Source organism: Saccopteryx bilineata, chromosome 4 (assembly GCF_036850765.1).
Source record: "Saccopteryx bilineata isolate mSacBil1 chromosome 4, mSacBil1_pri_phased_curated, whole genome shotgun sequence".
Classification (NCBI taxonomy): domain Eukaryota; kingdom Metazoa; phylum Chordata; class Mammalia; order Chiroptera; family Emballonuridae; genus Saccopteryx; species Saccopteryx bilineata.
The window spans coordinates 112,846,351-112,990,529 of NC_089493.1; positions in this window are offsets into that span (position 1 = coordinate 112,846,351).

A 144,179-nucleotide genomic window follows, 5' to 3' on the forward strand; every position below is an offset into this window, starting at 1 on the left:
ATATCAGAAGGAGAAGAGAAAGAAAATGGAATGGAGAATATACTCAAACAAATAATAGATGAGAACTTCCCAAGCCTGTGGAAAGAACTAAAGCCTCAAATTCAAGAAGCAAACAGAACACCGAGTTTTCTTAACCCCAACAAACCCACTCCAAGGCACATCATAATGAAGATGACACAAACCAATGACAAAGAAAAAATTCTCAAGGCAGCCAGGGAAAAGAAGAGTACAACATATAAAGGAAGGCCCATTAGATTATCATCAGATTTCTCAGCAGAAACTCTACAAGCTAGAAGAGAGTGGACCCCAATATTTAAAGCCCTGAAAGAGAGGAACTTTCAGCCAAGAATACTATACCCATCAAAGCTATCCTTCAAGTACGAAGCAGATATAAAAACATTCACAAATACAGAAAAGATGAGAGAATTTATCATCAGAAAGCCCCCACTCCAGGAAATACTAAAGGGGGGTTTCGAACCAGATTCAAAGAACAAAAGAAAACAAAACCACAAGTAACAGCTCCACCAAGAACACAATAAAACCAAACTTAAACTGTGACAACAAAAGAAAAAAAGGGGGGGAGAAGATGGAGATTAACAGTAGCAAAGGACGATGAAGTGCAGAAATACTCATAAGATAGGATACTACAATGAATATGGTAGGTACCCTTTTCATTACTTAAAGGTAACCACCCTTGAAAAAACCACCACAAAAACACTTGACTTAGAAAAGGTAGCAACAGAGGAAAGAAGTGTGGAATACAAACAAACAAAAACAAATGATAGAAAAACAAAAGAGAAGAATCAAACAAGTTACAAAACTAACAGAAAGCAATTTATAAAATGGCAATAGGGATCCCACAAGTGTCAATAATTACACTAAATGTAAATGGATTAAACTTACCAATAAAAAGACACAGAGTAGCATAATGGATTAAATAAGAAAATCCAACTGTATGCTGCCTACAAGAAACACATCTAAGCAACTAGGATAAAAACAAATTCAAAGTGAAAGGCTGGAAAACAATACTCCAAGCAAACAACACCCAATACTCATATCTAATAATGCTGACTACAAGACAGAAAAAGTACTCAGAGACAAAAATGGTCATTTCATAATGATTAAGGGGATACTGAAACAAGAAGACGTAACAATCCTTAATATATATGCACCAAACCAAGGAGCACCAAAATATATAAGACAGCTACTTATTGACCTTAAAACAAAAACTGACAAAAATACAATCATACTTGGCGACCTTAATACACTGCTGACGGCTCTAGATCAGTCATCCAAACAGAGAATCAATAAAGATATAGTGGCCTTAAACGAAATACTAGAACACCTGGATATGATAGACGTCTACAGGACACTTCGTCCCAAAGCGACAGCATATACATTTTTCTCTAGTGTACATGGAACATTCTCAAGAATTGACCATATGTTGGGCCACAAAGACAATATCAGCAAATTTAGAAAAATTGAAATTGTACCAAGCATATTCTCTGATCATAAAGCCTTGAAACTAGAATTCAACTGCAAAAAAGAGGGGGAAAAACCCACAAAAATGTGGAAACTAAACAACATACTTTTAAAAACTGAATGGGTCAAAGAAGAAATAAGCACAGAGATCAAAAGATATATACAGACAAATGAAAATGAAAATACGACATATCAGAATCTCTGGGATGCAGCAAAAGCAGTGATAAGAGGAAAGTTCATATCACTTTAGGCCTATATGAACAAACAAGAGAGAGCTCAAGTGAACCACTTAACTTCACACCTTAAGGAACTAGAAAAAGAAGAACAAAGACAACCCAAAACCAGCCGAAGAAAGGAGATAATAAAAATCAGAGCAGAAATAAACGAAATAGAGAACAGAAAAACTATTGAAAAAATCAATAAAACAAGGAGCTGGTTCTTTGAAAAGATCAACAAAATTGACAAACCCTTGGCAAGACTCACCAAGGAAAAAAGGCACAGGACTCAAATAAATAAAATCCAAAATGAAAGAGGAGAGATCACCACAGACATCATAGATATACAAAGAATTATGTAGAATACTATGAAAAACTATATGCCACCAAATACAACAATCTAAAAAAATGGATAAATTCCTAGAACAATACAACCTTCCTAGACTGAATCATGAAGAAGCAGAAAGCCTAAACAGACCAATCAGCAGGGAGGAAATAGAAAAAACTATTAAAAACCTCCCCCAAAATAAAAGTCCAGGCCCAGACGGTTATACTAGTGAATTCTATCAAAATTCAAAGAAGACTTGGTTCCTGTTCTACTCAAAGTCTTCCAAAAAATTGAAGAAGAAGTAACAGTTCCAAACACATTTTATGAGACCAACATAACCCTCATACCGAAACCTGGCAAGGATGGCACAAAGAAAGAAAACTACAGACCAATATCTCTAATGAATACAGATGCTAAAATACTAAACAAAATACTGGCAAATCGAATACAACAACATATTAAAAAAATAATACATCATGATCAAGTGGGATTCATCCCAGAATCTCAAAGATGGTTCAACATATGTAAAACGGTTAACGTAATACACCATATCAACAAAACAAAGAACAAAAACCACATGATCTTATCAATAGACGCAGAAAAGGCTTTCGATAAAATACAACACAATTTTATGTTTAAGACTCTCAACAAAATGGGTACAGAAGGAAAATATCTCAACATGATAAAGGCCATATATGATAAACCATCAGCTAACATCATATTAAATGGCACTAAACTGAAGGCTTTCCCCCTTAAATCAGGAACAAGACAGGGTTGTCCACTTTCTCCACTCTTATTTAATGTGGTACTAGAGGTTCTAGCCAGAGCAATCAGACAAGACGAAGAAATAAAAGGCATCCATATCGGAAAAGAAGAAGTGAAGGTATCACTTTGTGCAGATGATATGATCCTATACATCGAAAACCCCAAAGAATCCACAAAAAGACTACTAGAAATAATAAGCCAATACAGTAAGATTGCAGGATACAAAATTAACATACAGAAGTCAATAGCCTTTCTATATGCCAACAATGAAACAATTGAGAATGAACTCAAAAGAATAATCCCCTTCACGATTGCAACAAAAAAAATAAAATACTTAGGAATAAACATAACAAAGAATGTAAAAGACCTATATTATGAAAACTATAAACCATTGTTAAGGGAAATCGAAAAAGATATAATGAGATGGAAGAATATACCTTGTTCTTGGTTAGGAAGAATAAATATAATCAAGATGGCCATATTATCCAAAACAATATACAAATTTAATGAAATTCCCATCAAAATTCCTATGACATTTTTTAAAGAAATGGAACAAAAAATCATCAGATTTATATGGAACTATAAAAAACCCCGAATAGCCAAAGCAATTCTAAGGAAAAAGAATGAAGCTGGGGGCATTACAATACCTGACTTTAAACTATATTATAGGGCCATGATAATCAAAACAGCATGGTATTGGCAGAAAAATAGACACTCAGACCAATGGAATAGAATAGAAAGCCCAGAAGCAAAACCACATATATATGGTCAAATAATCTTTGATAAAGGGGCCAACAACACACAATGGAGAAAAGAAAGCCTCTTCAACAAATGGTGTTGGGAAAACTGGAAAGCCACATGCAAAAGAATGAAACTCGACTACAGCCTGTCCCCATGTACTAAAATTAATTCAAAATGGATCAAAGACCTAATTATAAGACCTGAAACAATAAAGTACATAGAAGAAGACATAGGTACTAAACTCATGGACCTGAGTTTTAAAGAGCATTTTATGAACTTTACTCCAATGGCAAGAGAAGTGAAGGCAAAGATAAATGAATGGGACTACATCAGAATAAAAAGTTTTTGCTCAGCAAGAGAAACTGATATCAAAATAAACAGACAGCCAACTAAATGGGAACTGTTATTTTCAAACAACAGCTCAGATAAGGGCCTAATATCCAAAATTTACAAAGAACTCATAAAACTCAACAACAAACAAAAACAATCCAATAAAAAAATGGGAAGAGGATATGAACAGACACTTTTTCCAGGAAGAAATACAAATGGCCAACAGTTATATGAAAAGATGCTCAGCTTCATTAGTTTTTAGAGAAATGCAAATCAAAACTACAATGAGATACCACCTCACCCCTGTTAGATTAGCTATTATCAACAAGACGGGTAATAGCAAATGTTGGGAGAGGCTGCAGAGAAAAGGGAACTCTCATCCACTGTTGGTGGGACTGTTAAGTAGTATAACCATTATGGAGGAAAGTATGGTGGTTCCTCAAAAAACTGCAAATAGAACTACCTTATGACCCAGCAATCCCTCTACTGGGTATATACCCCAAAACCTCAGAAACATTGGTACGTAAAGACACATGTAGCCCCATGTTCACAGTGGCCAAGACATGGAAACAAACAAAAAGCCCTTCAATAGAACACTGGATAAAGAAGATGTGGCACATATACACTATGGAATACTACTCAGCCATAAGAAATGATGACATCGGATCATTTACAGCAAAATAGTGGGATCTTGATAACATTATCCGGTGTGAAATAAGTAAATCAGAAAAAAACAAGAACTACATGATTCCATACATTGGTGGAACATAAACACGAGACTAAGAGACATGGACGAGAGTGTGGTGGTTACCAGGGCTGGGGGGAGGGAGGATGCAGGAAGGAGGGAGGGAGAGAGTTAGGGGGAGGGGGAGGGGCACAGAGAACTAGATAGAGGGTGACGGAGGACAATCTGACTCTGGGCGAGGGGTATGCAACATAATTTAATGACAAAATAACCTAGACATGTTTTCTTTGAATATATGTACCCTGATTTATTAATGTCATCCCATTAACATTAATAAAAATTTATTTTAAAAAAGATACATTTTTCAAACCACTGTCAAAACATTTTCTCTTGTTAAATACTTGTGTACTGGTTTTTTATTTACACTTGCTATTTATTTACTGAAAATTATTTTTCTAAGTGTAGCACATAGACAAAATTCAACCTGCTTAAGACAGGGTTTGTTAAGGGTTCTCCTTCATAGGGTTTGCCCACTGGAGAGAGCTTGCAGAAAGCCCTCTACTATAAGACTCTGTGGATCATCATGTCTGTCTTTAAATCAGGTAATAAAACATTTTTCAAGAGTGACTGTCTCAATGTGATCCATAAATAGTCTACTATGACATTTATATATGATATAGTGTAAGGTCAGATAGTGTTTTTGAAAGAGATTCCCAGCTTCTTCCTCATGAAAACCACAGAGTTAAAAATACAGGGTTTTTTTTTGTTTTTTGTTTTTGTATTTTTCTGAAGTTGGAAATGGGGAGGCAGTCAGACAGACTCCCGCATGCACCCAACTGGGATCCACCTGGCATGCCCACCAGGGGGCGATGCTCTGCCCATCTGGGGCATCGCTCTGTTGCAACCAGAGCCATTCTAGTGCCTGAGGCAGAGGCCATAGAGCCGCCCCCAGCGCCTGGGCCAACTTTGCTCCAATGGATCCCTGGCTGTGCGAGGGGAAGAGAGAGACTGAGAGGAAGGAGAGGGAGAGGGGTGGAGAAGCAGATGGGTGCTTCTCCTGTGTGCCCTGGCCAGGAATCGAACTGGGGACTCCTGCACGCCAGGCCAATGCTCTACCACTGAGCCAACCGGCCAGGGCAAAAATATAGTTTCTTTTATGTTGTTCAGATGCTTCCGTCTGTGCCCGGAATGTCCTGGCTTGTCTACCCTGGACATCCACCTCTTGCTTCAGGGCCCTTATCACTATTTCCTGGTCTTTCTTTAAACATGGATGAATCATTTATTAATCAGTTTATTCCTGCTGAAGACTTTGCTTCCCTTCTATGAAAAAACCAAACCGCTTTACTTGTAAATGAAAACAACTCAGGGAGATTTGGCTCCTCCTTACTGTATTCTCTCCGATGTCTTTGTTTTCTTTATGTAAGATAAGAGTTTTCTGTGCTGAGGGGCTAAGAGAGACAATTAAAACCTTTGTGGATGAGAACAGTCATTTTCTTCCTCAAGTCAGGCCAGGAAAGGCTTCACCCCACTTTGTGCACCACTTCAACAGCAACTTCTCCAAATCATGGCATAATAGCTTCATGCTCCATATTGTGTAGGCTTTAAAGAACAGTATTTTTTTTCCTGTGAAAAAAAGCAGTACCCAGCATTTTTTATGTTTAGTTTATCATGACATTTGATTTATCTCAGTTATTTTCAGGCATCTATCTACCTACCTACATACCTACTTATCTATCTATGTAAGTGAGAAGAGGGGAGATGGCAAGACAGACTCCTACATGCACCCTGACTGGTATCCACCCAGTAACCTCATTTGGGGCCAATGCTCTAGTACCGAGCTAATTTTAGCATCTGAGGCTGATCCCCTTGGACCCCCCAAGCTATCCTCAGTCCCCAAGGCCACACTTGAACCAATTGAGCCACTGACCATGAGAAGGGAAGAGGGAGAGAGGGAGAGAGGGCAAGAGAAACAGATGTCACTTCTCCTGTGTGCCTGGACTAGGAATTGAACCCAGGTCATTTATATACTGTGCCCACACTGTATCCACTGGGTGACAGGCCAGGGCCATATTTTCAGGTATTTAAAGTTAAAATTGTCCTTATTCATTAGGAGCCAAATATTCCTTTTTTTTTAAGAGAGAGAGAGAGAGAGACAAAGAGAAACAGGTGTGGGTAGAGTGCAGAACACATTCCTAGCAGCAGTGGCTGATGCAATGCTGTGAGAACACTCCAGTACCTGAAACCCTCCTAGGCACACCCAGGAGGGAGCTCACCCGCTATAAGGAAGTGACTCAGTGCCAACCGAGCAGCTCCCTGATCTTTTCAGCCATTGGCTGTGAAGGACACGCTGTAACACCCTATATGCCGAACCTGTGTATATAAGCTAGTTTACTTCCTGAATAAATCGGATCTGCGTCCCTGAACCTGGTCCCTGGAGTCAGGTCTCTGTGTCTCTGTCTTCCTCACCCCTAGTGAGCCTTGTCCACAGATAGGGAGAGACAGATAGAAAGGGAAAGAGATGAGAAGCATCAATTCTTTGTTGTGGCACTTTAGTTGTTCATTGATTACTTTCTCATATATGCCTTGGCCAGGGGGACTACAGCCAAGCCAATGACTTTGCTCAAGCTAGCGACCCTGGGCTCAAGCCAGTGCCCATGGGGTCATGTATATGATCCCATGCTCAAGCCTGTGCTAGTAAGTCTTCATTCAAGCCAGATGAGCCTGCACTCAAGCTGGCAACCTCAGTGTTTTGAACCTGGGTCCTCTGCATTCCAGGTTGATGCTTTATCCACTGCACTACTGCTTGGTCAGGCCACATATGCCTTTTGATAAAGTTTTTCTTTTTTTTAAATTGATTTTATTGGGGTGCCACTGGTTAACATAATTATATAGGTTTCAGCTGCTTAATTCTACAAATATCTCTGTACATTGTATTGTGTTTTTATCCCCCCATCCCAGTCAAGTCTTCATTTATCACCATTTATCCCCCTATACCCATCACCATTTCCCCTCCCCCATGCTGGCAAACACCACACTGTTGTCTGTGTTAATTAGTTCTTTTTTCGTTTTGTTTTTTTATTCATCATATTTTTGGGAAGGAGAACCTCAGGAAACTTCCACAGGGTTAGCTAAAGTGTAGCAGTGATAGAGAAAGTCAAGAACATTTTATACCATGTATGATATGCAAATTGTTACAGCTATTATGAAAAACAATATGGAGTTTTATCAAAAAATTTAAAATATCACAACCATATGATCCAGCAATCCCACTTCTGGGCATATATGCTAACAAAATGAAATCAATACCTTGAAGAGACATCTGCGCTTTTACGGTTATTGCAGCATTATTCACAGCAGCAAAGAATGAAACAATGTAAATATCCATTGATGGGTGAATGAATGAAGAAAATGCGATATATTATATAAATATATAATATATATATACACACATATTATCCAGTCATAAAAATTAGAAAATCCTTTCATTTGCAACAATATGAATTAATTTAGAGGATATTATGTTAAGTGAGAAGACCCAGACAGATAAAGACAAATACTGTATGCTCTCACTTATAGATGGAATCTAAAAAAGTTGAACTGATAGAAACAGAGTGTAGAATGTTGGTTACCAGGAGCTGGAGAGTGGAGGGAAATGAGAGATGCTGGTCAAAGGATACAAATGTTTATTTACAAGATGAATAAATTCTGATGATCTAATGTACAGAAGGGTATCTATAGTTAACAATACTGTATTTATTGTATACTTGAAACTGGCTAAAAGAGAGTAGATCTTAAGTGTTCTCACCACACATTCACAAAGGTAACTATGTGAGATGATGAATGTGTTTATCGACTTGATTGTGGTGATTATTTCACAATGTATACATATATTAGATCATCCCATTGTTTGTACACCTGAAATATGTACAAATTTTGTCAATCATACCTCAATAATGCTGGAAAAAGATAAGAAACAGCAGCGACTGTGGTACAGCTTCAGCTGTTTGAAAGTTAGCCAAAGCAGGCATTGGAGTCTGTATAATTATAGTCCGTACTGTGCACAGACAGTGATGCAAGAGAAAAGATCCTTTCTGAGGCCGATAGCATGTGGTGATGCCCAGGATTGGATGTGAAGGTAAGGCTGAGTGGCTGTGTCTCTTTTAGTTTGTTTAAGCACTAAGATGACCTGTCTGAAGAGTATAAAGAACTGAGGAAAATGGGAAAAGTCAGAGGAATTTGATGGATCTAAATTTAGACAGTAATAAGTGATCTTCTTTAGACAGATCCTTGTATGATTCGAGATGACCTAGGGCTGAGGTTGGATGGGGAGTATATAAGAGTGATCTTGGAGAGTGTCCTAAAGTGTACTACATTAGGATTTTATTAGCTGACCAATGGATTTTTCAAATATTCATTGTTTAGGGAGAACATGATACCAATGGAAAAAATTAAAAGTAATAAAGGTAAATAAAAATATTGAGATGTAACTGAGGACAATACTGTAGAAGGTCCTTACTATGTTTTCTGTAGAATAGTTCTAGAAAGTATAAAGAGTAGACACCAAGATGATGGGTCTTTTGGACTTCATATAGAGACTAGTTCTCAGGTACTTGAGTCTTTTTGTTTTGTTCTTTGATCTCAGGTAATGTGGTGACCTGCCCTTTCTTCATAATACTTACATGGAATGCAACATAAATTAGTTAATATTAATTTTAGTATATTGGTTATTTCAATTCTTATGTTGAAAGTTATGTTGTGGGAGGGGGAGTAGTTAAACAAGACCATTTGTTAGGGTGCATGTAGAATGAATATTGAAAAGCTTTACTAATAGTTAATATGCAGATTGGCATTGGCTTCTTTCCTCAGCAGATATGTCACATGTCATGTGTCACAAACCATGATATGTGAGACATGGGGGCTCCATAGTCTGGTGAGTGCTTATGCCCAGCATGTGATGCTTTGCAGTCCACATACACTTGGTTACAAGATCTATGTAGTATAGTCCTTGAGGTTTAAAAAGACTCTAACCAAAGAATTTTGGTTTGAAGATAAACTAGTAATGCTGAGAATTACAGGGAAATCACAAAGCTGACACTTCTAAGTCATAATTTTAACTCTTTTTCAATCATGTCACAAAGCAATCACAGTTTGCAACCATCAAGAAGAGTTTAAAAAATAAACTACTAATTTACAATTGGTAATGACCAGTCTCATTCTAAGTACATATTATGCCAAATCATAATAGGGAAGGGCAGTAGTACATGTATATATTGTAAGTAAATAAATATACATTGAGAGTGAGTACTCCAAATTTTTTTCTCCAGGGGATGCATATGTATGTGGCTAAAACATTTGGAGACCACTGCTCTTGATTATTTCTGTAACAATAATACTCAAGCGTGCTTTTCAATCTTCCAACATCTACTTCAAGTTATTAAGATACTTTGATTACAACTCTCAGATTTATTAGATAATGTTACAAGCATGTTAGGAAGCCTTGACTACAATGAGGCTGGGGTGATTATTTTTCCTCTGAGCTTTCAGGTACCGAATCACTTACATTTACTTCTCTAACTGCTTTTACTGTTCGGCTATGTGATTCTGGTCTTCCTAAGAGGCTCCTTTGCCAGCATCAGCCCCACCCCCTGCGCATTTTATTTTTATTTTTTGCTATCATTAGGAAGACAATAATTTTCAGTCTAAAAAGCAGGACAAGTTACTGTATTTCCCTATGTATAAGATGCTCCCATGTATAAGATGCCCCTTAATTCTGGGGCCCCAACTTTGAAAAAAAAATGTATTACATAGTTATTGAGCTCAAGTTTTACTCATCACAAAATTCATTACTGTCAAGACTCCCATCCATTAGCTTGTCCTCATCTCTGTCTTGTGAGGAATCGCACTGTCTTCAACAATGAGTGCAAAAACAAGCACAAAAAAGTGGGAAATGCAAGTAAAAAATCTACAATCACTGTATAAGATGTACCCAGTTTTTAGACCCAAAATTTTTTCGAAAAAGGGTGCATCTTATACATGGGGACATACAGTTTGTAATAGTGTAACTCAAAATAAGACATGTTTTGAAAATCTTGGATATATCATTGTCATGCCTAAAATGTTAGGTATGATGAATGCTAGGCAAATAAAAGCTGGAAAGTACTCTTAATTGAGACAAAGACTCTTTTCAGGTGTTACTCTATGTGAAGGGGCACGGTATTCATGTTGCCTTTGTCAAACACCATATGCACTCAAATTTCAATGGAGTAATCACTCAGTTTTTCAGGGCTCCTGTTCAGTCCGTAATATGACTCACAATATGCAAATGAGGAAGTAATCATGTCTGCATTTTAAAAGGAGCTGGATCTGAGATCCAGACAAATTCAGCATGTTTTATATATGTCCTATATTCCTAATTATTTGATTAGAGTTGATTACTCTTCAGCTCCACTAGTAAATGTAATTGGGTAGGCATCTGTAATTGGGTTTTGTGTTTGTTTTTATGCAGATGTTTGTGTGTTTTTTGTTTCCCTCCCTATACTTACTTGAATAAGCAGACACTGAAAGAGAAGATGACTTTCTTCCTACACTGATGGCACAGGGTATGGATGTAGGTAGTTGCTACACCTAGGATTTCTCCCCGTTCTCAACTGAGTTATGGTAATCCTTTCAGTGGCTTTTTGGTTGCTAATTTTATAACCAGTCTTCTACATCCACTTTTAAGTGATACTTTTCTTTCAGAATGGCTTAGAAAAAATATTTTCTCTAAAGATTATTGTATATAGTACAAGTTCTTTTGTTAGACAAATTTTGTACAACAATACATTCTCCATTAAAAAATATAATGAATTATACCAGATAGATAATAAACTGAGGTATAGCTTTGAAGGAATTCAGAATCCATAGTTCAAAGAGAAGTGTCATTTTTAACTTAATACTATATGGACTTTTATTATGTATTTCTTATTTTCTTTTTATTTATGATTTTAATTTGTGCTTACATAGATTCAAGTGTAATTGGTTCCTATTATGTATTTTTCACCTTTTTTTTTTTTTTTTTGGTATTTTTCCAAAGTGAGAAGTGGCTGGCAGGGGGGGGGGCAGCAGACAGACTCCCATACTCCCACATGTGCCTGACCAGGATCCACTCAGCATGCCCACTAGGAGGCAATGCTCTTCCTATCTGGGGCATTGCTCCACTGCAGCTGGAACCATTCTAGCACTTAAGGTGGAAGCCATGGAGCTATCCTCAGTGCCCGAGCCAACTTTGCTCCCATGGAGCCTTGGCTGTGGGAAGGGAAGAGAGAGATAGAGAAGAAGGAGAGGGAGAAGGGTGGAGAAGCAAATGGGCACTTCTTCTGTGTGCCCTGGCTGGGAATTGAATCTGGGACTTCAACATGCCAGGCCGATACTCTACCACTGAGCCAACCTGCCAGGGCCATATTTTTCATCTTATTTTTTATGAATGATATTACAGAGTCACTAAATAGGGTTTCTTTTATTTTTTTTTACACATAGAAATTAGCTGAGTTAACAAAGGTAGTTACAGTAGATTCAGATTGACGAGACACAAGTCACATTTGGGTAAATCAAGCAAGGTTGATTTTTCTAGAGTTTAAAGAAAGAGGTCATAAAAACATTGTCCAATGAGAGATGGAGGTATAAGTTTCCAGGTCACTTAGAAAAGACCTCCCCCCACAGATACGCTGTTGTTGATGAGAAGTTCGAGTGACTGTCGGTTACACTGAAACTTTTGGATTCTTAGTGCTTCTTTCTGTGCCCAGCCTTTTATACCTGAAGCTGGAGCAGTACTACATAAATAGTTTGGTCATGAGCAGGGAAGGCTCATCTGAGCCAGGTGCATCTCGTTCATGATGGTGTTAAAAAGTATACACTTAGGCTTGAACTCAATGCTTATTCATCACCTTAGGCTACCTGGGCCCTTACAGCTGGGTCTTCTGGCTTTCCAGAATTAAGAGCTATGAAACAGGATGGGATCAGTTATGCAGACAACTCCAGACTCAGGCTGATAGGTCTTGAGACAAGTAGTAGAGTTACCCATATATGTCTATCATAAACCAAGAGGGAAATCTAACCTACCTATAGTCACCCTACCAAGAGATATCCAAAACTTACATTTTGGTGGGTATTTTCCCAGGCATTTCCAAAACAAAGTATCATACTAGGATAGTATTTAATAACTTGTTTTACCTTAAAAATTTTATTGATATCTTTTCACATTTATAAATATTGATCTACAAGTATATAATTATTTGAATAGCTGCATTATAGTCTATGGTATGGTTTTATACTACCATTTAGCCAATCAGCTATTCATTGGCATTTATATTTTTGTCCTTCTGTTATTATAAAACTTCTGTGTTGAATCTCCTTGTAGTTATACCTTTTAACTAGATAGGTTGTAAAAATTAAGTTTTTCTCTCTCATCAAATTCTCTTACACATTTTGTATGAATATAACTCATGATGTAATGACATTGTTAGATGCTTCATGAAGAATACATTTTAACTCTGGGTAGTCTGCCAAACAAATAATCGTTAGAAATTACCTAAGGGTAGAGGGAAGTTGGAGACTAACCTATATCGAGGTACATGTAGCTGACACAGTTGCTATCCATCCACATCACTGCACATTGTGCCAGTAGTTTGCTCTTTTTTATTTCATTCACCAGTTGATGGACACTGAGTTGTTTCTAGTTTTTAGTGATCATGAATAAAGCTGTTAAAAACATTGCATACAAGTTTTAATATGGACATATATTTTTATTATTTTGGGGCAAAAATTTAGGAGTACGATCGCTGTATTTTTAACTTGATAAGGAACTGCGAAACTTTTCCACACAAGCTGTACCATTCATTATAACTGCCAGCAATGTCTGAGGGATCTAGTAGCTCTGTGTCCTCACCTGCACTTAGCATTGTCATTTTAAAATTTTTCCTTTCTTTTTTTACATTTTAGACATTGTAGTAGGTGTGTAATAGTATTTCCTTGGGGTTTAAATTTGCATTTCCACAGTGACTAAAGATGTTGAGTACCTTTTCATGTGCATTTTTGCCTTCTCTATATATTTTGTGATGAAGTTTCTGTTCAAGTTCTTTCCCATTTTTAAAAATTGGATTTTTTAAAATTATTGAGGTTTGAGAGTTATTTTTATGTATAGGTGTATGAGTCCTTTAAGACTCTGCTTTTCTAAAAAGGCCATTAGAGCGATGCACTTTGGTAAAGGTGTAATAAGACCTCCAAAAATCTTCTTGTCCATAAAAGCAATGAGAACAACAGTGACAATTGTGAAAATCAACCTTTTTAGAACTCTGACAACCAGAAACTTGCAACAATCTGAGAGTCATTTATTTAAGCAAAATGACAATTTCTGGAAGAACAGCAAGCATTGTGGTATTTTATTTATTTATTTAATTGAATTTATTGGGTTTCTGGTTAACATAATAATACAGGTCTCAGGTATGGAGTTTTATCTTGCTCTCTTCCCATCCCCCTTCCAAGCTTTGCGGTAGCCCTAGAACTAACAGCCTCGCATACGTGACAGTCAGTGAAACAAGCCTCCTGCCAGTCACTGAATAGAAAGAATCTATTTGGAGCTCTCATATAAACCCCATCCTCAGGGAATTGTCAGGAGTTGACATGTCTGGCAGCTCATGTCAAACACTGGAAAAGACCACTTCACAGAGGTTGTCTCTGATTGACTTAGAGCTCACTTAAAAGCAAAAGCCCTTTCCCTTGGATGCTTGTCAAAAAAATAATAATCAGCAGCACTTGTTTAATACTCAGCTGCCTGAGATAATAATACCAAACAGGGCCAACAAACTGGCCAAAAAACTTAATAGTAACATAGTTTGTGACTTGGGAAAACCTGGACCTAATTCCGGAGTTGTAACAGGCTATGTGCATGTGCCAGGCTTTGCAATAACCCAGAAAGACCAGGGGACTTCCTAATTTCTCACCTCTATTTGACCTTGAGACTTGCCCAAGCAGGAAGTAAAGGCTGAAGTAGATTTTCAAATTGCAAGAGCATTGAACTCATGTTCCAACACACACACACAGAGTCCTTCAGCAAAGGTGTGAAGACTCAAGGCATTCAAGGAATTTTTTTTTAATCACTAGCTGACCACTAAGTTAAACAAAAGGAAACATCAGTGGTTGCACACAGCAAAAGATGCAGACTTTATAGAATCCACCATTCAGGGGAGTCACTAAACAAACCGTAGTAGCAAAAATAAACAGCAAAAGTAAAATACTCTGGCAAGGGTTGGGGAATCTTACTCGCAGAGTTGCCATATTACGTTTGTAAAGCAAGAGATAAAGTGAATACATGAGAAAAATAAAGTGATTTTTAAAATAACTTTCACTAGTTATAAGAAAAAATAAAATGTCTCATTTTCAACAAGAATAGATGACACAAACAAAAAACAGAGAACTGCTACCCAGTCATAGAAAAAGGAGTCAGTAGAAATTCAACACTATATATAAATGAATAGACCTAAGAGAGATATACAAAATACTCTACCCCAAAAAGTAGAATACAACTTCTTCTCAAGTGTACAAGGAACATTTACAGAGAGTCCATTTGTTAGGCCATAAAACTGGTGTCATTAATACTCAGAGGCTTCGCTGGTGAGTTCTATGAATGTTAAAGGATATATGCACATCATAGTCTCTTCCAAAAATATAGAAGAAAATCACTTTCCAGCTCATTCTATGAGGCCAATTTGTGTATCTGAGTAACAGACAAAGATATAATAAGAAAAGAGAACTACAGATCAATAGCCCTTATAAATATAGATGTAAAATTTTCAACAAAATACTAGCAAATCAAATCCAATAACATATAAAGAGGATAATATACCATGACCAAGTGGGATTTATTCCAGAATTGCAAAGCTGCTTAACATATGAAAATTATTCAAAGGAAAGAGTCAGCAGAATGAAAAGGCAAACTTTAGAATGGGAGAATGTATTTGCAAACCATATACCTGATAGAGAGTATATCTCAAAAATTTGTAAGGAACAGTTATAAATCAATAGCAAAAGATCCCCAAATAACCTGATCAAAACTGTGCAAAGGATTTGAATAGACATTTCTCCAAAGAAGACATACAAATGGCTGACTGGTATATGAAAAGCTACTCAACATCACTAATCATCAAGGAAATGCAAATCAAAACTACTGTGAAATATCACATCACATTATTTGGGATGGTTATTTTTTTTTAAGATAGCAAAGTTATGGAGAAGTTGGAACATGTGTACATTGTTTATGGGAATGTAAAATGGTACAGGCTATAAGAAAAAGCATGAAGTTTCCACAAAAAATTAAAAATATAAATAACATATAGTCCATGAATTCTATTTCTGGGAATTTATATCCAAAATAATTGGAATTAGGATTTCAAAAAGTTATCTGCATTCTCATGTTCATCACATTATTTATAATAGCTAAGATATGGAAACAACCCATGTCATCAACAAATAGATGGATAAATAAAATATGGTACATACATACAACAAAATATTCATCCTTAAAATAGAAAAAATTACTACTATTTGCAACAACCTGAATGGACTTGGAATGTGCTATGTTAAATAAATCAGTCACAGAAGGATAAATACTGCAATACATACATTTATATGAAGTATCTAAAACAGTCATGCTTATATAAACAATAGTGTTTTGCAAAAAGTTGAGAGAAAGAAATGGGAGTTGTTCAATGAGTATAAAGATAGTTATACAAGATAAGCTCTAGAAATCTACTGTACAACACAGTGCCGACAGTTAACAACACGGTGCTGTATACTTAAAAATTTGTTAAGAGGGTATATTTCATAGTAAATGTTCTTACAACAGACAACAACTTTCCTCCAAAACACAACTCTCTCAAAACAAACAACAAAGAAGCATAAAAAGGCTTTTGGAGGTGGTAAATAAATTTATTATCTTGATTATGGTGACTGTATCATTGGTGTATGCATATGTCTAACTCATCAAATTGTACACATTGAATATGTACAGTATTTTGTATATCAATTATACCTCAGTAAAGCTGTAAATAAGGAAAATCAATCAATGTCCTATAATAGCAGAATAAAGGACAAAAACCACCTATTATCTCAGTAGACACAGGAACACATTAACAAAATTCAACATTTTCATGATAACAACACAACAAATTAAGAATAGAAGGGATCTTCTTTAGCCTTATAAAGGTAGTTTATGAATAAACCAACAGATAACATTATTGTCAATATTGAAAAACTGAAAAAATTTCCTCTACTTAAGGAACAAGTCACGAATGTCCACTCTTATCATTTCTATTCCACATTGTACTGGAGGTTTTAGTCAAGACAATTAAGTAAGTAAAAAAAAATAAAAAGCATGCAGATTGAAAAAGAGTAAAACTGTCTCTATTTGCAGATGACAAGGGTGTCATAATCTTATCTACAGAAAATTCTGAAGAACACACACACACACACACACACACACACACACACACACACTGTAGCACTAAGGAGAAAAAAATAAAGGAGACCTAAATAAATAGAATGGCATTCTAGGTTCATTGATTGGTAGACAATACTGTTAAGGTGCAAATGCTTTTCAAATTGAACTACAGATTCAATATAATCCCTATAAAACCCCAGCTGCCTTTATTACAGAAATTGATAGGCTGATCTGAAATGCAAACAACTCAGAATAGTCAAAATAATTTGAAAAAGATGGATAGATTTGAAGGACTCGTAATTTTTTACTTAAAAATTGTGGCAAACCTACAGTAGTCAAAGCAGTGTTTGATATTGGCATAAAAATATATAAGATGCTGGAATATGATTGAGTCCAGAATTGAATCCTTACATTTATTACAAAGTGATTTTCCACAAGTTGTGCCAAGACAATTCAATGAGTAAAGAATAGTTTCAATACATATATGATCCTGGAACAATTAGATATTCACAAGCAAAAAATAAGGTTAAACTCCTAATTAACAACAATAGCCAAAAATTAATTAAAAATGAATCATAGGCCTAAGTGTCAGAGCTAAAAGTATAAAACTCTTAGAAGAAAGCATGGTCATCTCAATGACTTCATAAGTTAGGCAATGACAAATGGCAAAAGAAAAAAATAAGTAGATTAAACTTCATTAAAATTAAAAACTTTCTTGACATCATAAAGAAAGGCAAAAGACAGGGCACAGAATTTCATAAGATATTTGCAAATCACTTATCTGATTAAAGACTTGTATCCAAAAAATATAAAACACACAACTCAAAACTTAAACAGACAAAGAATGCTATTAAACTATGGGCAAAAATTTGAATAATACCATAATAAACATTTCTCCAAAGATGATATACAAATGGTCAATAATCACATAAAATGAAGCTTAACTTTATAAGTCACTAGAGATATGCAAATCAAAGTCCCAATGAGAAACCACTTCACATCCAGTAGGGTAGCTATCACAACAACAACCAAAAGGTAAAAAATGAAAATTACGAGTGTTGGTTAAAGGGTGGAGGGATCCTTGCTGGAAGGATTGTAAAGTGGTGCATTCATTTTGGAAAACAGTTTTGTGGGTTTTCAAAATGTTAAACATAATGTTACCATATGACTCAGCAATTCCACCCCCAGCCATATTCCCAAGAGAAATGAAAACATAACTGGACAAAAACTTATAGACACATTGTCATAGCAGCATTATTCATAATAATGACAAAGTGAACATCACCCAAATGTCCATCCACTGATGGATAAACAAAATGTATATATCCATACAGTGTAATATTATTCAGCAACAAAAAATAATGAGTATGGAAACATCCTACAATATGACTAAAATTTCAAAATATGCTGAGTGGAAGAAATCTGTCATAAAAAACCACATATTATATATTTTTATTTGTATGACATGACCAGAACAGGCAAATTCACATAGACAGAAATTAGATTAATGTTTCCTAGAGGCTGCAGTTGGGGAGGGGACATGGAAAGAGGCTGTTAATGAGAACAGATTTTTTTTGGGGGGGGTGATAAATATGCTCTAAAATTAGTGATCTTTACATGACTCTGTGAATATATTAAAAAACTACTGAATTGTACCCTTTAGAAGGTTGAATTTTATTATATGTGAATTAGACCTCAATAAAGCTGTTATCAAAAGACTATTAGACACCCTGATTTATCAATGTCACCCCATTAAAATTAATTAAAAAAACAAAAACAAACAAACAAACAAAAAGACTATTAGAATTGGAAGATAATAGCTTTCAGAAAACAAAACTTGCCCTTTAAATGTGCAGAAAAGCAAACATATAGCCATTGAAAATAAATTACAAGACAACATACCTCCTTGGCTTGGGCTGGCTTTTAATACAGAAAATTGTGAGAGCATTTTTCACTGTTAGACACAGCAAGTGCTGGTCCCCAGAGAATCTTTGTTAGTGCATATGTCTTGATCTAAAATATTGACTAGACAAAGAAATTGAATCCAGAAATCATGTTTTGGACAAAACCACTTGACCAATGATGATTGGTCAAGTGGAGCCTTAAGACCCATGTAAGAGTATAATATAATTTACCTCCTTCATCTTTCCACAAGAAAGCAAAAAAGTATACTGGGAAGAGGTAATCCCCACCAAGCCTTTCATGAAAGGTCACAAAGGGACCTTTCTGATCATATATTTCCTCGAGTGTTCTCTGCATTTGAGTAATAGGCGAGGGGACAAGAGGGAGACAAAGCAATGAACTGGGTGCAGGGTGAGGCTGGGTAGACCTCTGAAGAGAGAACAGAATATCCCAGTATGGAAATCATAAGCCGAGAAGTGACTGCTCTCCCATTGGGATGTGAGATTTGCTAGTATAATCTCTAAACAGAAAACGAATCTCAGTTCTTTTTTTTTTTTTACCATTTTTTAAACATTTTTTATTAGTTTTAATGGGGTGACATTGATAAATCAGGGTACATATGTTCAGAGAAAGCATCTTCAGGTTATTTTGACATTTGATTATGCTGCATACCCCTAACCCAAAGTCAAATTGTCTTCTGTCACCTTCTATCTGATTTTCTTTGTGCCCCTCCCCTCCCCCCACCCCCCCTCTCCTTCCTCCCACCTCCCCCCAACCCCTTGGTAACCATCACACTCTTGTCCATGTCTCTGAGTCTCGTTTTTATGTCCCATCTATGTATGGAATCATATAGTTCTTAGTTTTTTCTGATTTACTTCTTTCACTCAGTATAATGTTATCAAGGTCCATCCATATCGGATCATTTACAATAACATGAATCTCAGTTCTTGACAACTGTCATATGTTAGATAGAAATTGCTTCTATACTGTTTAGATCTAGAAGCACAGGGTAGACTGTACTTCTTGGAATAAGGTCCTAAACATTAGAGTTGTGTATAATGTTTTGGTATTAGACCCTTCTAAATCTGGAGCCCTTTCCTGGGTGTCTAATAGCTTTTTATTACTATTTTATGTATAAGGTCATTCTGTACTGTGAGGTAAACAGATGGAAAAGACAAAGAGCTCTGAAAGAATTTATTACTAGTATTCTTTAGTTTTGTGTCTTATTTGCTCAAGTAGAATGGAAAGGTTTTTGGAAAGTGATAATGAAAGTGATGTAGTAATAGTGACTGACATTTCTTGGGGCACTCTGCTTGTATTTTCTATGAATTATTCTATATAATCTTTTTTTAATATTTCAGATATTTTTATTTCTTCAAATTTGTTGTTTATCAGGAGTGACTGAAATAAAAAATATAATTTAGTCCCATCAGCATCATGGAAATGGCTTTAAGAGGAAATTAGTCAGTTGAATATTACTTCCTACTTTCAACCAGTATATAATTATCATTGATAAATAGCCAACAATTTGTCAAGAATGCTCAAGATATGTTACATAATACAACATGCCTGTTCACAGCACGTGGGGGGGGGAAGGGTAAAGGAAGACCAGGAAATAATGTATGTGAACTTCTTGATTTCATCATACAGGACAAGCGCAAAAGCACCGCCCATGCCTCTGAGAACATTGGGTCATGCACCCTTGAAAAAAGCTTTGCCTCCTTCATCACAATCTTTCCCCAGCCGTTGAGTGTGCTTGTGTACATGCCATCAGTTCCTCTGAGCCTTGACTGCATCATCAGAAGGTGATGAATACTGTCAGATGGATAGGAAGTCAACCCAGTCATCGCTGACAGGGACTGTACCATCATCCAGCTGGTGAATGGTGAGTAATCTGGGATGGGATGCGTTCCCTTTGCAGTGTCATAGATACTGAAGAAGGCAGCTCAGTAGATGGAAATACCCTGCACAGACACAGGAAAGCCTTGGTACGGGCTCTTAATCCCATGAGATTTGTAGATCTGAACCGGGCTTTCACCAAAGCCTTTGAATTCCCTTTCAGTTTCAGCTTTGCCCACATCAGAGCAGTGCAGGCAAAATTAAGAGCATACACAAAACACAATGAGGTGGCCCCAGCAATAACAACTGATGCCAGATTCCTTGCAAAGTAGCTCCAAACCTGTGTTGTCTTTTCCACACCACCCAGGAGGATCTGCTTGTATTTGTCTTTGGAGGCAACTTTGAGAGCTTGGGTGGGGAAGTGTCTGATGACATTGCTGGGTTACCAGCCAGAAGGACAGGACTCCTGCTCCTTGGGGATAGGAACTACACAGTGTGTAAGGCCCTTGTACTGCTTATCTGCAGTGATTTGCTTGCTGGTGTGTACACCTGCAGCAGCAGCTTGACCTCTGAATGGACTCTACTTGGCCACTCCACCTGCCAGGAAGTCCTTGGCAAAGGACGCAGTGGCAGCTGTCAGGTTGAAAGGAAAGAAGAGGAGGGCAACTGTGAGACTGGCTGGAACCCTGAGGCTCTGTCAATATAATCTTTACAAGTGTCCTATACTACATTGTAATTCCATTTTATAGATGGGAAAGTAGAGGCATGGGGGTTAACTAACCATCCCAAGATCATGTAGCTAGTAAGTGGTAGCACTGGGAGGCAGGCTGATTCTAGGGGCACATTTTTAACCCTTAATCTATATGTGTTTTACATTTTCTCTATAGCAATGTTTAGTATCTGTGACTCACAAAGCTCATAATTATTTGATAGCTTATCAAATGAAATAAAAATGTAAGCCAACAGTATACAAAGTTATAGTGCAGTGGCATGGCATCAAGCCCAGAGTAAGGACTCAAATGGCTGGATTTGCGAGAAGGAATGGGCCTTGAACCAGGTTTAAAAACATTTTCTTAACAACCTTGTGTGAAAGAACCACTTGAGAGTGCTGGTAGAAATGTAGATCATGGTGCTCCTTCTCCGAGAGGTTGTAATTCAAATCTGGGAGCAGTAACCTGGGAGTATGCATTTTAACAAGCAACCCAAGACATTCTGATGTAAGTAGTTAGTGACCCATACTTTGAAAGACAGTGTCTTAAAGACTGTAGGACTTGACTAGTACAGGGGAAGAAAAGAGCAGAACATTCAGGCAATGGCAATGATATGGACTATGTAGGTAAACCAGGGAAATAATGGACGACTGACTTGCCCCAAGCAGTAGGTTCTAATTGTCATTGCTGTATTTCACTTATTTATTTAAACATTTGAGCACCAGCTCTGTGTTGCTTATCACAAGCACTCTAAGGACACAAAGGTGAATAATGGCATAGTCATCTTCCTTGGAGAGCTCCATCTAATAGAGGCAGGCATGCACACCAAAACAGCAATATAAGAGCCAGCAACAGGTATATCTGTGGTGAGTCTACAAAAAAAGGGGCATGATTGTTCACAGTGGCCAAGACATGGAAACAATGAAAAAGCCCTTCAATAGAGGACTGGATAAAGAAGATGTGGCACATATACATTATGGAATACTACTCAGCCATAAGAAATGATGACATCAAATCATTTACAACAAAATGGTGACATCTTGATAACATTATATAGAGTGAAATAAGTAAATCAGAAAAAAAACAAGAACTGCATTATTCCATACGTAGGTGGGACATAAAAATGAGACTAAGAGACATTGACAAGAGTGTGGTGGTTACGGGGGGGGGGGAGGGAAGGGAGAGGGGGAGGGGCACAAAGAAAATTAGATAGAAGGTGATGGAGGACAATCTGACTTTGGGTGATGGGTATGCAACATAATTGATTGACAAGATAACCTGGACCTGTTTTCTTTGAACGTATGTACTCTAATTTATTGATGTCACCCTAGTAAAATTAATTTTAAAAAAGAGGCATGAATGAAGCTAAGACGAAATTCAAAGAATGGATAGGGTTTGAACACAAACACGAGTCTAGGGAAGTCTGGCTTAAGGGAACTATGTGAACAGAAACATATGGTGGAAAAATGCCGTAAAGGTCTGCCATGACCCATAGTGTGATTTTCGAATAGTGTATGTGAAAAGCAGTAATGACTGGAAGAATGTGTGTAGACTAGATTATGGAGGGCTTTAAATGTCTTCCTTGGAATTCGGATTTGATTTTACCAGCAGTGGGAGCCATGGAACATTTTGGTCAAGGGCTGTGAATTAATTCAGTCTAGTAGTACTGAGTAAACTATATTTGTCTGATCAGAGGAATCATCTGGAAGTATTCAGGAAAACATAAGATCGCAAGGCCCTCTGCTGTGCATTCGGATTCAGTAGGTCTTGGGCAAGACCAGATGTAGGATTAAAATAACAACCGGTTCTCTGCCCTAATGACCGTTTTAAGTATAAAACAACAATATACTGAGGGGTAGTTTATTATTTCATGCATGTAAATAAGAACAATAAAAGAGGCACATAAAACTAGAATATGTTATAAGAGTTTTTAAATATTAATGAAAAATATTAAATAATACTCGACAAAAAACAATAAAACTGTTATTTAAGATATTTCCATATTGCTTTTTGATTGGCATCCTTATTGGCAATTTTTTTCACTTATGGATATGGATGGAATAAACATTACTCCGGGAGCTTAGAATAGCTGTTACACAGATGAACATTAAAAAAGAGTAAGGAGCCTGACCTGTGATGGCGCAGTGGATGAAGCAGCAACCTGAAACACTGAGGTCACCTGTTTGAAAACCCGGGCTTGCCTGGTCAAGGCACATATGGGAGTTGATGCCTCCTGCTCCCCTCCCCTTTTCTCTCTCTATAAAATGAATAAATAAAAAAACTAAAAAAACAGAGAATAAGGAATGTGAATTTGTGATTTCCATATTGGGCAGCTGCCCAGGTGCCCACCTTAAAGAGAACCCTGATTATAAATGCCATTTTAACACCTGGTTCGCTGAACTCAACAAAAAATTAGTAATTGGATCTGCTGAACCGCTGTGAACTGGCTGAATCCTACCACTGGGCAAGACCTGGACACCTGTATTAAAAGACAACAACTCATGTGATCCTTATGATCAGGACTGTGTGGGCAACACTAAAATCAGGAAAGCCTGAAAGCAGGGAGGGAAGTCAGGAGCCCATTGCTATAGTTTGAATGAGAGATAATGGACAATTGCAGACTTGGGGGCACCCTTATTTATGGTACTGGAGCAGACAGCTTCAAGAGCTATGACAGAAGGAGAATGACTAGACTGAGGGCTTGGAAATTAAAGACAAAGGAAAGACAATGGCTAAAAAATGTTTTTGCCTGAATTGCTGAAAGATGTTGGTGCCATTAATCTCATTGGAGAATCCAGAAGTAGGAGAAATGATCTTTAAGCTTGAATATAGGAGTGTCGATTTTGAGATGCTGCTGGGACATGCAAATAAAGATTTCTTCATGCAGCTAGAATGTAGGGTTGGGAGCAGAGGTGTGGATTTGAGTCATCAGACAAGAGGTAACAATTACTAAAAGGATAAACACTATCTACAAAACCTTGGGGAAACCAGAAAGAGGAGTAGAGGAACAATCTGAGAACAAGGAAAGCTGTAAATGAGTGCAGTGTTAGAAAATCAGTGGAGAGAAAATGTTAAATGTTAAATGATGAAAGCACATACTTCTTTTTCATGCTGTTGAGCTTTTAATTCAGTTGTTACTTAATTCTTAGAATTGTGATAGGCATTGAAATTTTTAACATAAATGCAACTGGATCAGTCTGATTGACAAGTAACTTTAGACAGTTGCTAGAATTCTGAGTAATCCTTCCTTCCTCTTTCTTATAGTCTCTCTCTTTAAAAAAAATTTATTACAATTATATATTTAGAAATAAATTATTATTATTATTATTTTAGCAAAAGAGAGAGAGAGATGGAGGAACACACAGGTTGGAAGGGAGAGAGACGAGAAGCATAAATTCTTCATTGTGGCATCTTAGTTGTTCAATGATTGCTTTCTCATATGTGCTTTTACTGAGGGGTTCCAGCAGAGTGAGTGACCCTTTGCTCAAGTCAGTGACTTTGGGCTCAAACCAGCGACCCTAGGCATTAAGCCAGTGACCTTTGGGGTCAAGCCAGTGACCATGGGGTCATGTCTATGAGCCTGCACTCAAGCCGGCGATTTGGGGGTTTCAAACCTGGGTCCTCAGCATTCCAGGTTGATGTTATCCAGTATGCCAACACCTGGTCAGGATAGAAATGAAATTTAACTGGATGATACTCGTCAGTAGGAGCACATAGGTTTCAGGCATACATTTCCATTGTGTGGAAACTATTCATTGTGTTGTATACTCATCACCCAAAGTCAAAACACTTTCCATCACCATATATTTGGCCACTTTTACTCCCCTTGTCTGGTAACCACTTCACTTTATCTCATAGTCTTTGGAGAATTAAAATTGTATATATAACTTTAATTGCCTGACTTATTCAAGGTGGTTTATTTCTGTGGCATACATTATTTTTTCAATTGGCCAGTAATTTTTATATAAGGGAGGCAGGAGTAGGTTTACAGTTGTTTGTGTGGAAAATAATACAATAATTAATAAATGACATCAAAATAAACTCTGTGTTTCACGTACTCATGACTGTAAACCTACTTTTGCCCCCACCTTGGATGAATAGTTTTGAATAATTTCTTATAAATAATTCAAATTTATGTAATTTGAAGGCTTGTCCCATGAATTTCTAGGCCATTTTATATCTTGCTGTTGTCATAGCAACTGGTTATGTGCACCTCCTTTTCCCCTGAGTCTCTCAGTCTTGTCACTGGCAATGACATGCAAATGTGAGCTTCCACATGGCAGAGGAAGAGTAGGATGAGTGAGGAACTTTTGGTTTCCTTTTCTGTGATAAGAAGGTTAAAAATTCAAAAGACTCAAGAACCAGCTTGAATTTTGCAGATTAGTAAAGGGAACAAATAATAGTGGGAAGAAAGATGATGGGCCAATCTCTGGGGCCTGTGGAGGAAAAGTAAGAGGTGACAGGAGACAGCCCAGGCTGAGGAGTGACCTGAGGCTTTAATGTGATGGAAGACTGCAGACTGTCAGGCTCACCTGCTCTAGACCCTGAAAGTGTCCATCACTCACTGCCTCAGCTTGTGAGAATGGCAAGAAGCAAGCACTTGGAGCTGGAGACATTCCTTTCCATCCCAGAGGCAGGGAGCTGTGGTGTGTGGGGAGAGGCGCCACCCTCACCCTCACCCATGCAGGGCTGCAGAGCAGGGAGGAGGGCTTTTGCATGGAAACACGGTTTCCTGTTGTACCATTTCTGAAAGCTGTAGGTACAACTACAAGGTTGTATGCAGCTACCTTCTGTAGCTGAATAATAGGCTTCTGTAGACAAGTCTGATAGGACAGTACAAGGACTCCACATATGGCCTTTAGACCTTATGTGGATCTGACTTTAAGTTCCTGCGGGAGCACTTCTTCCTTGTGTGACCTTGAGCAAATCACTGACCTTTCAATGCCTCAGTTCTCACCTCTGTAGAAAGGGTATAATTACATTATTACTCATAGCATGTTGATGATTTGCTGAAATTTTATGTGTACAAAGCACTAAGCATAGTGCCTAACAGATAATAAATGGTTGAATTAGTGGTTAATGTGGTAAAGTGTATTCTAATTTCTAACAAATGACTGACAGAGATTTCTCTTCCAGCTGCATGCACATGCTGCCATGAAAGCCTGGCTTGAGCCATGTAGGTGTGTGGCACTGGATTGTTCCTTTATAGCAATTTCAATGGGCATTCTTTCTCAGGGAAAAGGAAAACCGGACTTCCTGTTAGCAAAAACTGGCTGTGTCTTAGCAAAAATCATATACCTTGCTTTTTCTGTTCAAAATTTGAGGATTTTTATATGCACTGAATATCATACAACATTTAAATTTATTTAAAATGGTGTCTCAGGCCTGACCTGTGGTGGCAACAGGGGATAAAGCATTGACCTGGAATGCTGAGGTCACTGGTTTGAAACCCTGGGCTTGCTTGGTCAAGGCACATTTGGTCCTCCCCTTCTCTCTCTCTTTCTCTCTCCTCTCTAAAATGAATAAATATGGTCTTACAAATATATTTTTTTAAAATGGTCTCTGTGTTTTATCATTTATTAGTGGGTAGCGTTAGTCATATTCACCAAGCACAGAGATACCTTACTGGCATTTGGTTACAGAATCTTCATAGGAATATACAGGGGGTAGGAGGTGTTAAAAGTAGGTTTAGAGTTGTGAGTTCGTGACACACAAACTTTATTCTTGTCCATTAATTATTATATTGTTTTCCATATGAGTAACTGTAAACCTACTTTTGCCCCACCCTGTGTGGAGGAAATCAAAATGATTTTTTATTACATATGCCTCTGAGATGGAGGATGAAAGTATTGCCCTTTGTTTTGTCTCTAGTTAATCTGGTCCTGAACAGTTAAAAAACAAAACTGTAGCTAGATATGATTCTACTCTGCCCTCAAGATTTAGTTTGTTTAGGTACAGCTTCATTTTTAGAAGTAAAAAATGTTTTTTAAAAATTTTATTTATTTAGAAAATTAAATTTAACAGGGTGACGTTGATCAAGAGTACATATTTTTTGGGCAAACATCTCCACATCATTTAGATAGTTGATTATGTTGTGTATCCATCACCCAAAGACAAATCATCCTCTGTTACCTTATATTTGTCCCTCTTTATATCCTCCCTCCCCAACCCTTTTCCCATCCCCGCTCTGCCACATCCCTCTTCCTCTGGTAACCACTGCACTTTTACTATGTCCATGACTCTCAATTTTATATCCCCCCTATGTGTGGAATTGTACAGTTTTTAGCTTTTTCTGATTTACTTATTTCATTTAGTATAATGTTATCAAGGTCCATCCATGTTGTCATAAATGATACTATGTCATTATTTCTTATGTCTGAGTAGTATTCCATTGTATAGATGCACCACATCTTCTTTATCCAATCCTCTATTGAGGGACACTTTAGTTGTTTCCTATCTTGACCACTGTGAATAGTGCTATAATAAACATGGGAGTGCAAAAAGTGGCTTATCTTTCAGATTTGCATCCCTTTCTCCTTCCTGTGACCTTTAGAGACTGTTTCTGGATGTTTGAGGAGAGGAAAGTGAGGTGTGACCATGTGTGGGATGGTGGTCACACACTGTGGTCTCTGGAATGATATCGCCATTATCACCCTGGATGCTGTCTGCCCCACATGACTTGTTTTTTCTCCCCTGAAGGGTAGAGGGACCTCCATGCTAGTTCTCCTAGGGTGGACTAATGACCCTAGGGGGACCGCCGATAATTCCAGTGTTCGTGTGTTTGTGTAATCCCCTCCCCTTGATTTGGGCTGAGACCTGTGAGTTACTTCTAATCAACAGAGTATAGCAAAGGTGATGGGATGTCACGCCTGTAGGTACATTACATTAGATCACAAGGGTTAAGGGATTTTATTGTCAAGATCTGAAGTCAGTTGGTTTTTAGTAAATCAAAAGGAAAGTTATCCAGGGTGAGCCTGATTTAACCAGGTGGAAGCCCTTAAAAGGAGGACTGGCCCTCCCTGGGGTCAGAGATTCCAAGCAGTGGAGACTTGCCTTGTGGATTTGATGAAATAAGCAGCTATGCTGCTGATGCCCATGCAGCAAGGAACTGTGGGTGGTCCCTAGGTCTGAAGGCGGCCTCAAGCTAATAGCCAACAAAAATTCAGGGCCCTACAGCCATGATGAAATAAATTTTGCCAACAACTTGAATGAAGTGGGGAGATGATTCCTTGAGCCTTAGAATAAAAAAAAGCAACCTGTCAACACCTTGATGGCAGCCTTGGGAGACCCTGAACCGAGGATCCAGTTAAGTGATGCCTCAACTCCTGACTCCAGAAACTGGGCATGAAACGTGTATTGTATTAAACTGCTAAATCCATGGTAATTTGTTACATGACAATGGAAAACTAATTCACATGAAAAGATCTACTCTCCACCAGCGGTCTCCTGTCTCTGACATTAGTGCTGCCTCTCAGTGAGCTGGGACCTGCCCTCCTGCTCTGCAGCCCTTGCCTCAGGACCATGTTGTCCCCACCATGTTGCCCCTTCTGCCAGTCTCCTTGGCTACTCTTCACCTGCTTCTGTGTCTTACCTGTGCCACAATAGAACCAGTTATCTTGTCAACTCCGAAGTGAGGTTTGTTTGTCTGGTACTTAGATAACCAAATAAACTGACAACAGGTAGCAGTGAAAGAGAGGAGAACACATATTTCAAAGGTACTGCTAAATTGAGAATGGCAGAGAATGATCAAAGACCTGAACTCCCCAATGGTTTATGATCTGGGTCTTTTAGGGGAAAAAGAAGGGAAAGGGGAAAATATCATGAGTCTGGGGTTCAGGATCATGGGTTGTGTATACTTAGCAGACTACATCTTTTTCTTATCTCAAGCAATATACTGCCTGAACTTGTTTTATACGCATGATTCCAGGCTCCTGGACATGGTCATGTTCTTTCCTAATCTTCAACTAGAAATCATGGCAGCCAGTTGTGGGGGCAAAAGTATTTTTTTAAGTTCCCCTAGCTGGGCTAATAATCAAATGAACAGAAACAGATTAACAGTTGAAAATGTGCAAGGTCTGTTTTACAAATGTGTATGTACTCAGGGGCTGTAAGAATAGAGACCCAAAGAAATATTGAGTAGTTGAGGTTTATATTCCATTCTGAAACTAGGGACAAAGGGGAGTTGTGATTTGAGACTTTATAAGGGTAAGAAAGCCATTCACATAGCAATGGAAGAATAGATGTTTGGTAGATAGTGGTTTGCTGGGCCATCTTTATATAAATGGCCCAAAGCAGGTCCATGGAAAAGATGAAGGGATTAAGCAATAAATAAAAATAAATAAATAAATAAAACAAAATAAAAACAACCCCCCCCCCAAAAAAAAAACCCAGAACAACACCTCCTTTTATATAGTTAAGGGAAGAAGGTTAAAATTTTTTCTAGGTATTTTATTTCTTTTTTTTTTTTTTTTTTTCGAAGCTGGAAACGGGGAGGCAGACAGACTCCCGCATGTGCCCAACCAGGATCCACCCGGCACGCCCACCAGGGGGCGATGCTCTGCTCATCCGGGGCATCGCTCTGTCATGACCAGAGCCACTCTAGCGCCTGGGGCAGAGGCCAAGGAGCCATCCCCAGCGCCCAGGCCCTCTTTTGCTCCAATGGAGCTTCGGCTGCGGGAGGGGAAGAGAGAGACAGAGAGGAAGGAGAGGGGGAGGGGTGGAGAAGCAGATGGGCACCTCTCCTGTGTGCCCTGGCCGGGAATCGAACCCGGGACTTCCGCACGCCAGGCCGACGCTCTGCCACTGAGCCAACCGGCCAGGGCTAGGTCTTTTATTTCTTAATAGTCAATTTAAAATGAATATTCAGAAATGCATATCTTGAGATGGCACACCCCGCTTCCCTTCACAGAGTAGTCGCGACTCTTTAGAGGGCTAATATAACAAGTCTAACTAAAAGCTAAATTTGAGAATACCTAGTCTTTTAATCAAATTAATCAAGTACCTAAATGGTTACCAAACAAGGTCAAACACATCTAAGTGTATCTGTTTTTGACATTCTATCACAGACAAACTAAAAAATACATCTGAATCTGCTAACGGAAATGTTGCATGCAGTTGTTGTCAAAGGCTCCCATCTGGTTCCTGAAAGCAACTCAAGACTGTGTGTTGTGATATTATTATTCATAGCTGTTAAGGAAGCAGTACGTGTCCTGTGACCCTGTGCCATGTCTTGGATTGGTGTCTGGGTTATCATTACTTACTGCTTAATTGAGTCCTTGTGTGCATCCTTGATTTTTTGTTTTAGTACCTGCCAAGCCTGTTGTCTGATTTAGGACTCAAGTCATACTTCTGTTGTTGAGGAGCTGGGGGCTGGGGTGTCTTGTGAGGGGTGCTTGCTAGGTTTCAGGTAGAGCTGCTCAGAAATGCTGGATTTTAGCCACTCTCCTTAGCGGACCAGGCTGCACTGACAGCGGCAGCTCTTCAGGTTGGTGTGAGACCCACACAAATACCATCTTTCTCAGGAGCCCTAAACAGAAAATGAATTTTTCTTCTGCTGTCAGTGTTATCTGTACTCACCTAATGCACAGAAATCAGGGCATACACTTCAGGTTGTCCTGCTGCCTCTTTTCTCTTTTTTGACAGTTTCCTTGGGGAGGGAACAGTGAAACCTCCTTCCTGCCTTCCAGCGTTGCAATCCCTTCCTTTGATAGAACAGCCAGCTACATGCCCTCCTTATCACAAAGACATTTTCTACTCCAGGGGAGAATTCTGAATTTGGCAATTCCAGGCTGAATTAAAAACTCCAGGGTTTGGTTGCTGTTAAAGCAGAAGATAAAGGAATTTATAAACGCATCCATCTATCCACTAAATATTTATGGAAGGTCTGCTGTATACTGGACTCTGTTTATGAGGGATGCAACGGTAAACAAACCAGAAAATACCTGTTCTCTGGAGAGATTATAGTTTTTCCAAATAAATGCCTGACATTCAAGGTTATCTGTGGCTGTGTAATTTTATTTTGCATATTAGAAGCTGAATATTATTTTATTTTTTTTCTCTTTGCAGTCTTTCAGCAAAAATATCCTCTGTCCTCAGTCAGATGCTAATTAAAGTGATGGTCTCTTACTGAAAAAACAGAAGAAAAGCACATCAATAATTTCCAAAATGTTGCCATCATTGAAAATGTTTAAACATGATTTTTTTGGGGATTTAGTGTTAAAAGTGTTTTTTAAATATTTTTTCTGTAATTCTTTTTTACTTTCTAGGTTTATGTTATAATTTTTTAAAGAAGACAATGTATTGGGTGAACATTTAAAATTTGGGTAATAATAGCTCAGATGGTCCAAGTGTGTCATCCTCATGTGCTAAAAATAGCTTGGTACTTGAGTATCAGCCCCAGATGGGGTTGCTGGGTAAATCCAAGTTGGGGTGCATGTGGAAGGCTGCCTCACTATCTCCCCTCCTCTCACCTAAAATTAGTTGGACAATAAGACAAGTCAAGTCTTTCCAGGAACCTGCACAGTGCCATGTAGTGTTTCCTCAGGGTTTTAGATGACTGAGAACATTGACCTCAAGTAACCGTCAGTCAGCAGTCTCAGGGTTGCTGATGCGGTTGGTGGTTGTACTGGGAATCGCAGTAGAGGTCAGTTGATACTAATGAGAAATGTTTCTTTTCATATTAATGTCACTTAAAAAATTTCACTTAAAGTTATTATTTTGGCAAGAGGCCAATTTCTATTTCATTAATTATATATGGAATTATATGTGGAAACTTGATAGAATTGGTGCCATGTTTTCAGTTTGTTCCAGTGATATTTCAGTACCTGCTATGGGCAGAATATTTGTGTCTGCCTCCACATTCACGTGTTGAAACCCTAACCAACAACGCGGCGGTATTTGGAGATGGGGCCTTTGAGAGCAAGTAGGTTACGGGTGTAGAGCCTCCACCATGGGATTAGTGTTATAAGAAAAAACTTTAGGGAGCTTGCTTCCTGTGTCTCCCAGCCTTGTGAGGACACAGCCAGAAGGCAGCTTTCTGCAGAACATGACCATGCTGCCCCTGATCTCAGACTTCCCAGAATCTAGGATTATGAGAAATAAATTTTTTTGTCGTTTAAGCTCTCAGTCTATGACAATTCATTACAGGAACCCAAGAAAAGATATTCAGACTCCTAAAAGATTGGTGCTTGATTGAGCCATGCTTGGATTTTCCTGAGCGTGCATGTGTGCATGTGTGTGTGTGTGTGTGTGTGTGTGTGTGTGTGTATTTAGGTGCCATTATAAAAGTCATGTGGCAGAGCTCTGGGTAGAGGTGTTTTGAGACTTATGTGGCCATTTCATTACTACATTTCCTCCTGTCGGTGGTTAAAGTAGGACATGGTTATCAGCATATATTTATGGTTTTATTTGTGTCATCTACCAGATACTGTGTTATTTTAAGCAATGCAATATCCTTTATAACTAGTCTAAATGGTGACAGCTTATAAGATTGGGATATACTTAACAAGAGAAGGAAATGCCAAAAGGAAAAACTGATGGGGACACTAGGTAGTGCAGCATCTTCTCTTTATTCCACAAGACGTGTGCTGAATAGTTTTCTCATGTACAGCAATGTGGTTGATTCCGGCAGGACAGACTGAGAAACAGTGAAATGGCCAAGCGTAACCTGGTGCCATTCAGAAAACTTGGAATGCTCTAATTCTGCTATTGGTGGAAAGTTTCAATGTTCATATTCTTCACTGGCACTGTGACTTTGAACAGAAGGTAACCAAGAAGGCTTGTGTGATATGCCAACATGCAGTCCCATCTGGGGTGATAGGGTGGGTAAAAGAGAAACCTGGTTGGTTTTCTAAATATGCTACATCAATATTTCACCACTTGGGTTCTATGAAATATTTAATAGAAACAAACATTTAGGGACTGATGGAATGAGGAAAAACATAGCTGAATAAATAACGCATAGGCAAGAGGTTTGGTCTTTTTAGGAAATCAATGTCTTTTTTTTTTTAAATAAAAATTTCAACTGTAGCCCAATATTTAAAATCTGTCATTACAAGTAATTAGTCTCCTCCCAATCAGAATCTTTCTTAAGCTCATAGTTTACCAAATAAAAGAGTTCTGATAAGTGCAAATGGTGATAAGTATTATAAATATGTTAAACACCTCAAAGTTACATGATAAGAAGACCCCTTGTGTTACTTGACGCTGAAGGAGTTTTGTCTGTTCTCATTATACATCGTTTAGAAAGGTATTGGGATCCTGACTGGGAGGTGGAAGCTTTGAGGATCTTTGAAGAAGGGGTGGATCCTGGGCAAGACAAACTGATAATGAGATAAGATGGCAAGATGGCAGCCACCAGCAGAAAGAACAGTTTCCCCACTCCTGGCTGTGGAGAGGATTGGTTATAAATGAGCCCCAGATGGGGAGCAGACACTGGTTCCAGTACAGTCTGTGCTTTTCCAGAAGGGGCGGCATTGCATGCCAGGTATCCATAGAGGGGAGCCAGCAGGAAAAGAAAGAAGGAATGGCTGTTTGAGGACGTGCTGAGAGAGAAATTCTGGGTGTTTTTGAAGACCTGACACCCACCATGGAGCCCTGGCAGCACTGGGAGAGGGATCACAGGAGCAAATCTTATGTCTGGTCTTATGTAAATGTGGGAGAAAAGGACAAAGCGTGTCAAGGACAAAGATAATGACTTTTAATGACTGAGGTCATTTGAATTCTCAAGGTTGAGGAACAGTATATTCATATAATGTATGATATGTGGATGTAAAGTGTTTTGGGCTATTTGAGTATTTGTAACTTTCTAGCTCCTCAGCTTGTTTTACTATTGTTTTTTTTTATATGATAAAAATCACTATTGACAGATATATTCATCTGTTAACTGTCAATTTCTTTCTCCTGGCTTTCTAAGGGAAGGACTTTTTGGTTTCACTTATTTCTTGGTGTAGAATGGTATCTGACATGTAATAGATTCTGAACTAAATGCATTTATATATATATATATATATATATATATATATATATATATATATATATATGCATATGGTTCATTCTGGTCCTGGGAATTTGATATTCACAGGAGTCTGGGAAAGGGTTAGGGGAGAAGCAGAAAAATGTAAGTGTTAGGAGGGATGGTGGTTTAAAAAGATGCCTACAACCTGTAAAAAAAACAGAGTAAAACGTGGTTACCGGGGCAGTTGGGGGACAGATCAGAGTGATAGTGTGGGGTTGTGTGTGTGTGTGTGTGTGTGTGTGTGTGTGAGAGAGAGAGAGAGAGAGAGAGAGAGAGAAAGAGAGAGAGTGAGAAAGAGGGACAGGTAAGAATAGACAGACAGGAAGGGAGAGAGATGAGAAGCATCAGTTCTTTTTTGTGGCACCTTAATTGTTTATTGCTTGCTTTCTCAAATGTGCCTTGACTGGGGGTCTAAAGCAGAGTGAGTGACCCCTTGCTCAAGTCAGTGGCCTTGGGCTCAAGCCAGCCACCGTGGGCTTCAAACCAGTGACCTTTGGACTCAAGCCAGCGACTACGGGTTCATGTCTGTGACTCCACACTCAAGCCAACAACCCTGCGCTCAAGCTGGTAAGCCGGATGAGTCCATGTTCAAGTCAGTGACTTTGGAGTTTCAAACCTGGGTCCTCGCCTGACCTGTGGTGGCGCAGTGGGATAAAGCGTCGACCTGGAACACTGAGGTTGCCGGTTCCAAACCCTGGGCTTGCCTGGTCAAGGCACATATGGGAGTTGATGCTTCCTGCTCCTCCCCCTTCTCTCTCTCTCCCCTCTCTCTAAAAATCAATAAATAAATAAATAAATAAAAAAAAGGACTTAAAAAAAAACAAAAAAAAAACCTGGGTCCTCTGAGTCCCAGTCCGATTCTCTATCCACTGTGCCACTGCCTGGTCAGGCAAGAGTGATAGTATTTAAGGGTAAAAACTTGTGAAGAGTAGTAAGTAATTCATGGAGATCTATGCACAGTATAATGAATATAGACAATAATATCATACCATAATTATGTACTGTGATAAATATCACTACATCAGCCATTGTATTATAATACATAAATGTATCTAAGTAACATGCTGTATACCTTGAACTGAGACAATGTTAAAAGTCAGATTTATTTAAATAAAAAATAATAAAAAAAGATGCCCTCAGATATTCTTCCCTCTAAACTGTGAAGCCCAATGCCCCTTCTATTGAGTGTGGGCTGTACTTAATGACCCACTTCTGATGAATCAAGTGTGGCAGGAATGATTGGTATAACTTCTTAGTCTAGACCATGAAAGACATTGTGGCTTTTTCCTTGTTCACTCTTGCTGGTTCACTCACTCTTTGTTTACTCACTGTGCGGGAGACCACCTGCCATGCCCAGAAGATACTCAGGCAGTCCAGTGGAGCAGCCCAGGTGGCAAGGAACTGTTGTTCTGGCCAACAGTGAGTAAAGAACTGAAGCTCCTGCCAACAACCACACAAGCAAGCTTAGCAATGGATCCTTCAGCTCCAATCAAGCCATCAGCTGCTGGAAACGCCTGCCAGCATCCTGTTTGCAACTCCATGGGAGTCAGAACCACTCAGGTGAGACACTTCCGAATTCCTGACCTACAAACCAAGAAAACAATTATTCACTGTTTTAAGTCACTAAATTTTGGATAATTTGTTATGCAGCAAAAGATTGCTATGGTAGAGAGGGATCTACCACACAGAAATAGTTCATAAAACTGTTACTGGGGAGATAATTAAAGAAAAATTGCACAAATGAAAATGTACACATCTATTCCTACATCTTTTAATTTCTGTTTTCCATCTGGTCTCTTATTTTTACATTTTTATGTCCTCCTGCAATGCCTCCTGTCCTACACGTTATCCATGGCCAATGAACAATGATGACAAGTTCTACATTTTTTTATAAAGTTCTCAGATAGAACAGAGGGCAGTTTCTACATCCAAATGTCTTTCCTTTTTTCTATTCTGTTCCATTGTGTAGCTCAAGATTCCTCCTATCTGGAGAATGAAGAAACATGTGTGAGTGTGTCTATGTGTGTGTGTGTGTGTGTAAGCAAACCACCTGTAACAACCATCTCATAGCATGTCAAACTCACATCCCATACACAACAACTTGAAAACATGTGCAAAAAAAGATCTAAACTGCTTAATCAATCAGTACTTTTCCTTAAAATTTTGCTGAAACACAGGCTTTAATTAACTCCTGGCTGAAAAAAATCTGATGCAGAAATAGGTTTTCTTTTAACTAACAAATATGACTTATTTCAAAATGTGAATGCAGACTGTTGAATAATATTGTTTATAGAGTTGGGTAAGAATTTCTCTTAAATTTTTTAAGAAAAACTGTCCCATTTTGAGATTTTGTGGTGCCATGATCTAATTCTTAGCATTCAGTATGGAAAACGCTGATGGAGTCATCTCTCTTAAACCTGGGTGGTGACATTGGCTTTGGGGTTAGAGTCATTTGGGTCTCACCATTGACAAGTTATGTGACCTTGAAAAAATCACTGAGCTTTGCTGATGCTTAGCTTTCCCATCTCTGGCACCCCTCCCATCATTCACTTGAACGATTCAGTGCATAATGACAATAATGATCTATGTATTGCATTGGAAGCCAATTCATTAACTTAGTACTTCAGATGACCTTCATGTTGGAAAAATGATTCTACTCCCTTATCCTTCATTGAGGTAATCTATAGGGGCAGAAGAGCCTGGTTTTAACTACCAGCCAATAATTCAGTAATACAAACATGATACAAGGAAAGGCTAAGTGGGTTGTACAGTCTTGGGGTTTGAGGCAGCTATTATCTGAGTGTGTCTGCAGCAGAATTGTGTAAAAGGGCACAGCGGCATTCCTTTCATCCTTCTTTGCATTGGTTGGGCATGTTTTAGAGTGTGAGCCTGATTTAGGTCAGATAATTTAGAGTTTGTGAATAGACATTTGATCTAGCAAAGGGGTGTGAGTGTGTGTATGTGCATGTGTGCAAACCAGAATAGTGTAACTCAGCAATGGTTAGAGGGGCGACTTCATTACATCTTGACAAGCCTGGCAAATCCATATTTTCCAGGTAGAATTGGATTCTGTGCTTGAGACTCCCTCATTAGTGCAGAGGTAACCATTTTCCTGTCTTCTGTAGGCTCATCGTTCTGATCAGACAGCAGGGTGACATAATCTTAGGCATGATGAAATTGCCTTAGCCCTCAGTGTCACAGGACAGGACAATGTGGAAAATATTAAAAAAATAGCATCAGCTAACCATTACTCAGCACTGAACTACATGCCAGGCAATATTGTTTTTCACATAGGTAAGGCAGCTTGGTACTCCCCCCACCACACTGTGGCCATCTTAGGAGGGTAGTAATATTTTTATCTACATTGGTGTGGTAGTAATTACCATGCTTAATCATTTCACCTTCCCAACCCCAGTTATCTCCCTTTTTCTGAGTTGTTAACATTCCAGAACCCCTCTTTCCTTTGGATTTCTGTCACTATTCACTCTGGAACATTTCACTTTTTTTTAAATTTTAAATTCTTACTAATTTTATTTTATCGTGTTAACATGGATTCAAGTGTTCCACTCAATATAACACCCTCACTCCCCACCCCCATGTCCCCCGTACACCCCCTTTGCCCCCCTCCCCCTAAATCTTTCCCCATTTCCCTCTGACTGCTGTTCCTCTAGTCCCTGTGACTCTGCCTCTGCCTCTATTTCATTCCTCAGTTCACTTTGTTATTAGATTCTGCATATAAGTGAAAACATATGATATATTTGTATTTCTCTGCTGGCTTATTTCACTTAGCCTAATAATCTCTAGGTCCATCATTTGTCGCAAAAGGTAAGATTTTCTTCTTTTTATGGCTGTGTAGTATTCCATTGTGTATATGTACCACAGTTTTTATTTTATGATTTTTTATTATTAATTTTAATGCAGTGACATTGATAAATCAGGGTTCGTATGTTCAGAGAAAACATCTCCAGGTTATTTTGACATTTGATTATGTTGCATACCACTCAACCATAGTCAAATTGTCTTCTGTCACCTTCTATCTGGTTTTCTTTGTGCCCCTCCCCTCCGCCCACCCCCTCTCTCTCCTTCCTCACCCCCCCCCATTACCATCACATTCTTGTCCATATCTCTGAGTCTCATTTTTATGTCCCATCTATGTATAAATTCATATAGTTCTTAGTTTTTTCTGATTTATTTATTTCACTCCATATAATGTTATCAAGGTCCATCCATGTCATTGTAAATAATTCGATGTCATCATTGCTTATGGCTGAGTAGTATTCCATACTATATATGTACCAAAGCTTTTTGATCCACTTGTCCACTGACAAACACTTGGGCTGTTTCCAGATCTTTGCCATTGTGAACAATGCTGCCACAAACATGGGGGTGCATTTCTCCTTTTAAAACAGTTTATGGTGTTCTTAGGGTATATTCCTAAAAGTGGAATAGCTGAGTCAAAAGGCAGTTCCATTTTTAATTTCTTGAGGAATCTCCATACTGTTTCCACAGTGGCTGCACCAGTCTGCATTCCTCCCAGCAGTGCAGGAGGGTTCCCTTTTCTCCACATCCTCACCAGCACTTATTCTGTGTTGTTTTGTTGATGAGTGCCATTCTGACTGGTGTGAGGTGATATCTCATTGTGGTTTTAAATTGCATTTCTCTAATGATTAGTGATGTTGAGCATTTTTTCATGTGCCTACTGATCATCTGTATGTTCTCTTTGGAGAAGTGTCTATTCATTTCTTTTGCCCATTTTTGGATTGGATTGTTTGTCTTCCTGGTGTTGATATCTACAAGCTCTTTATAAATTTTGGTTATTAACCCCTTATCAGACGTATTGTCAAATATGTTCTCCCATTGTGTAGTTTGTCTTTTTATTCTGTTCCTATTGTCTTTAGCTGTGCAAAAGCTTTTTAGTTTGATATAGTCCCATTTGTTTATCCTGTCTTTTTTTTTTTTTTTTGTATTTTTTCGAAGCCAGAAACGTGAACGCAGTCAGACAGACTCCCGCATGCACCCGACCGGGATCCACCCAGCACATCCACCAGGGGGCGATTCTCTGCTCATCTAGGTCGTCGCTCTGTTGCGACCAGAGTCACTTTAGCGCCTGGGGCAGAGGCCACAGAGCCATCCTCAGCGCTCGGGCAAACTTTGCTCCAATGGAGCCTCGGCTGCGGGAGGGGAAGAGAGAGACAGAGAGGAAGGAGAAGGGGAGGGGTGGAGAAGCAGATGGGTGCCTCTCCTGTGTGCCCCAGCCGGGAATCGAACCTGGGAGTCCCGCATGCCAGGACGATGCTCTACCACTGAGCTTACTGGTCAGGGCCGTATCCCTATCTTTTATTTCACTTGCCCGTGGAGATAAATCAGCAAATATATTGCTTCGAGAGATATCAGAGAGCTTACTGCCTATGTTTTTTTCTAAGATGCTTATGGTTTCACGGCTTACATTTAAGTCTTTTATCTATTTTGAGTTTATTTTTGTGAATGGTATAAGGTGGTGGTCTAGTTTCATTTTTTTGTAGGTAGCTGTTCAGTTTTCCCAATACCATTTATTAAAGAGTTTGTCTTTACTCCATTGTATGCTCTTACTTCCTTTGTAAAATATTAATTGTCCATAAGGTGTGGGATTATTTCTGGGTATTCTGTTCTGTTCCATTGATCTATATGCCTGTTCTAATGCCAGTACCAAGCTGATTTGAGTACAATGGCCTTGTAGTATAACTTGATAACAGGAAGTGTGATACCTCTCACTTTATTCTTCTTTTTTAAGATTGCTGAGGCTATTTGTGTTCTTTTTTGGTTCCATATAAATTTTTAGAATATGTGATCTATATCTTTAAAGTATGTCATTGGTATTTTAATTGGTATTGCATTGAATTTATAAATTGCTTTGGGTAATATAGACATTTTAATGATGTTTATTCTTTCTAACCATGAGCATGGTATATGCTTCCACTTGTTTTTATCTTCCTTGATTTCTTTTATCAATTTTTTATAATTTTCTGAGTACAAGTCTTTAGTCTCCTTGGTTAAATTTATACATAGGAACTTTATATTTTTGGTTGTAATAGTAAAGGGGATTGTTACCTTAATTTCTCTTTCTGATTGTTCATTGTTGGTGTATAAAAATGCCTCTGATTTCTGAGTATTAATTTTTTATCCTGCCACTTTACTGAAATCATTTATCAAGTCCAGTAGTTTTTTAACTGAGACTTTAGGGTTTTCTATATATAATATCATATCATCTGCAAATAATGATAGCTTTACTTCTTCCTTTCAACTTGAGTGACTTTTATTTCTTCTTCTTGTCTGATTGCTGTGGCTAAGACTTCCAGCACTATGTTGAATAAGAGTGGTGAAAAGGGCACCCTTGCCTTGTTCCTGATCTTAAGGGGGATTGCTTTTAATTTTTGCCCATTGAGTACGATGTTGGCTGTGGGTTTCTCATAGATGGCTTTTATCATGTTGAGGTATGTTCCCTGTATTCCCACTTTGCTGAGAGTTTTGATCATGAATGGGTGCTGGATTTTATTAAAGGCTTTTTCTGCATCTATTGAAATTATCATGTGATTTTTTCCTTCCTTTTTTTTATGTAATGAATCACATTGATTGATTTGCAAATATTGCACCAGCCTTGCCTCCCCAGAATAAATCCCACTTGATCATGGTGTATGATTTTTTCCATATATTGTTGGATCCGGTTTGCTAATATTTTGTTGAGGATTTTAGCATCTATATTCATCAGGGATATTGGCCTATAATTTTCTTTCTTTATGTTGTCTTTGCCTTGTTTTGGAATCAGAATTATGCTCCCCTCATAAAAAAAGCTTGTAAGTCTTCCTTCCTCTTGAATTTTTTGAAATAGCTTGAGAATGGAGTTAGTTCTTCTTTGAATATTTGGCAGAATTCACTTGTGAAGCCATCAAGCCCAGGACTTTTCTTTCTTGGGAGTTTTGTTGATAACTGTTTCTATCTCATTCAGTGTAATTAGTTTGTTTAGGTTTTCTGATTCATCCAGATTGATTTTTGGAAGATTGTATGTTGCAAAGAATTTGTCCATGTCATCTACGTTGTCTAGTTTTTTGGCATACAGTTCTTCATAGTATTTTCTCATAATATTGTATTTTGTATTTCTGTTGTGTCAGTTGTTATTTCTCCATTCTCATTTCTAATTTTATTTATTTGAGTCCTCTTTCTTTTTCCTTGGTGAGTCTAGTTAAAGGTTCATCAATCTTGTTTACCTTTTCAAAGAACCAGCTACTAGTTTCATTGATCCTCTGTATTGTTTCTTTAGCCTCTTTGTCATTTATTTCCATTCTGATATTTATTATTTCCTTCCTTCTACTACATTTGATCTTTACTTGCTGTTATTTTTCTAGTTCTTTTAGATGCAGGGTTAAGTTGTTATTTGAGCTTTTTCTAACTTCTTAAAGTGTGCCTGTAGTGCACTGAACTTCCCTCTCTGTACTGCTTTTGCTGTGTCCCATAAATTTTGAGTTGTCGTATGCTCATTATCATTTATTTCTAGGAATTTTTTTATTTCTTCTTTGATCTCATTTTTAATCCATTTGGTATTTAACAATCTGCTATTTAGTATCCATGTGCTGAGAATTTTTGAGTTTTTCTGTTGTGGTTGATTTCTAGTTTCATGCCATCGTGATCAGAGATAGTGCTTGATATGATTTCAATCTTAAATTTGTTGAGACCACTTTTGTGCCCTAACATGTGGTCTATCCTAGAGAATGTACCATGTGCACTTGAAAAGAATGTATATTCTGCTGCTTTAGGGTGAAATATTCTGAAGATATCAATTAAATAGAATTGATCTAGTGTGTCCTTTAAGTCTGCTGTTTCTTTGTTAATTTTCTTTCTTGAGGATCTATCTAGTGATGTTAGTGGGGTATTGGAATCCCCTACTATTATAGTATTGCTGTTGATCTCACTCTTTATATCCATCAAAGTCTGCTTTATATATTTAGCTGCTCCTATATTAGGTGTGCAGATATTTATAATAGTTATATCTTTCTGTTGGATTGCTCCCTTTATCATTATGTAGTGGCCTTCTTTATCTCTTACTATATCTTTTGTTTTAAAGTCCATTTTGTCTGATATAAGTATTGCTACTCCAGCTTTTTTTTTCATTTCCATTTGCATGTAATGTTTTTTTTTCCATCCTTTTACCTTCAGTCTATGTGTATCTTTTGTTTTAAGGTTTGTCTTTTATAGACAGCATATGTATGGGTCCTGTTTTCTTATCCACGCAGCTACCCTATGTCTTTTGATTGGATCATTTAATCCATTTACATTTAAGGTTATTATTGATATGTAGTTGTTTATTGCCATTTTATTCTTTAAAGCTATATTTCTTTTTTGCTATATTCTTTTCCCACTTTGAGCTGTTTACAACAGGCCCCTTTACATTTCCTGCAGCATTGGTTTGGTTGTAATGAATTCCTTCAGGTTTTTTTTTTTGTCTGGGAAGCTTTTTATTTCTTTTTCGATTTTAAATGATAACCTTGCTGGATAAAGTAGTCTTGGCTGTTGGTTCTTGTTCTGCATTACTTTGAATATTTCTTGCCATTCCCTTCCAGCCTCAAGTGTTTCTGTTGGGAAGTCTGATGTCTTTCTTATGGGGGCTTCTTTGTAGGTGATAGCCTTTTTTTTGTCTAGCAGCTTTTAATATTTTCTTTTTATCACTTAGTTTTGGTATTTTAATTATGATGTGTTTTGGTGTGTTTTTCTTTGGGTTTCTCTTTAATGGAATTCTCTGTGTTTCTTGAACTTGTGAAAGTATCTCCTGCATTAATTTAGTAAAGTTTTCAGCTATGATTTGATTGAACAAGGTCTCTATCCCTCGTTCTTTCTCTTCTTCTTCAGGAACCCCTATGATGCAAATGTTATTTCTCTTCATGTTGTCACAGAACTCTCTAATAGTTTCCTCAGACTTTTTAAGTCTCTTTTCTTTTTTCTTCTCTGCTTTCATGCCTTCATTCCACTTGTCTTCCAACTCACTAATTTGATCCTCAGCTCCATACATCCTGTTTTTAATTCCTTCCATTGTGGTCTTCATTTCTGATATTATATTTGTCATCTCCGACTGAATCTTTTTTAATATTTCAATATCCTTTTTTATACTTGCTATTTCTTTATTTAGGTGTTCGTAATGACCATCCATTGTTGTTCTAAGATCCCTAAGCATCCTTACAATCATTATTTTGAACTCCGCATCCAGAAGTTTGATTATTTCCATATCACTCAGTTCATTTCTTAGATGTTTCTCTTGTGGTTCCATTTGGATTGCACTTCTCTGTCGTCTTGTTATGTCTGTGTGTGTGGGTGTTTTGTTTGTAGAGCTGGTTGAATCTAGCCTTGGTGTTGTCTGCCTCCAGTTTTCAATTGTGTTATTTCTAGGTCTTCTTGGGTTGGCATCAGCTATTATTTGTAATCCAGTTTGGGATTTGGGCTGCTTTGAAGTCTTGATTTGTTTGTTTTCTTAACAGGTGATAGTCTAGTTTACTGATCTCAGCAGGGGGCTAATTTTAAACTGTATCTAGGAATGCGGTGGGTGTAACCTGAGACTCTGAAGGCCTCTTCTGCCAGTTTGTCTCTCTGGGGGCAGGGTGTTTTCTCAGCTTCAGTAGGGGGAGGTGTATCTCAGATCTCCATGGAGACCTCAGTGACTGCCCCTCCTCCCCACTTCTTGTTTTCAACTGTGTCTTGTTGTGCTGATTGGAGCTGGAGAGATGTCTGGAGATCTGTTACCTGGAAGCTCTTTATTCTTTCATTTTGTGGAAGGATCAGCCCCTGCCCCAGCTGTGGCTGCCTCCAGCACTGGATGAGTCAGCTTCTCAGGTCATCCCCTACATTGCTCTGCCCCTCACCATCTGTATCTCTCTCTCCCCTTTCTTTTTGGAAGACAAGCTGGCCCATTCAACAGACCTCATTCCCTGGTCACCAGGTAAGTGGCTGTGAGCGGTATTTTCTGCTCTTTTCCTTGGAGTGAGAGCTCTTCTGGGCTCTCAGCCTCACCCCCCATCTGTTCTTGTAAGTTCGGGAGATTCAGGCACACCCTACCAGGTTTGTTGTGGCTTTGTCTTTGCTCCTTGGTTTTTGAGAGCTGTTCTTGTAGTCCAGAGTTGGTTTCTCATGCTGATTGTTCCTAAATTAGTTTGTAATCCAGTTTGGTGGTGTGAGCTGGGAGTCTGTGCATCTGCCCACTCCGCTGCTATCTTCAGGTCTCTGTACCACAGGTTTTTAATCCACTCATCCACTGATGACACTTTGGCTGTTTACAGATCTTGGCTATTGTAAACAATGCTGCAATAAACATGAGAGTGCATATCTTCTTTTGAATCATTGATTTGGTATTCTTAGGATATATTTCTAAATGTGGGATAGCTGGGTCAAAAGGCAGTTCCATTTTTAATTTTTTGAGGAATTTCCATACTGTTTTTCCACAGTGGCTGCACCAGTCTGCATTCCCACCAGCAGTGCAGGAGGGTTCTCTTTTCTCCACAGCCTTGCCAGCACTTATTGTGTGTTGATTTGTTAATGAGCGCCATTACCTCTGTTTTTTTTTCTGCTTTTTTCTCCCTCATCATCCAATAGCTACTGCTGTTAAAAAAAAATCACTTAACTTTGATGACTCTCTCATCCAGAGGCAGCATTCATTCAATGTACTTGGTTCTAGGAGTGGGACAGAGAGCATTGAGTAAGCAGACAAAATCCCTGCCTTTGCTTACATTCAGGGGAGGAGAAATCAATAACAAATAAAATTACAATAAAGTAACATAGTAGCACAACAGAAAGTATAAATACTAAGGAGAGAGCAATAAGAAGAGGTCGAGACAGATGGAGAAGAATTTTCAGCTTTAGACAGAATTTCCAGGAAGATCTTACTGTAAAGGTGGCTTGTGACTAGAGTTGGAGGTGGCAAAAAGCCGACTATGGCTATAATCTCAGTGGGGCCCCTTCAGTGGGCAATGCTTATCTTATGTCAATGTCTTGTGCTGCAGACTTTCCCAAGTCCCACTCTTTAAGCTTCTGCTGTGTCCTTACCTTTATGAGCTCAAGATGCTTCCTTGAGCATGGATTTTATTCTGCTAATTTTTATGGAAAGCCAGTCAAACAGAATGATCCTATGATCCTGACCTCCTGGAGTTTATATTTTAGTGATGTCACATTCTAGCATCCTTATCCACTTCCTTTCTTCTTAAAAATATCTTCATCTTTATTTATTCCCCCAGACTTTTTGAGATACAATGTGATGATTTGATACACGTATTAGTCATGGAGGGATCCCTCCATCTAGTGAACACAGCTGTCAGCTCACATCTTTGGCTCTTCTTTACTTGTTTCTGTTTAAAGAGATACCTTTCCCCATCCATCTGTGCTATTGATCTCACCTCCTGCCTTCTTCTGGAACTCAGTGCTGCCAATAATTCCCCCTTTTAATGTCAAATCTGTAACTTCCTACCTCCCTAGATGCTCACCTGTCTACTGTTTACACATAGGTTGAGAACTCCCCACTCCAAAAACACTTTCTCTTGCCTCTCCTTCCAAGTATGAGTTCTTGCAGCTCACTTTCCTTTCAATGACAAGCATCTTGAAAGTTTTAACCACACTATTTCTTACTCTTTACCATGATGTTATGATGTTTCTATAATTTTACATGGAAAGTCAAAACACAGTTCATGATGAGACAGAATAAATTGCAATTGGGATTGTTTCAGAAAATATAGGATTTGGGTTATCCTGATCCCTGTCTGTGACCTGAGCTCACCCACAATTTCACTGACAATTCTCTCTTAATAGACTCCAATAGACTTCTAGAATAAATTCCAAAATAAGCTTTTCTTATTGCCCTTTAACTCTTTGTAAAAATTTACAATTGTTGAGGTTGCTTTTTGATGTCCTTTCCCTTAGTATGTGACAGAGAACCATTTCAACTGTCCTTCTCTCTTTCAGAACAGAGCAGAGGTACAAGTCTTCTACTGGATGCTTCACAGACTCCATCAGAAAGCCTGTCTACAAGCCCCTGAGGCTGTCTCATCTGCTCATCCCCCATTTGGCTGATGAGCACCACAACGCTTCACATAGGTGCCATGCACTTTTGATTTGTTCTATTCTGACCCCTGGCAGCTGTTCTCCCAGCAGCTCTCTGCCCTGTAGTCCTACAGTTCATGAGTCAGTATTCTGGATGAAGCGAGAAAGCATTTGGTTGCTTTGACTGTGTCCTGTACAGTTGAGGAAGCCAGGTACTCACCATTGTGCTACTTTCTCCCTTGGGAAAAATTGTAGGCCAAGGAAAACCTTCTCAGCACTCAGCTATGCAGCCTTGATGGAGGAGTGATGAAGGGGAAGTGAAACTGTTCTTTTCAGTTTCTTCAGTGTTTCCAGTCTCACCTTTTTTTGTTTTGTTTTGTTTCTTCCATTGGAGGGCTAAAACTTCTCTGCTGGACTCCTGGACTTGCATAAGACTGTCCTGTCCTTTGATGATTGTCTAAGTCAGTGTTTTGTCGGGGTGGGGTAGGGAAGAGAATAGGAAGTGCTTATTCTGCCATGATGATGACTTCACTCTTTTAAGTTTTAATTTAAATGCAACTTCTATCTCTCTGTATATTGAAAAATGAGGATCATTATAATATTACTAGTTAACAAAGCCATTTTGATTCTAATCAACAGTGATGTGGGGCCTGGACTCTAAACTCTAATTTAGTTCTTGTCTGCATTAATACTGAGTGATACAAAGTTACATTAAATGAGGAACTTGGATTTATTAGAATCAGATTTAGTTTTGCAAATTTGCATAGGGACTATGAATATTCCTTTTAAAATCAAAATTATAAAAATATCTTTGATGAATAAAAGTAGCCCCAACCCAGATCAGCTGTAAGAAGGTACTGGCTCCTAAGGAAAAGCTCGTTTTAATGTACAGGCAGTTCTGGACTAGCGATGGGAAAGCTCTACTAGATCCTTGGGGATTAAGAAGGGGAGATGGTGTCAGGTGTGCTATGAGGAAAAGAATGAGAACCTTTTTTCTTACCAACCACTTCACTGCACACCTGGAGAAAACTGACTGTGCATATTTGCCGTGAAAGATGATAACATTAAGGGAAGAAGTGGCCTCCTTTTGCAACCTGAGGAAACTGCTGCCTGAGCAGAGTCTAATCAGCAGCAGGTGGTAATAAGCAGGGCAAGAATCTTAGCCCCTTTCATCAATCTTCAGCTTTCCATTTTTGTCAAGTGAGGACTAGAACAATTGACATTAGTAAGGAGAAATGGACTACCCAAATTTTTACCCTTTGAGTAGTAAGTTTTTTTTATCCTTGCTGACCCCTGGGAGTAAGTTTGTTTTTTTTTTTAATTAAAATTAGTTCCAGTTATAGTTGTATTAACTTAAAAGCATGTTAGTTTGATAACCAATTTATGGAAACAAGAACATACATGTGCCTTTTTTCATGTTGCCTTACACATGTATGATCGTACTCTGGAGGGTCAGGAAGCACGAAGATGTACATGAATGTTTGTGCTACTCAAAGGGTTAAGTGTCTTTCATGTAGCATCTGGCAAGTAGGTTCTAGACCTATAGATGTCCAGTGCTTCTCAGACTTCAGCGTGTATTCAAATCATCTAAGGATCTTGTTAAAACATAAGCATTGATTTCATTGGGTATGGGATAAATCCTGAAATTCTAAATTTCTAATGAATTCCCAGGTGATGTTAATGTTTCCAGTCTAAGGACAACACTTTGTGTAGCAGAGTGTGATAGATTTGTGGCTTCCCTAATCTCTGGGACTATGCGTATGTTACTTTTCATGGCAACAGACTTTGCAGGTATAATTAAGTTTACTAATCCATTGACTTTAAAATAAAAGGATTATCCTGGGTTATCTGAGTGGCTGCAATGTAAGTACATGAGTCCTTAGAAGCAGAGAGCAGAGAAGAAGACGTCAGACTCCATGTATGAGAAAGACTTAGCCTTTCATTGCTGGTTTGAAGCTGGAAGGCCACGTGGAAAGAATGAGAAGGAACTGAAATTGCCAACTTCCTGAATGTGCTTGAAAGTGTTTTTCCCTCCAGAGCATTCAGTAAGAAATGCAGCTCTGTCAACACCATAGTTTGGGTCCTGTGAGACCCTAGGCAAAGCCCAGATGAACTATTCTTGCTCAGAATTATAAGTCATGGAACCTGTGAGCTATTAGATAGGGCACTAGTTTAAGGCTTAATTTGAGATAATGTGTTATAGCAGCAATAAAAAACTAATACATAAGGTGATCTAGGGTATTTAGCACCTAGGGGAGAACATGAAACCATCTAGCATTAATGGGATGAATCAGAATTCTAGATTCAGGAAAGATGTGAGAACAACTGTAATTGGCTTTTGTGTTGACTAGACCCTTGGGGATCTCAGAATCATTAAGGAAGGCAGGCCCCTGAGAAACAAAAGGCTCTCTCACAATGAAGGCAGGGCCTTGAAATCATATGAAAATAAAATATCTAAAGAGAAAGGAGGTTCTCCAAGCTGGCAAAATGTGACTTGTAGGTCATAAGCTATACATACGTATACACACACACACACACACACACACACACACAAAATAATATCTGTCGTATTGGGATACAATCTCCATGGCTCTCTTGTCCTTCTGCACTCTTGAAAGCAAAAGCCCTAACCAGTTTTCATGCAGGCAATTCTTTTCAAGGTGATTTGTATAGTGAATTGCCTAGAAAGAGGCTTCCTCTGGAGAAGGGACAGGTTTATTTCCTCTAGGGCAAAGGTAGGGAAGATTTGCTTGCTGTCTTTTGTAAGACTGGGTTCCCTTCAGCTTGGTGTTCCTTGGCTGTGATGAAATCCCAAAGTGTGCAAATGTGCACAGTATCCACCTGAGATGCTTAATATTACTCTTGTGAGACTTGGAGGGCAAGGGGAACTATTATGACTGTGAAGGTCATGCTTGCTATGCTGTATGTAATAATGTCTCTAATCTTTGACCTAGTTGTCTTTTGTCTTCTGTCAGCAGCCATGACACAATGGTAGGCTAACTTAGTGTGCAAGTAGGCTGAAACCTCAGACCTCCAAAGTTTTTGACAATGTATTAGTAAATCTGTGTATGTCTGTTTGTGTTTCTGTGTGCATTTGTGTGTGTTCATGTAGGTTCCAAATTTTAAATGGTTTCCTCTGTCAGCACTTAAGTAAATTGAAGATTTACCTAATATGAAGTAGTCTGAAGTTTTCTAATACCCTGAGTTCAATAGGTTTTTGGCTTTAATGCTCTCTTCTTAAGCCATGAAGTTTACATTGACTTTCCTGTAATCAAAGAAATATTACATTAAATCAGAAAGAAGTCCAAAAACTTTACTGAAATGAGCACCTATGCTTAACTTCTTTGTCATTCATGTTATTACCATGGTGAGCACTGCAAAGTTAGATATATCCTTTCCAAATATTATTTTATATTATGTAGAATTTTTTGTTTTCTTGAATTTTCCCTATGGAATATTGTTTTTATTTGTTGGAAAAATTTTTGCTTCACTTAAATAATAATGGTAGTAATAATGATTAGCTAAGCTCTTGATTAAAAAGTTTTCTTAAATGATATATTCTGAATTTTTGGACTTGAAATGAGTCTTTGATAAATATTTAAAGGGTAATTATTACTCAACAGTTTGAGGAAAATTTAATTTTGTAATAGGGTTTTAGCATAATAGTTCTTTACTGGAAAACGTATCAACATTTAGCAGATATATATTGTTATTTCTAGGAAGATGGGGAATTCTGTGAACATTAACAGACCTGTTTTCATCTTTTATATCTCTCAAGGAGGAACAGAAATGTGACTATGACCAGGACAACACCTAATGAGTTTCATTCACCAAAAATGTGTTTCTTAGGGGCCTAGGAAATTTCAAGTATTTAAAGTATAGCTTGCATTTGATGCCTATCCTTCTCAAAGTCTTCAAAAAATATTGAAGATGAAGCAATACTCTCTAACACATTTTATGAGGTCAATATAACCCTGATACTAAAACCTGGCAAGAACAATACAACAAAGAAAACTACAGACAACTATCTCTAATAAATACAGATGCAAAATTTCCAAACAAAATACTAGCAAATTGAATACAGTAATACAATAAGAAAATAATAAATTGGATTAAGTGGGATTCATTCCAGGAGCACAAAGATCATTCAACATATGCAGATTGGTCAATGTAATACATCACATCAGAATAAAACAAAGGACAAAAATCATATGATCGTATCTATAGATGCAAAAAAGGCATTTGATAAGTTACAACATCCATTTATGTTTAAAACATTCAAATAATGGGTGTGGAAGGAAAGTGCCTCAACATAATAAAAGCCAGATAAGGGAAACCATCAGCCAATATCATAGTAAAAAACTGAAAGTTTTTTCTCTAAAATCAGAAACAAGCAAGGATGCTTTCTTCACTCTTATTTAATATAATATTGGAAGTCCTAGCTAGAGTAATCAGGCAAGACAAAGAAATAAAATCAGGCAAGGCATCCATATGGTGAAAGAAGAATTAAAGGTATCACTTTTTGCAGGTGATATGATCCTATATATAGAAAATCCCAAGAACTCCACTGAAAAACTATTAGAAACAGGAAACAAATACAGTAAAGTCGCAGGTACAAAATTATACAGAAATCTACTGCTTACCTATATGCCAACAATGAAATCAATGAATTAAAAAAAAATTCCTTTTACATTGCAACAAAAAATAAAATACCGAGAAATAAATTTAACAAAGGATGTGAAAGACCTATATACTGAAAACTATAAAACATTATTAAAAGAAATGGAAAAAGACACAATGTAATGGAAAAACATTCCATGTTCATGGATTGGAAGAATCAACATAGTTAAAATGTCCATATTACCCAAAGCAATATACAAATTTAATGCAACCCCCATTAAAATCCAAATATCATTTTTTTTTAAAACAATAGAACGCAAAAATCACCAGATTTCTGTGAAACCATAAAAGACCCTGAATGGCCAAAGCAATGCTGAGGAAAAAGAATGAAGCCAAAAGTATCACACTACCTGACTTCAGAATATACTACAGAGCCATGGTAATCTAAACAGGATAGTATTGGCAGAAAAACAAACACACAGACAAATGAAACAGAATTGAGATCCCAGATATAAACCAGATATATATATATGGACAAATCATCTTTGACAAAGAAGACAAAAACACACAATGATAAAAAGAAAGCCTCTTCATTAAATGGTGCTGCAAAAATTGGAAAGCCACATGCAAAAGACTGAACTTGGACTACAGTTTGTCCTCCTGCACAAAAATTAATTCAAAATGGATCAAAGACCTAAATATAAGATTTAAAACAATAAATTACATAGAATAAAACCACAGGTCCTAAACTTACGGGCCTTGGCCACAGAGAATATTTTATGAATTTGATACCAAAGGGAAGGAATGTAAAGGCAAAAATAAATAAATGTGACTATATCAAACTAAAAAGCTTCTGCACAGCAAAGAAGCCAAAAGCAAAACAAAAAGGCAGCCAACCCAATGAAAGATAATATCTACAAACAACAGCTCCAATAGGGGTTATTATCCCAAAAAATAAGGCTAATATCCAAAAATAAAAATAAAGAACTCAAAAAGCTCAGGAAAAACAAGCAAATAACCCAATTAGAAAATGGGGAGAGGACCTGAACAGACACTTTTCCCAAGAAGACATACAAATGGCCAACAGATATATGAAAAGATGCTCATCTTTGCTAGCTGTTAGAGAAATGCAAATCAAAGCTATAGTGAGATACTACTTCACACTTGTTAGATTGGCTGTTATCAACAAAGCAGGTAATAGCAAGTGCTGGAGAGGCTGTGGAGAAAAAGTAACACTCATTCACTGCTGGTGGGAATGTAAACTGGTGCAACCATTATGAAAGACAGTATGATGGTACCTCAAAAAATTAAGGGTAGAATTACCAGTTGACCCTGTAATCCCTTTACTGTTTACCTAACCCCAAAACTCGAAAACATTGGTATGCAAAGACACATGCACCCCCATGTCCATCGCAGCATTATTCACAGTAGCCAAGACATGGAAACAACTAGTGTCCTTCGATAGAGGATTGGATATAGAAAATATGGTACATATATACAATGGAATCTACTCAGCCATAATAAATGATTACGTAGTGCCATTTACAACAACATGGGTGGACCTTGAGAACATTATACTGAGTGAGATAAGTAAATCAGAAAAAGCTAAGAACTATCTGATTTCACATAGACATGGATAAAAGTAAAATGGTTACCAGGGAGAGAAGGGCAGGGGCGAGGGGAATAAAGAGGCACAAATATACAGTGACAAAAAATGATTTGTCTTTGTGTGATGGGCACACAATGCAATCAACAGTTCAAATGCTATGAAAATGTTCATCTGAAACCTATGGGCTTTTATTGATTAATGTCACCATGTTAAATTTAATTTCACAATAAAAAATATAGCTTGCTTATAATCAGATATCACTTGACAATACTACCGTATCAAGTCTATCTTTTTCTTGATTAGGTTTATTGAATATTCATTGTGTCTTCCAAGACACACACTTTCATGCAGAATTGTTTCAATTTTATAAAAAAACTATAAAAGAATGCATTTGTATTGCCTTTTTTTTATCACTACTACTTCTCCATATACTTTTTTATAGGTTCCTGCCAATTAGTGAAACATGGAAAATAATCGAGACCCACTGCTACCATTTTGGTGATGAATGGGCCTGTACACTATGCAGATGATATATTATATTATGGAATGGTACACTTGAAACCTGTGTAATTTTATTAACCAATGTCACTGCAATAAATTCAATTAAAAATTTTGTGTTTGTTTGTAGAGGAAAAGCAATTACAAGTCATTGTAAATAAGGCATTGTTCCTGTTTAGTGATTGCAATAATTGCCTGCTAGACTTGATTGAAGTTAAGGGTGGGGATGGGAATTTGGAAATGATGGAGGGAAAAAAAATTTCATCTAAAAAGAGCTGTTCTCATTGCATAAATTGGGCTAATCTGATTATTCAGTTTCTTTTTAGTTTAAAATTTTTAGTTAAACAATTCTATTACTGTTATTTTGAGCACTTTCTATGTACAAAGCAACACAGTTCTTTTCTTTTAAAACTACTGCCAAGTCACATACAACAAGCAACAAGCAAGCAAAGAATAACTAAAATGAAGCAACTATGAATTGATACTTCTCGCTCTACCCCCCAACCCTCATAAATCACTAAAAAAAAAAAAAAATCTTAAAAAAATACAGTCAAATCTTGTGAAGCCCTCTCTTTATTTAACAAAGAAAATATATCCAAGCTTTCTTTGCTGTGGTACAGATGTTTTCAGTATTTTTAATTCAGTTCTTGAATAAGATAATTTTTCTTTTCCAAAGATCACTGTCAAAATGAAGTTTGTTTTGGCTGTTACACAGTATCTTCCTTGAAAACTATTTATTACTTATAGATTGGTAAAAATCAGTTTAGGAGATTAATAAAAGATCTCCAAAATAATCTGAAAAGGGGGAAAAAAAATTTCTAAGGAGAAAGGTAGTTCTTGTTTCAGTTTAAATTTTAGAACCATTACCTTTATTTCCAATGTTTTCTCTCCCCCTTTGATTCTCCTTGAGATGGGACATTTTTTAAGGTGGTAATATAGCACCATTTTAACAGGAATCCTGCTTTCTCATTTTCTTTGTTGTGATATTTATGCTTGATTTGTTTTTTTTTTTCAAACTATGTCTCAACTTTGGAAATATAAATTCAACTGGAAATGTGGCAGAGATAGTGTTTCTATGTTGACATCCACTGGATTCTGATGGGGCTGCTTTTATTCTGTAAATTATGAAGACTATGTACTATTTCTAGAAATGATAAGTTGTAAAAATCCAGAAAATAAGTCTCATACAATCTGAGGCAGGGGGTTTTGTGCCTTTGTTGATCTCTGGTGTCTCTTATTGCCCCAACTCAATAAAAGCCAGAGTATTTTATTTGCATTGTCATTTTCACATAATGTAATTTGAAATACCATTTAAAGGAGCATTTTTTTGTAATGGCCACCCTCATATAAAAAGGGAATGTTCTCTTTCTATGATAGCTTGTGGAAGGATAGTAGAGTAAAAATCCAAAAAACTTCTGTTTTCTTAAAATAATGGAATGAGATGAGAGTGGATAATGTTAATACTTCTTCCCTTTAAAGGAAACCAGTATTTCCTTTCCAAGAATTGCCCCACGAATAATTTTTCATATTGTTCCCTCCACCCTGGCCCTCCGAATAGTTTCTGTATTTTATTAGTTCAAGGGGAATGTCTTTAGTACTTTCTTGAATTAAAGTGGGAAATACTTTGGGCAGCCTTCAAAATGCTGCGCAAATTCTCCACTCAGCACCAGCTCACATTCTTTCATTTCCTGAACTCCAAAACCTAACTGTTCTGAACAGTAGGCTTGGCTCAAGGTGGCGCGTCTTCCGAACCCCCTACATCTTGTCCAGTTTAGCCTCCTCTGAGGTTCCCCCTTCCCTTTGTCAACTCTTCTCTGTCTTGAAAGGGGCTGTCCACTGACTCCTATTCTTTCTCTTATTCTTTTATGTTTATGTGTTTTGATATTATAACTATTGCACAAAATCTGTGGCAGAAAAGACAATGTTTTATAAGCCTCCTGAAGCTCTGTGGTGCTGAGCACAGAGGAGATACTCGGGTAATTATCTTTATTAATTGGGAGTGACATCCCCAAGACCAGTTGATCCTGTAGCCCAGTGTGAGCCACAGTGTTCAGTCCCTTATGCCACTGTCTTCTGTCCTAGCTTAGCTGTTACAACAGGATATTATAGACTGAGGCTGGGTGGCTCATGCACAACCAAAATTTATTTCTTGCAGTTCTGGAAGGCTCTGAAGTCCAAGATGAATGTGTCAGCTGACTTGATGCCTAGTGACAGCCTGCTTCATGGTCCACAGATTCATCTTTTTGCTATGTCTGTACATGGTGGGAGGAGGAGGGGGCTCTCTGGGGTCTCTTTTATAAGGGCACTAATCCTATTCCCTTCCTCATTGCTTCCCAAGGGCCTCACCTTCACATACCACAACATTGAAGATTAGGTTTCGATAGGTGAATTTTAGGAGAACACAAACATTCAGTTTGTGGCAGCTTCCTCTCTGGGAGTGGCCAGGGCTTGTATGGAAAAGGGGCTTAAAATAAATTAGTCCTCCTTCGCCATATTGTGATTGGCTTTTCGCAGTCTCACTGTATCATGGATTTTTAATTTGTATGTATCTAATTTTGTATTGCGGATTTTTCGCTATATCGTGGGATTTTGCGGTATATGGGTATTTTAATATATTTATTATTTTAATTATTTTTGTGGTAAAATAAGCATTTTTAGCCTAAAAAAATTGAAAATACTATAAAAAAGTGTGGGAAAGGTTAATATTAGTGTGGGAAAGGTTTATAAGAGTGTAGGGAGGGTTTATAAAGCCTTAAAATATGTAAAAATAATAAAAATAAATATAAAGTCGCTACTTCACAGATTTTTGCCTATCGCGGGGTGGGGTGGGGGTGGCCTCTGGAACCCTACCCCACCCCCCACGATAGATGAGGGACTACTGAATGAATAAGATAACAAATGGAGTGTGATTGGACATTTTGTTTATTTTTTTAATTGAATTAGGTGAGATGATAGTCTCTTAAAGGAAATCATAGAAATGGCGTCTAACCTGCCTGAAATGGAGAGAACCTTGCAGAGGGGCATGTCAAGTGTGGTGGCTGCCCGCTGTACGGGGCACAGGAAAGTAAGTACAAAAGTGAGATGGTAACACGTTTCAGTTTAAAAGGACAAGATGACTAGATTGGGGCGGTGCTGAACGGGGGATGGGAACTCTGAAATTCTCAGCTTGCTAGTTCCATACCTAAAGCCTGACATTGTTTTTCTTTTGCTTGCTTGTTAGGTTTTTAACTTTTTAGTAGGTTTTCAAAGTCTGACTCCTTTGGGAATAAAAATGAACCTTTGTGAGGATTGTTGGAGAAAGTGACTGGGGATAAAAACCAAATAAACAGACTGACAGCTGCCGCCTCGGTGGCACTTCTGCTAAGGCGAGGCTGCTTTGCGGGTCGCAGGGAAGGACAGCCGCTGTCTTTGATCCCTGGAATCAAGGGGGGCTCCTTCTCACTCTGAGTTCACTTTGCAGCTTTCTGCCAGGACCCAGTGGCCCCTGGAGCACAGTCTTTTGTAAGGCTGTCATGCCATCAAAATCTGTCAATATTAGAGGCTTTATTTTCACTGCAAAAGTGGGCTGGTGAGTGCAGCCAGCATAGTATCCTTCCATCGTTGTTCTTTAAGGTGGGTGAAAGGTTTCTTAATATTCCTTTATCTGTGGGACATTTTGGTGGTTATCTTGTCACCACTGACTTCAGTAAGAAGGAGATTTATTTTCTAGTAAATGTATGAGTGTTTTGCGTGTGAAAAATACATTTAAGGGGATGTCGCTGAGGTCCTTCAGTCTAGGGATCAAGGCACAGAAACTCTGGTTTCTACTTGGCCTACCAGAAATCTGTTATGGGCTGTGTTTAGCAGAACTTGGATTGATTGGAAACAGCCTGATGTTTTTCTTTTGTGAAAATGCAGCTGGGAACATTCAGGTACTTTCCTGACTTGAAAAAGGGTCTGATGCCCTAATTGATACCCAAGAGCTACTGGCTATCTGATTTATTATTAAAATTACACTGAGAGATTTTAGAAAAATTTAAGGGAACTACATAAACATGATGCCTTAAAATAAAATTAAGTCCCTCATCTTGTGAAAGCACAAATCTTTCCTTTGTGCCTATGTACATTAACTTTTTAACAAATTAATATCTGTGTATTAATCTTTTGCCTTTTCCTTACTTAGAGAAAAATAATTCTTCCTTTTCAAGGACAGGCCTCCATTTTGTCAGTGATCTCACTTGTTTGGACTACTTTCAGGCTAGTAAAATAAATTTCTCTCCTTTTTTTAAAATTTACATATATAATCCCTTTTTCTCCAGTAGCTCCTTTGCCATTTGTCTACAATAAAGATTTTCTCATCATCCTAGAATCCCTTTATTTTAACCTGGCTTTCCTTTTGGTCAACTATTCTATTTTTATTCTTACCATCAATGGCATTTAATTTGTCTTTATAGTTAGGCACTGTGTTAGTTACTGGGGATGCAGAGATGAACTGACACTGAGTATCTGTTTTCTAGTAGGTAATAGACTAATGCCAAGTGCAAACAAAGCAGCCAATGGAGAAGATTGGGTTAAATACAAAGCTGGGTTAGTTATAGGGTACTGGAAAAACACAGCATGGGACATGTGGCTCCCCCTCAACAACCAGGAAAGGGTTTCAAAACTGGTGCTGCTTTAGTGGATTCATGAAGGAGGAGGGTGGAAAGTAGGATGATCTGTATGGGCAGAGGCATAGAAAAATGTGGTCTGACTAAAGTGTAGGACCTTGGAAGGTATACTCATAGAGAGTGATTCTACCAACCAAGAACAGAAAATAAGGAGGGAGGTACCAGCACATTTGGAGTGACAAAAGATACGGTTTCTGTTTTGGCTGTGTTGAGTTTCAGTGGAGAAGCATGGTACCAGGGACAGGTAGGGCCCGGCTGGTAAACGGCTCTGTAGGCCATTTAAAGGAGTATTAGTTTTCTATTGTTTTTGTAACAAATTACTACAGACTTAGTGGCTTAAAACAGCACAGACTTCTGATTCTGCTGTTCTGGAGGTCGACTGTCCAAAATGGGTCTTATAGGGCTAAAAAGGTGTTGGCAGGACTCTATTCGTTTTGGAGGCTCTAGAAGAGAATCCATTCTGGGCCTATTTTAGCTTCTAAAGATTGCCTGCATTCCGTGGTTTGTGGCTGAATCACTAGTTCTGAGGATTAAGACATGGGCATCTTTAGAGGACCATTATTTTGCTTACTGCATAATGTGTTTGGAGTCATCCCGAAGGCAAGGAGAAGTTATTAACACACATTTAGCCCAAAATATGGTGATACATTAGAGATTTAAAAATAAAAAAGTTTTTTTTCTTTTTTTCTAGTGAGAGGCAGGGAGGCAAAGAGAAAGACTCCTGCATGCATTCCAAACAAGATTCACCCAGCAACCCCCATCTGTGGATGATGTTCTTCCCAGCTATGGCCATGCTTACAACCGAGCTATTGTTAGCACCTGAGGTAGAGGCTCTATCCTCAGTGCTTGTGACTGTTATACTCAAACCAATCGAGCCATGGCTGTGGAAAAGGAAGAGAGAGAGACAGAGACAGAGAGAGAAGAAGGAGAGGGAGAGTAGGGGTGGAGAAGCAGATGGTTACTTCTTCTGTGTGCTCTGACTGGGAATCAAACCCGGGACAGCCATATGCCACGCAGTGCTCTACTGCTGAACCAACCAGCCGGAGCCTAGAGATTTATAATTCAGAAAAACCACTTTGTGGGAAATTTATATATTTGAGGCAGGGTAAAAAATTAGAAGGATATTGCAAATGTCCAAACAAGAACTATAGGCTCCTGAAACATGGCCTTGGCAGTGTGTTTGAAAGGGGAGAGGCTAGACTAAGCTAGAAAATATATGTGGAGACTGAACTGTTTACAATGAGTAATCCTAGATGACTTTTAAGCTACAGATATAGGGAATGTAAATTTATGACAGTTCCATTTGAGAAAGAAGATGCCAGCAGATTCAGGGTGACAAAAGATTTGAGTTTATTTTTGGTTATATAATATTAAGTTTGAGTTGAGAGGTCTGGAACCCTGCTGAAGAAGAGTTAGAGCCAGAGAGAAGCTTGTATTTGGAATCATCAGACAACAACTGCATAGAAGAGATGGCCTAAAGATAGTGTGTAAAATAAAAAGATAAGGACATTTCTGTGAATACTTTCAAAATCTGTATTTATGACTGGTCTCACAGAGCTCTTGATATACATTTTAAAGTGCTACTGGACATAAACCCATGTATATTCTGTATTAAAAAAATTTAATTGAGATGATATATATATATGAAATTGATATATATAAGAGAGAGAGAGAGAGGAGAAGGGGAAAACATCAACTTGTAGAAGTTGCTTCCTGTATGTGCCTTGACTGGGCAAGGTTTTGAACTGGCGACATTGGCATTCCAGGTTGACGCTTCATCCACTGCACCACCACAGGTCAGGCTATTCTGTATTTTGTTCAAACTCATGATAAATAAGAGCGGAAGTTCCTTGAGGATGAGGCTAAACATTTCTGTTTAAATCTCCCCTTGTGACTCCCATTGATTGAATGATTACCTACCCACATCCAAGCATGCATTGTTTGAAGTTAAATTATACTTCTTTGTTTTAAAATAGAAATGCTGATTTATTAAAATGAATTATTTGCCTTTGATTTGTTGACATCATTACTAATAATAATTTACAGGGAGAAGTATTTGGTGTTTCTCGCAGTTCCCCAAGGATTACCAGCTCCTCCTGGGTTTATTTTCTCCAGTAATAACATCAGCGCTGGTGTCTTTGTCTTTTTTTTTTTTTTTTTTTTTTACCTTGGAGCTTCAGGGTCATTTTCGACCATTCAGTTCTTCCTTTTGTTCAATTGGACTTTAGGGTTTGTCAGTTCCCATTCTGAAACAATTCACCATTTTCTACCTCTTATTTCTCCTGAGCTCCTGAAATAATCATTTAATAAGTGTCCCTGTGTCCACCCTATCTCCAGTCCTAGTTTACTGTAAACATTGTCACTAAGCAAGCTTTTGGAAACACACAACTGCTCATGTCCTGTGTAACCCTTCAGTGGCAACCTACCTGTGACACAGACCCCAGTCTTCTGCCATCCCAGGTGCAGCCTACGCGCCTTCAGGCTCGCCTGCTGGGATCTCTTACTTCATACTTTGTGATTTTTTTTTTTGCTGCTATTCTGAATGGAAAGGTTTTTCTCTCTCTGCCTTCCTGACCTCCACATTGACTTAGTGAATGCTGAATTATTTTCCAAGGTCCACTCCCAAAGGCATCTTCTTTGTGTGTCTATTTCTGTCATCTGCTGCTATTCCAAATGTTCTCACTACACTGATTCTTCATTCTTCAGATGTCCATGTCCCTTCTCCTCACTGCTCTCGCCTCTGGGTCCTCAGGCCATAATGGTACTTAATAACTGGTTGAGGGGACGGATGGAAAATCAAGTCAGGGTCTCATTTCAGCCTTTCTCATGATGGATAAGGGGCCTCTGAGCTTCTTTGCCTATAAAAAAGGGAGAAATTCAAGTATGGCTGTATCAGATCAATTCATGATATATTGAGTGCTCTATCACAAATATTCTTCATTTACATCATGAGGTTTCCAGTTGAAGAACGTGAACATTACTTGAGCTTTAGAAAGGAGGGATCCTTGTTATTTTCCTTGAGGCATGCTTGGTTTAAACAATTCCATAGGATCTTTATTTTACCTGTAGCCAGTTTTCTGGGTGTCCCAGAAGACTTGCTCCCATAATCGAGGGGTCATCCATGCTGTTACCCAGGGACAATGAACAGGTGAAGCTGCAAGGAATACTTGTTAATAGAACCTGGCTTCATTCAGGACCATGAAAATCAAACTGTCCAGGGCTTTGAGAGGCCATGGCTACCAAGTTTTTCTTTATTTAAAAAACCTTTGATTCTGAAATTTCCCATAATTTCTAAAGGCTCTGGACTCCTCATTGGGTTGCAAGAATGTATTCAGAGTTCTTCAGAGCAATCTTGCTTTCATATTCCCAAGATTTGAGGGAACTGTGCTTCTGTTCGATGGGAAGGCCAGTAGGTAGATGTTACCTCCTGGAAAGGTCCAGTCAGCAGTGGTATGTTAATTTGCCAGTTCAGTCATAAGAAAATATCACAAATTGGGCAGCTGAAAGAACACTGCGTGATTGTCTTCCCATTCTGGAGGCCAAGCTGTCAGCGGAGTTGGTTCCCTCTGAGGGATGTGAGGGAACTGGTCCATGCTGCTCTCCTGGCCTCTGGTGCTTTACTGCCAATCTTTGGAGTTTCTTGGCTTATAGATGCATCACTCTGATCTCTGCCTTCATCTGCACATGACTTCTCCTTGTATCTGTCTCTGGGTTTGAATTTCCCCTTTATATTGATATAATATATGGACACCAGTCATTAAATTAGGTCCTGTCAAGAAATACAAATGGCCAACAGATATATGAAAAGATGCTCATCTTCTTTAGCTATTAGAGAAATGCAAATCAAAACAGCAATGAGATACCACCTCACACCTGTTCGATTAGCTATTATTAGCAAGACAGGTAATAGCAAATGTTGGAGAGGCTGTGGAGAAAAAGGAACCCTCATACACTGTTGGTGGGAATGTAAAGTAGTACAACCATTATGGAAGAAAGTATGGTGGTTCCTCAAAAAACTGAAAATAGAACTACCTTATGACCCAGCAATCCCTCTACTGGGTATATACCCCAAAAACTCAGAAACATTGATACGTAAAGACACATGCAGCCCCATGTTTATTGCAGCATTGTTCACAGTGGCCAGGACATGGAAACAACCAAAAAGCCCGTCAATAGATGACTGGATAAAGAAGATGTGGCACATATACACTATGGAATACTACTCAGCCATAAGAAATGATGACATCGGAACATTTACAGCAAAATGGTGGGATCTAGATAACATGATACGAAGCGAAATAAGTAAATCAGAAAAAACCAGGAACTGCATTATTCCATACGTAGGTGGGACATAAAAGTGAAACTAAGAGACATTGATAAGAGTGTGGTGGTTACGGGGGGGGGAGGGGGGAATGGGAGAGGGAAAGGGGGAGGGGGAGGGGCACAAAAAAAACAAGATAGAAGGTGACAGAGGACAATCTGACTTTGGGTGACGGGTATGCATCATAATTGAACGACAAGATACCCTGGTCTTGTTATCTTTGAATATATGTATCCTGATTTATTGATGTCACCCCATTAAAAAAATAAAATTATTTAAAAAAAAAAAAAATTAGGTCCTGTCATAGTGATTTCATTATAACAGCGTTACCTCTTCATTATAACAAGGTTTCCAAATAAGGTCATTTTCTGAGGTACTAGGGTTTAGGACTTCAACATCTATTTTAGAGCCCCAATTCAATCCCTAACAAGGGAATGTGCTGGTGTGCATGCTGGCTGCGGCCCTGGAGCAAGGTCTCACAGGCTCTTGGGGGCTTGTGTCAGGGTTCAGCCCCTTCTTGCTAAGGAGCCCTTAGCAAGAAGATTCCAAGGAGGTTGGGGACATGTGTGTGGCAAACGCTATTGCCAATTGAAAAGGAAGTATTTTAATATATTTTCCAGAGAATTATTATCCCTTGGTAGAGAGATTGACTTACTCTGCAGAATATTTTAGGAGTGCAGAGAGGCCCATTGTCTTATAAAATTTTCCATTTGTTGGTTGACACCTGAATTTATACTTTCAATAACTCATTATGTTAACTTAAAATGTTTCAGCACTGTTAACATGTGATTGCCTCTTTTTTTTCCTTAAATTTTTATTTTTAATTTGTTGAGTTGACATGTTTTCAAGTATCTCACTCAATATAACACCCTCTACCTACCCCATAATGCCCCCCATACCCCATACAAAGTCTCTTACCACCCCCGTTTCACCCCTTTTGCCCCATTCCCCCTGCCTCTATCCCCTCTTTCCCTCTGGGGATTGCTACCCTGCTTTCTGTATCTATGTGTTATGTATATATAATTTGGCTACTCCCTTCACCTTCTTTAATCCCTTCCCCTCTTCCCTCTGACAGCTTTCCATCTGATCCCTGTGACCCTGCCTCTGTTTCTGTTTTGACCCTCAGTTTATTGTGTTCAGTAGATTCCACATAGAAGTAGACCATATAGTATTTTTTCTTTTTCTACCTGGCTTATTTTACCTATCATAAAAATATTCTCCAGATTCATCTATGCTGTTGCAAAAGGTAAGATTTTATTTTTGTTTATGGCCACATAATATTCCATTCTGTATATGTACCACAGCTTTTTTATCCACTCGTCCACTGACAGACAATTAGGCTGTTTCCAGATCTTAGCTATTGTAAACAATGGTGCAATAAACATGGGGGTGCATTTCTTCTTTTGAATAAGTGATTTGGTGTTCTTAGGATATATTTCTAAAAGTGGGATAGCTGGGCCATAAGGAAGCACCATTTTTAATTTCTTGAGGAAATGCTATACTGTTCTCCACAGTGGCTGCACCAGTCTGCATTCCCACCAGCAGTGCAGGAGGGTTCCCTTTTCTCCATACCTTAGTCAGCACTTGTTGTTTGTTGATTTGTTAATGAGCACCATTCTGGAAGGTTGAGATGATATCTCATTGTGGTTTTAATTTGCATTTCTCTAATGATTAGTGACATTGAGCATTTTTTTATATGCCTATTGACTATCTGAAGGTCTATTGAGTTCCTTTGTCTGTTTTTAAATTAGATTGTTTACCTTCCTGGTGTTGAGTTCTAGAAGTTCTTTATAAATTTTGGTTATTAACCTCTTATCAGATGTATCAGCAAATATGTTCTCCCATTGAGTGAGTTGTCTTTTTATTTTGTTAATGGTGGTTTTTGCTGTGCAAAAGATTTTAGTTTAATGTGGTCATATTTGTTTATTTTGTCTTTTATTTCACTTGACTGAGGAGATATATCAGTAAAAATGTTTCCTTGAGAGATGTCTGAGGTTCTACTACTTATGTTTTCTTTTAGGATTTTTATGGTTTTGCAACTTCCATTTATGTCTTTTATCTATTTTGAGTTTATTTTTGTAAATGGTGTAAGTTGGTGGTGTAATTTCATTTTTTTGCATGTACTTGTCCAATTTCCTTAAACTGTTTATTAAAGAGACTGTCTTTACTCTATTGTATGCTCTCACCTCCTTTGTCAAATATCAATTGACCATAAAGGTGTGAGTTTATTTCTGGGTTCTCTGTTTTGTTCCATTGATCTGTATGCCTGTTCTTATGTCAGTACCAGGCTGTTTTGATTACAATGGCTTTATAGTATAACTTAATATCAGGAAGTGTGATGCTTCCCACTTGGTTCTTCATTTTTCAGAGTGCTGAAGTTATTTGGGATCTTTTTTGGTTCCATAAAAAGTTTTGGAATATTAGTTCTAGATCTGTGAAGTATGCCATTGGTATTTTAATTGAATTAATAAATTGTAATTGCATTGAATCTTATAGATTGCTTTGGGTAGTGAGACATTTTAATAATGTATATACTTCCACTTGTTTGTATCTTTCTCGATTTTTTTTCAACATCTTATAATTTACTGAGTACAAGTCTTTTATTTCCTTGGTTAAATTTACTCCTAGGTACTTTATTTTTTTTTTATTGTTGCAATAGTGAATAAGATTGTTTCTTTAATTTCTCTTTCTGATAGTTCATTATTGGTGTATAAAAATGCCATTAATTTCTAAATATTAATTTTATATCCTGCCACCTTGCCAAATTAATATATCAGCCCTAGTAGTTTTTTGGCAGGCACTTTAGGGTTTTTGATGTACAGTATCATGTTGTCTGCCAGTAACGACAGTTTTACTTCTTCTTTTTCAATTTGGAAGACTTTTATTTCTTTATCTTCTCTGATAGCTGTCATTAAGACTTCCAGTATCATGTTGAATAAGAGTGGTGAATGGGGGCACCCCTGCCTTGTTCCTGATCTTAAGGGGATTGCTTTTAACCTTTGCCCATTGAGTATAATATTGGCTGTCAGTTTGTCATAGATGGCCTTTATTTTGTTGGGTATGTTCCCTGTCTCCCCAATTTTCTAAGAGTTTTGATCATAAATTGGTGCTGGATTTTTTTAAACATTTTATTTATTGATTTTTAGAGAGAGGGGAGAGAGAGAGAGAGAGAGAGAGAGAGAGAGAGAGAGAAGGAGGAGGAGCAGGAAGCATCAACTCCCATATGTACCTTGACCAGGCAAGCCCAAGGTTTCGAACTGGCAACCTCAGCATTCCAGGTCAATGCTTTATCCCACTGCACCACCACAGGTCAGGCTGGTGCTGGATTTTATCAAATGCTTTTTCTGCATCTATTGATATGATCATGTGATTTTTATTTTTCATTTTTTTATGTGATAAATCACATTAAATGATTTGCGACTATTGTCCCAGCCTTGTCTCCCTGGAATAAATCCCACTTGATCATGGTGTATATTCTTTTTAATGTATTGCTGGATTCAGTTTGCTAATATTTTGTTGAGAATTTTAGTATCTATGTTCATCAGGAATACTGCCGCATAGTTCTCTTACTTTGTAGTTAGTGTCTTTACCTGGTTTTAGAATTAAGATAATGCATGCCTTGTAAAATGAGCATGGAAGTCTTCCCTCCTCTTGAATTTTTTGTAGTAAGTTGAAACAGATAGATGTTAATTTTTGTTTGAATGTTTGGTAAAATTCACCTGTGAAGCCATCTGTTCCAAGACTTTTGTTTTTTGGGAGATTTTGATTACTGTTTCAATTTCATTTGTTGTAATCGGTCTACTCATGTTTTCTGATTCTTTCAGATTCAGTTTTGGAAGATTGTATGTTTCTAGAATTTACCCATTTCATGCAGGTTGTCCAATTGTTTGGCATATAGATCTTCATTGTATTTTTTTAATAATCCTTCACATTTCTTTGATGTCAGTTGTTACTTCTCGTCTTTCATTTTGAATTTTATTTGGGTCTTCTCTCTTTTTTACTTGATGGGTCTGGTTAAGGGTTTGTCAATCTTGTTTACCTTTTCAAAGAACCAGCTCTTGGGTTTCATTGATTTTTTCTATTTTTTTATTTTAGCCTCTATATCATTTACTTTTGCTCTGATCTTTATTATTTCCTTCCTTCTACTTCCTCTGGGGTTTATTTGTTGTTCTCTTTCTAGTTCTTTTAAATGCAGGGTTAGATTGTTTATTTGAACTCTTTCTTGCTTTTTATGGTATGCCTATAATGCTACGAGCTTTCCTCTTAGGACTGCTTTTGCTGTGTCCCATAGATTTAGGGTTGTTGTATGTTCATTTAAATTTGTGTCAAGAACATTTTTGATTTCTTCCTTGAACTCATTGTTAACCAACTTTTCATTTAATAACATGCTATTTAACCTCTAAGTATTTGGATGTTTTTCAGGGTTTTTTTTTTTTTTTATCATAGTTGAGGTCTAGTCTCATGCCATTGTGATTAGAGAACATGCTTGATATGATTTCAATCTTTTTAAATTTACTGAGACTTATTTTGTTTCCTAACATGTGATCTATTCTAGAAAATGTATCATGAGCACTTGAAAAAAATGTGTATTCTGCTGCTTGGAGTGAAATGTTCTGTGTCCTCTTTCATTATGTTAACATGGTATGTGACATAGTAAGCACTAATGAAATGTTAATTGAATTACCACAGTCAAACATTACTTCCATATAGGCAGATAATTGTTTTTCCAAGGATATCTGAGTTTTTCAGTTCCACAGATTATGAAATTTGAAGATCTACAATAATTAGGAAATTTATAAACATACAATGGAAGGGAAAAGTTACAGTTAGTGCTGGAATTCAGATAATTTAACAACCAGTTCTCTGCCCTAATGACCGTTTTAAATATAAAAAAATATATACCAAAAGGTGGTTTATTATTTTATGCATTTAATACTTAAATAAGAACAATAAAAGAGGTACACAAAACTAGATTATAAGACTTTTAAAATATTAATGAAAAAATATTAAATGATACCTGACAAAAAACAATAAAAATGTTATTTAAGATATTCCCACATTGCTTCTTGATTGGCATCCTCACTTGCAATTTTTTTCAACTGTGGATGGAATAAAAATTACTCCAGGTGCTTAGAATACACTTTTGTGCAGATGAACATTAAAAAAGTGTAAGGAATGTAAATTTATGATTTCCACATTGGGCGGCTGCCCAGGCACCCACCTTAATGAGAACTCTGATTACAAATGCCATTTTAATAACTGGTTTACTGAACTCAACAAAAAATTAAGTATCGGTTCTGCCGAACCAGTGCAAACCAGCTGAATCCCACCAAAGTTCACATCCCTTATTTTAACGCTCACAGAATGAGTGGGGTAAAGATAGGTCTATAGTAGGTAACAATTGACTGAGTGAAGGCTCTCAGACAAGACTCTTCAAGAAGACTGACTCTCTGTATTTCAGGATAGAAATGCAGCAGTATTAAACCTTAGTTCTTTCCTGCTGGTGCTTTCGTGAATTACCTGCTTGAAGGGCTAACTGTAGTCAACTGTCCCAATTTTCTCATTTAAAATTTTCAATTAAGTGATCCACAGAAGCACACTCTAGTCAAACATTGGAGACAGACTAGATGTCAGAACCTGGATGATAAATTTGGCTTCTTTTGCCCCGCTGAGTTGATGAATGGAAACTGCTGATAAATCTCTACAAATGAGAACTTTCTGGAAGGTGGCGCAGTGATGAAAGACAGTCATTTTTTTGTTATTGTTTTGTTCGTGCTTTTCTCTTTTCTTTCTTTCTTTTTTTTTTTTTTTGCCTGGTGATTCCAGGCTGTACTGTTTGACTATACTTTTGACTTGGCTTGCTTTTTATGTATCCATTTCTGTGCTGCTACTGGTCAATTTCTTTTGGGGAGTGCTGATTTCTAAAAAAAAAAAAAAGAAAAGAAAAGAAAAGAAAATGTTCCAGATGGGAATTTTGGGGTTAAGAAACTGTAACTCAGCGCTAGCTTTAATATTTTTGGCTCACTTGCTGCTTACCCTTGCATGGTGCTTTTAAAAAAGAGTCTTTTACACGTACATTTTTAATGAGTATATGGCCATAATGATTTTTTAAAAAGTCTGTATCTGCTGTGCTGACTGCAGAATAATTAAAACACTGGTTAACTTCATTAGTACTGTTTATTAATAGAATTTTTATATAATCAGTTCTTACTTTCACCAGGAATCTCCAGTTTTCTTGCTTTATGAATATCTGAATGCAAGTGTAGAGATTGCTTTATTTCTCTTCCTCAACAGAGCTGGTTTTCCCTCCCTGGTCCTCCCATTTCTGTGGTATTTTAGAGTGCTAAGCTTCCTCTTATGCTTTCTTATTACCAGCCCTTAAGTTCATTAATAATTCAGGCTCCAGCTGTGTAAATTGGTAGCTTTAATTAGCTATTAGTGTTTTCCAGAAAAGATAGTTTCTTTTATGAGTGTTATTTCATGGAACAAACTACTTAAGGAATAATAATTTTATCTGAACTATGAAATAATTTTATCTGAACTATGTTTTAGGCTCAAAATGTATTCTTCATGGCATTCCAATTTTATTTTAGGTTTGAAAGCTTATTTATAAAATATCATTTTTGTATATTAGCATATCTCTGTGCTTTAAATGTTTATTGTATTTTTCATTTGGCTTTTTCATTGCTCTTTCCCAGCATCCTGTTTCCATTACCATATTAAATCACAAAGAGGTTGGTTTTATATTCTCTTATGGAATGCAAATTTGTGAGTCATATAAAGAGCTACTTGTTTTTTTGTCTAATATTTCATAAGCTTTCGTACTTAGTCTAAACACAATTAAATATCTTTTAAAGACTTGAAGTAATTATTTTCAGCCATCATACCTTGATATTAGTTGACTCTAAGTGTATTGGCCATTCAATAAGGCAGAACTTGCCCCAAGACCAAACTCAACCATGCCTCTCTGTGGGGCACATTGGAGCTGCTTTGACAAGCTTGTGCTCATATTGATCTCCTCCTAATCACAAGGTATGGCTATCCAATTATCATAAAAGCTGTCATAAAAATGTTTTAAGGCCCTGGCCTGCTAGCTCAGCGATAGAGCGTCAGCCTGGCATGTGGAAGTCCCAGGTTCGATTCCCAGCCAGGGCACACAGGAGAAGTGCCCATCTGCTTCTCCACCCTTCCCCCTCTACTTTCTTTCTATCTCTCTCTTCCTCTCCCGCAGCCAAGGCTCCACTGGAACAAAAGTTGGCCTGGGCACTGAGGATGGCTCCATGGACTCTGTCTCATGCACTAGAATGACTCTGGTTGCAACAGAGCAATGCCCCAGATGGGCAGATCATTGCCTCCTGGTGAGCATGCCTGGTGGATCTCGGTCAGGTGCATGTGGAAGTCTGTCTCTCTGCCTCTCCGCTTCTCACTTCAGAAAAACATACACAAAAAAGTTTTAAAATTAAATTAGTTTGAATGCTTCAGAATTCACAGGAAATGGAAAGAGCAAGGATGTTGCAAAATCTAATACTATGATTGATCAAGTCTTTGGGCTTTGAGCCACTGGGTTTGCCCAGTATTCCTCTCAGCTAGTCTTTCTAAAGGGATGGTGAGTTGATTTTTATGAGGCAAAAGTTTAGCTATTAAGTATAGTACAAAAGAAAACCTTTAGAACTGGAGAAATTTAGAAAACTGTGTTTTGAGTTTAATTTACTTGGGTGAATTAACTCTTTATTTCATCTGAATAAGTGCCTCTAGATAAAATTTATAAAAAAAAACCCAAACCATTGAACAGATATATTTCTACTTACTTCTAGAAAGACAGTATGTAAGTTAGTTTGGGAAAATATTTCAACTCAGGCAAATTCTTATACATCTAGAGGTTTACTTACATTTATTTTTGATGAACTATTATGTTCAGGCTGAAGACATCTTGGAAGGAGTGTTTGAGCTCTTCGGTATTTATAGCTAGTTTATCAAATACTCTCTCTTCTATTTCAGCTTCACAATATGCAGAAATCTGTACCTTACCATTTCTGAGCTTCTTTTGCTGCTATTTCAATTGTTTATAATAGAAGGTTTTCCTACTAGGCAAGTAATTTCACTGATTGGTTAGTTGTCTAATTTCAAATTAGGTGTGTCTGGCTTACCACTGTGATGTTGTCTGTGGTTTAAATAACTTCAGAAGGGCCTGTGCTACATAGTGGTTTACCAAGTTCCCATGAGCTCATTAAGCATACCACGCAAGGAGTTGTCCATTTATCTGACTTCATTTCTGCCCCAGCTATACAGAGATTTCAAGACTCCTGGGGTCAAGGTTTGGTTTTTGGTAATCTGCTGATTGCCATTGTAATTATAATTTCACAAATGATAAACAGAGGATTAGGTCTCAGGGTATGAAGTCCATTTTTTCCCCCGTGAAAAAAATGAACTTATTTCTGTGAAAAAGGTGACATTACCTTTCGCACTGATTTTAGCTTCTGGGATAAATGAAAATGGAAGGAGCTCTGTTTCCTCATTATGCGATAGCACCCCCTGTTCACACACCATAGCCATATTACATCTTCCATTCCCTTTGCCGCTTTGCCTTGTTAAGGTTCCTGTGAAATGATTTTAAGAGCTGATTGCATTTCAGAGCTTGTTTTAAATGAAAATATGAGCCCACAGGGGAACTTGTGTTATGTCAGTGGTGCTTTAGAAGAGGGGATGGGAAGCAAAGACAAAGAGAGGGAAAGCAGGTAAAAACACGCTTTCACCTTTAGATGTGCTCCAAAAAAGCCATACAAATTGATGGAGACTTGTTTTACTGGGACTCTCAATGGCAACTGCCAGACTGTAGTTTTGCATTTTCACTTGCAATCAGAATTCTTTCAGTTGTAAGTGACAGAAAACCAACCCAAACTGGCTTGGGTTGTTTAAAAGAGGGAATTTATTGGCACACATGAATGAGATGTAATAAAAACCTCGTGTGTGCCTTGATTCGTGGCTTTAGCTACATTACCAGGAACTAGTTCCTCTTATTGATATCTTGGATCTGCTTCTCAGTGTTGGCTCTATCTTGGGACCTCAAATACATAGTTAAGAGGTGCCTGTCAGCAACTCAGAGGTTTAAATCTAGGGTAAAACAGCAAGGGTCTTTGTCCAAGTATTCCCAGGAAATGTCTTCAGAGTCACTAGGACTTAACTGGATTAGGTGACCTGCCAACCTTACCCTAATCACTGTAGCCAGAGAAGGTCTGACTCTGACTAAAGGATGTTCACCCACACAACTGAGGAAGGAGCCAACCTAGATCATATTACTTGAGACAGGGAGGTGATAGATCCCCTCCAAAAAGTGAGGCAATTCTCAGAAGTGGGAAAGCAGTTTGGGGAGGCAAAGGGAAAATGCCCAGTATATACACCCTATGAATCCTTTCTTAGACTGGACTCAATATATAGGCATTAAGCTACATTACATTTTTATTCTTAGTCTTCATATAACTTCAAAGTCTAGATACCACCTGAAGTATCATTTAGTAGAAGAATCATCTGTCAGTTGTTTTCCTATTGGGCCTCCAAAGAGTGAGAATTAATATTTATTTATTTATTTATTTATTTATTTATTTTTTGTATTTTTCCGAAGCTGGAAACGGGGAGAGACAGTCAGACAGACTCCCACAGGCGCCCGACTGCGATTAACCCGGCACGCCCACCAGGGGGCGACGCTCTGCCCACCAGGGGGCAATGCTCTGCCCCTCCGGGGGCGTCGCTCTGTCCGACCAGAGCCACTCTAGCGCATGGGGCAGAGGCCAAGGAGCCATCCCCAGTGCCCGGGCCATCTTTGCTCCAATGGAGCCTCGGCTGCGGGAGGGGAAGAGAGAGACAGAGAGGAAGGAGAGGGGGAGGGGTGGAGAAGCAGATGGGCGCTTCTCCTGTGTGCCCTGGCCGGGAATCGAACCTGGGACCCCTTGCACGCCATGCCGACGCTCTACCACTGGGCCAACCGGCCAGGGCGAGAATTAATATTAAACACAACTTTAAACTTTTCCTTATCTAATACTAAGAAAGTAAATATTTCTAAATACCCAAATATTTGATATGAAACATACTGATAGAATTTGAAGATGCTTTTAAAGTTTATTTAAAACAGTGGTGTGTGATCTGATAAAAGTAGTCAACCCTCCAGAAACAATCACAGAATGCACAGTCACAAAATATGACATGTAATTTGGGGATGTAGTAATTCAAGCCGGAAACCTATGAAGTCCGCCTACGTACCCAGAGCTTGAATATCTTTTATGATACCCCAGTAAGAAGTTGTCCATTTTAGACTTGTAATCTCCAGGGCATGACCCGACTTTGGCCTTAGGAACCCTGAGCAAGATGGCCTCCTCCCTCTGCTGGTCACCGTGGAGCTTCCACAAGGCTTCACTTCTCGTCCTGTCCTTCATATCTTGGCTTTTGCTTCTTTTTCCTTCGTCTTCAAATACGGTTCTTTCCCTGGGTTTGTTTCTTTTGGCTCTATGTGTTTTCCTTTTCTTCTCTCTTGGACAATTTGGTTATGGCTTTCTGATTGTGACTCTGCTAAGGTGCTGCCTCCAGATGTACTTCCAGCGGAGGAGTGACTCAAGGTGCTACACCCCACGGAGTTTCCTTGACGTTCCTCACTCCCCTGTGATTGGACATCTGCTGACAGAGAACTCATGGCCACAAGGGGGCGCTGACACCCTCTTTAGGCTGCTCCTAATTCCTACTTATATTGAACTCACATCTGTCCGTGTGGCTTCTGCCTTTTTGTGATAGTCTTGCTTCTCGGGGCCACATGCAGTACACACTAGGCTACAAGCCAATGTAGAATAGAACCACATTTACTTGGTCTGTGTTCTCCTGGCAGCTTCACCTCCAGAACTGAGCAGGGGCCCGCCCAAATCACACCTGAGAGTTCTCCGATCTGGTGTTCTTTCTGATGGAAATACTAAAGCCTCTGGTATGAGAGGAACATTAATCTTTCCAGCTGCTGCATCTGCGATTTCCCTTTCTGTCTATTCAAACCAATGCTTCTGGAATGGGAGCTCAGTTTTGAAGGTGGTCTCCTCATTCTTAGGAATCTACCTGCAACTCGTACTGGTGGGTGTTGGAAACTGGTGCTATAATCTTATGGGCTGAGTGCTTCACCTCTGCTTGATATGAGAGGTTTCATTTTTACTTTAAAGGGTGGATCAAATAGACCCTACCAGAATGCATTCTTCTCTCTTTTAAGCCCTGATTTGTCCTGCCCTCCGCAGATAAGTGATGGGCTGTGGGTACAGCAAGCACCACTCAAGCCTCTTGCTCTTTGATTCCTAGAAAGACCGTCTTTGTGCCAATGGCGTGAGGGTTTTGGAGTCTCTAAAATGTGCTTCTCAGTCACACTGGCAAGGTAGCCACTGGCAGTAGTTTTTCAAGTGGTCCCCTAAAGAAGGCAGGGCTGAGAACTCAGGGGCACCTGATGCTGAGCATGACCAGGACATCCCTTTCTGTCTGTGGTACACACAGGATTTCAGCTTTGGGACTGTAACTAACTCAATAGGACTCCTTTGAGCACATAAACAGGATTGACATAGTGCAGACATAGCAGCCCAGAGGCTTGTTATGCCTTTTACACAAGTCACCACTTCTAAAATCACCACCAGGTGCTAGCTTCACAGAGGAAGAGGTGTCCACTAGGACGCATGCAGCTCAGGGGGCATGAGGAGTGAAGCCCGATGCAGTGAGCTCACAGCCAACACCATAAGAAATAAGGGAAGAGGAAAAGAAATACCTCCAGGAGAAATTCTAAGGCAGGAGTGACACATTGTATAAGTAACCAGGTGTTGCAGAAATACAGAAAATGCCAATCCTGAACAGCTCAGTGGGAAAAAGCCACACAACACTGACTTGACTTTGCAGTAACCTTTCTTGGATAGATACAGCTTACATAAATGTGGTAAGAGTTTTAGTTTTAGGTCAGTGCCAGGTAGTAACGTTTTTTTAGCTCCTACCTATTCTCTGATTTCACCTCAAATAAAAGTAACACAAATGCTAGAAGAAATCCTATCAGGGGGAGTCTGGCTTGGATGGGGCAGCCTCAAAGGTGGCCAAGCAGGTGATTGCCTGGGAGTGTGGAGAAACTCTTAGTTCTTCTGCTCTTAGCAGCTGGGCTGGCTCACCCCAGCCCAGTTCTCAAGTCTGCCCTGAGACTTAGGCTTCAAGTTGTTTGTCTTCACATGCTCATTCTTTTCTGCTTTATTCCTTTCCTTTAATCTTTTCTTCTGTCATTGCAAATAGTTACTAAGCACCCAATAGGTATATGGAATTGTGTTTGGTATTAGGGATTCCAGGGAGAGAATGCAGATAGAAAGAAGTAGGCCATGCCCTCAGGGAGCTTGAAACTGAGAAAGGAGGAGACAGAATCAAATGATCATATAATACACGTACAATTATTTATTTTATTTAAACATTTTTTATTTTTTATTTTTATTTTTTTAGGTGAGAGAAGGGAAGATAGTGAGACAGACTCCCACATGCGCCCTGACTGGGATCTACTCAGCAACCCTTGTCTTGGGCCAATGCTTTAGTAACTGAGCTATTTTTAGCACCTGAAGCTGATACACTACAAAGGAGCTATCTTCAGTGCTCAGGGCCATGCTTGAACCAATGAAGCCACTGGGAAGAGAAGAGGTAGAGAAGGGGGAAAGGGAAGGGACTAGAACTAGATGGTCACTTCTCCTGTGTGCACTGACCGGATATCGAACCTGGAATGTTTATACGCCAGGCTGATGCTCTATCCACTGAACCACTGGCCAGGGCCAATACATGTATAATTATAAACTTTGATAAGTGCCATAAAAAGAAAGTACAGGATGCTCTGTGAGTGTCTAACAAGAGGTTCTGTCTTAGTTTGGCAGCTTAAGAAGAGCTTCTCTCAGAATTCAGCGTTTGAGCTGAGGTTTGAAGGTTGGATGGGATTTTCCAGTTGGTTGGGAGTGGGGATGAATACTCTGGGTGGATTCTATGTGCCAGTTAAGATTTTAGGAAGAGAAGAAGCATAAAGTGTTTGAAGACTAAAAATAACAGTGTTTTACAAATAATACTATAAGGGGTTGGTACACACAGAAGAAAGGAGAACAATTTGACACGAATTGGGAGAGATGAATAGGCAGTCAATCCATGCAGGGTCATGGTAAGGTTTTGTTCTCTATCTTGTTAACAATGAGAAGCTACTGGTATATTCTGAGAACTGGGAAAGGGGCAGTAGAGTGGGTATGTCATCAGGTTTACATTCCAAAAACAATGTTCTGGCTGCAATATGCAGAAGTCAAAGAAGCTGTGTGAGGGTATGGTTGACGTAGGCAGTGGTGTTGAGAAGCTGCTGCCCCTGTCCAGGGGAGGTGATGGTAGCCCAGATTAGAGTGGTAGCAGCAGGCACAGAGGAAATTAGATAGATCTTACAAGTATTTAGAAGCTAAAATGGGCAGATCTTGGAGACTAGCTGGGTCTGATAGTGTATGTGTGTGTGTGTGTGTGTGTGTGTGTGTATGTATGTCTGGGGATAATGAAAAGGTATAGAATGGTTTCTACATGCTTGGCTGACATAACTAGATGAGTGTTGGTACTACTCACTGAGAGAGAAAACACAGGATAGGAACACCTATTTTGGGGAGAGAAAATCATGAATTGCTTCTTGGATATGTTGACTATGAGAGATGTTTGCATTTCCTCCTCCTCCTTTAGATGGAATTTAAAATTAATTCACAGCACAGTTAAGCATCTTTGACTCAGTCACAGTGTTCAAATTCTGTTGAATCTGCATCCAGAATGTTCAGCTTTTTCAGATCTGAGAGATGAGATTCCAGTGCTTTGGGGTCAACCAGACCTGGTACACAAGCCAGTCTATGACACAAACAATTTATATTTTTAAACCTTGGTTTTGTCTCCTATAAAGTGCAAAACTCATTGAGATAAAATATGTATTAATTTCTATGGCAGCGTGCCTCATCTATGAGACAGAATAATTTATATGCTTGGCTTAGGAGAAATTTTGGGGTATTTTAAAAAACCCACTGTGGTCTGGGATGCTAAGGAGAAATATGCCTGTGGACTCTTTTCCATTCTCTTCTTCATTCTGCAGAAATATATGACTTTATGCTGCCAGGAATGTTCCAGACTAGGATGGAGTTGAGTCTGTCAACCTGCTCCTTTAGCACTGTCTCCAAGACAGACCAAAATGTAGTCCCCGTAGGGCCTTTCTCTGTCTTATTTTGCTTCAGTTTATCTTTCTTTCTCCCAAAACTACATCACAAAATGGTATACTTTGGTTCTCCCATTCACTTACCTTCATTTTTATTTATTTTTTGTCAATTCCAATGTTTGTCCTTTCTAATTATTACTGATGGTGCCTGGATCACCTAGCACAAAGACTCAACAAGCCTCAGTTTCCTTCTCAGAAGAAGCCTGATCTCTTTTATTTATAATGACTTTTTCTAAGACCTCAGCTGTTCACATGTGATCAACAGTGCTTCCTTAAGTCACCTAGGGAAGCAGAACTTTTCTTTCACATTTGGTCTGACATTGGTGTGAGATGCCTCATAGATGGTCAATGATCTTGAACATGGTGAGATTCTGCTTGAAGGCTGGTATCCCCTAGGCTTAAAGAGATGTCACTACATTTCAAGACTTTCAGGGACACAAAGCTAGTTTGGGGGGATTTTAATGTATTTTTTTAGAAGATGGTTTAGGTCATTCTGTATGCAGCATGGGCTCCATCCTAGCCTTTTTCTCTAGAAAATTTCTTTTAGTTTTCATGTAACTACTAACACTAAATGTTGACCTCACCTCTGTTCACTCAATAAATGCTGCTTATGCAACAGTAAAACCCTATTGTCAAGTTTAGTTCTGTTCTTATGTATATTGTTAGTGCTGGGAAATTTGACATGGTGGTACCTTTCTTACTCTTATCCTGTAAGAAGGTACTAAGTAATAAATTTGCATTTAAATAATTCTAACTGGATACCTTGCACACAGCATTTTTATGGTTTCTCAAGTATTAGACCATGGGACTTTGTTCTTTCTTCTTGATTTTGAAGATGAGGGGTCATTGGGGAAATATAAAACTATTGGCTAAAGATGAGTTGCTTGACACTGCTCTTGCCATTTCCCATTGGTGTTAGGAAATCTGTTATTCTGGTGCCCTGGCCAGTTTGTTCAGTGGTAGAGCATTGGCCCAGCATGTGGATATCCCAGGTTCATTCTCAGTCAGTGCATACAAGAGAAGTGCCCATCTGCTTATCCACCCTTCCCTCTCTCATTTTTTTCTCTCTTTCCCTCCTGCAGCCATGGCTCTATTAGAGTGAATTGGCCCTGGGCACTGAGGATGGCTTCATAGTCTTGGCCTTAGGTGCTAAGAAGAGTTCAGTTGCTGAGCAATGGAGCAACACCCCAGATGGGCAAAGCATCATTCCCTAGTGATCTTGTGGAGTGGATCCCATTTGGGGCACATGCAGGAGTCTGTCTCTCTGCCTCCTCTCCTCTCACTGAATAAAAAAAAAAAAGAAAGAAAGAAAGAAAAAGAAAATATGTTATTCCATAGAAAATCTTAATGTGATACTTGTCATTCAGTTTCAAAGCAAATAAGACATTTGCTTATAGTTTTGCACTTCTTACTAGAATTATTTCATAACCAGAAAGGTTTTCTGAAATCAGAGTTTAGCCGTTTTACTACTGTTTGATTTGGAGGGAGAAGACCTTGCTGTGTGTTTCTTCAAATTCGTCCCCAGTGGCTGGTCCTGGCACATCACCCATATGCCAACATATTTCTGAGTGAGAGTTTACAAAAAAAAAATGGCTCCAAAAGTTTGCTTTTTATACCAATCCAAACACCAGGTTCTACTAAATGCAAATGTGATGCATATGATTAGAGTGATATCATTTTATTAAAACTCTTCTCATAACCTAGCTCTAAAAGGCCTTCTGTTTCTATTATAGCTAGGTTATTGATGCTAAATAGTTTAGCAAATTGGGTTGTTGAAGCGCATCTGCCGTGCATTATTCATGAAGGACGTCTTTCACAAATCAGAGCTGTCTGTTGCCTAATCCTGGAGTCCCAGTAGCATAACTTCTTGGGGAGTGTGCTTCCTTGTGAGCCAAGAAACAAAGTTATAGGCACATCAATCAAGCCAACACTTGGTAACACTGTTGTCCTCAAAATGTAATGCATAACAGGGAAAAGGATTAATTAATGTTTTACAGAAATGTGTCTGTTTATAAAGAAATAATGTACTTAAAAATTAAGCAATGTATAGTGAGTATACCTCCTAATGATGAGGCTGGCATTTTAAGTGATCAGTAAATCACTTAAATATTAAGACTTTCTTGAACAGGGATAATAAAAGGAGACATTTGGAAATGGTAGACACCAGTACAGAGAATTATTCACTAAATAAAACATTTTTATTGTGATCACAGTGCTAATCACATTGTAGAACAACCTGGTCAAGGAATGTTGAGAAATTGTTGCTGGATTTTTTTTTTAAATCTTTGATGTAACTCCTACATTAGAATGTAAGTCTTAAATATTTAAACTCTTGTATGCCTTCCTTCAGAGGATGGCCCTGCGTTAGGCTCTTGAGACTTAGAGCTTATTGTATAACTGCTAAATCTGCTTCTTCCCACTGTTAAACCCTTCTTTGTTTGGATTGAGGTTTCTAGGCTTAGGACCTTTCTCTGCTCCCCTACCTCTGGGCTGTCTTCCTGTCTCTGGGGGCAGAACTTTATTCTCCTGACTCGCTTGCTTTTCTCACAAAGAAGTGGGAGAGGGGGTGAGGAGGGCTATCCTACTTCTGGCATCTGAGGCAGGGTAGTCCTACATGGTCTCCCTGGCCCAGTACTTTGCTGGTGATATCTTACATAAGAACGAGTGAAGACTGACCTATAAGGCTTGATGTTGCCCAGCTATCTCCTAGAACTATTTAATACTGCCTCTATGACAAGACTAGTTTGATCATAGAGGTTGTACCAAGGAAACTGAACTGATGGATGAAGGAGGCTGCCCTGTCTCCTATGGGTTCTGGCTTTTCTTGTTTTCTGACATAATAGGATTTGGTTTTCCAAATGTTCTACGTAAAGCCTTCTAAGTAACATGCTCTCAAACAGCATGTATATTTCCCTCCCTCGCTAGTTAAAAATTTAAGAAAGATTTAAAAGAAAGTTAACAAATGGTTATGTTAGGTAGTTATAATAAAAAAAGATCACACAAGAACTTGAATTCTTCAGTCTGTGTATTGCCTATGATTAACAATATTCTGTGAAATGAAAAAGGCTGGTCTGTGAAGTGTTAAGCCAATAATAATACATTCAAAATGCTCTAGAAAACATCTATTTATATTTAAACATTCACTAGGCTAATATATATGAGATAGATCGTCTGTAGAGGGTTTTGCAAAGCAAAATTATAAATTTCAAGATGTTGTGCTTAATGGGTTGTGATGTCTGAGTCTCAGATCTCTACTGATGAAAATTTGGCAGGTTGGGAGGTGAGATGAGAGTTTAATGAACAAAATTTAATCAGAGATGGAAATGCCATTCTTCTTAAATACAGAGGAATCAATGGGCTGAAAAAGACACAGCGGTTTTCACAGTGGCATGGCATCATTTCCTGGTGCCAAGGATGAAGGGGAGGAGGGCTGGCTGGGGGGTTTCAGGAACAACTGCAGTGGCTGAAGCTGCCTTGTCACCCCTTCCAGGTCCCTGGTGTAGTTCCTGTCTGTGTTCAGATTGTTGTTCCAGGGCCCCACGAGGAGGGGCTTATGATTGGTTTAAAGGCCACTGGATGTTTGCTTCTTTAATTTGATAGAACAGGAGAACAGGGTGTAATCAGGGGCTTTTTGATTGTGACCTTGAGTAATGAGGACATAACCACTGTTAGAAGATGGGGATTTAGAGTTTTTAATGAACAAAAAAAAATTGTCTTACAACCAGTTAATTTTCTGCACTAAATTCTTATCAAATCTCTCTTCTAGTATAAGTTAACAAAATTGGGATTTAGTTATGAGCTAAAGCCAGCTGCAAGGGGCAGCTAGGCAGAGACAATAATTAATTAACCTCTGTCACTGTATACAATGGAGTCCTGGCTTGAAAGCAAGTGGGCAGGGTGAGGGTGCTCTGCTGCTCTTGAGGAGCTGTGAAGAACAACCTGGCTTCAACCCAATTCCTGCCCTTCCTTCCAGCATGAAAATAGTAGCCATCAGCTAGGCATCAGTAAGGGAGGAAGATGGAGAGGCAGAGCATAATGAACTCAGAACACTTATGAAGAGAAGATCCCCAAAGGGAATAAAACAGAGCATGAAATTGTAAAAACTATTGGTTAGTCAAGTAGGTAGAATCAGGGCCCTATTAACTGTGCATGTGTCTACTAGAAATAAATTCTGTATAGTAGAAACCTCAGCTGTCTTATTCACTTCCACAACCTCAGTCCCTGGCTTGTAGCAGACACTTCTTGGTTCCATACAACCATCTGCAAAGCCTGCCCCAGGACTCTGCTACTATCTCTCTATCCTCATTTCCTATTGTTTCTCCTCTTTCTTACTGAGTATCAGCCACATTTTACTTCATACTCCTTATACAGCTTGAGCTTTCTCTCACTTCAAGGCCTTTGCATTTGCCATTATTTTAACCTGCAGCCTTCCTTCTGGATTTAAGAATCATTCCTTTCTCTCTTTAAAGTTTCTGATGAAATGTAACCTCATCAGTGAAACTTCCATGGCCCTCAATTTTTAAAATAGCTATTCCACTCCTGTGGACATCCCTGTTTGTCATCTCAGCTTTAGTTTTCTCTTGAGCATTTATTGCTATTGGCATAATCATACATATGTCTGGCTTTTTGATTGGTTTGCTTTTTCTTCACTAGAATATAAACTTTAACAGGTGAAGGGTTTTCTGTTCTCTGCTGCTTTTCAGGACCAAGAACAGCTCCTGGTACAAAAAAGACACCCCACAAAGTTTGTTGAATTAATGATGGAATGAATGAATATCACATATTGTTCATAATATACCTATGTATATTAATAATATATAAATTATAGCTCAATATTGTTTTTATTTTATTCACATGGGTAAATTAAAACAAATAATTTTACTGGAATTGATTCCACAAATGGACTTAACAAATTTGAATATTTATTTACATAAATATTGCAACATTGACAACTACTCTGAGAATGAAAAAAAATAGTGATACAATGAGACACAAAAGCAGAAGTTCAAAATCAAAATTTAGCTTCCGGCTTTGCTGCCATGGGATCAGAATCTATTAAAAAGTGTTACCTCTGTCTTCTAACAATGACTTTGAATGCAGTAGGGTTCAGAAAGCTTTCCTTGTTACTGTACTGGTTCTCATCTTCAAACCTTCGTGTGGAATAGAGACATGCTATCTTAACTCTATGGCAAAACAACTGCTTCTTAGGTTTCAGGTGCATGACTTTCTGCCATTACCTAGTGACAACACACTCAAATTGCAGAGGAAAATGATGCAAGAGTTAAAATTGCAAAAGAGATTTTAATCCAGAAGTGACTTTTCTGTGATATAAAATGTCCTAAAATATCCAGAAATTAGAAGTGAATAGCACTGCTATTTTTCATGCTCTTTAAAAAATTTCCCTTTAAAGCATGTAAGAAATTGCTTTCTATTGCTTAATTGTGAGAGAAGTTTTCCCTGTGTAATTCTTTCCAAGGGCACTCAGATTTAAGAAATTTAGTGGGACATTCTCCCATAAAATGATCTGCCTCCCAGTAAAACTGCTGGGAACAGTGGTGAGAAGCATCATCAGCCCTGGAGGGCAGGGTGATGGACCAGCAGAAGCCACATGGAGAGACAGCAAGTGGCTTTAGCTCACAGCAGAGATTTTGAAATAAACTCCTTGGCATCTCATATGATATTTTGCTCTTGGTAGCATTATCTGAGCTAAAATAGTTTCTGATCTCCCCTAACCCCATCCCTAAAACTGACAAAGGACCATTGCAGAGAGGAAAAACTAATTTATTCTGACTGCTTGTCAAGCATCAACCTAACTAGCCTCATCTTCCTGCCCTAAAAGGTGCAAGATGCTAACCTTTGCTCCTATAGCATCTGCACTAAATAATAAATGGCAAAGCTGTTTCTGTCAGGAGGAATATTCATTAGTACAGCACCATTAAGAACAGGAAGTACTTAAAAGCAATGATCTTTTCAAATCAGGGGTCAAGTGGTCAGATATATTGACCTTCATTTCTCTCCGATTAGCAAAAGATATATTTTTTTTTCTTTTTAACTCAAAAGGACTTACCAGAAAACTGATTGAATTTTTAAACTTTTATGTATGAGATGCAGATTTCTGGAGCACATTGCTAATTGACACATATTTGGGAGTGACAATGTCTCTCCTCAGTTGTATTCCCCAGGACTTTCTTCACAAATGGCTTGATAAACACACTATTGACACGTGGGGTGCAGGGCTAGAGATTTGGGAGATTCTCTGCTAACCATAGGGAAATTCTAAAATTGCAATATTTTCCCCTGAAGTTCACTCTAAGTATGCTTTATGTGTGGTCTAATTCAGCCATTGCAGGGGGCTGCTTGTGCGTACTGTGTGGTGTTGGGATGGAGGACACTAAATTTAACAAGCCAGAATGACCTTTCCCAAAAGTGGTTGAGATCGCTTACCATGTGGCTCAGTGGTCTAGCAGCTTCTTGTTGTGTGTAGAGTGAAATCCAGAAATCCTCATCATGGCTCCAATGGGCTCTGGGACCTGCTCCTGCCTCATCTGATCCAACCACTCCAGCCTGGGGTGTCCAGCTTTGTTCAGCCTCCAGGTCTTCTCGCCTACTGTTCTCTCTCCTTGGAATGCTGCCCTGTCCCTCAGGTACCCCAGGTTCAATAGCAGGTTCCTCCTTGCCACTCAAGTCGCAGCTCAACTATCTTCCCAGCTCAAGCCTTAACTCATTCTCTAGTCTTCCCTGAACACCTTTTTTCCCTCTGTCCATTTTATATTACACAGATTTATTTTATTCGTAGTATTTATCACTATTGGATGTAACCCCAGACAAGAATTTGAGTTTAAGCAGTTTTTCTGGGAAGTGACCTCTGGACGTACAAGTGGGGGAGCATAGAAGTAAGTATGGGAGGCAACAGAAGCCAGTGCAGGGGACTGTAGTGAGCAGGTGACTGTCGTGGGAAATTGGGGCTCTTTGCCCCTGAGGAACCAGTGTGATAGTGTAGAAGAGCATGCTTCAGAGTTATCCTGCCTGAAAACTTATTCAGTAACTCGAATCTGTTATGGCTAAGTGCTAACAGGCCCACAGCACATCAGACCCGTACTGCGTGAGGGCAAGGCAGGCCAGAGAAAATGTCAGGTGAGAAGTCCTAGGTGCTTACAGGAGGAAGCTGTTAGACTGGTGTGCACGAGAACAGTGAGTGCAAAGGGGAAGAACCAGGCAGGGACAGCATCTGCTGCTCTCTCCTGCATTTGTGTGTGTCCCCGCTTATTGACTTTTCCTGCACTAGAATGTACGTATGCTCCATCAGAGCAGGTGAATTGACTATTTCGAGTTCCCTACACATGGTGCCTGGAACAAAATGGACACTCAACAATAGTATTTGAGTGAATGAAGAGACTCATGAAGTTTCACTGGAAAACATAAGAGCCTGTTCCACTGATTCATTCTAAAGTAGCTGACACTCACCTGGCAGATCTGGAAGGGAAGCAGTGGCACGTGAGAGTTGGAGATGGCTGAGGTACGGGAGATGTGTGCGTGGGAGGAGTCACTCAGAAGGCAGACAGTGGTCCGGACTTGCATGGTATAATGAAAGGGCTGTTGGAGTCTGGTCTAAGATTGAGATTTAGACTTGATAAGAGCATCACCTTTTTCAGTGGGCATGATCAAATCCTTCTCTCTCTCTGGGATTCTCTTCCTCCAACTACTTACCTACATCACAGAGATGTTAAGATAATAAAAGGAGATAAAAGATTCGAGAGCGCATCTAACAAGAAGTACTCTTCCATGGAGAAAGCTACTGTTTAACTATTGAAAATGTTATGTTCTAAAAATGAGACTAAGAGACATGGACAAGAGTGTGGTGGTTACCAAGGGTGGGGGGAGGGAGGACATGGGAGGGAGGGAGGGAGAGAGTTAGGGGGAGGAGGAGGGGCACAGAGAACTAGATAGAGGGTGACGGAGGACAATCTGACTTTGGGCGAGGGGTTTGCAACATAATTTGATGACAAAATAACCTAGACATGTTTTCTTTGAATATATGTACCCTGATTTATTAATGTCATCCCATTACCATTAATAAAAATTTATTAAAAAAAATAAAAAAATAAATAAAAAAAAAAAAAAGAAAATGTTATGTTCAAGTTAACATTGTGCTTAGTCATCTTGGAAAGTGATCGCTGCTGGCAATAACCATTTTGATAGACAGTATTTCCTCAGAGCTAGAGTGAATATGAGAATCAATTTTCATGGTGTGTCTGATAACCTGTGGCTGAAAAGAGGACCTCAGACTGATCAGGCGATTCTTATTTCATAGAAAACTGCAGCCTAGAAACAAGAGGACCCAGGAGAGACATGCTCAGTGGAAAGCCACGTCTCCCCCTGATCTGAAAATACATTTTGATAATGTAAATAAACCAGGGGAGCAGGAACAGTGGAGCCACAAGGCAAAACAGCCTCTGGTTGCAGTGGGAACCAGGTGTGGGAGAGTTTTCCCTCTTACTTTTTTGGCAGGAGAGTTTCAGTATTCTAGGTGAAGGCCTTTAATACCTGGTCTACTAGACACTTGCAGGGATGGGGCTGGAGTGTGACTAAATCACTGTCCCAGCCCACCTCATCTAACTCCATCCACACCTCAGGGGGCCTTGAGTCAATACTGGGGCCCCTCCTCCCAGGATGAAAGACCAAGCTCTAGCCCTTCTGCAAACAGCTGCCTCTGACTGTCTTTGGCCTAAGGGTTTGTGATCTGGTTACAGAGGGCAGGCCAGGAAATGAAGGCTGAGCAGGCTCTGGGGATTAGAGTTTATTGTTTGGGCAGAAAGTTCCTGGGCTGGGAAATGTGGTCTGGAAGAAAGGAGGCAAGTCTGGGTGAGCAGGAACCCTCACCTCATGACCTCCTCAACATGTGAACAAAGGTGCAACAGGAAGAGGCAGAGCAGGGCAAGTCTCTGACATTTGTACCTGGGACAAGAAGCCTGGTTCCAGGTCAAAGGGCAGTATATTTGATATCAAACTGACTTTGAACTTGGTAGTTAAATCTTTAAAAATAGAAGCACAAGCAGGCAGGTTAACTGTAAAAGCTCCTTGTCCAGCCTGACCAGGCGATGGCGCAGTGGATAGAGCATCAGACTGGGATGCAGAGGACCCAGGTTTGAGACCCCAGGGTCACCGGCTTGAGCATGGGCTCATCTGGTTTGAGCAAAGCTCACCAGCTTGGACCCGAGTTCGCTGGCTTGAGCAAGGGATTGCTTGGTCTGCTGAAGGCCCATGGTCAGGGCACTTGTGAGAGGGCGGTCAATGAACAACTAAAGTGCCACAACAAAAAACTGATGATTGATGCTTCTCATCTCTCTCCACTCCTGTCTGTCTGTTCCTATCTATCCCTCTCTCTGACTGTCTATCTCTGTAAAAATAAATAAATAAATAAATAAATAAATAAATAAGAATTTAAAAAAATAAAAATAAAAAAAAGCTCCTTGTCCAGTGAGGTGATAGGATGGTGACCTAAATAAGCTGCTTGTAGAAAGAGAAAAGTAAACCAAGTCCTGCTCTCCAGTGGGTTGCCCTGTGGCTCAGAATAAATCATAGTCTTTGCAATGGCTACAAGGCTGTACGTGATCTGCACCTCTTTGTCCTGTGACCTCCCCACCCTCATCTATCCCTTTCTCATTCCTGCCCACACACTGCACTCGTCCACACTGGCCTCCTCAGTACCCTTCAAGGATTCCAGGCGTGCTTGCATAGGCTTTCCTTGTGTGCAATGCTCCTTGACAACTGTCTGTATGCTTTATTCAAATGTCACCCTTTCAGTTACCTAACCTGACTAGCGTATTTAAAATTGAATCAGACACTCTGATTCCTCTATTTTTCCTCTCTCTACCCCCTCCCAATCTATCACCTAATCACTTTTTATTGATTTTTTTTTGTTCACTTCTGCCCTTGGGGCATGTAAGCTTCATACGCCATTTCTAGTCCTCAGAAGAAGGCTCGGCACACTATGTGCTCAGTAAATCTTTGTCAAATGAGTGAAGTAACTTGGCTTAATTAAAATGTAACAAACAATGATAAGACTTCATGAAAAAACAGCAGTTTCTAAAAATGTACAAGATTTCATAATTTCTTAAATTCTTGCCCTACACAGTGGGATAATATCTAGATATTTAAATGAAGGCTTTCCTTTCCCACTGATTTTTTTGTGTGTGTATGTGTGGTTTCATGGTTCTCACTTGTTGAACAAGTAGCACTCACCATGTCCCAGAGTTCAGATATAGACCAGAGCCAAGAGCCAAAGTATTCCCTAGGAGGCTCTGGCAGTCAGTGGCAAAGGCATCTGGGAAGAAAATAGAGAAATGTGTAATGGAGATGTCATAGTGTACATTCTGCCTCTTCTCGCCTACCTTTATTTTTTTCCTTGTCCCTTTTCTCTGCTCTCTTTTCTTCTTGCCTCTTTCTTCAAATTTGGAATAAGACACCATGTTAGGACTGCAGGACTCACGGATGCATGGGGTCAGTCCTCAAGAGTAGAAAGTTTGGTGGGTAATTTCTGTGGAAAGAGGTCATTTCAGCACAGTGTGGACAGGGATATGTGCAAACACTGCAGGAACAAAGATCTTGAAAGACAGCTAGATTGGCCCAATGGAGAAAGAAGAGGTTGCAAGGGATTCCTGGGAAGCTTGGGTGGGATACTATACACTGGAGACCTGCAGGAATAGATAGTGATTGTTTAGAATTATTCTGAAGTAATTTGGGGTCTAAAAAACAGTCTTTGGTTATTTCAAAAATTTACCATCTCTCAGGCCTGTTTTCTACCCATTCTGCATATATGTACACACACACAAACACACAAACACACACATATATAAATATAAGACAATATAACACACAATATATGCTGATATATACATATCAGTTATACTATTGGGAAAGATATGATCATTTCGGCAGCACCAGTTATAGTAATTATAGCAACTGCCATGCCAGGCACCATGCACGGATATCTCATTTATTCCTTATAACATACCGAGGCAGAAGATTCTGACATTATCCTCATTTCATAGTTGAAGACCTCAAACCATCCCAAATTAAAAAAAATAAAATAAAAAAACCGCTTAGTCTTAGTGACATTGTTATCTGAGCCTTCTGATTTGGATTGTCCATGTGTTCTTCCCACATCAGCAATATGTGTCATAAATAAGCTTTTATTTCAAGATGTAGGAGAGACATCTGTGACAAAATGCGCTTCTAGAAAAGTGGCAAAGCCAGCAAGCAGCCAATGTAGACATTCTAGAGGGGTGATGTGTTAGGAGACCCTCACAATTGAGGAGAACTCAGTGACTGCAGCTTGCATCTTAATGCCACACAATACTTTCCTATGCCTTCCTTCTGTGAACAGAAACATCTCCTTTATACTAGTAAGGCTCACTTTCCTTGCCACAGAATATTTAAATGGAATTATCAAAAATTTATTTGATGGTCTTAGAAAATTTTAGTGAACAGGGTTAAAGAAATGGTGATTTGTCTCTGTGCTGGCCTGGTTTGGTGGGGATTTCTTTGGGGCACTTTGTCAATGAGGCTTCATCCTATTATGGATGTACACCAGGTTTTCTGTTCTTGTATCTTATTTGTACGGACTGTGAAAATGGGCAGTGGTTTCAAATACTTTCTAGTCATTCCCTTGGCACAGCCAAAAAACACACATCCTTTCCCACTGCCTGGTAATTCATAGCACACTTGGATAAGCGGGCAATGATTCCCAGTCATGGTGTTCTGCTACATTTGAGATGAGCTCCAGCTATCTGCAGGGTGCAAGGAATTTAAAATTCTCTAATAAGCCTGACCAGGCAGTGGCGCAGTAGATAGAGCATCGGACTGGGATGCGAAGGACCCAGGTTCGAGACCCTGAGGTTGCCAGCTTGAGCGTGGGCTCATCTGGCTTGAGCAAAAAGCTCGCCAGCTTAGACCCAAGGTCGCTGGCTCGAGCAAGGGGTTACTCATTCTGCTGAAGGCTTATGGTCAAGGCACATATGAGAAAGCAATCAATGAACAACTAAAGTGTTGCAATAAAAAACTGATGATTGATGCTTCTCATCTCTCTGCGTTCCTGTCTGTCTGTCCCTATCTATCCCTTGCTCTGAAAAAAAAAATTCTCTAATAAAACACATTAAAAATTTGTTTATTATTTTTAACATGGTATGAATGATCTGTGTATGGCTGTGCAAGTAAATGAGGGACGGGACGGATAGTCTTTTCTTTTTTGCTTTGATTATGATTAACGTTGGCCACTATGCAAAGTGCCCATTGCCATTGCCATTTGCACTGCTGAGTCATATTTTTAGTCAAAACTTGAAATTTTAGAGAATCTGAAATACAGGACTGCACTCCAGAGGTTCTGTTGTATGTGTGCTTGTATTTGTGGATTTCTGCTGTGCATAAAGTTAACGACTAAGTAGCAATTCCATAACCCATTGATGAGGCTGAGCTGTGTACGTGAGTTCACTCCATTCAACTTCATTTAGTTTTCTGCTTTGACCCACATAAATGGATATGTTTAATTGGAGTAACTGAAGGCTTTTTCCTGCCATGTTATCTTACCTGTAACAATAATATGCTCATCAACGATTTTGTAATAAAAGGGTTATTTGCCAATAAATTACCAATATAAGGGCAATATAGGTATATCCAATGGCCATTATCCTGGAGAGAATAAAAGAGTTTCACAATTAAGTCTGAATATTAGAGAGCAGATATTGACAGGAAATGTAAGCATCTTGAGAACAGGGGCCATTTCTGTCTTATCCACAGTTGGGTTCCAATGTATGACCTATATAAGGTACTCCAAATCTTTGAATGAATTACTCATTTGTAAGAGCAGTGTTCATCCTGATGTTGGGCAAGTGTAGAGTTTCAGAAACTACTTGTTCATGTAGATGTGAACTTTGGGCCCTCATATGGGGGAGGGACCAGTGGCAGAATTCAAATAACTTAACAACTGGTTCTCTTGCCCTAATGACCATTTTAAGTATAAAAAAATGATATACCCAAAGGTAGTTTATTATTTCATGCATTTAATACTTAAATAAGAACAGTAAAAGGTACACAAAACTAGATTGTTATAAAAAAATTTAAATATTAATGAAAAATATTAAATAATACCTGAGAAAAAATAATAAAACTATTATTTAAGATATTTCCATATTGCTTCTTGATTGGTGTCCTCACTTGCAATTTTTTTCACCTATGGATGGAATGAACATTACTCTGGGAGCTTAGAAAATACACTGTTGCACAAATTAGAGTTTAAAAAGAGTAAGGAATGTAATTTTGTGATTTCCACATTGGGCGGCTGTTCCACCTTAGAGCAAACCCTGATTACAAGTGCCGTTTTAACAACCAGTTCACAGAACTCAACAAAAAGTTCGGTATCAGTTCTACCGGAACTGGTGTAAATCAGTTCTCACACACTCTTCTCTCCTGCTCCTTCTTTCCATTAAGCTCCATTTGTTATCATTCTGCTGTTGCAGCTAGCTAATCTGCCATCCTTTGTGATTCAATGCCATAAATGAATATGTTTCAAAATTGCTCCTTACAGGAAAACCTTGAACTTCCTCCCGAAGCATATTTTAAATTTACATCTCAAAACTCACTGTGAAGTGGCTGCTTCAATCTGGACTCTGCCCAGTACCTAAAATAGTGTGAGGGCTAAAAATAAATGCACTTTGTTGAAAATAGTTTACAGCAGTCTCAGTCAAAGTTTAGACTTTTGCTTAAAGGTTAGAGAAAGTTGGCTCAATGGTAAAAGCAAATTTATTTAAATACCATTTACACTTGTTTCATAACAGTAACATTTTATCTTTTCTTTTTTTTTTCTTTCTTTTTTTTTTTTTACAATGATTTATAGGCACTGGAGCAGAACAGAGGAGTCAGGGGAAAAAAAGCAATTAACGGATAAAGAAAAAACGTACCAATAGTGAAGGGGGAAAAACTCTTCTGAAAGCTACAGAGGGGAGAATAATTGATGGTTCCATTTTAGCTTAATGTTATTTCTGGATCTCTTTTATAATCTGTTATTTGCTGCAGAGTTTATAGCTGCCAGAGAATAAACAGCTTTTGCAATATAATATCTTGAGCTCTGCCGGGCACTTGCTCATCCGCTCGCCTGTCAAGTTGGAACTTCCACCAACATCTGTCAATGTCTCCTGTGATGGAGTCTGTGTTTAATAAGCCTGGTACTATAATTACCTTACTGCAAAGTGAAAGCCAAATGACACTTGTGATGAAGGTTTCATGGCTACATAATAAAGTTGGTGAAGCATATGCATACCAATTGTCAGACAGGAAATGGCTGTTAGAGGATTTGTTTCTCTATTGTTTGACGAGGGTCACTTTGTACCTGGAAATTTTGCCCCAGCTACAACAGGTAGTGAAAGAGGAAGAAGCACAAGCAACGTGGAGGATAACTTAGAAAGATACCACTGTTAAATAGATTTTTAAGAAGACTAATTACTGAGCATCTGTGCTCAGAAACATCAGTGCTAGATGTTTCCACGAATATTTTCTAACTTAAAACTCCCTAACACAGATACTGAAAACAGACTGGCAGCTGGCAGAGGGGAGGGATTTGGGTGGCTTGGTGAAAACAGTGAAGGGAATTTAAAAAAAAGCAAAACCTCATAGATACAGTATGGTGACTACCAGAGGGAGAGGGGATGGGAGGAGGTAGAAGAGAGTAAAGAAGGGGTAAATGTTGATGGGAGGAGATTTGACTTGGGATGGTGAACACACAATACAATATACAGATGATGTATTATAAAATTAATAATAATTTTATTAACCAATGTCACCCCAGCACATTCAATAGAAAGACTCCCTAAAAATCCAAAGAGTTAAAACATTGTTCAATTTTATAGGAAAGGAAATTAAGGCTTTCACAGTTTCTTTTTAACTATAGGAGAGTTTTTAAACCCAGCTGGTAAGTGACAAAACGGTTATGAACTCAATCTGGATTATCCGATGTGTGATGCAGTTTTCTCTTGTGTTGCAGCTGCCATACGGACAGGTAGGGGGTCTAACATGGTCTAGATCACGGTCTGCCTGGAAACGGAACGTGTGGTGGGCATGTCCACATACTGGGTTGCTGAAAGTGGGAAGGCAGAGACGTGCTCAGGTGAGTGATCGTACTTTATTTTGTGGTGAAGATTCACTTCTATTTTACATTGTTTGAAGTTTCATATTTTTCATGGCAATCAAGTCAGTTGTGAACTGGTACGTCAGTGTACTCTGTGTCACACGCTGCAGCTTATTTCCAAACTCTGGAAATAAATGGTGTCTCCCTGTCATCTCAGCATGTGTAGATGATGATGACAGAATGGCACTGTCATCATTTTCATTCAATGGATGATAGATCCAGAATGAATCATTGACTCATCAGGCTCCTTCTGAGCAGCCAGGCTAGTAAATCTGGGGTACTTTTTCTCCACCCAGTACCTCAAAGAAGAAATACAGGGCTTCTTTTCTACTCTTCTCTTGAATTACTTGTGGGCAATAGTGAAAGCATTGGATTCTTTTTCTATTTCACTCAAGGGGTGACGTGACACCAACCTCCAGAATCACTATGCCAACACATTGGGAAAGGGGTATGCTGTGCAGTGCTCTGTTTGTCAATAGAGTGATGGCACCAGACCCACCATTTATGTACTAAGCATGTCGGGTATTTTGATTCTCAGGACTAACCCTTACCAGGACAGGGCTTGGATTTTTGTTTTGTTTTTTTAAATGAATCAGAGAGGAGTAAAAATAACTTCTAAATGTCTGACTTAGTCACAGGGATACAGAATCTGTGTAAAGGAAAACCATATTTCATAACTATGGGAGTTAACATTGAGTCTGTGCTATGCTGTGCTGGCAAAGATAGAAACCCTGTTGAAATTAAACTGTTGGCTCTTGAGGGGCATCCTTGTACAATGTCTGGAAATGTCTTCAACTGAATAATCAAGTACCATGCAGCCTACAAAGGGCAAATAGGAAGTCAGTTCATAAGTGAGGTGTTGGGAAGCTGGAGCCCTTCCTCACAAGTGTGACCGCGACTGTTCTCCACCTTCTTCCGTGGTGTTCTGCTTCTGCCGTCGGGCTGGGAAGAAGGACTGGCGGCTGGAGTGATCAGTGGAGGGGGTGGTTACACTACTGGTTTGGTTTTCTCCTGGTAAGGCATGGGCGGGGTGTGTGGCCCGCAATTTTCTGTAGATTTCTTTATAAGGTGAAAAATTTGATGCCTCTATCCTCTGTTGTCTTCATGCTACCATTTCTGAGGCAGCAGCCTTAGTTCTCTCTCACATTTCCTATCCAGAAGCTCGAGGTTTCCTATAATTTCTACTGAACTACTCATCCGTTTCCACAGTTTTCAGACCTGGTAGCTTCTTGATGTTCCACTACTTCATCTTGTCACAGGATCCCTTCGCGGTGTCAGAGTTGCTTTTGTCCAGACCAGCGGCAGAGCAGATGTGCATGGGATCAGTTTAATTGTGCAGGAGAAGCGCTGGTGAGGCGGTGGTGGAGACGCGCTCTGACCCATGCCAGAGGGAGAGCCGGGTCACTTCTGTCTGTGCTCAACCAGCACTTGGATTTTAAAATTGTCATATAATTTTGCATATTATTTCTAACATCTACATCAGGCATAACGGTAAAACAACAACAAAACAACGTTTATGCAAACATGTATTCTGTGGAATAATCTATGCAACTACACTAGGGGCTAGAGATGAATAGGGTAAGAAAAAGCCATTGTGAGTTTAGAATGTTTGAGAAAGGCTTCTCGGAGTGTAAGTGTGTGACTTAGGATGCACAGTGGCAGAGCAGGACAGGTGTGGGGAATACCTGAGCAAAGCAGTGGGACTAAACAGGTCCTATCCTGTAATGCTCTGAGTTGAATTTTAAAACTGTAATAGAATGAGTCTCTCATTACTGTTAAAAATAAGATTATGGAGGTCACTTAATGCTTTCACAATAAAGCATATACCTTAAATTTATGGACACCATTTTTAGTTTCCTTTTGAAGATTGTTTCTTAAAGTTTAATCTTAGATACAACCATACCAGCACCACATAGCGTGTTTGGGTGGAAAAAAAGCATATTTCTGGGCCCTTATTCAAACTTTTTGGAACAGATTCTCTTAAGGTAGGACCAGGAATCTGCATTTTAAATAATCTCCCTAGGGGATTCTTATACTTAATAAAGTTTGAGAATCACAGGTATAGAATAAGCTGACAGCCCATGCACATTTATAATGAAGATGTCTTAGAGAAATGTTATTGTGTAATAGAAGCCCCATCATGCAAGGTTCGAGTATTGCTTATAAATTTTCCTTGCATCTAATTGTCAAAAAGATAACCAGTTGGCTGCTTCAGGCAGAGACTTATGGAATGGAGGCTTTATGAGTCTGGGGCCTGGACCTCAACTTTGCTTTGCATATGCAGAAACTAAATTGGATATATTTGCCTATACTGTAGGGAGGGTAAAGCCAGTATTCGCTGCTGCCATCAAAGCCGCCTGCCCAATGCAGGTTCAGGTTTGATTCAGATCGATCGTCATGAAACAACTGAGCCAAAAATTGGTGGGCCATTTTCCTTTAATTCTAGCTTGCACCCAGAAGCAAGTAAATACACACAGCAGGAAATATGTCCCTTTCCATTCAGAGCTACCAAAGTCACTAACTCATCTGAGTTTTCCTAGAATCAAAAGCTCCCACCTCTTTGCCTCCATTTTGGCTGCCTCCTCTCCTCCACGTGGCCTTTCTCTCTTCCCTGGAACAACATGGTCTCTCTAAAATGGCCTCCTATCTCCCCCTTTTAAAACTTTTCCCCGGGACAACCCCTTCCTCCAGCACACATTAGCATAACCAAGCCCATCCTGAGCAAGAAGGGCAACTAGCTCTATCACGTGAGAACATCACCATGTGAGAGCAACAGCCATCTTTAACAAAGTGAGCAAAATATAATTTATCTACCTGACAGGGAGCTTGACTCATGCTGATAAATTTACAGGAGACTTACTGATAAATGAGAACATGGTTTCATTAATTTGGGAGAGAAGTTATGCCTGGCTCAAGAACCAGGACCACATTGATAGGGTCTCAGTAGAAAGACTATACATCAACAAATGGCTCAGTGAACAAACTTATCATATCATTTTGTAATTGTCTGTGTACTAATCTCTTTCTCCCACTAGAAGGGACCATCCTCGAACATTTTATTCCTGGTACCCACTTCCCTAACCTTACATGTACTGCAGTGTCTTATGCAAAGTCAACACTTAATAGAGAGCTGTTGAGTGAATGAAGGATTTTAAACTGAAGGGATCAGATGATGGTAATGCAGCTCTACAAAGATTTAGGCCAGTAGGATAGATTGCTGCTCTATACACCAGGAATATGTTTGGCTATGAGAAGAGTACCCTCTATTCCTGGGCCACTGTGGAAACTGGCAAATCCTTACTGCAGGGTCTCCTTTCCTGCTTGCCGTACAGTCCCTAGCTCTAAGAAACAGAGCCAAACTTTTATCAGAATAGGATATAAAATATAGCTTTTAATATACTCTTATTTCCTTATTTCATAATAAAGTACAAATAAGAGAAAAAATTTTGTTCATATTTTTTTAGGAGAGTTTCTTTACTTATTATTTTTCTTTTGACTGTGACTCAGACAATCACAGTTTAGAAAGCTGTGATATGCTTAAGGTACCAGACGAGTAGTGATGGATAAACTTCCCTCCCCCTCCAAAAAAAGTTTTACCTCTACAGTAGTGGAATTAATAGTGTTTATTTATTTATTTTTTACCCCTGTGATTTTGTAAGTTATTGGATTTTCCTTATTAGTTGTTATAGAGTAAACTGTCAGGTACACTTGTCAATGAGTGATCTGTTACATAAACACTGAAAAACTTAGCATGGCAGGAAACATTTATTGAAACAGCATTTGTGTGTATGGGTGCATATATACTATATATACATATACTGTATATACATTCTGTTTCAAGAAAAGAAGAACCCAAAGGTGTTTTCATGGTTTGCCTGTTGACGAGTCTATTAAGAGCTAAGTATTTCAGCTACCCACATCTTGGTAGGTAGGTGATTGCAATTAAGAGAGAGAGAGCAGCAAAAGTGAAAGCTCAGAGTCAGAAATGTGAATGGTGTGTGTATGTGTATGTGTATGTGTGTGTGTGCATGTGTGTAAAGCCAGGGGCCGCCGCCACCATTATGGCCATTCACATGCAGATTCTCATTAAATTTGGGCAGATGGTAAGGAATCAACAGAGCTGAAAACTGGTGGTCTATTTTTCTTTATTCCAGACTCGCATTCAGCAAGCAAGTAAAAACACACATAGGGCTCCAAAACCCACTCATTCAGTGCTCACAAAGCTACTGACTCATCTGAGTTTCCTAGAATCAAAGGTTTCTACCTCACTAGTCTTATTCACCTCTGTTCTCCATCTCCTTCACCTCCACGAACTGGCTTCTCCTTCCCCATTCTGCCATTTTGTCTGCCTCTTCCACGTGGCATCTGTAAGTGTAGTAGTCACGACCACCATACAGCCACCTGGCTCATGCAAGTTCTCATTTGATTTAGACAGACGGTAATTGTAAAGCCAGTAGCCACGGACACCGTCACAGCCCCCTGGCCTGTGCAGGTTCTCATAAGATTCAGACAGACAGTAATGAAACAACAGAGCCAAAAACTGGTGGGCCATCTACTTTAATCCTAGCTTGCACCCGGTGAGCAAGAAATACACAGTGGGAAGACACTTCCCTTTCCATTCTGGGCTTCCAAAGCCACTGACTTATCCGAGTTTCCTAGAATCAAAGGTTTGTAGCTCACCAGCCTTATTCATCTCTGTTTCCCATCTCCTTCTCGCTACACAAACTCTGCACAAACTGGCTTCTCCCTCAGCACTATACCATCTTGGCTGCTTCTCCTGGCCTCCTCCATGTGGCCTTTCTCTGCTCTCTCCTCTAATGCTAATCTCAGGAACCAAGAGAGAGCAAGCTCCTGGTCTGCCCCACTTTATAGTGTAGAAATCAAAACCTTTAATCCAATATACAAACAAGAAAGTCTCTGATACAAAGCCACTTATCTGAGGCATAATGGGACTCCTCATGAGAGTGCACCACCCTACATCAAAAAGCCTTAGGCTATAAGAATTCTGCCTGCTTACAGCCTGTCCCCCCACATCCAATGCAAACTATAAGTAAGCAAACATATATATGTATCATTATTTACAAACTTATTTGACCAACTGTAATGAAACAACAGAGGCAAGAATTGGTGGGCCATTACCTTTAATCCTAGCTCGCACCCAGCGGGCAAGAAAATACACACAGTGGGAAAACACTTCCCTTTTTATTCAGGACTCCCAAAGCCACTGACTTATCTGAGTATTTCTAGAATGAAAGGTTTCTACTTCACCAGCCTTATTCACCTCTGTTCCCCATTTCCTTCTCTCTGAATGAACTGGCTTCTCCTTCAGCACTCTGCCATCTTGGCTGCTTCTCCTCTGCAATGCTAATAGCAGGAACTGAGAGAGAGTGAGCCCCTGGTCCACCCCATTTTATAGTATAGAAATCAAAACCTTTAAGCAATATAAAAATAAGAAAGTCTCTGATACAAAGTCACTTATCTGAGGTATAAATGGGATTCCTCATAAGAGTGCACCATCCCACATCATGTAACAGTCAAGGGTGTGGGGGAAAGCTTAGTTTTGAAAAGATGTTAGTATTAAAAGGGTGGGAAAGGCTTAGTCTTAAAACTAAGCCTTACGCTATAATGACTTTGCCAGCTTAAAACCTATCTCCCACACTCAAAGTGAGCAAACATATATATCATATTTACAAACATATTTGACCAACAGCCTCCCTGCCCTGCTCCAGCCTGGGCTCCTCCTCCCTACAAGAACATAGCCACTCTCCCCAAATGGCCTCCTAGCTCCACCTTTTAAAACCCTTTGGCATGAAAGCCCTCCCCCAACACATATTAGCATAACCATGCCCCTTCCCAAGCAAGAAGGCAATTAATATTATCACCTAGGCAATGACCATTCACTTGGGCAGTACCATCTTTAACAAAGTGAACAAAATATATCTTTTCTACCCAACAGTGTGTGAATAGGATTGATAGAAGGAAAGAATTTTCAGCAGATATAGAGACTGTGTAGGTTGGTGCTCTGTGGTGTAGGGTTTTGATGGTTTGCAAGAGGTCTGTATTCTAAGGTGACCAATCATCCTCCTTTAAGGAGGACACTCCTTCTTTTGTAAGTTTCATCCTCCCTTGAAAGTGTTCTCCTACATATCCTCCTTTTTGATATTGGAAGACTAATCTGAAAATATCCATATTTGATCAACGCAGAGTTGATCCATTGCGTGTGATGTGATGTATTTGTATCTAAATGAGTACTTTTGTCTTACAGTTATTATTAAAAATTAATAGGCATGTAAGCATAATTACAATATAAAATTTTACAAATGTTTTTAATATACATTTATTATTTTATAGTGTATTATTGTTGCAATGAATAAATTGTTTCTTTTATTTACAATATTGTTTTCTTCATTTTATTTTTGTCCTTCTTTTCATTGTAAAAAAGTTGATCACCTTACTGTATTCAGCAAAGTAGGCAAAAAGTGATGTTTTAAATTATTTATTATACTTTTTAAGATGGAGAAAGCAGCCTCTTAATTTTACTAAACTCCTTATCATTTCTTATGGTTGTCTTAAAAGAAGAGGAACAAGTAGGTAGGGTCAAGCCCTGACAATTCCCATGCATAGCTTCACTATTATTCTTTTATTTATTCAAAAAATTTATTGAGCATATTTTAGATACTGTACAAATTGCAGATCCCACAATCACAGATTAAATGGATGCAGCTTTTTAACCAGGGACCTTGTAGCCCAGTAGGGGAGGCAGACTTTTAAATAAATAATTAAAAGATCATACAAATTAAGGTAATGCATGATAATGCATGTAATTACAGAAGGCATAATTAAAGAATCTGACCTAGACTGACAGATCAGAGAAGGCTTCCCAGAAGAAGTGATTATTGAATATGGTTAGAGGGGAGAGTTTCATCACAGGGGACTCACCTATTACTATGATTATGGAGAGATATTGGCTGTTTAAGGAACTATACGATTGCAAATAAGGAGGAGAGACAGAATGGTGATGAAGGATAATAGTGGATAGGTAGTAGGTGAATATGCAGATCATTTAAGGAATGTGGAGGTAATTTAATGATCTTTATCTTAAAAGCAGTAGTAAGTCATGGAAATGCTTATGTAAAAGATAACATGGTCAGATTTGCATATTTAAAGGATCCCTTTGGTCTCATTGTAAAGAGTCCGTTAGAGAGGGACCAGTTAAGAGACTGTTGTCATAGTACAGGAAAAGATGACTATAGGTTAGATGAGAAGTAATGATAATAGAGATGGGGAAGAATAGATGGATTTGAAACTATTTGGAAAGCAAAAACTTGAACAGGGAGATTCTGAAGATGAGTCTTAAGGATCAGGTCTAAGTCTTCTCACTTTGTCAATAGTTAATGTCTGGTAGACCAGATGACCCTACAAGTAAGTGAAATGAAACAGCTGAAGAGGAAGAAGAGAATCAATAGAAAATGATTCAGAGTCCAAAAACAGAGGATTTCCAGAATATTTCTGGAATGGTAGATAAATGAAGACTTTTGTGATCATGGTAATCTTAGTGTGAAGCCAGTAGCCAGGGCTACCATCACAGCCGCCTGGCCCATGCAGGTTTGCATTGGATTCAGACACTCGGTAAAGAAACAACAGAGCCAAGAACTGATGGGCCATCATCTTTAATCCTAGTTTGCACCCGAAGGGCAAGTAAAAACACACACTGGGCTCCAAAACCCACTCGTTCAGTGCTCATAAAGCTACTGACTTATCTGAGTTTCCTAGAATCAAAGGTTTCTAGCTCACCAGACTTATTCATCTCTGTTCCCCATCTCCTCCCTTCTCCCTGCACAAACTCTGCACAAACTGGCTTTTCCTTCAGCACTCTGCCATCTTGGCTGTTTCTCCAGGCCTCCTCTACATGAGCATGGCCTTTCTCTGCTCTCTAATACTAATCTCAGGAACCAAGAGAGCAAGCTTCCGTTCTGCCCTCATTTTATAGTGTAAAAATCAAAACCTTTAATCCAGTATACAAAATAGGGAAGTCTCTAACACAGTCACTAATCTGAGGCATGATGAGATTGTACCACCTCACATCAAAAAGGGTGGGAAAGGCTTAGTCTTAAAACCAAGCCCCAGGCTACAAGGATCCTGCCTGCCCACAGCCTACCCCCAACACACAATATCACCTGGGCAACAGGCTTCCATATGGGCAGCACCATCTTTAACAAAGTGAGCATAATATGTTTTATCTGCCCAACACTTACCAAGTATTCTTTTAGTAAAATAATGGTGGCAGGAGCCAAAATTTATGGGTCAAGGGTAAAATGATAAAGAGATAAAGGTCTATATGGATGGGAGGGAGGATTTATTTTTTTAAACTGAAGCAACATAGCAACATGAGCATGCTTAAATTTGTATGGAGAAAGATATGATACAGGTGGGTAGAGATAACTGAATATACTACATAGAGAGAGAGAGGTGATTCCTTACCACAGCATTCACCAATAGTCATCGCTTTATGAAAACTTTCTGTTCTCTGGAATACTTTGATGGTAAGTGTAAAGCCAGAAGCCACGGCCAGGACCACCATCACAGCAGCCCAGCCCATGCAGGTTCGCATTGGATTCGGACAGTCGGTAAAGAAACCATGGAGCCAAAAACTGGTGGGCCATAGTCTTTAATCCTAGCTTGCACCTGGTGGGCAAGTAAAAATACACACTGGGCTCCAAAACCCAGTCACATTCAGTGCTCACAAAGCTACTGACTTATCCGAGTTTCCTAGAATCAAAGGTTTCTAGCTCACCAACCTTATTCACCTCTGTTCCCCATCTCCTTCCTTATCCCAGATACAAACTCTACACAAACTGGCATCTCAGTCAGCACTCCACCATCTTGGCTGCTTCTCCTGACCTCCTCCACGTGGCCTTTCCCTGCTCTCCTCTGCTCTCTCATGCTAATCTTAGGAACCAAGAGCCCAAGCTCCCGCTTCTTCCCTATTTTATAGTGTAGAAATCCAAACTCTTAATCCAATATACAAAATAGGGAAGTCTCTAATACAAAGTCACTTCTCTGAGGCATGATTGGATTGTACCACCCCACATCAAAAAAGGGTGGGAAAGGCTTAATCCCAAAACCAAGCCCCAGGCTACAAGGATTCTCAACACACATTAATATCACCTGGGTGACAGCCTCACCATGGGCAGCACCTATTTTTAACAAAGTGAGCATAATACATTTTATCTGCCCAACAGTAAGAATTTAAGAACTTTGAAGAAATAGCCTTAGTGACTGTGATTTTTCTGGGGCAGCGAAAATATCAAGGAAAGGAACCACAGCTCTAATAATTGAAGGACTAATTTAGAATTCAAACATTCCATTGATTACCACTGCAGCAGAGCTGGTGGTTATGTTGAGGGAGTGTAAAGCCAGTGGCCACAGCCACCATCACAGCCGCCTGGCCCATGTGGGTTCGCATTAGATTCTAACAGACAGTAATGAAACAATGGAGCCAAGAACTGGTGGGCCATCTTCTTTAATCCTGGCTTGCACTCAGCAGGCAAGTAAAAACACACACTGGGCTCCAAAACCCACTCATTCAGTGCTCACAAAGCTACTGACTTATCCAAGTTTCCTAGAGTCAAAGGTTTCTAACCTCACCAGTCTCATTCACCTTTGTTCTTGTTGGGCAGATAAAATATATTATGCTCACTGTGTTAAAGATGGCACTACTCACGTTGAAGTCCATCACCCAAGCCCTTCTTGCTTGAAATGGGCATGATTATATTGTGTGTTGGGGTGGGCTGTGGGCAGGCAGGATCCTTGTAGCCTGGGGCTTTGTTTTAAGACTAAACCTTTCCCACTCTTTTTGATGTGGGGTGGTGCACTCTCATGAGGAATCCCATTATGCCTCAGATAAGTGACTTTGTATCAGAGACTTCCTTATTTGTATATTGGATTAAAGGTTTTGATTTCTACACTATAAAGTGGGGCAGACTGGGAGCTTGCACTCTTGGTTCCTGAGATTAGCATTAGAGAGGAGAGCAGAGAAAGACCACGTGAAAGAGGCCAAGAGAAGCAGCCAAGATGGTGGAGTGCTGAAGGAAAGACCAATTTGTGCATAGTTTGTGCAGGTAGAAGGAAGGAGATTGGGAACAGAGGTGAATAAGTCTGGTGAGCTAGAAACCTTTGATTCTAGGAAACTCGGATAAGTTAGTAGCTTTGTGAGCACTGAATGAATGGTTTTGGAGCCCATTGTGTGTTTTTACTTGCTCGCCAGCTGCAAGCTAGGATTAAAGTAGATGGCTCACCAGTTTTTGGCTCTGTTGTTTCTTTACTGACTGTCTGAATCCAATGTGAACCTGCATGGGCCAGACAGCTGTGATGGTGGCCATGTATACTGGCTTTATAGTTCTCCATCTCCTTCTCTTTGCACAAACTCTGCACAAACTGGCTTCTTTTTCAGCACTCTGCCATCTTGGCTGCTTCTCCTCTCCTTCATGTGGACTTTATCTGCTCTCTGCTCTCCAATGCTAATCTCAGGAACTGAGAGAGAGCAAGCTCCCAGTCTGCCCCATTTTATAGTGTAGAAATCAAAACCTTAATACAATACACAAATATGGAAGTCTCTAATACAAAGTCACTTATCTGAGGCATGATGGAATTCCTTATGAAAGTGCACCATGCTATATTATGTAACAGTCAAGGGTGTGGGGAAAAGCTTAGTCTTAAAACTAAGCCTTAGGCCAGGGGTAGTCAACCTTTTTATATCTACCACCCACGTTTGTATCTCTGCTAGTAGTAAAATTTTTTAACTACCCACTGGTTCCACAGTAATGGTGATTTATAAAGTAGGGAAGTGTCTTTACTTTATAAAATTTATAAAGCAGAGTTACAGCAAGTTAAAGCATATAATAATAATTACTTACCAAGTACTTTATGTCATATTTTTGCTAAGTTTTGCAGAATAAATCTTTATAAAAAACTTACTATAGTTAAATCTGTCTTTTTATTTATACTTTGGTTGCTCTGCTACCACTCACCATGAAATCAGGAACACCGACTAGTGGGCGGTAGGGACCAGGTTGACTACCACTGCCTTAGGCTATAATGACCCGGCTTGCTTACAGCCTGTCCCCCACACCCAATACAAACTATAAGCGAGCAAACATATATATCATATTTACAAACATATTTGACCAACAGTAGGGATGTGACTTTTATAGACTTATGGTGGTAAGGTGCCAGAGAACTATAAAACTTAGTATTGGCGATGCCTTTTGGAAGGAAAAGTCAGGCTTTCTGTTTGTCCTTTCTTTGGAAAATGGAGGGAAAAGAATATAGAAATCTCCTGACTTATAAGGATGACTAGGGTCATTTGGTTTTAAGTTCTCTGAAAGGATTAAGGTTATCTGAAGAACTCCCTTTCACTTTCAGTAAGAGACAGAATCTACATACCACCCTACACTGATTTTAGCTCTCCCTCCCTTATAGAATCCTGAGATTAACATGTACCTCTAGGCAAAGGAGGAGAGGTAGATACTGAAAGGATTTGTGAATGTCTTTGATTGCATTACTTTGAAAGTTTTAATGTTTTCTTCTATAAATCCTCTAGATAAATGTTAATTTTGTTAAATGTAATGTAAATCTTGTTAAATGTTAATCTTGTTAATGATTATGTCATGCTGTCATACCCCCCCCCCAACCTGTATTTAGTCAAAGGGTATATAACCAGTCTCTGAAATATACTTGGGGCTGCAAAATTTGGGTCCAAAGAATCCCCTGTGTATGCCGCTGGCTTAGTCAATAAAACTCCTCAAAATTCACTTTTGGACTTGGTGTCTCTACAAGAACCCACCTAATTGAGGTATAGTACTTTTCAAAATCTGGGGTACTTTAAAACACTATTTCATAACATCTTTCATTTCTTATAGTCCCCAGCACAGTGGTTCTATATAAGTATCTGTGCTGGTTTCTGAAGCTTGACTTACCCCATTGAAATCACAGGAAGAATGCTATTTGATTTATGAAAGGAGTTAGCCAGCCATTTACCTAATTTTGAAACAGTGACAGGAATAGGAGGGGAAAAAAAGAAGATATTGAACCAGAACAGTACAACTTGCAAGTTATCAAGATGCCTAAGGAAGACAAAGATTTTCTAACATTTAGAGTCATAATTCATTTCAACAAAGTTAAGAAATCAGTTTTCAAGACAATACAAGTTCCCTAATGTGGACAAACTTTAAAAGTGCATAGCTTTGAAAAGTTTGAACTAAATATATGGGGAAAGTAAGATTAGCAACTTTAAATCTTTTCTTGGAATGAGAATGGGTATGAAAAAGAAAAGGGATTTTTTTTTAAGTACAGGAAGTTACTCTATTAAAGCAAAGCATTAGCATTTTAATTTAAAAACTGGTGTGACATATTCATGTAATAATGGCACAAACACCCATTTATTATCTTAGTTTTTGTAGGACAGAAGTCTGAGTATGCATTAACTAGGTCTATGGCTCAAGGTTTCACAAAGCTAAACTTATGACATTGGCCATTTGGAGCTGAAGAACCAACCTCCCTCAAGCTTCTCCTCTCTGTGGGTGTTGGACTGGGGTCTTCATTTTGCTGCTGGCTGATAGCCAGGGCCACCATCAGCTTCTCAAGCCTGCCTGCCATCCCCTCCTGTTCCCTGCCATGTGGTCTTTTCTGTAATATGCCAGATTGGTCCTTCAAGGCCCTCAGGAGAGTATCTGCTGAAGCTTTGAATCTCTCTGACTCCTTCTGTCCCCTATACCAGTCGTCCCCAATCCCCGGCCGCAGACCAGTACCAGTCCGTGGGTCACTTGGTACCAGTCTGCAGAGAAAGAATAAATAACTTACATTATTTTCATTTTATTTATATTTAAGTCTGAATGATGTTTTATTTTTTTAAAATGACCAGATTCCCTCTGTTACATCTGTCTAAGACTCACTCTTGACGCTTGTCTCGGTCATGTGATACATTTATCTGTCCCACCCTAAAGGCCGGTCCGTGAAGATATTTTCTGACATTAAACCACTCCATGGCCCAAAAAAGGTTGGGGACCACTGCCCTACACCCTCTTTTCTTTTGAAAGGCCCTCTGGATTAGGCTAGACTCCACCCATGCTCAAGAAGACAAGATTATATACAATGTATACAATAGCTGGCCAGCTTAGAATTATGCCTACCATACTTATTTCAATGAATAGATGATCATAAAGAGACTGTGTGCAGACATGTAGGCAGAATGAAGGGAGCAAAGAAGCAGTTAGAAACTAGCAACAGTAGGGTGTTATGATCAGAATCTTACAGAGGTTTGGACCAGTGGTGGGATTTAGCCGGTTCATACTGGTTTGCCAGAACCGATACCTAACTTTTTGTTGAGAGCGATGAACCAGTTGTTAAAATGACACTTGTAATTAGGATTCTCTCTAAGGTGAGTGCCTGAGCAGCTGCCCAATGTGAAAATCACAAATTCACATTCCTTATTCTTTATTAACGTTCATCTGCACAACAGCGTATTTTAAGCACCCAGAGTAATGTTCTTTCTATCCATAGGTAAAAAAGTTGCAAATGTAGATGCCAATCAAGAGCAATATGGAGCCTGACTAGGTAGTGGTGCAGTGGATAGAGCAATGGACTGGTACAAGGAGGATCCAGGTTTGAAACTCAGAAGTCGCTGGCTTGAGTGTGGGATCATAGACGTGATCCCATGGTCGCTAGCTTAAGCCCAAATGTGGCTGGTTTGAAGCCCAAGGTTAATGGCTTGAGCTAGGGGTCACTCACTCTGCTGTAGTCCCCCAGTCAAGGCACATATGAGAAAGCAATTAATGAACAACTAAGGTGCTGCAACAAAGAATTGATGCTTCTCATCTCTCTCCCTTTCTGTCTGTCTGTTACTGTCTCTGACTCTCTCTCTGTCTCTGTCAAAAAAAAAAAAAAAGAAGCAATATGGACGTATCTTAAATAACAGTTTTATTGTTTTTTCTCAGGTATTATTTAATATTTTTAAATTATATATAAAATTATATATATAAAATTTCTTATAATCTAGTTTTATATACCTCTTTTATTGTTCTTATTTAAGTATTAAATGCATGAAACAATAAACTACCTTTCGGTGCTTCTTTTTTATATACTTAAAATGGTCATTAGGGCAGAGAACCAGTTGTTAAATTATTTGAATCCCACCACTGGTTTGGACTGTGGGAAGTCTGTGGCCCTGGAAGGAGGCACTGCTGCCAGTCTTTCCCTGGAGCAGGGTGGGGACAGAGTAGAAATCTCTGACCTCTCTCCCACTGCTTTCTTCTCTCCTCTAGATAGTCCCACTGGCCAAAATGAACTGAGAACCAACGGCTCAGAGCCTGGCAGAGTTGTGCAGTCCACAGAAGTCAACAAGGCCCAGAAGGTCAGAGAAGGTCAGCCAATTGACCATCACAACACTTAAGAAATGGTAATTGATGTTTTTAAGGGTATCTGGTTTAAAAGCACAGTTAGAATTCTGGCTTCCTTTGTAAGGGGTCTCAGTAGTTCTAAGAATTGAGGGACGCTGTGAATGTGGGAGGAAGAAAACGGCCAGTTTATTATGAGAACTATGACCTCTGGCATGTTTCCTTGCCTGGAGATAATTGGCATATATTTGTAGCAAATATCAATGCGATGATGAAATTCTAAAAGTTTACAGTGAATCAAAACTCATTCTATAAACATGTGACAAAGAAGAAAACTAGCATGCAAAATTACTCTTTATAAAGCCATTGTAGTCACAGGGATATAAAGCATGGCATAGGAAATATAGTCAATAACACTTTAATAACTATGTATGGTACCAGGTGGGTATTGCAAATATTGGGAGGGGCACTTTATATAAATGTCTAACCACTATACTGTATACCTGATGCTAATATAATATTTAATATTAAGTGTAATTGGAAAAAATTATAAAAAATAAAAATATATTCACATGAAAAATAATTAAAAAGCACATTGATATTTAAAACAGAATTCAGTAGGTTCCACTGATAAATATTGTGCTACAAAAGTGTGTGAATCTGTTTGAAAGAGGGAGGCAAAAGAGTGTGTTTTCTCTTTAGATTACACTGGCCAAAAGATACAATTGTATTTACTACATACATGATAACAGCTTACTAACACCTTTGTGTAAATTTTGAAATCAAAATTATAAACCCTAGAACAACTGCAATGAACCCCCAACAATCCAATGACAACACTCAAAGTTAAGATTAAGGTCTTTCTGTTATGAATTTCTTTAGTTGTAATAGTGGAAGAAGTAGCATCTATATTAAACTTTTTGGGAACAGAATTTTAATATTTACACCAGTGGTAGTCAACCTGGTCCCTACCATTCACCAATGGCCGGTAGTGAAGCAACAAAAGTATAAATAAAAAGATAGATTTAACTATAGTAAGTTGTTTTATAGATTTATTCTGCCAAACTTAGCAAAAATCCAACATAAAGTACTTGGTAAGTAATTATTTTTATATGCTTTAACTTACTGTAACTCTGCTTTATAAATTTTATAAAGTAAAGATACTTTCCTACTTTATAAATCACCATTACTGTGGAACCAGTGGGCGGTTAGAAAATTTTACTACTAACAGAGATACAAAAGTGGGCAATAGGTATAAAAAGGTTGACTACTCCTGATTTACACTAATCATTCCACTGGCAGAATTTGTTTTTTATTTTAATATGTAAAGAGCAAAGCATTTCTATTTTATTTTTTAAATTGATTTTAAAACTGAGTCTGCATGTGTGGGGTACAGCAGGAGGGCCTGGCTGCATTTTTTATGGCACTGATTATTAAACCTGAAAATGTACTCATTTACATTGAATAGGACAGAAGGAGACTCAGATTCTGATTTTCATGGAAAGAGTATCTTTTTAGTACATAATAGAAATTGAAAATAGAAATTAGAAATTAGAAATCATTTTGCAGTGCATCTGCTTATTTAGCATTTCCAACGGTTTTTGATTATTCATTGGAGATCCATGGACTTAGATTTCTGTTCAAATTAATAATGCACTCAGTATGGTAAGAAATGAGAAAAATAACATGCGTTTCACATTTTTCTCCAAATGAGCAGTCTGATTTAAAAACTTTCAATGTTCTAGCACCTATAATACTTATTTTTATGCTCATTTTGATTGAATACATTGCCCTAATGTTCTAATTAGCATTTCCATATTTGCTAACACACTTTCACAGTGGAAACCACAGTCAAACATTTTCCCAGAAAAGTTAAAAGATTCTTCATCTGGATACATTTTTCTAATAAATAGTGTAGCAGGGACCTTAGAAGTAACTGGTTTGGTATTCTGAGGATAGAATAGAAAGTCTGAAGCAGAGAGGCAGAATCATATTATGCTAATTTCATTTTTAATATTGGACTTGGAAACTTTTCTGATCTACTTTCTGCTTTGACTACCTATATTCATTTATGTTATTTAAATTAGCCCAGTGAATATAAAAATTCATTTCTGAAATATATGTGGAAGATAGGTTTGTACCAATGTAGACCATCTGGTGTTGTTTGAGTAGCAGTAGATAGGTTGCTTTATTTTTATTAAAAAGACTTATTTTATTTCCTTAAATTTTATGAGTAGTTTAGACAAATCCAAGTCTTTCCTCTTCTCTTCAAATTTTTATTATTCTTGGATATCTACCCTGAGTAACAAGAATATAATTTTATTCCATGATTAATGTTACTCTACCTCAAAATTTCCCTCAACTTAACTCTAGTTATTCTAGAAACAATTATAAAACCTACACTGTCAGAGTAATCTAGCATTGTATGGTCATATATCCTACCGCTTTATAACTTAAAAGACAAATTTTAATATATTTTTTAAAGGATAAAAACTTTAAGAATTAGGACAGTTACACTTTTGTCTTAACAACTTGAAAATAACCCAGTATTCTTTTTCATTGTGCTATTTCTTTTTTTTTCTATTTCCTTCTTCATATTTCAAGCTTTCACTGGAAAAAGCTTCACCAATAGAGGTTGGACTCTCTCCAAAAGGATGTACTACATTAGTCTAATTGGGTGGTTCTCTGTCTGTATGAATTGTAAGGGAGGGCAATAGAAATTTGTATCATTCTATGACCTTGGAAACACTTTTTGAGTCGCTGCTACTTTGGGAACTTTCTGACCTACTTTGCAGAAGTCATGTAGCCATATAGCTAAGTGGAATCCATGTTCTGCATCTTGCTTCTGTAATGGAATGGGAAGGTTCACAACCGTTTTGGGGGTAGAAATTTATGACCCTCCTGTCCTGGGGTCCCACCCTTGTTATACAAAAACATGATTTGTCCTTTGCTCTCTGGTGGAAAAATGTGGTCATGTTATAAAATGGAAGTTGTAACTTTTAGAGTATTGAAAAAAAACTGGGGAGCCAGATCATAGAAGCACCCCCCATCCTCATGGTTTAACTTCAGTAGAAGTAATCTATCTGTAGTGTTAATAAATTGTAATTAGCCAAGGTTTAACACTGACATGTACTGTGCATGTTTAGAGTCCATTAATGTTTGTTTTAACTTGCTCTCTCTTCCAGCATTTCAGCATGCTATATGTGATAAGAATGTGCATATTTCTGTAAAGTACAAATGTAGGTTGACTATTTAGTAACTGTTATGAATAGTGCTTGACAATGAACTTCACTGTTTTTCTGTTATCCCAATTTCTGGAGAAGTAATAAGCTTAATTGTTTTAGGAACAGAATTTAGAAATATGGAATTTATACTCTTGCAACTGTGAGATCTGGGTAGACAGTTGAGGTGGCTAACCCATATTTATTTAATAAATTTGTCTCGGATAAGTTTATTTTGATTAGTGGGCTAAAGCTGTTTTATCTTTATACCCTTGTTGTTTCTGGCATAAATTCTAGGTCAAGGCAACTCTCAAACTGCTAAATGAGCATTTTTCAATGGAGTCTTATAAGTTGGGGACAGTGTTCTTAAATCTTCTTGGCTGAACTACCATCCATTGAATTACTGGGCTAAGATAGGATCAAAGTCATTTTTTATACCTAAAAAAAGGTTAAGTTTTTACTTAAAAACAAAGACTCCACGAGTATCTTCAGTCACTTAAAGGGAAGGTCACTATGTATTTTTTATTCTTATAAATTATTAGCAGAAGCATTTGAAACAAGTCTCAAGGATAAGGAATTCCCATTTCTTACATAAGAAATTATAGCTTGTGCTAAAAAATTTCATGATTTGTGTTTTTAATTAATTTATTATTATTTTAGTTAATCCACTTACCATGTCTGAAAAGTAGGTTAAAATTCTTAACCCTGTTTTATAGATTGGGGAATGGAAACACAGGGAGGTTAAGTGGATTCACAAGTATCCTACAGTTAATCATTAACACAGGGAGGATTACTCTGATATTTATGTGTTGTGTTCAGCTCACAGTGTCTTTGATTTTACTCAGAATAAATCACAACATTGTACCCTCAGTTCATGTTTGGAAAGAAAGATTTGACATTTAACCATCTTTCTTTTTTGTCCTCAATAATCCTGGTGTACCACTAAAGATAGACTATTGTGGTTAATGAAAGCCTTAAATCTTCTCTTAATCCTTTCTTTGTAAATTGTAACCAAGTTTCATTTTCATGTTAATGTTAAAAATCAGAGAAGGAACAGAGATTAATGAAATTATATATACATAACACAGCATTATAGAGAACAGGACAGCAAATCCTGAAAGGAAGGGAGGAAAGCATTGGGGGAGGGGACAAAGGGGGGGGGCCTGTGGTTGGAGCACAGAGCACATTCCTAGCAGCTGTGGCTGATGCAATGCTGTGATAATACTCCAGCTCCCAGAACCCTCCTGGGTATACCCAGAAAGGGAGCTCACCCGCCATAAGGAAGTGACTCAGTGGCAACTACGCAGCTCCCTGATCTTTTCAGCCATTGGCTTTGAGGAACACGCTGTAACACCCTATAGGCTGAACCCATGCATATAAGCTAGCTTACTTCCTGAATAAAGTGGATCTGCGTCGCTGAACCTGGTCCCTGGAGTCGGATCTTTGCGTCTCCATCATCCTCACCCCTGACAGGACTTGTCCACACTGCCGCCCAACATTGGGCAGGGACCTAACCTGCATCCAAGAGACGGGTAAGTGACCCTCTGCAATGGGAAATCTTCTCCCTCACTCTCGAGCCCTGCAGGCTCGAGCCCTCTATGCCCTATTGCAGAGTAGGTGAGTTAAAGTTAGTGAAAAGGATCTTTGTACCTACTGGGAAATTGTCTCAGGTTTTAACTCTTGGCTCTGGGATGCACCTCTTTGGGACCTGATACTTGGGCCCGAGCTTTCCAGAGCATCTATTTGGCCAAAGTACATGGGGGACAAACCTTCCCTCTCGGCCTCATTTCTGCCCTGCTAGCGATACATGCCTGATAAACCAGTGCTCCTCCTGGGGACCCTCTGCCAGTGCCAAAGATATTGCAGGCTGCCTCTCTCTGAGGAGCCTATTCACCACCCCCTTCCACTGAGGAGGAAAGTAGTTTAGCCTCTGAGTTTGACAAAATTGTGGCTGAGCACAAAGAAACGAAACCAACCAAATTGCTAACTGCGCCATCAGTTCTGCCGCCAGAAAAAGTGGAAGTCGGTACTTCCGCATTCCGTGCCAGGCTCAGTGTCCCACTCCAGCCTCTCAGATGCCATTTTCTACTCCAGCTTTAGCTCCAACACGTGTTCTTGCTGCAGACCCATGGGCCAGCCTATATGCCCCCATGTGTCTTTTTTCTTTCTGTCTGTCTGTCCTGTCTATTTTTCTGTATCTCTTGCTTTCTCTCTCCCACACTTCTCTCTCTGAAATGATGCTGAAAGGACCCAGCAATGGCACAGTGGCAGGGATCACACCCTCTTCTAATGCAAGGGAGAGGTTATGCTTGTGTTTTTCAGCCAATTTGGATCCCAGGAACCCCCCAACCTGCTTGACAGGGTTTCTTGGGCACCCACTAAGTGGTTCAGTCTTCACCCATCCAAGCCAAAGCCCTGGCCTTCTCAACACCAACTACACCTGAGAGGAGTAGGTCCTCAGCACTCCAGAAGAAGACCTCGTGGCCAGCGTGCATGCCCCATCATATGGGGGGATATAGAGGCTTTGGCGGGGTGGGCCCAAAGAATTGCCCCTGACAGACCCCCAGGCCCTGGTGCTCTGTTCTTGTTTATGTGTGTATAGTAACCGCTGACTCTCAGACACAGGTGGCACAGCCCGGGGCTCAAGCCCGGCAGCATGAGCTGGTGTTGGGCCGGAGTTGCAATTTGCAGATTCCAGAAGGTAAATGGCAGCAGCTGCAGTGGGAGTATAAATGGAAGCCAGGCTTGCATCACCGAGTGGCCACTGCAATGGCAGAGAGTGCCTGCTAAGTTGCTGGTGGGATTGCTGACATTTTGGGACATAGGGGTGAATGCCATCATGCTCTCCAGAGCATAGATAAAAATACTGACTGCCATTACCACATGCTCCTCTTTGGGACAGTGTAAGACCTGTCAGGATGGCAGGGATGAGGGGGGTGGCTGAGTCCTCATGTGCATGGACTGATTTCCTGAACTACAACCCAAATGAGCACTGGCTCCTTTGTTGGATGGACTTATGGATTTTGGACAATGTGAAATACCCTGATGAGCATGGGGGGTGCCTTTGCTGGAGGCCCTTTCCCTGCCCTGGGAAGCTTTTCCCATAGCTAGAAAGAAGGCTGAGGACATTTTGTGCTTTTGGCAAAGTGCTCAGAGACTGGTGAAATGTACCTTTGTAATTGTTGAAATTGTATGATTTGTCATGTTGCTGTAATTTGTATAATATGCCTTGCAACCATATGCAGTACGCAGCCCACAGCAAGCCATCTGTTCTGTGTTTGGAATGCTGGGACCTTTGTGGGAAGGGGGCATGCATGGACCTAGGTCCATTTTTTACAATCAAAATGGAACTGTGTTTAACAGCACCTAGAAGGCCTCTGTAACACAATGGGAGTAAAATGACATCTCTACCCCAAGGAGGAATTCCCTGTTTAAGACCCCCGTTCTATTTCCTAACTAGTCAAACATTACAGAAGCTTGCTTCATTATCTAATCCAGCTAATCTATTAGCATATAGTGTAATAGGTATTATAGTTGTTTTAGTTCTACTAGGGTTTCATTGCATAATACATAGCATTTAGAAGCTAAAACAACAGCAAGCTGTCATTCATCAAGTCCAATTGGCCTTAATTAAAAGAGAAAGGGGAGATGTAGGTGGAGCACAGAGCACATTCCTAGTAGCTGTGGCTGATGCAATGCTGTGAGAATACTCCAGCTCCCAGAACCCTCCTGGGCATACCCAGGAAGGGAGCTCACCCACCATAAGGAAGTGACTCAGTGTCAACCACGTAGCTCCCTGATCTTATCAGCCATTGGCTTTGAGGAACACAGTGTAACACCCTATAGGCTGAACCCGTGTATATAAGCTAGCTTACTTCCTGAATAAAATGGATCTGCGTCACTGAACCTGGTCCCCAGAGTCAGGTCTTTGTGACTCCGTCATCCTCACACCTGGCAGGACTTGTCCACAGGGGCCAAGGGTGAATAAGGGGGTAGGGAGAAATATATTTGGTGGGCCACTTGAATCTATGTAAACAAGTTAAAAATCATAAAAAAGATCTTTGACAAGTCTGAAAATTAAATTAAAATTTATTTCATTGGTATATTTTAATTGTTAATATTTTCATTTCTATATATTTAGAGATAACCAATGAACTAATCAATATTTATTGAGCATTTTATAGATTAAAATTCATTTGTGTTGAATGATTTTTGGCTACAGACTTCTTCAAGTAATTGTAATGATATCTTTTAGATAAGATATTTACATATACCTGTGGAAAACTCTGGGTTGTAACTCAGCCTTCCTCAGTTGGTACTGGATGACTTGACTAAGATAAGATCATATTATAAAATCTCAAGTTTAGGAGGCTCACATCATGTCATTGCTCTGTTCACCCCATCATATACATGGAGGTACAGATTGCACTTCAGATAAAGTTTGTTTTGCTTGACCCTTCACAATCTGAGTTTCAGCCACCTGTGAGCATCTAGTAACTTGAGGATGCTATATTTTGTTCTTGTACTCTTTTAGTACATGAGTTTTCTTGATTGAGATACCTCTCTTTACCTCCCTCCCCACTCTCCACCCCATCTCAGGTCAACTCCTTAACTCTTAACCTTTATTCAGTTTTTTAGTCTCAACTTTTAAATGTTATCTCTTGAAGGTAATGTCTTCCCAAAGATCTAGTTTAGATCAAATTTTTTAACATATAAGCTTCAATGGAAAACACCCTATGTGTTTTTCTTCAGTGTGATTCATTCTGCTTCACTCTGCTTGCTGCCAGAGTGTAAACTCCATGGAAGCTGAGACTATGTCATTCTGGTTGTCTGATCACTAACAAATACTTAGCACAGTCCCTGAGAAATAGTAGATTCTCAATATGTACTGCTTGGTTGTTGGGCTGGTTGATCAACTCAAACATACAAGAATAAAAAATACCTTTGATAACACTTCCAATAAGATCAGTGCTAAGGACTGCTCCTGCATCCTAAGAAAGAGGTTGAAAAAATAAAACTCCAGTACAGAAATGGACACAAAAGGAAAAAATTGTGAATTTAATAACAAGGAGAGTTTGAATTAAAGTAAGTTCTTTTAATACTAAATGTTGGAGTTCTCAAGAGACAAAATTATTATATAAATAATGTTGCACTAAGTACCAGAAATTTTTTCATTTAGTAAAAATCTGAGACCATTGTATGAGAGACAAACTAGAGATATGCAAAGAAAAACAACAAAGAGATAAACATGGTAAAAGATAAAAAACAAGTATAGAAATTCAAGTTTTTAAATTATGTATTATGAATACATAAATTTTCTTGTAGAATAAGACAGCAAAGTTACTGTGGAGTAAATACTCAAGAAAAACAATAGAAGAACTAGGAGATCTGAGTTTGGGAATGAAGTATTACTATAATCTATGTGAAATTAAAGAAAAGTAGTTACATCAGAGAAATGGCAGTGTGAGAGAGAATCCTCGATCTCTCCCCTTAAAATTTCAACAATTTGAACAATTGTAACAGCAAAAGAACCCCAGCTGGTGCACACTTGCCTGAAAGATCCATACATTGAATCAACTAAAGGTAAGGACTGGGGCAAAAGACAAAGATGTAAAGCCTGAGGCTGAGCACTTGCAGTGGGACTACAGAAAGGGGAGAAACCTGAGGTGTCTGAGTCTTCTTTCACTGGAGGACTGGAGAGATTGTGAGGGGATACATTGAAGCACACATGGGGTCTGACATCACCAGAGATAGGAGAAAAAAACAAAGAAAGCCACAAAGACCTCACAGCACCACCTCCTCCCACCATCATCTCAGCTGCAGCTTCATATCAAGGGTTAGCCAGGGGATTTTATAGAGCTAAAACTTATAATCCAGCACCAGCTACTGAAAAGTAATAGAAAAATTTATTGCAAATGCTAGGAGGCAAAGTAAAGCTTCCAATGCCATGAATAATCAAGAAAGAGATGCACTTCAGGAAACAAAAGATCCCCAGAAAGAAATATAAATTACATGGAAACTTTGGAGTTAAATGAGAAAACACTGATAAGCAATTTAATGCACTCAGAAATAAAATTGATGAACAAAATAAGTACTTCACAAAAGAGATTCAAACTTTAACAAAGAACCAAACAGAAATTCTAGAGATGATCTCAATACACAAATTGAAACATGAGCTAGCAAGTTTAGCTAATTGAACAAGCTAGATAGAGGATAGAATCAGTAACATTGAAGACAGGAAACCAGAGATGATGCAGAGGGAAGGAAGACGAGAGAGACTCAAGAATTAAAAAAATAATAATATAGCTCTGCCAGAATTGCCTGATTCCACCAGAAAGAGCACTATAAGAATTAATGGGTATACCAGGAGAAGAGAGAGGGAGAAAGGAAAGGAGAGCCTATTTAAACAAATAATTCATAAGAAGTTTTCAAGATTATGGAAAGAGTTAGATTTACAAATTCAAGAAGCAAACAAAATACCTAGCTACCTCAACCCACAAGTTTCTTCTTCAAGGCATATTTTAATAAAACTGTCAAAAATCAATGACAAAGAAATAATCCTCAAGGCAGCTAGGGAAAAGAACATAAAATATAAAGAAAAGCCATCAGGTTATCACAAGACTTTTCACTCAAAACTCTACAAGCTAGGGCCCCGGCCAGTTGGCTCAGTGGTACAGCGTCTGCCTGGTGTGCAGAGCGTCGCCCCCTGGTGTGCAGAGCGTCGCCCCCTGGTGGGTGTGACGGGTGGATCCCGGTCGGGCGCCTGCAGGAGTCTGTCTGACTGTCTCTCCCCATTTCCAGCTTCAGAAAAATACAAAAAACAAAACAAAACACAACTCTACAAGCTAGAAGAGAGTGGAACAAATATTCAAAGTACTGAGAGAAATTACCAGCCAAGAATACTATATCCATCAAAATTATCTTTCAAATAGAAAGGAGAAATAAAAATGTCCTTAGACATACAGAAGCTGAAGGATGGAGGTCACCCCATTAAAGTTAATTTCTAAGTTAAAAAAAAAAAAGAAATAGTTATATTTAGGCATATTCCAGTAAAAAAAAAAAATCAAACATATGATCCAAAAGATAAAAATGACTTTGCATCAAATTCTTTTTCTGAACAGCAAAATCATGTGCTGATACTTAAAGAATATTTTAGGGAAAAAATGTGTGGCTTTGAAACTTTATCTCTCTAAATTAGTGTTTATATATATAAGGAAAAAGGAGAGACTTTCTCTGATATGCAAAGTTTCAGAACATAAAGTTCTTTGGAGAAATTTCAGTTTGGTTTTTCTAGGGAAAACAATTTTTCTAAAAAAATATTGATTTTGTATCACATATTTACTATGAATTATGTAACTACAATACTACAATGATTTTAAGTTGATTGGAAGAATTGTCATGTCAAATATATTTGAGGCTCACTGTGATGAGGTGAAAAACTGCTAGTTGTCCACTCTATCTATTTTTCCCTTCCCTTATTGTACAACAATAGAACTTCTAGCTGAGCACATACTGCCTAGGTAAAAGAGTGTGTTTCCCAATGTTCCTTATAACTAGGTTTGACCACATGACTACATTCTGGCCCATGAGACAGAGTGAAATTAATGTATGCAATTAAAATGCAGGTGTGATGAAGAGCCATCTTGAACCATGTGAATTTGATGATGCCTTATTCATGAAAGAATCAAAGATAGACAAACTAGCCTGGGTCTCTGAGGACTATGTAGAGCAAGCATTTAGAAGTCTCAATCCTAGCTCTTATTTATATCTTCATGGTTGTTTTTCTTTCTCTATTTCTATTTTTATTATTCTATCTTATTTTGTGTGCCTTACTATATTTGCTTAAATATTTTAAATATAAATACATTCACCACCTAGGTATTCTTCTTAACAAAGTTACTTAGACATATTGTAGGTAATCAATAGTTGAATCAAAATTTAAACTTAGAAGTGGGGAGTTGTAAGATAGAGATGTATGGAACACTGAAATACAATAAATGACATTTGTAAATATAGCCAGATTATTTTTTCTTCCACCTACCATTCCCTTCTTGGGTGTGAGACAGAATGGGGTTAAGGCAGGAGAGGAAGTTTGGTAACACAACTCAAGACTGCCTCTGTGCCTGGACTTGTTATGCACAGTAGAATAAAATACAGAACAGTACTCCCATGAAAATCCTTCCCTTTACCTTGAAACTCAGCTTGTATATCATGATCTTCAACTCCTAGCTAAAATTTTTCACTTTTTTTGGAGGGGGAGGTGTGATATATTCTCTATGAAAATTGTTTAATCATATAAAATAAGGACCATATTTTAAAATTAAATGCTGAACAGTAAAAATTTTAATTTGTGGTTTATTTCACAATCCCAAACTGAATATTTCCTTTTTCTTTCTAGTCACTACAAAATTTTTCTTAGAAGGAATTAACCTAGATAGTCATTTCTCCTGTGTACCCTGACCAGGAATCAAAACCAGGACATCCATATAGAGATAGTCTTTATGGATTAGGAGTTAACCTATTGTGGTGCATCTGAGGTCACCTGAATCCACGAAATATCTAGAAGAGGACTTTATACAGACTATGTGGTCTCAGTGGGGTTAGCAGATGATGGCATAATGGGAGTGTGTGCATTTGGGTCAGCCTGATGACTACCTTCTGGAGAAATGAATGATGGAAGGCTTTTCATTAGGAGGCGCTATCAGGTCTGCCACTGGAATTTACATGGAATAGTAAGGTTCTACTGAGAAATGAGGGTGGTTCGTTGTTGTGCCAGCTGAAGGTGATGCAATTCAAGCTGAGTGGGAGTAGCATGGGTTTATATGCCTGGCTCTATGATAGGCAGCTATGTCTTTGAAGCCTTCTGCTTTTAAGATTTATGAATTAAGCCTGACTGGTGGTGACACAGTAGATAGAGCATATACCTGGAATACTGAGGTCTCAGATTCAAACCTCATAGGTTGTGTGCTTGTGTGCAGGCTCATCTGACTTCAGTGTGGGCTCCCCAGCTTGAGAGCAGGGTCACTGGCTTGAGTGTGGGATCACAGACATGACTTCATGGCTGCTGACTTGAGTTCAAAGGTTGCTGGCTTGAGAAAGGGTCACTGGCTCAGGTAGAGACGCCCAGTCAAGGCATGTATGAGAAATAATGAACAACTAAAGTAATGCAACTACAAGTTGATGATTCTTATCTCTCTTCCTTCCTGCTTGTCTCTGTCTCTCTGTTTTTCTCGAAAAAATAAATAAATCTGTGAGTTAAATTTCATGACAGATCATTTTACTTGGCACTCACTGAACTACTAGTCGATGGCAGGTAACTGTTATAAAGCACTCTATATTATTCAGGGCCCCATGCTAAGTGCTTTCTTTGAATCTTCATATCCCTATAAGGTAGATATTAATTATTATTTTCAATCTACCAAATGAATGGATTGAGGCTGGGGCAATAGTATCTTGTTCATGGTCATACTCTTTGTGGGAGTGGGTCTCAGACCTAAGCCTTTCAGATTCCTAAGTGTATCCTCTTAGAACACTATGCTGACTCAGGAAGGATTTAGATTTTGAGAAGTTAAATTTTGAATGTGAATGGTAAGGTCATTTTTTGTTTTACACATGGTTACCACTGTGCAACTTGAATGTAACATGGTTGACTGGAAAATTTTTTTCTACCCAAGAAATCTAGTTTCTGCCCATTTTTTAATAAGAAATGTACAAATGGAGCCTTTGGGATGAGACAGAACTGATTGAATACTTTGAATCATTGGCCTCTATGAAGAATAGCTTATGTCAATTGGTCTGGAATGAAAATGTTGAGTGGGAGGAGGCAAAGATATAGATAAACAATGAGTGTAGATGTGTAGACAAGGTACAGCTGGCAAAGGTCAGAAAGGGGAGCACATGAGACAGTCACAGCTTATCTCAGAGCGTGAACACGTGTTCTTATAAAAAAAACACTGTTTTTATGAAATCCATGGTCATCTAGCCCTGCTTGAATCTCACCATTCCCATCAGACAGAAGGAAACAAAGAATGCACTTGTTCGATAGAGCCTCAGTGGTATCTAAAGCTCCATGAACCTCTTGGGTGGGAGATGAACTGGAAGCTGGAGAAGGCATTAAAATAATATACTTCTTACTAGACTGTTACTTTCTAGATCACTCAGTTGCTTGGCAACCCCACCCTGTGCACACTTTTATTAGGTCACAAGTGTTTGTGGTAGGTTTTGCCTTTTTGTGACTGATAGTCTTCTGATCTCTTTATCATGATGAGACTTAAAAATGTAAAAAGACTACTGTATAATATACTATATATCACCTCTTTATTTTAAGCTCAATATTGTTTTGGGCACAGCATCTTGCTGACTTCAAATGTTTATCTTTTGAAATAAAAATAATGAGAAACAAAATAATGCTTAGTTATTTATTAATGGAGAGTGATTGTCACTTTATTATACTTGTCATTAATAATAAACAGTACTGTATTAAAAATCACTGCAACAATACTATTTATTTGCCTACTTTAAGCAAAATTGTAAAATCATTTTGATGTATATATATATTTTTTTCTCTAAAGGATAGTACTTTAAATCTAGTTATTCACATGGATAAGCCAGGCTTAGAGTGTCCTGTGTTTTTATGATCTGAAAAACATGGACTGCCAGAAGATTTCCTGGTAATAATGACAGCTTATGTTTTCTGAGCTATGACAAGAATATACATTGGCTGGAATGCTTGGAAATGGTGGTGGTTTAACTCCCACTATTAAGTTTATGACATCATCCAGGGTTAGATCTCACTCCTAATGGTGACAATATCTCACATTTACAAGGTACTCTCATTGTAAAGGGTCCCAGGATGCCCTCTATGTATATGTCTACAGGAATGACTCTTCTCTGTAGTGCAAACTTTTCTAAGAAAAGCAACAACACTCATAAGATCACAGCAGTGTGGTACCCACCAAGGACAAGGGTGATGATTTAAGAGTCAATCAAGCCTAATGTCAAAGCAACATAATCTACTCACCCAACTGGATGGGCACACTAATATTAATGTCCTTCAATAGGTTTTCAGAAAGACTGTGATGATTATGAAGTCAATGGTTGACTTTTATATGGCCCTTGAGAAAGCATTTTCTCTTAACATTTTGCCAACTTAGTATTTTTGTTTTCAGAGGTAATACAGTGTGTCTGTAAAGTCATGGTGCACTTTTTACTGGTCACAGGAAAGCAAAAAGAAGACAATAGAAATGTGAAATATGCACCAAATAAAAGAAAAACTCTCCCAGTTTCATAACTATTCAGTGCAGATCAATGTGGGCTCATGCACAGACTTTTTAGGGCTCCATAGGTAGCTGTCCCGTATAGACTTGTCACTGACTGATGGCCTACCAGAACGGGGTTTCTCCACCAAACTGTCAGTTTCCTTCAACTGCTTATCCCACCGAGTAATGTTATTCCTGTGTGGTGGCGCTTTGTTAGAAACACGCCAATATTCACTTTGCACTTTGGTCACGGATTTGAATTTAGTGAGTCACAGAACACACTGAACTTTCCTCTGTACTATCCACATCTCAACTGGCATGGCCGTGGGCTGCTCCGCTGTATACACGGTGTTACATCATCATTGATGCACACGCACATACTGCCACATCATCCTACAGAAACTGGGAGGGTTTTCCTTTTATTTGGTACAGATTTCACATTTCTATCATCTTTTGTTGCTTTCCTGTGACCGGTCAAAAGTGCACCATGACTTTACGGATACACTGTAGTTCTCTTTTGTGACTTAATAAAAAATAGATGTTGTGCCTGACCTGTGGTGGTGCAGTGGTATAAAGCGTCGACCTGGAACACTGAGGTTGCTGGCTCGAAACCTTGGGCTTGCCTGGTCAAGGCACATATGGGAGTTGATGCTTCCTGCTACTCCCCTTTCTCTCTCTCTCTCTCTCTCTCTCTCTCTCTCTCTATCCTTTCTCTCTAAAAAAAAATCAATAAATAAAATATTTTTTTTAAAAATAGATGTTGTATATCCCCTCTATTACCCATATGTTCTTTGGAAATTTCTAATATTTGAATTGTCTTTGTTTTTGTTTATGTGGGTTTTCTCATTAAGAAATAATTGATATGTCTGGAAAGGATACTGGAGAAATATTTTAAAACTCCTCCCAGATATCTGCCTTTATAAAGGCAAATACAAATAAAATATAAAGAAATTTTTCTTGTTGAAAATAAAGGAAGAGCCTGACCTGTGGTGGCGCCATCAATAAAGAAAGCATCAGGCCCTGGCCGGTTGGCTCAGCAGTAGAGCATCGGCCTGGTGTGCGGGGGACCCGGGTTCAATTCCCGGCCAGGGCACATAGGAGAAGCACCCATTTGCTTCTCCACCCCTCCCCCTCTCCTTCCTCTCTGTCTCTCTCTTCCCCTCCCGCAGCCAAGGCTCCACTGGAGCAAAGATGGCCCGGGCGCTGGGGATGGCTCCTTGGCCTCTGCCCCAGGCGCTGGAGTGGCTCTGGTCGTGACAGAGCGATGCCCCGGAGGGGCAGAGCATCGCCCCCTGATGGGCAGAGCGTCGCCCCTGGTGGGCAAGCCGGGTGGATCCCGGTCGGGCGCATGCGGGAGTCTGTCTGACTGTCCCCGTTTCCAGCTAAAAATTAAAAAAAAAAAAAAAAAAAAAAGAAAGCATCAACCTGGAATGCTAAGGTCGCCGGTTTGAAACCCTGGGCTTGCCAGGTCAAGGCACATCTGGGAGTTGATGTTTCTTGATCCTCCCCCTTTCTCTTTCTCTTTCCTTTCTAAAATGAATAAAGTCTTTATAAAAAAGAAAATAAAGGAAGAGACTCTCTACTGTTTTTCACAGAGGGTTTATTTTAGGAAAAACATTAAATTTCTTCTCTGTCCCTTTAGAATTTATATAAACCTTTTTAAAAGCTAAATAAGTTCCTTATTAGTTTTATGACCCAATAATGTCTTTCTCAAGGACCTGGCAGCCACTTCTTGGAAATAGACTCATCAAAGAAGAAGGCACACCTATATCCCAGTTTCTGGGGGTCTAGATGATCACTTCAAAGGGTGACTGATTCCAAAACTTCCCTCTGTCATAAAAATATGAGAATTTTTTTTTCTATATGAAAAACCATCCAGCTATAATAAATGGTCATGTCAATTACCAGCTGATTCTAGGACAAACTATGAGTGACAGATGGTGCTGTAAAGTCCTCTTCCTTGAGGACTAGTTATTGTTTATCATGAAAATATCTATGTAATGGTTGTACCTGCTTGGGTACAAAACAGGAGAGATTCCTTGTTGTCTTTGCAGTCTCTTAGTGGATGCTTATGATGCACACCACATTCTGGTTTAGTGCTTATTCAGTAATAAAATTGTCTTCTTTCTCTTTACCTTTGTGGAGAGGTTTTCTGGGTTGGCAGAAAATTTGATTGAAAACAAAATCTTTGTTTTCAATCAAATCTCCCCAACACCTTCCTTCATGGAAGTTGCCACTGGTGGTTAGTAAAGTTTTATTAAAGTAGACTGGCATGGCTGTTACACTCACTTGTGTTATATAAAATCAGAACAGTTCTCCTGTGCCAAGAGACTCCCAATGAGCTAGGCATAGATCTATGTGCTTTAATGTATTTTTTTTCCCAATTCCTTGAGAAGATTTGAAAGAGGTTAATTGTTACCTGTACACTTTAAAAGACAAAAAAGGTAACTATTGACATTTGCAACAACATGGATGGACCTTGAGAATATTATGCTAAGTGAAATAAGTCAGACAGAAAAAGTTAAGAACCATATGATTTCACTCTTATGTGAGATATAAAACTGAAAGCAACAAATGAATGAATAAGAAAAACAAACAAAACTCATAGACACAAACAATAGTATGGTGGTTATTAGAGGGAAGGAGGTAGAAGGGTAGTAAAGGCAAAGGAGGTCAAATATATGGTGACAGAAGAAGATTTGACTATGGCTGGTGGACTCACAATGCAATATATACAGCATGTATGTATGCTTGAAATCTATATAATCTTATTAACCAATGTCATCCCAAAAAATTAATAAAAAGTTAACTATTTAAACAATAATACACTAGTTGCCATTATAGTCAACTTGCAATTTTGTAGAATACCATGTAAGGCTAATGTCAAAAATTCCTAAATTTCACCTTGGTTGGTGGCTTAGTGGATAGAGCATCGACCCAGTGTATAGAAGTCCTAGGTTCAATTCCCAGTCAGGGAACACAACGGAAATGACCATCTGCTTCTCTCCCCCTCCCTTTCCCTCCTCTTCATCTGTCCCTCTCGCAGCCAGTGGCTCGATTGGTTCTAGTGTGGCCCTGATTGCTGAGGATAGCTCAATTGTTCCAAACATGTCAACCTCAGGTGCTAAAAATAGCTCGGTACTTGAGCTTTGGCTCCAGATGAGGTTGCCAGGTGGATCCTGGTCAGGACACATGTAGGAGTCTGCCTCATTATCTCTCTTCCTCTCACTTTGGAAAAGGAAAAAAAGTTCTAAATTTTACTTCTGAGTATTTAATTGAGCCTTTGACTCTTTCTTCAGTCATCTACCTCTAAGCCTTAATGCCTGCTCGGAATTCTTCCTCACTCATCCCCCTTCTTTACTGGTCTTGGAGGGAGTCTACCTGCTTGTGAAAGTGGCAGGAGGGACAGAAGAGACTTGTCCATAGGCTCTCTCATTGCTTGATGGCAACTTAATATATCATTCAACCACAGTGAGGCTAAAGGCTATCTAAGGGAGATTCTTATTGATCTGATTCCATCAACATTTGGCCAAAATGAGAAAATGTTTTTTATTTTAAAAAATTTTATTTTTTTGTATTAAGATTCTTAAGTAAAAATTTTCAAATATTTTAAATAACTTTTAGGCTCCCGTTTTTTATTAACATATTATTAGAATTAAATATATTAATCTAAACAATGCAGTCAATACAGAGCACAGGGAAGGGGCTTGATAATTAATAGCTGATATCAGTTATTAGAGGACAAACAATGGGGAGGTGGGGGGAGGGAAAACAGGGAGATATGCAGTCATTTTGAGTGCTGCTTTTGTTATTATGTATCTTTTATGTAAATTTAGGAAAATTCTGTAACTCCTCTCTATAAGTCTGTTTCTTCATTTTCTGAATGGAGATAATACTAGATATATATTAAAATCTAAAAGAGTTTTGAGTAAACAGTCAGCAAGCAGAATGGGAGCATAGTGGTCTAGAGGGGACTACATAGTCTCCCCTCCAGCATTCAGGATAAATCTTAGATACAAATATTGATCAACTTATGACCTACACAACTTACAACCATTCAACTTTATGACCACAATCGCTAGCCATGACTGCTTCACGTCTGGCAGTGCAAGCGTTGCCCAGCTGGGCATACAACAGTGTGGACCAGCTTCTGGCAGCATTACCATCTCCTCGTGCACCATTTCAACTGTTATCCCAGACTCGGTACAGGAATTTGTGTTTTGTGTCTTGGATATTTTTCTTCAAACCCCTCCCAAGATATCTACTAAGAGGAAATTGTCTTTGCAAATATTAAACCAGTTGTACTAGTAATACAGTTTTACTTAAACCTGAAGAATGTATTATAAAAATAAAAAACAATATGGTGTAGAGATGATACAAATGGCATAAAATGAACAAATTATTATATATAACAATAATAAAAGAAAATTATAATAAAATATGACAAAAATTTTTATAACATCATTTCACAGTACTGTACATATAGCCTACTCAACTTACGACCAAATTGTGTTACGACTGGTCTGTCAGAACCAATCATGGCCATAAGTCAAGCACTGGCTATAAAAGGTCCAACAAAGTCTATGATACAAGCTTCTTCCCCAGCCAAGTCCACTGAGTTGCAAGTAGGCTGCCCCCTAGCACTGGTCCATAGATGATCTTCACTAAAAAGGTGCAAATGTCCAGCTACAGATGAAGAAGGTACGGTGGTTTAATGTATAGCATGGTGACTATAGTTAGTAATACTGCACCATAAACTTGAAAGTTGTGATGAAACCTTACATGTTCTCAACACACAAATGGTAACTGGGAAGAATGCATTTGTAAATTGACCTATTATGGTGATCAATTTGCCATATATATGTATATCAAATAATTGTGCTGTTACACCTTAACTTGTATGTTATATGTCAGATATATCACAGTAAAGCTAGGAAAATAAAAGAATTATCTGGGGTGGGGGAGGTTGCCAAGCCAACTCAGAATCATCAGGGCTGGGTGTGGACATTTGCACTTGAAAACTGCCCAGGTGATTTCTTATGTTCATTATATTTGAAAATTGCTTTTATTTTTCAGTAGCAGAAGGTACCTTAGGTTAGCCACCTCTCCGAGTTCACCCCAGTTTGATTTCATGCACCTTTTCTTGCTGCTGTCTGGCATTGTATTTAAGAAATGCGAACCAATTCTAAAATTAACTTAAGCTAATTTAGCAATTGTGCTGTTAGAAATTATGTAGGAGTCATTCTTATGTCAAAGTCTGTTTCATGTGGATGATACACTTCCTTCTGTGAGCCTGCAGCTTCCAATATTGCTCACCTGGTGGCATCTCCAGCCCTCTTTCTGGCAGACAGTCAGCCCCTCCTGAGGGTAGGTTAATGCCTGGAGGCCACCTTCCACACTCACCTCTGCACTGTTGCCCTGACGGGCCCCCACACACCCCTTCAGCTTGTTTCAGGTGAGGCCCAGGAAACCATACTCCTGAAACCCGGCCCTAACTCTGAGGTGGTAGCAGTCACATGAGGCTAAACCTTAAAAATGGAATTTTCTTGGTGGAAAAAGCAGAGATTTTTTTCACCTTATTCACCACTTGCCTCCACTGATGCAGCTTCTCACAATCTTTCCCTAACACAAAAGATGGAGGTTGGGAGTGCGGGAGGTATTGATGTCATGGTTAGAGAGTTCAGTGCATCGAGCACCAGCAGAGAGAGTTCCTTTTCCAAATGACAGCATAAAATGGCCCTGACCCAACAGCTGTACTTACTTGATGACAACAGAAAAGAAAGAGTCTGCCTAGCTCCGAAGGAGACCCAACGGAGGCTGCGGAAGGGGCGGGGTCTTGACCAGTCTGCCTGTGTTCTGGCATACCGAGAAAACATTATTCCGCGAAGTTTATTTCTGATGTCAATTGTTTTGCTGCTCAGGATGATGCCTGTGCTTTATACTTGAAAGAGATGGACACAAGGGGGATAGCAACTGTAAATGATGCTTCTACTGAGCTGCTGCATTGTTCCGGGAATTGCAGGGGAGTTGTACTGTATGGCATAGTTGTGATGCAGGCAGTTCCTACTTCATGGGGCTGTTTCCAAAATGAGATGAGATAAGTCAGTTGAAATATCTAGCACATGTTGAGCTTCCCTCAAAGGGCAGGTGCTAAATCTGATCAGGGCAAGGCTCTGTCCTCAGAGAAGTTGAGAGAAGTGAGGTTATGTAAAACAATGCATGCAGGTTGGAGAGTAACAGCTCACCTAGTAGATGCAAGGCTGCATACTCATTGGTTCCTCTTATCCTGGTAAACACTTTAAATCTGGGCATTAGAAGCAATTTTTTTAATCTCTTCATGATAAGGCCAAGAGGTGACTTTAGCTAACAACTTCCTCCACATCTCATTTTTTTAAAAAGTGGATAATTGATACTTCTTGATTTTTATGTAAAGTCTAGGCAAACACGATTTAAGGCTAGTCTCTTCCCCTCACACCCCAGGCACCTATTAATAGTTCCCCTTAAGTCTTTGCTGTAAAGAAATTCCCAAGCTGCCACTGTTTCTCTCATCTCTGGAGAAAGACAGCTTGCAAGGTGGACTTCTAACTTTGGTTACTAGTGTTTAAGATACTTGCTGGGCAGAAAAAATATATTATGCTCACTTTGTTAAAGATGGCGCTGCCCACGTGAAAGCCTGTCTCCCAGGTAATGATATTAGTTGTTGCCCTTATGTTTGAAATGGGCATAATTATATTAATGTGTGTTGGGGGTGGGCTGTGAGCAGGCAGTATCCTTGTAACCTGGGGCTTAGTTTTAGGACTAAGCCTTTCCCACCCTTTTTGATGTGGGGTGGTGCAATCCCATCATGCCTCAGATAAGTAACTTTGTATTTGAGACTTTCCTGTTTTGTATATTGGATTAAAGGTTTTGATTTCTGCACTATAAAGTGGGGCAGACTGGGAGCTTGCTCTCTCGGTTCCTGAGATTAGCATTAGAGCAGAGAGCAGGTTGGAGAGCAGAGTAGAGCCACATGGAGGAGAGGAGAGGCAGCCAAGATGATGGAGTGCTGAAAGAGAAGCAAATTAGTGCAGATTTTGTGTAGAGAGAAGGAGATGGGGAACAAAGGAGAATGAGGCTAGTGAGCTAGAAGCCTTTGATTCTAGGAAACTTGGATAAGCCAGTAGCTTTGTGAGCACTAAATGAGTTGGTTTTGGAGCCCAGTGTGTGTTTTTATTTGCCTGCTGGGTGCAAGCTAGGATTAAAGATAATGACCCACCAGTTCGTGGCTCTGTTGTTCCATTACTGTCTATCCGAATCCAATGAGAACCTGCATAGGCCAGGCTGCTATGGTGGTGACCATGGATACTGGCTTTACATTTGGCATAGTCAGCAGGATTCAGAGATCGGTATGGAGCCGCCACCCTTGATGTGCATGGTAGAGGGCTGGTTGCTGTTATGGTTCCCCATGGCTGTCCTTTTGGGGACCATAGGCTGGCTGACTTTTTTTTTTTTTAATTTTTTATTTATTTTATTTTTATTTATTCATTTTAGAGAGGAGAGGGAGAGACAGACAGAGAGAGAGACAGAGAGAGAGACAGAGAGAGAGAAGGGGGGGAGGAGCTGGAAGCATCAACTCCCATATGTGCCTTGACCAGGCAAGCCCAGGGTTTTGAACCAGCGACCTCAGCATTTCCAGGTCGACGCTTTATCCACTGTGCCACCACAGGTCAGGCCTAGGCTGGCTGACTTTTACAGCCATGTGAGAGAAAACTGAGAGGTCTGTGGAAGAGGCTCCCTGGGACCTGCAAACGGAGCAGTGGAAGGAGCTGGAGCAAAAGTGGGAGAAAGAGATGCCGATCCTGGAGCTGAAGCAAGCACCAGAGGAGTCCAACCAGGTTCACGAAATTTGTTTGGAAATGGAGCAGCTGCTGGAGAAGGATTCACATGTTTGTGAATTGCATATTTCCCTGTACATTGTGGAGAGCCAGCAGTGGCAGGAGGCCGGGGCTGAGGCCGGAGCTGGAGCTGCAAGGTCTGCGGAGCAGAAAGCAGCAGCAGCCCGGGACTTGAGCCCAGCAGCAGCCCAGGAGTTGAGCCTGGCAGCGGGAGCTGGTGTTTTCAGTTCCCCTTTGGAGGATGAGGAGAATCGGGCTGGAGTTGCAATCTGCAGTCTCTAGAAGATGAAAGCCCAGCAGCATGGAGTACTTGCTATGTCCCTGGTAGGTCTGTGATTTTGGGATATGGGGTGGATGCCATCATGCTCTCCAGAGCAGAGATGGAAATATTGATTTCCATTGCCATGTGCTGCTCTTTGGGACAGTGTAAGACCTGCCAGGATGGCAGGAATGAGGGGGGTGGCTGATACCCTATGTGTGTGGACTGATTTCCTGGACTATGATGGGAGTAGGCACTGGCTCCTTTGTTGGATGGACTTGTGGATTTTGGACAATGTGAAATACCCTTATGGGGGTGGGGGGGCAGCTTTGCTGGAGGCCCTTCACTTGCTCCTGTGGACAAGTCCTGCCAGGGGTGAGGACAATGGAGATGCAAAGACTCAACTCTGGGGACCAGGTTCAGTGACACAGATCCACTTTATTCAGGAAGAAAACTAGCTTATATACATAGGTTCAGCCAATAGGATGTTATACTAGGACAAATGGCCAAGAAAAGTCAGGAGGCTGCCTGGCTAGTGCTGAGTCATTTCCGTATAGCAGGCGAGCTCCTAGGGAGGGTTTGTCCTTGCTGGAGTGTTCTCACAGCATAGCATCAGCCACAGCTGCCAGGTAAATGCTCTGCACTCTACCTACATCTCCCCTTCTCTTTTCATTAAGGCCAGTTGAATTTGCTTGATGACTGCTTGTTGCTGTTGTAGCTTCTGAATGCTACGCATTATGTAACGGAACCCTAGTAGAACTAAAACAACTATAATATCTATTATACTATATGCTAATAGATTAGCTGGATTAAACAATGAGGAAAGCTTCTGTAACGTTTGACTAGTTAGGAAATAGAACAGGGGTCTTAAATAGTAGATTCCTTCTAAGGGTTGGGATGTCATTTCCCTCCCATGGTGTTACAGAGACCTTCCAGGTGCTGTTAACACAGATCCATTTTGATTGTAAAAAATAGACGTAGGTCCATGCACACCCCCCTCCCACAAAGGTCCCAGCATCCAAACATGGAATGGATGGCCTTGCTGAGGGATGTGTACTGCATATGGTTGCATTCTGTCCCTCAGCTTCTGATGCCAAACTCCAAGGTTGATGGATGGCACATCCAGGCCAGAGGCAATGCGGCAGTCTCTCCAGGGAATTCCTTCTCTTGGGAGTGTTCTTAGATGTTTGTCATATAGGAAAAGGCAAAGAGGCGACCCTGGGAAGGCAAGGTTAGTGAGGCGAGTCCAGCTGTTGGTAGCTAGGGGGAGGAGGTCTTGTAGGCCAAGTACTGAGCCTTGGTTTGTAGTACCATTTTCAGCAAAGTCCCCCGTAGTATGATTTTGAAGGAGGACCCACCTTTCCGAGGGGACATTGTTATTATTCAGAGTAAACTTAAGTAGCATTGAGTCACTGAGGTTACCCCATATAGTGCCGTTCCACCATTGGGATTCCCAGCCACTGTTGTCACAAGGGAGACTAAGGGAGCAGTTACTGGAATATACTGCTACAAACTGTGGGCTATTAACTTTAACAGGCACAATTATACCATGGTGGGGAATAGCTGCTCAGATGTGGGGGTCTGTCCACGTCTGGGAGTTAGCGGTTACTATAGCACACATAAGCAGGAACAGAGTACTAGGGCCTAGGGGCCCACCAGGGGCCACTCTCTGGGCTTGCACTGCTAAAGCCTCCACATCCCACCAGGTGATGGGGCATGCATGCCGGCCGTGAGGTCTTCTGGAGAGCTGAGGACCTACTCCTCTCAGGCATAGTCGATGTGGAGAAGGCCAGGGCTGTGGCTTTGGATGGGTGAAGACTGAACCATTTAGTGGGTGCCCAAAAAATCCTGTCAAGCAGATTGAGGGGTTCCTGGGATCCAAATTAGCTGAAAAACACAAGCATAACCTCTCCCTTGTGTTAGAAGAGGGTGTGATCCCCACCACTGTGCCGTGGCTGGGTCCTTCCAGCATCATTTTAGAAAGAGGAGAAGGAGAGAGAGAGAGAGAGACAGAGAGAGAGAGAGAGAGAGAGAGAGAGAAAGAAAGAAAGAAAGAAAGAAAGAAAGAAAGAAAGAAAGAAAGAAAAATAGACAAGACAGACAGACAAATGGGGAGGGGGAAGACACATGGGGGCGTATAGGCTGGTCTATGGGTCTGCAGCAGGAACACGTGTTTGAGTTAAAGCTGGGGTAGAAAATGGCATGTGAGAGGCTGGGGTGGGGCATTGAGCCCCAGCAGGAAATGCAGAAGTAGCGACTTCTGCTTCTTCAGATGGCTGAGCTGATGGCACGGTTTTTAATGTATCTAGTTTTGTTTCTGCACTCTCAGCTGCAAGTCCATCAAACTCAGTGGCCCAACCCTTTTCTTCCTCTACAAGGGGAGATGAATACAGATGTAGGGGCTCCTCTGAAAGAGGAGTAGCCTGTAGGACCCCAGGGACCAGCAGAGGGTCCCAGCAGGAGCACCAGTCAAGCAGGCGTGTATTGTCAATAAGGCAGGAGTGAGGCCAAGAGGGAAGGTTTGCCCCTCATGCACCTCGGCCGAACAAATGTGTGGGAGAGCTTGGGCCCAAGTATCTGGGTCCCAGAGGGGCGCATTCTCAATCCAGGATTGAGACCAGAGATAATCTCCCAGTAAGTACAGAGATCCTTTTCACAAACTTCAACTCGCCTACTCTGCAATAGGGCGTGCAGGGCTCAAGCCTGCGGAGCTCAAGAGTGAGGGAGAAGGTTTCCCATTGCAGAGGGTCAGTCATCTGTCTGTTGGATGCCGGTTAGGTCCCTGTTTGAGGCACCAGTTGTGGAGAAGTCCTGCCGGGAGTGAGGATGATGAAGACGCAAAGACCAGACTCTGGGGACCAGGTTCAGTGATGCAGATCCACTTTATTCAGGAAGTAAACTAGCTTATATACATGGGTTCAGCCAATAGGATGTTATACTAGGACAAATGGCCAAAAATGTCAGGAAGCTCCTTGGCTAGCGCTGACTCATTTCCGTATAGCAGACGAGCTCCCTCCGGGGTGTGCCGGGGAGGGTTTATCCTTGCTGGAGTGTTCTCAAAGCATAGCATCAGCCATAGCTGCCAGGTAAATGCTCTGCGCTCTACCTACATGCCCCGAGAAGCTTTCTCCATGGCTAGAAAGAAGGCTGAGGACATTTTACGCTTTTGGCAAAGTGCTCAGAGACTGGTGAAATGTACCTTTGTAATTGTTGAAATTGTATGATTTGTCATGTTGTTGTAATTTGTGTAATATGCCTAATTTCCTTGCACAGGGATGCCGGTGTTGTAGATTGTGGTTAGTAAATTGAGCATAGGGGTGGATTGTTGGGCAGATAAAACATATTATGCTCACTTTGTTAAAGATGGCACTGTGCATGTGGAAGCTCGTCGCCCAGGTGATGATATTAGTTGCCCTTATGCTTGGAATGGGTGTAATTATATTAATGTGTGTTGGGGGTGGGCAGGCAGGATCCTTGTAGCCTGGGGCTTGGTTTTAGGACTAAGCTTTTTCCACCCTTTTTGATGTGGGATGGACCTTATATCAGAGACTTCCCTATTTGTATATTGGATTAAAGGTTTTGATTTCTGCTCTATAAAATAGGGCAGACCGGGAGCTTGCTCTCTTGGTTCCTGAGATTAACATTAGAGCAGAGAGCAGGTTGGAGAGCAGATTAAGGCAACGTGGAGGAGAGAAGAGGCAGCCAAGATGATGGAGTGCTGAAAGAGAAGCGAATTAGTGCAGTTTGTGTAGAGAGAAGGAGATGGGGAACAAAGAAGAATGAGGCTAGTTAGCTATTGATAGAAACCTTTGATTCTAGGAAACTCAGATAAGTCAGTAGCTTTGTGAGCACTGAATGAGTGGGTTTTGGAGCCCAGTGTGTGTTTTTACTTGCCTGCTGGGTGCAAGCTAGGATTAAAGATAATGACCCACCAGTTCGTGGCTCTGTTGTTTCATTACTGTCTATCCGAATCCAATGAGAACCTGCATAGGCCAGGCTGCTATGATGGTGACCATGAATACTGGCTTTACAATACTGTGATCCAATCTTTTGTGACATCTTATACTACCTATTTTGTAAGTTAAATCTTCCCCTCCCCATTACTCTGAAATATGTAGGTGCTGATGTGTCTGTATCTAATATTTAAAACACTGCTGCTTTATTACAAAGCCCCTGAGTCTCTCTGCTTTGGCAAACCCTCGGGTGAGCCATGGTGATATAGTTCCATTAATGGAACAAGCTGCTCTGACCTTTACTAATAAGGAAAGTAAATTTTAGTGATAGATCAATTAAGTAGATGTATTGATTAGTTGTAAATTTTATTTTAGTCTTCTTTTTTTCATATTAAGAAATTATATAGATTTTAAAGTACACAGGTTATTAAATTTTTACTTCCCACTTTCCATGGATTTTTATTCTACTTTTTGCATCCCTGTCCTTGGCTGTGTATTTGTCCTTATAACTTACAATTCATGCATATGCTCCTTTACTTGTAGAATTGGAGACAAGATAGTCATATATTTTTCTATCCTCTTCCAATCCTTTTTTGATCCTAAAATTCAGCCTTATTTACCAATAATGAAGGCACTTCAAACAAAAAGAACATATAGTATAAATGCCAACAATGTCTCATTTCGCTAGATCTGTGTTGGTCAAATAAGTTTGTAAATAATGATATATATGTTTGCTTGCTTATAGTTTACATTGGGTGTGGGGGACAGGCTGTAAGCAGGCAGGATTCTTATAGCCTAATGCTTAGTTTTAAGACTAAGTCTTTCCCACCCTTTTTGATATAGCGTGATGTACTCTCAAGATGTATCCCATTATGCCTCAAATAAGTGACTGTATCAGAGACTTCCTTGTCTATATATTGGATTAAAGGTTTTGATTTCTGCACTATAAAATGGGGGCAGACTAAAGCTTGCTCTCTCAGTTCCTGAGATTAGCATTAGAGGAGAGAGCAGAGAGAGACCATGTGGAGGAGGCCAGGAGAAGCAGCCAAGATGGCGGAATGCTGAAGGAAAAGCCAGTTTGTGCAGTTTGTGCAGGGAGAAGGAAGGAGATGGGGAACAGAGGTGAATGAGACTGGTGAGGTTAGAAACCTTTGATTCTAGGAAATTCGAATAAATCAGTAGCTTTGTGAGCACTGAATGAGTGGGTTTTGGAGCCTAGTGTGGGTTTTTACTTGCCTGCCAGGTGCAAGCTAGGATTAAAGATGATAGCCCACCAGTTCTTGGCTCCATTGTTTCATTACCAACTGTCCGAATCTAATGCGAACCTGCATCGGCCAGGCGGCTGTGATGGTAGCCATGGCTACTGGCTTTACAATCTGTAATGATGCTCTTGTTAATGGTCTATCTATCTATCCAGCCTGGAGGAAAAACAGCAAAAAATTTATAAGACGTCATCATTAGTATGCTTTTCTTAGAACTCTTTGTCATAATAAAATCTTATAGGAGGTTGATACAGCTTAGAGCACATAAAACATCAGTGAAGGGTGCTATATTAATGGATGTAGGGACAATGAAAATGATGTGTCTGAATGAGGAATAAATTGATTCAATTTGGTGGTGCATAAATTCTATCAGGCCATTTGGACACAGTTAAATAAATTTGGTTTCATTGTGTGGAATGCTTTCCTATTAGCTATAGGGAGCAGCAGTGTCTCTGAGAAGGAGGAAAGAGCTGCAAGAGTGAATCACAAAATGTGCAGACCAGATTAACTCACTAACCCAAGTGTCAGTAAAAAATCAGAGAAATAGCAAACATGGCATAGAAAACTGTGTCACTGGTAAGATCTTATGCAGAACTGGTCTGACTTTCCTAGTTTGGCATATCTACCACCTGAATCCATGTTGTTTTAGGTTTGGTGAGTGTATTAATTTTCAATTGCTATGTAACAAGTTACTGTGAATTTAGTAGCTTAAAATAGTATGCACTGATGATTTTACAGTTTCTACACAAGCCTTAACAGGTTCCTGGGAAACAACACAACCAAGGTGTTGGTCAGGGCAGTGGGTTCACTTCCATGCTCACTCAGGTTGCTGAGAGATTTCATTTCTTTGTGACCAGAAAGCTGAGAGGTACAGCATGTTGCTGGCTGCGGCTTCATTGTCACATTCCCTAGGAGCTGTGCTTACTTCCTGGACATAGGGCTTCTCACTCACAACATGGCTGTTTGCATCTTCAAAAAGAAATAGAGTGTGTTTCTAGTGTAAGTCTTTTAGTAAAATATAATTTTATAGAATGAAATTTTAGGAGTGCCAGCACATCACCTTTGTCAGTCTGTTGGTGAGAAGCAAGTCACAGGTCCTCCACACGCCCAATAAAAGAAATTACCCGGCCAGGGCACATAGGAGAAGCGCCCATTTGCTTCTCCACCCCCCCCCTCCTCTCTGTCTCTCTCTTCCCCTCCCGCAGCCAAGGCTCCATTGGAGCAAAGATGGCCCGGGCGCTGGGGATGGCTCCTTGGCCTCTGCCCCAGGCGCTAGAGTGGCTCTGGTCACGGCAGAGTGACGCCCCGGAGGGGCAGAGCATCGCCCCTGGTGGGCGTGCCGGATGGATCCCGGTTGGGCGCATGCGGGAGTCTGTCTGACTGTCTCTCCCCATTTCCAGCTTCAGAAAAATACAAAAAAAAAAAAAAAATTATACAAGGCAAAAAAAACATGAGTTAAGGTTGTGGGGCTGCCTTGAAGTCTGTCAGGCATACCAGTTAGTTGGGACATGGAGTCATACAGAGAGATAGAAATCACTGCCTATACAGAGCATGAAGGTGTCTCTAAGAGAGTGATCTAATTGCAGAGTCACCTTAGCAGATTCTCAGTGAGACCTCTCTGGGTGGCAGAGGAGGCAGTTCCTCCTTAGACTTTTTTTTGTGCCAGTATCTGACTTTGTCATTGTCAAATACTGTGTTTATCTTTAGAAGTTGTGATGAGTGAAAGTTGTAATGAACTATTCAATACATAAAACCTGCCTTATTAGACTGCTTCCATCCATTTGAGATTTTTTTAGAGGAAGGAGAATAGGTGTTTTTTTTAGCTATATCAAAGTGACTTTGGTATTCTGTGGCATGTAGTATAATTTTTACTCTGTTACCAAGAAAAGTTGATGAACAACATTCTCCTTAGAAATATCTCCTGCCACATTGATGACTGACATCATCTATAAAACCTACTTGATTTTGTATTTTTTTTTTTTTGCTTGAAAATAGAGGTAGTTTGTGGCAATCAAAGGTACTAAACTCATTGACCCTATGAATATGGAGGCTTTTACTGATTGATGTTTACTGCCGGTGACGATTTATAGTCAACATGATGATTTTTTAGCTGAGAATGGTGTACTGCCCACTGAGGGGCTGGCTCAATTGAATGCCACTCAGAACTTTGTTTTAATGGTTTTTCTTTCACAACAATTAATCTAATTTTTTCTCCCCATTCTTAGTTGCCCCATCCCCAGTCATTTATTCTCCAAACTACTTTTGGGCACTCTCCTTAAAGCTCACCATACCCCTTCTATAGACCTCATGTAAATAATGTGCCTTGAAAGCAAGCGCTGATTGAATCTGCTTGTATTCTGTGATTTTAATGGAGCTCTGGAGGCTTGTTCAGTGACAACTTTTATATGGAAGGCACTGTAAAAAATTAACATGTTACATTTAATAAATTAGCAATTACTTAACTTCATTATATCAAAATCAGTCATCCACATTTATTAATATTACATTTAAAAAGCATGGATTCTTCAGGTCTCTTTGTTTCCATAGGACAGTGTTTATGTCAGCATCTAACTTTCTCAAAAAAAAAAAAAAAAAAGTAGTAAATGAATTCTTAGGTGGAAAAAGCCCCTGACAATGTAGAAACTATTATTATTCATTTCTCCCTTCTTTCTTTTTGGTAGACGCCTCCCCCCAGAATTGTTTCAGTGAAACTATATCTGTCCCCAGTTACAGAAGTAAGATTTTTTTATACCAGTAATGTTTAGGCAAAGAAAGTGAGATAAAGTTTCCTAGAGATACCTTATGTTGGAATGTCTTAATACCTATGTAGACAAAGGGTCTTTGAAGTCATCACTAAACTTTACAGTTATAAAGCCATCCTAAAACTAGCATGCTGATAACCACGATTCTAGACTAGGGTCTTTTTCTCTGGCTTTAGGAGAGCACTATTTCTACTGCATTCTGGGCTGAATGACTTAGTCTGCCACACCGGGAGTTCCTATTTAGTGGTCAGCTCCCAGTTTTCCTCTTTTTCTATGACTCGTCTATGTTTTCTACCTGAATGCTTGTGATATGTGTTGACCTCTGTTTTCTGGATCCCACAGTCATTCTTCTTTCTCTTCCTCAATGCATCAGAAATCTTGGTTAAGCTCTCTACCAGGCAACTTACCAAGCTAGTAGAGTTCTGTTTGTTTTTTTCTTTCCCATATCTGAACTTCCTTCTTGTTTAGGGAATCCCTATATCTTGGTGGGAGATAGCTGCATCTCCCAGTTCAGGAACTGAAGGGAGCAGATACTCCTTTCCTTTCCTAGTCTATAGAACACAACCAGATGACCTGGGTTTCGACTCTGGAATGGGTCATGGGAAGAGGGAGGCTAGGTTAGGATTTATTTGGGACAGTATATGGTATCCAGTCATAATGAGGATGCATAGTGGGAGCTGTAGTCGTGTCCTATGGTAAAGGGGGCAGTGCTGGTGGCCATGGTGTTGTATACCATTTGGGGAATTCTGCTGCAGAGACGCTTTTGTTCCTGTCCATTTTCTGTGCCTTTTCCAGCTTTCCTCTTGGTTCTACGAGCTACCTGATTTCCTTTCAACGTATTCATTTTCTGCTACAGTTAGAGACTATTTCCATTTACAGTCAATAATAGCTGGCAATTGAATAGAGCTTACCATGTGCCAGGCACTGTTTTAAGCACTTTTCATACATTAATTCATTTCATGCCATAAGAAAGATATTATCATCATCCTCTTTTTGCATGTGGGGGCTCCAAGCCCAGAGTTTTATGCATTCTCTACCAATTTTGACTGAGACTAACATAAAAGTCTAAATTACCTCTGGGCAAGCAGTAGGGGCTGCCACACGAAATCTAGGCCTTTCATTGACTCTTACAACTATAATCCTTTTGACACCCAGACATATGCTGTAATTTGAATGTACAGTCAAATTAAAAAATATAGCTGATCAATGAATGGTTGTCAACTGCAGGCACTTTTCTAAATGCAGGCCCCTCATCTATCATGGGGGTTAAGTTCCAGAACCCCCTGTGATAGGTAAAAACCCATGAAGTAACAACCTTTTATTTATTTTATTATTTATATATATTTAAGGCTTTATAAACCCTCCCCATAATCTTATAAATCTTTCCCACACTGTTATTAACCTCTCTCACACTTATTTTTTCTTATTTTACTACAAAAATAATTAAAATAATAAATATATAAAAATACCCATATACCGCAAAGTCCCATGATATAGTGAAAAATTCGCGATACAAAATTAGATATATATATATATACAATTTAAAAATCTGCGATATAGCGAGACTGTGAAAACTAAACCACATATGGTGAGGAATGACTATATATATTTTCTCTTTTCCTTTCTAGCTGTGCTTTATGTGGATTGTAGTGAGACTCTACTTAGGATCTGTCAAAGAAGGTGGTAATAGCCACTCCTCTTTAAATATATGTATATATGCACATACATACACATGACATATATTAAAGATGTGTTCTGGCAGTTATGCTTAGGTCTTATGGCTTGTTGGTAGCAGAACCAGAGACACAACCAATGGGGTAATACATCTGCACTTCAGTGTGTGCTCCCCTAGAGCTTAGAATAATCTAGTCAATTATATCACCTCCACCTCCATTCCCAATCTTCTCCACTTCCCAGGGACTAACCAACAGAATATGGATGCTATATTATATTTTATCTAAACAGCAAAATAACCATCAGGCAGTGGAATTAATTAGCAGGAAGAAAAAACATCAAGTGGTGGATAAATTTCAGACCTTTAGCTCAGTTCCACATACTATATGGTGCCATTTCCAACCATGGGGCTTCTCAGCAGTTACATCAGTGAGCAAGGAAATTACATTCCAGGGATAACTTTAAAACTACAGCAGTGACAATCCAGCATTAATAACTTTGAATATGATTACAGAAAGCCCATACCTATGGTTCAGTAAACACTACTACTTGGAGTTAAATTTTCATTTACTACTGATTTGCACAGTCCATCTTTAGACTTTGTCAATGTGTTCTTTATCTCCCAAAGTTTCATAAGCCCATTCAAAAAAGACAAAACACAGTGCCACAGATTCCTGACAGGTAACAGCTGACTTTGAGAGCAAAGAAAGGGTGCGCAGAGAGCCTGGTCTGCAGTGTTCAGGGAGATGATGGTGCAATTGTGTCCTGCTGAAAATCCTGACCACTTGGTGAGGAGGAGGCAGCAGAGGAGATGAATTTTGATAGGGTGAAAGGAGCTGTGTTGTGAATACAGACTAAACAGTGAGCTAGCTAGCCAGTCTCCTCCTGCTTCACGTGAACGTGAAAATACACCATGTTCTCTTTTGGAAAGCAAAGAAACAGGATTTTTGTTCATTTGGTTTTTTGTTATTTCCCCATGAATTATCAAACATTATTTGGCAGGCAAAGACTCAAATTCTGAACTTCAGGAGTAGTTGTAGTAAGGATTTCAGGCAAAATTTTGCTCCAGGGATATTGAACCATGGGAGGATTTAGTTTAGATTTTTGTGTTTGGTCCCATTTCACATGAGGGTCACTCTTTGATTAACACTGTAGTCAAGGCTGTGTAATTCTGAGCCTTTCAAGTGATCCTTGTTTTCCCTAGCTCTCCTAGGAAAACTGGGTCAAACAGAGCCTATGTTCTTCCTGGAAAGAATTTTATAGAACTATTTTTTCCTTTCTTTTCATGGCTGTGGAAAATCAAGAAAAGTGCTTGATACAATGCAATTTCTTGCTGACATTTATAGATAATATGAACTCTCCATACTGCCGAATCAGGCACAGAGCACTCCATGTTCATTCTCCTCCTTACTCCCAACAACATACCCTTATATCATCCCTAAAAGTTCTTTGTATTTTATAGTTCTTGGTCTGTTTTATCTCTGACACCACATTAAGCACATCTTCAGAATTTTAAAGAAGATGGGAAACTGATGCTATCTACTCTGTCTTATTTCCTTCCACTGTATTTTGAAGAGTCTTGAGACTCTGTGTGCCCTTCAAAAGTGTCTCTCCAGTTGACTTTTCTAGAGTTGGGTCACTGTAACATGCAGGGTAAATAAGGGGACACTGAATTGGCTCCCTGGAGTAAAGAACCAGGGTGATAAATTGGACTATCAACACCTAGAGCACTGGAAATTGCTTTCGATTTGTCTTCTGTGGCTTGTTTACCTGAGCATCCCTTTTGTACCAACAGCACACTTAGAAGCAGACACTCACTCAAGACATACACAGTGTTGAAATTTAAGGGAAAAGATTTGACTGAGCACAGGCACTTCAAAACGGAGACAATAGAAATCCTAGATGATCCAGAACAGCAACAAAAAAAAGCTTAAAATGAGGAAAAATGTGTGACATAGATTTAAGAGAATTAATGCTAAATTGTAAGACTCCATGAGCCTTAGAACTTGGCAATATTGGCAAAGTACTGCCTGACAGCTGAGCCATGTGCAGGGATTATGACTTGACCAAGGCCTGAAGTAACTTGGTGCAGTTGAAACTTGTAGCAGTTTAGTTGGAAGAAACAGGAAGGAAATGGAACAATTTTCCAGTAATCTTCATGGTAGGCTTTGATGGAGGGAGTTGTCATCTGCTGGCTTTTGTGAAGAACTTTTGGATAGGTGGCAAATGATGAAAGCTTTGCCAGCTATCAACAATCCAGCCTACCTGATCTGATACTAAATGCAAAGTGGCAATGTACTCAGAAGTAGAGTCTGAGCACAAGGGAATAGACACAGGCAATTTGCCATGGAAGATCAATGGAAACTATCCAAGAAATTGTCATTCATTCATTTAACAAATACTAAGTACCTAGAATAGGCCAAGCACTCTTCTAGACACAAGGATATAGCAGTGAACAAAACAGTGAAAATCCCTTCCTTCGAGAAGCTTATATTCAAGTAGGGAGATGTAGGAAGTAAATAACATAAGTAAAATATTAATTAAGTTATAGAATAAGTACAATAAATAAATAAAGCAGGGAAGATTAATAAGGACCCTTGGGGTATTGTTGTCATTGTAAATCAGGTGGATATAGAATTCAAACTTAAGCATGAAAAATAGGCAATGTGGGAAGTGCACTTCTCTGCTTTCCAGTTTATTATCTAGGATAAAAAAGATAACTAAGAAAATCAGAAAAGAAGGAGCCACAAATTGAAGATTCTGAGGCTAGTGGGGAGAATCAGAACTAGGAAGAAGAAGGAGTGAGTGGAAGAGAAAAAAATATATCCTAGCAGTTTTGAACATGGTGTGGTATTTTCCAATGGCAGAGAAATCAGAATCTTCTAGAATTGAGGCAGATTTAGAATGCAGGGCTTGACATGCAAAGGGCAGAGAATGTTACCTCTTGCCCTGTCCATCTATACAGGGTGCACATCACAGCAGCACCTCCAGCTTAAACTCTGATGCATTCTAATAACATGAAGGTCAACAGAGCAATCTGTGCTTTCTTACTCATGAAAGTCTCACTACAATTGCATTTTATTCAATTCTGGGTGTCACATTTTAAGAAAGACATGAAAAACTAATGTGTGTTCAGGATAGCATGATCAGTATGGTAAGGAGAACTGAAACAAGATCGCAAGAAGAGTAACGGAAAGAATTGGATATGGTTCATCTATTGAGTAGAGTTAAGGTTCTGATGTATTAGCTGTTTTCAGTAATGCTGCCAAGTTTTTGTGTGGTCAGTGGTTTTAACTTGTTTTATGTGACCTTAGAGGAGAAAACCAGAATTAGACAGTAGAGATTTCTGCAATAAAGACTCCAAATGAACACCAGGCAGTCAGTGGTATCTCTCAGAGCTGGAACACATGCCATAGCAGACAATGAGATATCAACTATCAAAGGAGACAGCTTGTCAGAGGCAGAATGGCCACCTCTGCAGTGGACAGAAGGCTCTGATGCAAGGTCCAACTTCATACCTACAGGTGAGAGATATGATGGGGTGTGGAACAAGGTGGTTGTTCTGAAAGATCAGAGTGGTCGTGGATGGTTGGGTCACTCTGATATTCATCAGTGGTAGAGCATCCACTGGTATGTAAATGTTCTGGGTTCAATTCCAGTCAGGACACACAGGAGAAGCCCTCATCTGCTTCTCCACTCCTCTTTCTTTCCCTTTTCTCTTGCTCTTTCTTTCTGTCTCTCTCTTTTCCTCCTGCAGCCATGGCTTGATTGGAGCCAGTTGGCCCTAGGCACTGAGGATGGCTCCATGACTTCTGCCTCAGATACTAAAAAGAGCTTGGTTGCCAAGCAACAGAGCATATCCCAGATGGGCAGAGCATTGCCTCCTGGTGGGCTTTCCAGGTGGATCTCAGTTGGGGGGGCACATGTGAGTGTCTTTCTCTGCCTCCCCTTCTCTTATTGAGTAAAAATAATAAAGATCAGAGAAAGGTACAATCTTTTCTTTCATGTTGTTAGAGTTGGATTTAATATTTGACCTTGCCATAGCCACTGTCTAGGTCTAGTATTCTTAACCTGGCTGTGCTTTAGAATCAAGAACCATCTGGTGCCTGAGGATGCTGCTGTCCATGGGCTGGTGGGGGTTGGGGAGTGGTTTGGGTATGGGAGTTTAAAGAGCTCCTCAAATGATTCTACTGTGCAGACCCAGTTGAGAACCACAGGTTAGAGGGAAGCTCATCCCTGGCTTTCACAATCTTTGACAATAAAGTCCTATCCTAGTCTTCTATGTTCTCTTCTATTTTTCCATGAGGAACTCCTGGGCTGCAACTAATTCTACCTGTTTGCTATTTCCTCGACCTCTGTTGGGTTTTCCTGTGCTAAGTCTGTGACACCCTTACCTCTGTCAGAAACAGGCCATGGACACACTTCTCAAAATCCTCTCAAACTTTTGGGTGCCATCTCCTTAATTGCCATATTATAGGTAAGTTTTAGAGTCATGTTCCTGATCTTGAGGGAAAAGCTTTCAACCTTTCACCATTGAGTATAGTTAGCTGTGACCTTGTCATATATAGTCTTTATTATGAGGTATGTTCTTTTTATTCTCAATGTTGAGAATTTATACCATAAAATGATGTGTTTTGTCTAATGCTTTTTCTGAATCTATTGAGATAATTATACAATTTTTATCTTTTATTCTATTAATGTGGTGTACATTACATTTATTGATTTATGTGTGATTAACCAAGCTCACATTTCAGGGACAAATACTAGATGATCATTATCTTTGATTCTTTTATTGTGCTGTAGAATAACTTTTACTACTATTTTGTTGAAAATTTTTGCTCTACCATATTCCCCCATGTTTAAGATGTCCCCATGTATAAGATGTGCCTTAATTTTGGGGCCTAAAATTTGAAAAACATTTATTACAAAAGTTATTGAACCAAGTTTTATTCATCATAAAATTCATACAACTTCTCATCACTGTAAAAAACCCCAAACAAATGGAAAATGCAAGTAAAATATCTACAACCACTGCATAAGATGCACCCAGTTTTTAGTCCCCAATTTTTCAAAAAAGTGTGCGTCTTATACATGGGAAAATATGGTATATTCATCCGGGCATTGGTCTATAATTTTCTTTTCTTGTAGTTTCCTTATCTGACTTTAATATCATGGTAATAACTGACCTTGTAAAATAAGTTTGGAATGGTTCCCTCATCTTTAATTTTTTGCAAGAATTTGAGAAGAATTAGCATTAATTTTTTTTAAATGTCAGGTAAAATTTACTAAAGAAACTATTGGGTTCTGTGACTTTCTTTGTTGGAAGGTTTTTGATAAATAATTCAATCTCTTTACTCATTATTGGCCTGTTCATATTTTCTATTTCTTCATGATCCAGTTTTGATAAGTTATATGTTTCTAGGAATTTATCTATTTCTTCTGAGTTATCTAATTTGTTGTCATATAATTGATGCATTTCTATGGTATCAGCTTTATTGTCTCCTTTTTTCATTTGTGATTTTACTTATTTGTGTCTTCTCTCTTTTTTTCTTAGCTAGGTTAGCAAAAAATTTTATTTTTATTGATTTTTTCCTATTGTTTTACTGGTCTCTATTTTATTTAGTTCCTTTTTTCTGCTAACTTTGGGCTTTGTTCTTTATTTTCCAGTTTCTTGAAGAATAAAGTTATGCTGTTTAAAATCTTTTTTTCTTAATATATGTTATAACTATAAATTTCACTCTTAGAACTGCTTTTGTTGCATCCCATTGGTGTTGGTATATTGTGTTTCTATTTTCATTTGTTTCAAGATACAATCTTCTTAAATTTGCTAAGACTGATTTTGTAGCCTGTTTTATGATATAACCTGGAGAATGTTTC